This window comes from Lathyrus oleraceus, chromosome 7 (genome assembly GCF_024323335.1).
Source record: "Lathyrus oleraceus cultivar Zhongwan6 chromosome 7, CAAS_Psat_ZW6_1.0, whole genome shotgun sequence".
Lineage (NCBI taxonomy): Eukaryota > Viridiplantae > Streptophyta > Magnoliopsida > Fabales > Fabaceae > Lathyrus > Lathyrus oleraceus.
The window spans coordinates 399,116,503-399,260,681 of NC_066585.1; positions in this window are offsets into that span (position 1 = coordinate 399,116,503).

The following is a 144,179-nucleotide window of genomic DNA, read 5'->3' on the forward strand; positions in this document are numbered from 1 at the left end:
TCTCGGTGGATTGAAAACCCGAAAGGGCGATCCAGGAAAAAATTAGAGACATAAAACAAAAAGAATTTCCCGATAAGTTGAGTACCCCACTTTGGGGCAACTTATGCAAAAATTAGGGATTATGGCAAGTAACTGCATTCTGCTGATCTTCACTGTTTTGAAGGCTTGTTTGAGCACAAGGGTTGACATCAGTTCATCCCTAGTAGCAATCAAGAGCATAGTGGATATCAATAGTTGGTAGAAGGATTAATGATCATTTGTATTCGATGTAACCCTTTTTCCATGAAAATTACCATTTTCAACTTTGTAAAAATCCATGGAGTCTTGTCATTTACAGACTACCATTCCATTAAATAAAGTTGAGATTTTATCCAAATTGTTTCTACTCTTATTTACTTCAGACAATAGTTTTAAATTTTATTATCATCATTTTGAAATTAAATTTTTAAATCAAAATCAAGTTTTTTTCTTAAATATATAAAAGCAAGAATTTTTTCCAAAGCAATTAAAAGGAATATCAATAGCATTTCAATGGATATCAAGTCCTTAAGTGCGAAACATCAGAGGTTCCCCAAGCAGTTAACCCTTCGGGTATCCCTAGACGTTTATGTTGATTCAGTTCCTCGGCGGAGTGTTTGATCCTCAGTGGAATTTCTTTCCTTGTCCCCAGCTGAGTTGGTTGATCCAGATACCCTACGGCGTGTTGTTTTCCCCGACAGAGTTTACGCTTTCCCCAACGGAGTTTGTACAACGAAGTTCGTATTTCTTCAACAGGGTTGATCTTCAGAGATGGTTCATCTTCCCCAGTAGATCGCATTAGTTTCCCCCCCAATCCACATTCAACTTGCTCCCAGTCAGAGTTTCCTCCTGGTTTCTGAGCATCTTTTTGTGATTATTTCTCTGTAGGGTTGTCTTCCATTTTTATGGTGTTGGCCTAAAATTCCCCACAGATTGGATGTTTTGTCCTCAGTAGATCTGCCTTCCCTAGCTAGGTTTGAACCTTTGGGATGTTGATCTCTTTGTTCTCCAACAGTTGTCTCCATATTTTGTGGATTGACCGAGGGTTGTACCGTTGGTTCAAATTCTTTGCGACACCTTTGTATCCTTTGTGATCATTTTGTCAGCATAATCATCATATATACATATACATATACAATCATATAATTTCATAATTGCATATCCTGCATCTTCATATTTGATTTGTTTGAGATTCTTATTCTCTGTTATGGCGGTATTTTATCCCCATACTAAATCTGGTGTCTGTCCTCCTTCAATTGTAGAGTGTCATCCCCTTAAGCAGAAAGACTTTAACCTTTCTCCTTTTTCCCCACTAAGTTTGTTTCCTTGTGGATGATTGTTATTTCAGTTTCCTCCCCAATTGATTATCTGGATGGAATTACTCCCCTTAAGTAATGTCCTCATTGGGTTGAGTCTTGATTGACCGTTTTCTTTCTAGCTCTTACCTAGATAGATGCTTTGGTCCCCTGAGAGTCTATTACCCAGTAACTGGTAATATTCTTCTTAGTTTGCAGTTTGTTACTTCTTGCTCAATACCCGGTAAAAGTACCCTTTTTCCCCTCAGTAGAGTCCCCAATGGATCTATTCCCCAGGAAGTATATCCTTGATATGTTCATCCTAACCGGTGACAGATATCTTTCTTTCCCCTGCTTGAGTGTATCCTTGATATGTTCACTTTAACCGGTGATGGGTATTCTCATTCTTTTGGTATTCTACCCAGTAAAAAGGTAGTTGTAATCCCTATTTTGTTCCCCAGAGAGTTAATCCTTGATATGTTCATCTTAACCGATGACGGGTTTTCTTCTCCTTGTGGTTTTCTACCCAGTAACCGGTAGTTGTAAATCCTACTTTTCCCCTGTGCGGAGTCTATCCTTGATATGTTCATCCTAACCGGTGACGAATTTTCTCTTCTATGGTATTCTATCCAGTAACTGATAGATATAATCCCTATTTTTGCTCCTTATCAGAGTCGATCCTTGACATGTTCATCCTAACCGATGACGGGTCTTCTCTTTGGTTGGTTTTCTATCCAGTAACCGGTAGTTATAAATCCTACTTTGTCCCCTATTTCAGAGTTTATCCTTGATATGTTCATCCTAACCGGTGACAGATTTTCTCTTCGATTAGTTTTCTGCCCAGTAGCCGGTAGTCGTAAATCCTATTTTTCTCCCTTCGTAGAGTCTATCCTTGATATGTTTATCCTAACCGGTGACGGGTTTTCTCTCCGACGGTTTTCTATCCAACTTTCGATAGATGTAATTCCTACCCTTTTTATTCAGTTGGTATATCCTTGATATGTTCATCTTAACCGATGACGGGTATCCTCCTTGACATTTCCAAGCAAGTCTATCCTTGATATGTTCATCTTAGCCGGTGACGGATTTTCTTCCCTGTCGAGTTTATCCTTTATATGTTCATCATAACCGATGACAGATACTCTCACCCTTGGTCTTCTGCCAAGTAATTGGTAGTTGTAAATCCTATCTTTTCTGCAGTTTCCCCAGCAAGGTTATTCTTACCCAGTAACCGGTAATGAATTTCCCCTCCTGGCGGTCCTCAACGAGTCATCCTTGATATGTTCATCCTAACTGATGACAAATGTTCTCTCTGTAAGATCTTTATTATCTCCTTACCCGGTAACAGGTAGTGGATAATAGATTTCCGCTCCTCCTGTGTGTTAAGTTTATCTTCCCCAGTTGAGTTGAGTCTGCATTTCCTTAGTGAAATCATTTTTCCCCTGCATGATTCGAGTGCAAATTTTGAGGTGTTACAATAGGCCAGCTCATGTGTTTGCCGTTGAATAAATCAAAGATGAGAAGCCGTGGTATTACAGCATCAAATGTTTCCTCGAAAGTCAGATTTACCCGCCTGGGGCATCTTTGAAAGATAAGAAGACTTTGATAATATTAGCCAGTAATTTCTACTTGAATGGTGATATACTATACAAGAGAAACTTTGACATGGTTTTTCTCAGATGCGTGTATAGACATGAAGCAAACTTGTTGATGACTGAAGTGCATGAAGGTTCCTTTGGTACTCATTCCAATGGACATGCAATGGCGAAGAAAATGTTGCGAGCAGGTTACTATTGGCTGACAATGGAATCTGACTGTTGCAAATTTGTGAAGAAGTGCCACAAATGTCAAATCTATGCTGATAAGATTCATGTTCCTCTGACACTATTGAATGTTATCTCTTCCCCATGGCCCTTCTCCATGTGGGGAATTGATATGATTGGGATGATTTAGCCCAAAGCTTCGAATGGCCATTGTTTCATTTTAGTGGCAATTGACTACTTCACAAAATGGGTTGAAGCGACATCGTATGCAAATGTGACCAAGCAAGTTGTTGTAAGGTTTATCAAGAATCAGATCATATGCCGTTATGGTGTGCCAAGTAAGATCATTACTGACAATGGATCAAACTTGAATAATAATATGGTGGAAGCTCTTTGCAAGGACTTCAAGATTGCACATCATAATTCTTCTCCCTATAGACCCAAGATGAATGGGGCTGTTGAAGCTGCGCACAAGAACATCAAGAAGATTATCTAGAAGATGGTTGTCACATATAAGGATTGGCATGAGATGCTCCCTTTTGCTTTGCATGGGTATCGTACATCCATCTGCACCTCAACAGGGGCAACCCCTTTCTCTCTTGTTTATGGTATGGAAGCAGTGCTCCCCGTAGAGGTTGAGATTCCTTCATTACGTGTGCTCATGGAAGCCAAGTTGACTGAGGCTGAATGGTGTCAGACTAGGTTTGACTAGTTGAATTCGATTGAAGAGAAGAGATTGATTGCCATGTGTCATGGTCAGTTATATCAGCAAAGGATGAAGAAAGCTTTTGATAAAAAGGTCAGACCTCGAGTGTTTAGAGAAGGTGACCTTGTACTCAAGAAGATTTTGACGTTCAAGCCAGATTCCAGAGGAAAATGGACTCCTAATTATGAAGGCTCATATGTTGTTAAGAGAGCCTTTTCAGGCGGTGCATTAATTCTTACAACTATGGATGGTGAAGAGTTCACTCGTCCTGTGAATGCAGATGCAGTCAAGAAATACTTCGCCTAAAAAATAAAAGAATAACCCGCTAAGTTGAAAACCCGAAAGGGCGGCTTAGGCAAAAAATGAGCGTCTCGGTGGATTGAAAACCCGAAAGGGCGATCCAGGCAAAAATTAGAGACATAAAACAAAAAGAATTTCCCGATAAGTTGAGTACCCCACTTTGGGGCAACTTATGCAAAAATTAGGGATTATGGCAAGTAACTGCATTCTGCTGATCTTCACTGTTTTGAAGGCTTGTTTGAGCACAAGGGTTGACATCAGTTCATCCCTAGTAGCAATCAAGAGCATAGTGGATATCAATAGTTGGTAGAAGGATTAATGATCATTTGTATTCGATGTAACCCTTTTTCCATGAAAATTACCATTTTCAACTTTGTAAAAATCCATGGAGTCTTGTCATTTACAGACTACCATTCCATTAAATAAAGTTGAGCTTTTATCCAAATTGTTTCTACTCTTATTTACTTCAGACAATAGTTTTAAATTTTATTATCATCATTTTGAAATTAAATTTTTAAATCAAAATCAAGTTTTTTTCTTAAATATATAAAAGCAAGAATTTTTTCCAAAGCAATTAAAAGGAATATCAACAGCATTTCAATGGATATCAAGTCCTTAAGTGCGAAACATCAGAGGTTCCCCAAGCAGTTAACCCTTCGGGTATCCCTAGACGTTTATGTTGATTCAGTTCCTCGGCGGAGTGTTTGATCCTCAGTGGAATTTCTTTCCTTGTCTCCAGCTGAGTTGGTTGATCCAGATACCCTACGGCGTGTTGTTTTCCCCGACAGAGTTTACGCTTTCCCCAACGGAGTTTGTACAACGAAGTTCGTATTTCTTCAACAGGGTTGATCTTCAGAGATGGTTCATCTTCCCCAGTAGATCGCATTAGTTTCCCCCCCAATCCACATTCAACTTGCTCCCAGTCAGAGTTTCCTCCTGGTTTCTGAAGTTCTTTTTGTGATTATTTCTCTGTAGGGTTGTCTTCCATTTTTATGGTGTTGGCCTAAAATTTCCCACAGATTGGATGTTTTGTCCTCAGTAGATCTGCCTTCCCTAGCTAGGTTTGAACCTTTGGGATGTTGATCTCTTTGTTCTCCAACAGTTGTCTCCATATTTTGTGGATTGACCGAGGGTTGTACCGTTGGTTCAAATTCTTTGCGACACCTTTGTATCCTTTGTGATCATTTTGTCAGCATAATCATCATATATACATATACATATACAATCATATAATTTCATAATTGCATATCCTGCATCTTCATATTTGATTTGTTTGAGATTCTTATTCTCTGTTATGGCGGTATTTTATCCCCATACTAAATCTGGTGTCTGTCCTCCTTCAATTGTAGAGTGTCATCCCCTTAAGCAGAAAGACTTTAACCTTTCTCCTTTTTCCCCACTAAGTTTGTTTCCTTGTGGATGATTGTTATTTCAGTTTCCTCCCCAATTGATTATCTGGATGGAATTACTCCCCTTAAGTAATGTCCTCATTGGGTTGAGTCTTGATTGACCGTTTTCTTTCTAGCTCTTACCTAGATAGATGCTTTGGTCCCCTGAGAGTCTATTACCCAGTAACTGGTAATATTCTTCTTAGTTTGCAGTTTGTTACTTCTTGCCCAATACCCGGTAAAAGTACCCTTTTTTCCCCTCAGTAGAGTCCCCAATGGATCTATTCCCCAGGAAGTATATCCTTGATATGTTCATCCTAACCGGTGACAGATATCTTTCTTTCCCCTGCTTGAGTGTATCCTTGATATGTTCACTTTAACCGGTGATGGGTATTCTCATTCTTTTGGTATTCTACCCAGTAAAAAGGTAGTTGTAATCCCTATTTTGTTCCCTAGAGAGTTAATCCTTGATATGTTCATCTTAACCGATGACGGGTTTTCTTCTCCTTGTGGTTTTCTACCCAGTAACCGGTAGTTGTAAATCCTACTTTTCCCTGTGCGGAGTCTATCCTTGATATGTTCATCCTAACCGGTGACGAATTTTCTCTTCTATGGTATTCTATCCAGTAACTGATAGATATAATCCCTATTTTTGCTCCTTATCAGAGTCGATCCTTGACATGTTCATCCTAACCGATGACGGGTCTTCTCTTTGGTTGGTTTTCTATCCAGTAACCGGTAGTTGTAAATCCTACTTTGTCCCCTATTTCAGAGTTTATCCTTGATATGTTCATCCTAACCGGTGACAGATTTTCTCTTCGATTAGTTTTCTGCCCAGTAGCCGGTAGTCGTAAATCCTATTTTTCTCCCTTCGTAGAGTCTATCCTTGATATGTTTATCCTAACCGGTGACGGGTTTTCTCTCCGACGGTTTTCTATCCAACTTTCGATAGATGTAATTCCTACCCTTTTTATTCAGTTGGTATATCCTTGATATGTTCATCTTAATCGATGACGGGTATCCTCCTTGACATTTCCAAGCAAGTCTATCCTTGATATGTTCATCTTAACCGGTGACGTATTTTCTTCCCTGTCGAGTTTATCCTTTATATGTTCATCATAACCGATGACAGATACTCTCACCCTTGGTCTTCTGCCCAGTAATTGGTAGTTGTAAATCCTATCTTTTCTGCAGTTTCCCCAGCAAGGTTATTCTTACCCAGTAACCGGTAATGAATTTCCCCTCCTGGCGGTCCTCAACGAGTCATCCTTGATATGTTCATCCTAACTGATGACAAATGTTCTCTCTGTAAGATCTTTATTATCTCCTTACCTGGTAACAGGTAGTGGATAATATATTTCCGCTCCTCCTGTGTTGAAGTTTATCTTCCCCAGTTGAGTTGAGTCTGCATTTCCTTAGTGAAATCATTTTTCCCCTGCATGATTCGAGTGCCTCAGTTTTATCCTGACTTACTCGTATCCCCTGCATATATTGTTGTTTCCCCGGCCGAGCCTTTTCCATGTTTGTATGGATGTCCTCGAGTCCCCCGACAATTTTTAAGTCGTAGCCTGGCCTACGCGTAACCCCTTTTGTCCCCTCAGAGTCTCTGTCGCCCCAGTGAGTTTGCCTTACGAAATGCATTATGCTCCTACGGACCTTCAGTCTCTCTGATTTCTTTTCCTTCGTGGCAATATTTGCTCACAAGGAATTTACTTTTGCATTCATATCATATGTATCATGAGGTATCTTAGGATCAAAATTCGTTTCTATGTTGTTATTTAAGCCCATTCTACTGAGTCGACATGAAGATTTTAACCTTCGCCTCCTCAGTTAGAATGTCCTTAAATGGGGGCAGCTGTAAGACCCCAATTTTGACCCTAAGATCCCTCATGCAATTTCATCATATGCATGGGCATGAGATCATACCTTGGCATCCTCCTTACCCCTCTTTCATTAGGTTTATTTTGGGAGAGATCACCAAATACTATGTGATTGTATCATACTTGTATATTATTATTCTACTAACCAAAATACAAAAACATGTCTTTTTCATTTGCCTAACTCTTTTGTAGGAAAGGCATGATCCCATTGATTCACCAAGTTCACATCTAGGGTTTGAGACCCTCATAAACAAAGAGCACAACCATGGATTGATCCAAGAATGGTTATGAGCATCATATATGAGTCCCAATGTTCTCTACATGTTATATTGATCAAGTTTTCTTCAAGAGTTTGAGGGTGATTTGTCTTGGAAACCCTAGTTTGACTGGGTATCTTGAGTAACTTCTCCAACAAGCTATCTCACCAATTGATCAAATTTCTCAAGGGACACTTCAAAATTCATCATCTTATGCATATATATTATCTACTATGAACCAATAAAGTTAAGAGAATTAGAAGTTAGCAAGTTGGTTGATGGTGGTTGGCCAAATGAATTCATCTGATCAAAATTGGGTCTCCCTAGACCCTATCTCCTACACTTTTCACCATATGAAAATGATTCCAATAGAAAACTTACTCTAAATGATACTCCAAACAACTTTCATGTTGATACCTAGAGCTAGTTTTGCTTGGAAAATCATTTTCTATGTTGAAACATTATAGGTCATTTTGTCTAAACCCTAATTTGAAAGTCAACTTCCCAAGGCCATAACTTTCTCAATTTTTATGAGATGAAAGATTTCAAGTTGCACAATAAAATTTAAGAGGTCTACTTAACCTTTGATGTTTGGAGTGGGAGCTAATTCAACTTTTTTGAGCATGTGATATGAGGTTACATTATAGGTCATTTTTTACCTATACCATTGATCAAGTGATTTTTCCAAACTTCAAAAATGCATAACTCTATCATTTCAAATCCAAATGACATTAAATTGGTGACCATTTTGAATGCCTTTTAAAGAGATACAATTTTTATGAAGACACGTGTAGCACCTCAAATTTTCCCTCCCCATTCATGCATTCATTTCATTTTTTAGGTCATTTATCATTCCATATTGCATTGCACCATATCAGTCAGAATTGGCATCAAGAGAATCCTCAGTGCAAAAGAGCAAGTATTTCCTTGAGATGAAGGCCACATGATCATTATATTGATCTTATATGAGCTAGGGTTCACTTCTGAGCCATTTTACCAGGTGGTAGAGGCCCATGTTCATCAAGGCATTTTCAGGTCATCTGAGGACCATACAAGTTAACTGTGCAGACCATTGAGGGCTATGAGTGAGGAATGGAATTTCTTCATCCTAATCATGTTCATAAAAGGCCTATTCATCATGTCAAACATCTATCTTGAAGATTTTGAAGTCAAATCAAAAGTTTCCCAAAACAGAAAGTGACCTGTAATTCAAAGTTTCCAAAAATGGCAAGTTTTTGGACCATATTCAACTTGACTTTCCAACATCAAAAAAGCTTCAAATGGATTTTTGGTGAACATGAAAGTTGAAGATCTTTCTCTCCTCTTTTCAAAAAGTCCAAGATCATGATCATCTGATGAATAGTTGAGAAGTTATGAGCAAAGGATCACAATGTGTACATGGAAGTTCAACATGGCATAACTTTGGCTACAAAACTCCAAATTGAACCACTCTTTTTGCAAAATGATCCTTGTGACCAAGAGATTCCAAATCAACCATTGCATTGCATGAAAAGAGATCACATGATCACATGTCCATTCAAGTGCATTTTGGAGGGAAAATGGAGAATTCAAAATTGTTGAATCATACAAGCCTAATTCCAATTCCATCATGTTTGTTGGATGATTTTGAGTGAAAATGAACCTTGCATGGCACTGTTCACGTGCTCATTTGCCATGCCACCTCACATTTGCCAAATTGGTCATACACCTCATTTCTCCTTAATTTTCAATTAGCCATTGTTTAATTATAATTACAGCATCATTAACACATCATATATAAGCCTAATCCTAACTGCATTTGCCATAAGAACACATTCTAGATCTAGAATTCCATTTTCCCTCCAAAAATTCTCTCACTTCAAACTTGAAATTTCTTCACATAACTCATCAATTTTCTTGCATAATCTGGTTCATTGAGCATTATTGAGTAGGAATCAAGGATTGGATTGAGGAATTTGGTCAAGAATCGTGCATATTCAAAGCTTGAACATGAACATAGAAGCTTGAAGATGAGCTGGATCTAGGTGAATTCAACGGTTAATTCATGCACAAAGCTTCAAATCAAGATTACTAGAGTGGATCTGGGAGTTCTGGAGCCTTGAACACGTGGATTTGAACACTGCACATCAAGTAAGCTTGAAATTCGATCCTCATTATTTGCCTTTTCATGTATATAATCTTGTAGAGCTTGCTATGCTGATGATGCTGATAGTTTTAGAATTTGAAATAGTTAAGAATTGAGTGAGATATGATTATATGAAGTTTTGATATGCAATATGTTTCTCTTCGATCCGGTTGATTCGTTAGGAATTAAGCTAAATAATTGTGATATCTGTGTTCTACGTAAAAAGACATTTCCAACGATGTATAGTATGATAATTTCTGGAATTTTTGTTCATCCCCTCCGCCGTGAATCAACCGGAGAAGACGACCGGAATCACTATTCCGACCGTCTGGTTCAGCGCTTTAGGGTTTGCTTCAGGCGCTTCATGGACCTCACAAACCTCTGTTCGAACCTGGCGTTTGTTGCTTTTAATTTCCAATTTGATTTTTCAATTGAGCGCTCATTTGACCGTCCACACATAGGTTCGATCCTTCGCTCATGTGCTTTTCATTTTTTCAATTGTTTTTTCCTTTGAGTGCTTGTGACTGCCTTAACCTCTGTTCGATCCCTATGCTTCGCATTTTGTTAAAATTTTAATTGAGCGTTTCTTTAATCCCTTGCGCGCGTGTTCGAATCTAGCCGTATGCCTTTGTTGTGAATTTAATTGTTGCATATCATTTGACTTGCTTGGCGTGTGTTCAACACCTGACTATTGCATATTCCATTTTATCTTCACATTTCATTATTTTCCACATTATTTCAAGTTAATTCATTTTTTTCTTCAAATTCCAAAAATCATAAAAAATAGAAAACATGTCCAAATTGATCCAAACTTTTTTCCACATGCTTGTGTTGATATCTATTATTTTTTGATGTTAATTTCCTGATTTTTGTGCTGCTGGATTTTTAATTGTGCTTGCTTATTTGAACATGATGCCAATTTGCTATGTTGCATTCATTTGATTGTAAAATGCTCATGGTTTATCCAATTGCCTTGAAATTTGACATGCCTGATCCTAACATGTGGCATGATTTTTTGGCTTTTGTTTGGCATTTTTACCATTTAATACCACTGTTTTGGACACATGAACATATGGTGTGACATTTGGTGTAACATTTTGTACCTTGTACTTGTGCATTTTCATTCATATGCCATTTGTTGTCTTATGGACATAATTTTTGGTATGATGCTTGTCCATAATATGTTAAACTCACACAAAAAATTTCATGATCATTAGATACATTTCTGTTTTAATGTGGATTTTCTATTTTAAATGACCAATTTTGATCACATTGCTTGCCTTTGCCTTATCTTGTTCATGTGATGGCTTTGCCTTATGAATTAGTTTTGGTCCTTTTAAGGACTCTTTCTTGTTTGATTGATTATGCTTCATGTGAAATATTGACTTCTGTTTTGACTATTTGACTTGCCTTTGACCCTAGTCTTTGCACTAGTGGTTTGTACTCACCAATTGTGTTTTGTGTTTCAGGTATTTAGCACTAATGGTTGATGTGATCTCATTACATGAGATGCCATTTGCTTTGATCACTAAATCTTGTTGTGTTGTAGGTCCATTGATGTGATGAACTCACTTGAGTGCTTGCATTTGTGACTTGCATGTGTAGATATTGGAAAGTTCCACTGTTGTTGTTTGTTGGTTTTTTCTGTCTGAGATATTGACTGTTTGGCTTTTGTACAATTACATTAGTCGCTTTTAGCTCTTGCTTGAACTTTTATTTGGAGTGTGGTTGGTATACCACTTAGGTAACCACTCTCTTTCTCCATGTAGTCTGGAAGTCCTGCCACCTTTTTGGCAGGCATTTGGCTGAAGTCCTCCTTAAGAGGCTCTGATTGTGCTTGTTTATATTTGTGCCAAAGACCTCCTTGTTGAGGCATGTTACTTGTTAAGTCCTCCTAAGAGAAGAGGCAATTGACAGATAGAAGGGATTAGCAATCAATCCCTTGTTATTCGTTGAGTCGTTCATTATGCTCGCACTACGTGTTGATGCTCTTGAACATAACCCAAGATCTTTGTATAGAGTCAGTCAAGTGGAATAGGGTCCCTCATTCTGGATCCCCACGCTTTCTTTGATTTAAGCTTACCTAGGCCCGGGTTAAGAGCATGAGGTCTGATCCTCATTTCCGTATTTGATCAGCTTCACCCTAACTCTCAATGTTAGTGGTTAAGAGCTTCAGAACACCCCTACAGTTTTGGCTTGTTTGTCGAGGTTGATATGACCCCTCTTGACTAAAGCCCAACCGTTTGTCTGAGCCTCTTGTTTGTATATAGAGTGTGATGATTGCATTTTGTGTGTTTGCATTTGTTGCTTGTTCATTGTTTTAGGAGTTAGATGTAAGGCCATTGATTGGCTTTCTGTTTCCTATTTGTTTGAGGAGTTAGATGTAAGCCCAGCCGTTGGCATTCTGTTTCCTGTTTGTTGTGTGGAGTTGGATGTAAAACCATTGATTGGCATTCTGTTTCCAGTTTTTGTTGTTCTCTTATGAGACTTGCTTATAGTCTCCCCATAGGATTGCTAGACTTCGTACAGTCTCTCGTTTGCATGCCAATTAAGGTAGCACGGTTCCTTCGTCTAGGACTTCCTTTCTTGCATGAGCGTTCCTAAAACACAAACAAACTCTATCTTCTCTTAAGAACACGTTAACTCCTTCTACTACAGGCGAGTAAGTCTCCAAAGGTCGAGCATCCGGTAGATTGTGTAGTAACGTCGTTCACCTAAAAAACACAAAACAAACAGAAATAGGTTAGCCGAGCTACGGTGCTCTGATTCTCAATCCTTCTTGAGATACGTATGCAGCAGGGTAGGGCCTGTGCGAGCAATAACTCTTTATTTTCCCTACTTTGATGTTCTCTCTTTTGCATTGCATATAGGATTTTTATACACACTTTAGACATAAATAGCAAACGTGGATCCTGTGGAGTACCACAGACGTGAAGGGGTGCGATAACCTTCCCTTCACGTAACCGGCCCCCTTACTCAGTTTTCTTTGGTTCGAGACTTTGTTTTATCCGTTCCCTCTAGGTTATGCAGTACTACCTTTCCCTCCTCTTGGGATAAAAGTACATAGCTGGCGACTCTATTCTTTTCTCCCCGCCACTCTTTTTCGCGTTTGGACCTGGATTCGGGAAATCCTGGGGAGCGACAACACGTTTCTCATTTGAAGCTCATATAAAAAGTTAAGCAAGGTGGAACATTGAGACATATGACTTGACACTTAGAAAAAATTTGATATGTCAAAAATTTCCAAACTTCCACCTCAAATTTCTTCAAGTTACAAACTCCAAATGGAAAAGTGTTGAACATGAAAGTTATTCCTCTTGATCTCACCTTTCCGAAGATCTCAAATTCATTCATTTTGGACAAGAAATGCATAGGCTGCATATGGCATGAACATGGTGTCATCACTTGGCAAGAATCAAACTTCAAATCTTCACACACACTTGCCTTGCAATCCAAGTTGAATTCAGACTATCTCACACTCATTTGTGGACTTAGGGAAATGATTTTATGGGCCTATGCGTGCCCATGCACCCATGCATCATCAATACCAAATTTGGAAAGTGGATTTCAAGTGTGCAAAAAGCAATGGTTTCAGGTATAAATAGAGCCTCATATGTTCAGCATTTCAGACACATTCGCGCCAACTTTGATCCCTCATTTTTATGTTGGTACGTAGGCACAAGGCCGAAGGTCTTGTCAAACACAAAAATATAATTAATGAATTCTTTTCTCATCCATCCATTCTATTTATTTGTAAACATCACTTTATATCAAGTACATATGCACACAAAAAGGGCTCCCTAGGAGTACCTAGGACATTTTGGGTGCTAACACCTTCCTTTTGTATAACCAACCCCCTTACCTGTAATCTCTGACATTTTATTAGTTTTGATTTGAAAACTTCTTACTTTTTTGGGTTTTGTTTGTACTTTTTTCCCTTTTCCTTTGGAAACAATAAAAGCGCGGTGGCGACTCTTGTTATTTGATCTCTAGCGTGTCAATAGCTTGATGATCATGAATTTACCGCTACACATCCAAACCCAAAGGCATGTTGCACGAGCTCAAGGAATGGCGTTCATACCTGAGAAAACACCAACAAAACAGGAAAAATTCATTTTTTGGACAGTGTAATCGATTACCCTAATCATGGTAATCGATTACCTGGCTAAAAATCAGGCTCCTAGGCCATTTTGCTGTGCGTAATCGATTACCCCAATCATGGTAATCGATTACACCTGTGAAGACAACATCAATAACTCTGTTTTTTACACAGAGTGACTTTTTATTTTACCCCCTTTCCCACTTGCTTTCCTTATAAATAGAGACAATATTTCCCCTCATTTTTCATGCTTTCCAGCCCCCAAAAGTTATGTCCAAGTACCATTCACTCTCCCCTCTAAACCTAGGTCAAAACAAAAAATCTTTCTCTCCCAAAAAGTCACCCCATCAACTTTTTTTTCCACTTCACATTTTTTTCCAAAAACTTCCCACTCTCTAACACTCACAAATCAACCCCTTCACTAAGCTTCCATCCTACATACTTTCATCCCAAACCCCTTGCTTCACATTCAAGCTCAACACCATTTTAACCTAGCTTTTTTCACATCTTTGGGTAATGATTTTAGCTTAAACTTTATCAACTTTTTGGTTCTGTTTTGTGTTGAAAAATGGTTGTTTGTTCTTGGTTGATCTTTTGAGAGAGTTTAGATTCAAGCTTGCAAAAAATGGTTAACTTTGACTTACACACTTTTTTTGAGATTTCTTGCTCTTACTACCTTTTTATTCACCTTTTTTAGTCTTGCTTTATGTTTGTTATCATTTTCTTTTATTGTGGACTTGTTGTTGTATTTATTTGGTTGATGAGGTCTATTAGATCATGGTCATGGTTGTTTAAAGTTGATTAAATCTTCAATGTTTTAAACCTATTAATGGTTGATCAATATATCATTCATGATACTTTGAGGCATTGATAGATTGACTCTATTTCAACCATATTTGAGTCATTTGATGCATAGATGAAACCATGTCTTTACATTAACTTACTAATCCATTTGCTTATTGTTACTAACCACTAACTACTAACTCCTAACATTTATATTATTGCACTTTAGTTCCTTGTAATTTATTTTACTGTTCATTTTATTTCATTCACTTTATGTTTATGTTCTCCTAACATTTACATTATTGCACTTTACTTCCTTGCAATTTATTTTATTGTTCACTTTATTTCAAGTACTTTATATTTATGTTTATTGTTATCTAACCATATCATTTACATTATGCTAATTTATTTACTCTCTTAATATCTTGCTAAATAAAAGAGGAGTAGAAACAAAAGAAAGAGAACAAATCATAATTATTTGAGTAAAATATTAATAGATGGACTTAGAGTTGCATAACTTTCTTTGTTACAAATCTATTGTTAGTTAATTTTTTAATTCAATAATTCACATTAATGATAAACTATCCCTTAATGTGTCATATTTTGAGTCTTTTTGAACTATGAAAAATAGTCCAAAAAAAGTGTTCATTTTTGTACGTATTACTAACCACTAATTATACTTCACTAACTTTGTTCATCATTAACCTTTGTTATTGTGATTGTTACCATTAACTTGTGGTTTATTTTGTGTCATTTACATTCACTAACCATTATTATTGTGATATTGTCATTCTTTATCTTGTAATTTACTTTTATGTCATTACATTGTAATTTACATTCAAGTACTCATTACCATCATCATTGTACAAATTCACCATGCATGTTTATTTACTTGTTATTTATTTTATTATCATCATATATTAAAAACAACAAAAACATGATAAAATGATAAGACCAAAAATATTCACTCCACTCTTAATCAACTTGGACTTAGAGGATTTCATCTTAGGACCTTTGCTCGGATGCTTTTTCATTACTCTTTGTGATATTTTGTAAACGTTGGATTTTATTCGTAACTTACATGCATGTTATAAGAATGACATCATCTTAGGGGGACATGTTTGTAAGACCATTATCCTTTATTTAGCTTAGGTCACCTTTGCACACAAAAGGCTTTCTCTTGGGATACCTTACAATGAGACCCTTTACTTTCTTGTTTGGTACTTTGTATGTGTAGCACCTCAAATTTGCACCTATCATTGTACATACATTCTCATATTAGGTCATAGCATATCATGGTCCACTGCATAGCATTGCATTGTCCCTTTTGCCTCAAGTGCAAGCCAGTCAGAAGAATTAGGTCAAACTGATCAGGAGATCAGTCAGTCAAGCAAGCAAGTGCAATTTTCATTAAGCCAAGGCCCTAGGGTTGGTCCAACATGTTCACATGACTTGGGGATCCATTTGAAGTGTTTTGGTCAAGGATTGGATGTTCAAAAGTCATCAGTCAATGCACAGTCAGTCAGAAACCCTAAAAGTCAACTATTGGTCAACTGTGCATTTAATCAGTGATTTGATGATGGAAATTGGTTTGAGGGGTCTCATTCATGTCCATATAAGCCTCATATATCATGTCAAACACCATCATTGAAGAATTTGAAGCCAGATCAGAAATTTCCAAAAATGGAAACTGGACCTGTAATTGAAACCTGCCCAAAATGGAAAGTCTTGATCCTCAAACTTACATCATGATACAAGCTTCAAATGAATTTTTGCCCAACATGAAAGTTGAAGATCGTGTTCTCCCATTTCCAAAAAGTCCAAGAACACTCAATTCCCATGTATGGTTGGCAAGTTATGATCAATTCATTTTCAAAAATTCTTGAACTTCAAAAGGCCATATCTCTCAAACCATTTGGCCAATTTGGGTGGGGTTTTTTCCTACAAGTCACATTTGACCTCCTCTTTCCAAAAATGTAATTTTCATGTACCAAAACTTCACCAATCAAAATGGCATTTTTGGACTTGCATGAATTAATTTCAAGTGTGGTACAAAAGTGAGTTTCAAAATTAACCATTTCTAATCAATTCTACCAATCAAAGATGTTCTGAAAATACACTTGTGACATGAACCAAGTCATTTTCGTGCAGTACATATAGCCATTCCCAAGTTGCTTGAAAATTGGACAAAAGTACATCTTTCAACAACTACATCCCACCTCTTCATGGATTGTGATTTGTACTCTTAAACAGAGTATTTAAACTTGATTTTCTGTCATTTACAAACCCTAGCAGCCATCTAACCAGCAGAAAATCTCACTCTCTCTCAAATTCATTTTTGGCCATTTTCCAAAATCTTCAAAAATCCTCCAAAGAACCAAGCCTTGCCTTGCTCGATTCACCTTCCAAGCAACCTTGTGAGCACTTTGCAACCACTTTTCTCCATCTGTAAGCAGCTTCATTGCAACTGTTTTCAAAAAGCTCAGCCATGGCAGATGGAAATTCGAGTAAAAGCAACCTACACTGAGCCAAGGCATCTTCACTATCCATCATTGGGAGCACAAGGCTGCACCTGTTTGAGCATATCCAAGCCAGAAAACACCTGAATCTGCATCTGCTCTCCAATTTGGTCAGTTTTCGATTTACTTGTTTTGCCAAACCATGCCATGTTTAGTGTAGGTCTTGGTATGCTGATTGTTATGAACTTTGTCTCATATAAAATGGTTAAGTATTTTGCAAGAAATCTGAAAATGAAAGTTGATGTTCATATGCTCTTTTGTTCGATTCTCTCTCCATAGTTTGTTTCCATGAAAATGAAGCTTGGATTTGTCATGTGTGTGCTCTAATGGTTCTATTGGTATGCTCATTAATCATTTCTGGAATTTTTTTATGCTTGAGCAAGTTTTGATGTTGAATTTCTTTGGTCTGATTCGTGCTTATTGTTGTGTGTTAATGGAAATTGATGTTAGATTGTTGTTTGCCTTGCCATGCTGAACATTTCTGTGTATTTAATTATGGTTTCTGGGAATTTTGTGAAAAAACTCGATTGAAGGTGATGATGTTGTTACTGTTTGATAGAAAACCCTAGGGTTTCTTCATTGCTTTGCCCAGAAACCCTAATCACATGAATCCATGCCCAGAATTCTTGATCCGTACGTATGCATGGCCCTTGTTCCAGCCTGAACCAATGAAATCATTTCATTCCCGTGCCTTAAACGCCACCGTTTGGATTAGTGGCACTCATATTTACACAAATGCCACTCGGTCCCTTAATTATTCAATTTAATTCATTTTAATTTCACAATATTATTTCACTTTGATCATCCATTTTGCAAAATTCATAACTTGTTCATTTTAATTCCAAATTCAGTGGGAATTTTTGCATCATGTCCTGTTTGATGTCTATTATTTTATCATGATTTTTATTGATTTTTTTGGATGGCTGGATTTTAAATGGCCTTAGGGTTTGTATAATGTGACCAAAAATTGTACATGTTGCCAAATCTCTTGTGAAATTGTGATGCTACATCCATTTGATCTGAAATTTTTTGTGCTTAAACTAGACACATTCATGGTGATTTTGATGTAGAGTTTGTGAATTTATCATTGCTGGTTTGTGAGTTATGATTTTTTGAATTAGGGTGTGACAATTTGTGTCACACCATTGATGTGCAACTTCATGATTTTTGTATCCATGCTTCTTGACTTCCAATTGATCTAAAATTTTGTATGAACCTACTCTTGTATGTCTAGTTTACATGTGAATTTTCTTGGAATTATTTGTGGCATTTCCTAATTGTTTGAGATTTTCTCCCCTGCTTGGTCATATGTTGGCTTTTTGTGACACTTGTTCCCATTTGTTTTTGTGAAATTCTCATACTTTATTAGATGGACATGAAATTTCATATGTGATTACTAGACATCTTAAGCTTTGCCATGGTTTTAGTCCCATTCATTTATCATATGCCATCTCTGATTTATGAATTTTTCAAGTTGATGCATGTTTGGTTGACTTCCTTAAGCATGTTCAAAATTGCTTTGCCTTTCTGATTTTCATTGACTGCCTTCCACTTGTCCAAATGAGATGAAGTTTGACATGCTTACCATGCTGTGGGTTGTGATTGGTCATGATTTATTTGGTGATTTTTGGAAATGTGTAAGATTGCTTTTGAGTTAAGTCTTGCTGTTGACTTCTATGAGCTTCTGTTTGCAACACTTTGACCTAAATTGTTCATGAAATGATGATGATGATTGATATGAATGTGAACCCAATTGGTTGTGTTTCTTAATTGTTTGAACATGATTTTGGATGCTTTCCCTTTGCTGTTTTGACTTTTTCATTCCCTTTTGACCCTAGGCTTGTCCTAGTGGTCCTGTTACTCACCTTTGAGCTTATCTTTTCAGGTTGACCAACAAATGACCAATGAGACCATTTCTATTTGATTGAGCTTGTTTGAATATCATTGACTAACTTGTTTGTTTTGTAGGTGGCTTGGCTCACATGCCTTAAGCCTTATGCCTTGCACATCCATTTGCCTCCAATTAACTGTTGATGTCTGTTTCCTTTTGCTTTGTTTGAAGTTGTATACTAATGTCTGCTTGACTATTTCAGGTGCTTTTAGTTGCTCAGTTCCTTGTGAACTTTTGCTTTGCTTTGCTTATATAAGCAATTTGCATTGAGGTATATTTCTAATCTTCATGTAGTCTGGAAGACCTGGCCTGTTACTTGGCCAGGCAACTGTCTGAAGTCCTCCTTAAGAGGCAATGTTTGTGGATGTTTAATTTTGTCCTTGCATAGAGTCAAAGACCTCCTAAGTGAAGAGGCAATTGGCAGAATCCAAGGGATATGCAACCTATCCCCTGCTATTCTGTGTGTCATCTGCTTTGCTCACACCACTGTGTTGATACATTGCAGATACAAACCCAAGATCTTGTACAATTGTACAGTTGAGTCAGTATCAAATGTGTAGAAGGGTTCCCACTTTCTGAACCCACACATTCTTGTCTTAAGCTCTCCCAGGCCAGGGATAAGAGCTGTGAAGTCTTATCTTCACTCACCTTTCATCTGCTTCACCTTAGCCCCTCAATGGCAAGGTTAAGAGCACATTCACCCAGTTCCAGAGGTTTGTTTGTTGAGGTTGATATGACCCCTCGACTAAAACCTAACCCTTGTTTGAGCCACTTGCTTGTGTATAGTGTGTGCTATCTGTGCTTGTATGTTTGTTTGACTTGCTTCCTGTGCAAGTTAGGGTTAGTTTAAACTTGCTTCCTGTGCAAGTTAGGTTTTGCTTGGCTTGCTTCCTGTGCAAGTTAAGTGTGTGTGTGGCTTGCTTCCTGTGCAAGTCGTGTTTAGGATAGGCTTGCTTCCTGTGCAAGTTAGCTAGAAACCTTAACTTAGGGTTGATTTTGCATGATAACATCTAGGCTCGAGTCGTAGTCTCCCTAGTTGTGTCTCCCTCTGTTATCTGGTTAGGCTAGTCCTTTATCCCTCTGTAGGGGAACTACGTCGCCCTGATCCTCATACCAGATGAGGTACGTAGGCAGGAGATGAGCAGATCTCTCTGGGCGCCTGTGTCTTTGTTTTGTCTTGTTGTGTGCTTGGAAGCTGATGTAAGTCCATCGAGTGGCATTTGGGTTCCAGTGTGGGTTTGTTGGTTCGGATGCTGATGTAAGTCCAGTGATTGGCATTCAGGCTCCACGTTTGCCTCTTTGTGTGTGTTTTGGTTCGGATGCTGATGTAAGTCCAGTGATTGGCATTCAGGCTCCACGTTTGCCTTTGCCTGTGTTTGTTTGTGTGCGTGTCAGCCGAGCTACGAATGCTCTGATTCTTCTCTCGTCCGAGAAGATACGTATGCATAGGACGCGATATCCTAGCGAGCATGTGTTGTTTCCCCAGTCCGAACTACTTCGACTCTGATGTCTATGCCTGATAGACTAAGTAGGCCCAGGATACGATATCCTGTCGAGTCAGTTTCAGTCAGTTTTCTTTTGTCTCTTTCAGCCAGTGTGTGTGTGTGTGAGCAGTGTTTAGCAACCATTTTCTTTCCTTTTGTGCGTGGATCCCGTCGAGTACGACGGATGCGTAGGGGTGTTAATACCTTCCCTTCGCATAACCGACTCCCGATCCCATTCTCTTTGGTCGCGAGACCATGTTCTTTCCAGGTTTACTCTGAGCGTTTCCTTTCCCTCTTTTGGGATAAATAACGCACGGTGGCGGCTCTGTTGTTCTTGTTTTCCCGCCGGTTTTTCGCGTGATGCGACAGTATGCATGTTGCATAAGCCAAATTTCATAATCAAATAAAATAAACCCTTGATTCAACGTCAAGTGGCATTTTCATAGTTAAATTCAAAACACTTAATAATTACGATTATTATTGTGCGCCACGAGCCTTAAGTGGTGGAGAATGAGTAAGAATGGAGCATTCCTACCCTTACTCTGATTATTTTGGACGCAAGATGCTTAGCTTGTTGTCTAGAATAATCACCTCCGCCCATAGACTTTAGTACAATATAATCACAAACATTCATTTTATAAAACCCTTATTCAAGGTAAAAATAAAACAACTCATCAAACTCATTTTTGTGCCTTAGGGCATCATCATGAAAACCCCTTTCTCAAAGGTAAAATCAACCAACACACAAATATTTTCTACTCCGAACTACGGAGTTGTGATTCCTCATCCCCGAATGAGTGATACGTAGGCACAAGGGTCATTGTCCTTGGCGAGCACTATAAAAACAAAAATACCCCCTTTTTCACACATATTCTTTTGAAAATAAAACAATGATAGATAAATCGCATGTATGTAAAACAACCCAAATGGTTCCCATGGAGTACCATGGACGTGAGGGGTGCTAATACCTTCCCCTTGCGTAATTGACTTTCGAACCCAAATCTCGGTTGTGAGACCGATTCCTTATTCTCTTTTGGCGCTTCCCGTGCACATCTTTTTTCCGAGGGTTTTATTGACTATTTCCCCTTTCCTCTCCGATAAAGGTAAAATAAATAAAACTCGGCGGCGACTCTTCTGATTTTGCCTCTCTTTGGCATCTCTTTAGTTCCGGTTTTGTTATCATGAAATTCCGGTAGCGACAATTTATTTTACCTCTCCATCCCACATGTTCCTAGAAGCATGATTTGCATACAGAGAAAGTAGTGAAGTTCATAGGGGACTCCTCCAAAAACCTTAGGAATGACATCAGGAAAGGAAGCATCAACAATATGTTGTTCAAAATGGACTTTGGGAGCTTCTGGGGCAGCAACAGGTGACAGTGCCTATAGGAAGATGAAGTCGGAGACATGTGAACTTTGGAAGTGGACACTTTTGCATCAAATGAATTGACACCAATTGGTGGTCACAATGGTCTATCTATCTCCCTGCAAACAGATACATGTTGGGACACTCTATCGTGCCTCAATCTATTTTGGTTGTCAGCCATTCTGCCTATAATTAACCAAAAAAAATCTTATCATAATCAAAGAACTCTAACCTAGGTGACCGACATGTGAAATTAAATAAACTAAGAAGATGCAAACAAAATATGGAAATTTCACTTTCGCAACTCAAGAAAATCAAATTCAGACAAAATATGAAAGTGCACTTCCGTAAAATATGAAACTCAGAAATGGTAGAAAACGCATAAACCCAACACGCCCTTTGTAATAAACATAAAAAAATGTCAATGCATGCCTCAATAAACAACGTACTATGAGTGTAACTACAACCTAATGTACCTTAAACAACCTATTTAAGTAATGCATGCATCACAAATCAAAAAAAGGAAGGAAAGGAGAAAACTTACCAAATATGATAAGTGGAAGCTCTTCGGTTGAATGGAGTCGAGCAAAGATTGAGAAAACTCTTGTATTAGGTGCAATGCAACAAAATTTGTGAGAAATATTGGAAATTATGGAAATGAGGTTTCTCACAAGCTCTTTTTTTTTTTGGTTTAAAGTATGTACTAAAGAAAATGAAGAAGAGAAGATGTGATGCGATAATATAACTCAAATGCGTATAGAGATAAACTTTTGTAGTTTTTACAGAGGTACACTTCCATACTAATTTATAAGAAAATGATGGTGGCTCAGCTACGAAGTGATATGGTGTGAACTTCTGGGCGCATCTAAAAGTGCATCTTTGTATTTGAGAAACATTTATAATTTTCACGGAGGTGTGTAAATACCACTAAAAATGCATTGAGTAATCTTTTTTTTATCAATTGAACTATATGTTTATAAAATTATAATGAAGTTATATTTTAAAATATTTAACAAAATAATCATTTTACTTTGTAAAAATGTATGTCATTAAATTGTTAAAAAAATATCTTGTTAATTCAATTCAATTGGTAGAATAAAGAGTAGGCATGACAACATAACCCGTACCTGCGGGTACCCACCCGAATCCGCCCCGAAGTTGACGGGAAAACCCCGCTTTGACTGGGTTTGGGTTTGGATTTGCGTTTTCCTCGATTATAAAATATGGGGAGGGGTCGAGTAATGGAGACACTAGTAACCACCCCGAACCCGCTCCATTTATTTTATCATTTACATTATTATTTATTTTTTATGATTTAGAATATTAAATAAGTGGTCAATGTTTAAATATTTTGATTATTATTTAAAATATTCGAAATGTATGTGTGGAATTTTTTTAGATTGTTTTATTTTATTATTTAAAATGTAATTTGATTTTAAAAAAAATAAATATTTCTATTAAAAAAATTGATTTCACTAAATGGATGATGGCGGGGCGGGGATACCCGAACCAACCCGAACCCGTTTGGGACGGGTTTGAGTTTTAATTCTCCATTCCCGTTTGGATTTGGGGCGGAGAACGGGAATTGTTTGGGGATTTAAATTTGGGTTTGGGTGAGGTAAAAAACGTCCCCGACCCGTTCCGTTGTCATGCCTAACAAAGAGATATGATGAATTTTATTTATTTTTAAAAGATCAAATTCATATGAACATTGTTCTTATACTAAGGTTTGTTTCATAATTCTCAATAAATAACAGTACAAAAACAAATAGTTTGTTTCTGACCTATCTTTACGTGGGTCAAACAAAACTTATATCTTTATGAATTATTAATTTTGTCGTCTTAGACACATTTGAATAAAAGAAAATCAATTTCATTATACTTCTAAGCTAATGAAGTTTACGTTTGAGTAATGCATGTGAAGAATTATCTAATATTTATAATATAATAAAATTCAATTTTCTAGAAAACTCACTTTTGCCCTTTCCTATAAAATTGTCTCTTCATCGATTTGGAGACATTTTGTCTCCAAATATTACTTTTTCCGACCAAACTTACATTTCTGATGATATGGTTTATTATCAATTCCATTTACTTCCATTTTTTTTAAACAATAACTCATATATGTACAACTCTTACTTTGAAACAAACTTTAAGATCTTCACTTTTCAACCATTTTCGTTTCCCAATGCAACTTTTGGACACCAACAAAATATGTCCAAAATATCTCTTTTCTACATCTCTACCAACTCTTTCTTTTTTCTCTCCCACTCCATCCTCTCATTCATCTTTTCTCTCTCCGACTCCACCAGTTCAATATTCAACCCTATCATTCTTCAACTTCTTCAAATCGGCTCAAGCGCATATTTAAACTTTGAAAGTGTTGTTTTCTAATCCGACACAAACATGCATCCTTCTTTTTTCAAATTCTGAACAAGAAATTTGACTTCTCACTACAAGAATAACTTTGTGCAGCCACGTGATTTAGTGACGTGAAATGCACGTGGCAAAAAATGCCAATTACGACGTGAATTTCACGTGGCTAAAAGAAAAATATAATAAAAAAATGGAATGACAACTTTTCAGGTTGGGGGGAAATGAAAATAATTAAAATTTGGTAGTGACATGCAGATCACGTCGCTATTTTAAATTTAAAATTCAAATAATGTTTTGTGAAATGTAATTCACGTCGCAACTAGTGACGTGCTGATCACGTGGGTACATGTGGGTACAGATGACCGTTGAAGGCTTTGTGGCGTGTAAATCACGTCGCAAATAGCGACGTGCTGATCACGTGGGTACATGTGACCGTTGAATGGTTTGTGGCGTGTAAATCACGTCGCAAATAGCGACGTGTTTACCACGTGGGAACATTTCCTTTACCTTCCCTCTTCTCTCCCTCTTCCCTTCACCGTTTCATTCTTCTTCTTCTTCGTTTCCTCTTCCCTTCCACCTTCTGCAGACCCATTTCTCTCCCTAAACCCATTTTCCCCTTCAACCCATTTCTCTCCTTCAAGCTTCAAGCTTCAAATCCATTTCTCTCCTTAAAGGTAAATACTTTTATTATTTCAACTTAAACCCATTTCTGTTTAATATATATGAATTTTATTTTAATTATTGTATTTTTTTTTTAAGAAATAGCTAAGAGTGAATTATTCATTCAAGAATTTGGAGCAAACAGATTCAAAGTCTTCATCAAGGTATATTCAAAATTGTGAAATTTAATTTTTTTTTTTAATTATTTTCAGATTAGTTAAATGTATTGAGTTTGGACTGGATTATGTGTTGTACTTATTATGTATTAAAATCGAATTTGTTTGGACTGGATTTTGTTTTTGTGCACATTATGTATTAAAATAGAATTTGTTTAGAAATTTAATGTATTATATATTTAGAATTTGTTTAGAATTTGTTTATAAAACATATACCCTAATGTATTATTAAAACAGAATTTGTTTAGAATTTGTTTAGAAATATAATATATAATAGTTTTAAAAAAACAGAATATTTAATGTATTATATATTTAATGTATTATACAAAAAAAACAGAATATTTTATGTATTAAATTTTTATAGTTTAGAAATAGATTTTATATAATATACTATTAATACCAATACTATCCTCTCTATTAATACCCTATTTATAAAATCATTTTTAATTATTTCTAGAGAAATTATAAATTTCAAAAGAAAATCATGTCAAGCTTGGAAATATTAAAACTTTGATATTACTTTGTTTAGAAACTATTTAATGCCTTTATATATGTGCACATTATATTTTTTAGAAATATAATATATAATTTTTTTTAAACAAAATATTAAAACAGAATAATATTTATAAAAAAAAACGAAATATTTTGTTTATTAGAAAAAGTAATATGAATCATGTCTAAAAATAGAAGTTGTATTATTATTTAGATAATATGGTTAGTTTAAAAAATATAATAGATTAGTGTTTTGAGTAAAAATTGATAAGTGTGTATATATATTATTTAGATAACTAAATAAATAGAAGTTGTATTATTAATATTATGTTTAAAATAATGTATAAAAAAACAAAACATTAATTTCATATATATTAGGGTATATGTCTAAAATGTTTTTTTTTTAAATAACACATATTAGGGTATATGTTTTATAAATATATGTTTAGTTTAAACAATAAAGTATGTAATAGTTATATTATATATTTATTAATAGTATAATATAATTTTTTTAAATTGTACGTAATAATTAGTTGGATGTACGATAGAACGATTTTTAAATTGGACGATAGAGGAATATCACTTTTGAAATTAAAATAGTAACGATTTTGTAAATGTGCAGTATGGAATATTTTCATTACTATCGTAGTTGGATGTACGATAGAACGTATCCAGGAAGACGTGGACTTAAACCGAACTTTGAGGAAGGAGTTAAAGGGTTTATCACATGGGCTTTCGCTCAAGAATGTTGTCTAAGCGAAGGAGGAGTAAGATGTCCTTGTCTAAAATGTGAATGTAGACCTATAATTAGTGACCCGGAGGAAGTAGAACGTCATTTGAAGAGAAGGGGTTTCATTAAAAATTACTGGGTTTGGACATATAATGGAGAACAGTTGCCGAGTAATGTACAAAGGACTACGACTACACATGCTTCTAGCAGTCGATCACATATGGAACACCGGGAAGAATTTAGTTTGATCAGTGACATGGTTGGCGATGCTTTTGGGGTTAACGTGACCTATGATGAACCTCAAGACTTCGATCAGGAAGAGTTGCCGAATGAGGAAGCTCAAAATTTTTATCAATTGTTGCAAGAAATGAATACGCCGTTGTTTGAAGGGTCGTCAGACTCAAAATTATCGATGTGTGTGAGATTATTGGCCGCCAAGTCCAATTGGAATGTTCCTGACCAGTGTTTGGAATTCTTTGCAAAAATGATGTGGATGAAGAATGTGAAGAGTTTGTATCCGAGGATAGTATCAGAACAAATGAAGACTTTGAATAGATAGTATGAGTATTGTTACTTAATGTACTGTGTAATGTTACTTAATGTACTGTGTAATGTTACTTAATGTAGGATGTATTACATGTGTTTATTGATTGTAGATAAAATGCCGCCCCGAACCGATAGGGGTAAGGGTCAGCAGCGCCCGAGCATAAGGGTATGTGAGGCTCCTCAGTCGGCCGTATGTCCTCCCCCACAGAGTCAGGTAGAGCCCATGTCTACGACCTCTCAACATTTTATGCCACTGCAGTCATCTATGGGGTATCCTCCCCCACAGACTCAGGTAGATCCCATGACCATGGGTTCACAGCCTTTTCTCTCGCTACTATCATCCCATGGTTATCCTATGGCCCAACTTGGGAACCCATCCTTTATTAGCCCATCTGGGAACCCATCATTTATTAGCCCATCTGGGAACCCATCCTTTATTAGCCCATCTGGGACTTCATCATACCATCAGACTGGGGGATCTAGTTTTCCTCATCCCTCACAGGTACCCCCACCCTTCATGCAGTCTGGGATCTTTCCAGATCCCACACAGGTACCTCTGTCGTCCCAGCATCCCACAAACACACCATCATCATCCACGCATCATGGGGGATCTCGCACCCCACACCCACCACGTGCCACAGATATACCCGTGCCTGAGGAGCAGGAGGAGCAGGATGACCAGGAGCAGCAGGATGACCATGTTTTAGAGCAACCAACTGCAAATCCCACAGAGTATGAGATGATTGATGGCAGATATTTTATTGAGCCATGTGGAAAATCGTAAGTATCTAATTTATAAATTTTATTTAGTATACATGTTTCCATGTTTCCATGTTTATAATTAACACTTATTCAAATTGTTGTTTAGTTTCTCTCCGAGTAGGCCAGCTGCACAGTGTGTAAAACATGTGATTCAACAAATGTATAAAAAAGCTTGGAAGTCATTCAAAGAACTTTCCAAGGATGAGAAAGATGAATGGTTTGATAAATTTAAGGTAAAATAAATTTTATTGTTGTTATTTTAATTAGTTATTTTATTGTAATATATTATCTAACACTTATCTAACAATTTTTTTGAATGTCATACAACATTGTAGGAAAAGTGTACGTGGAATGTAATGGATGAATATATGATTAGAAAAAATTATCGGGGAAGAACATCTGTCCGACTTTCTGACATGCTTAGGCGTGTCAGACTTGATTGGGAAGAACGAAATATTCGTCCCAACTGGATAGGCAAGGAAGTATTTGACGAACTTCTTGCCTATTGGGCTACCGATAATTTTAAAGCTAAATCTCAAAAAGCAAAAGACATGAGAGCATCCGAAAGGGGGGGTTGCCTTAATGCTACAGGAAGTATAAGCATTGGAGAACATGCAAAACGAATGGTAAAAATTATAACTACGGTTTAAAATTATATTTTGATTTATTATGTGTTTAATTAAATTTATTTATATTAATCAGACACAGGCACAAGGAAGACCCCCCCGACTTAATGAGTTGTTTGTGAAGACCCGTACAAAAAAATCGGGGGATTTGGTTGATGATCGGTCGAGAAGAACTATAGTAAGTTGTTTCTATTTTATTTTTTTTTGTTAAAATTCTATCAATTTTGTGGCGTGAATTTCACGTGGTAATAATGTTTGTGGCATGAATTTCATGTGGCAACAATATATGTGGGATTCTTTTCATGTCACAACTGTATCTAATTATTTTATTTGTTGTATGTGTAGGAGGAGTATCAAAGATTGCTCACACAATTTCTAGTTGAAAATCCTCAATATACACCTGTTGGTTCTAATCCGCTTGATCCACGCGTGGATATGTATATCTGGAGCTTAGTCACTGGAGGGAAGGGACGTAATGGGTGTTTTTTTGGTGTTGGTCCTTTGGCTGGCAACTACAGAACCGGAGATAGAACTTTATTTGATAGAGTTGCAAGTGGGGAAGGAACGTCCCGTCCAACACAATTGACACCTGAAATGATGGAAACGGTGAGGCAACTGGCTCTAACAGAGGCTAGACGAGAGACGGCGGAGCGTGAGGCGGCGTTAAAGGCCGAATTAGAGGAAATGAAAAAAAGACAACACGATATGGAGGAGCAAATGAGACAATTTATGCAGTCCATGAGTAGAAATCAAAATCAAAGAACAAGTGAAGACGATGTAGATGACGACGAATTTGATGTGTAATATTTATTTAGTTTTAAATATTAATTTTTGTATAAATAATTACTTTGCTATTTTTATAATACATTTTCATATGTGTAATTTTAATTTAAAAATATTTCACTTAATTATTAATTATTCTATATTTTATTATTTATTAATTATTTTATCTTTTATTAATAATATAATTTAATAATAACAATATATTTTATCTTTTATTTTAATTTTGTTTTTAAGTTGTGAAGTGTAAATCACGTGGGTAATTTGCCACGTGATTTTCATGTGGCAACATACCATCCATTTTCAAATGTTGTGACGTGATATTCATGTGGCAAAGTTGTGTCATGAATATCACGTGGCAAAGTTTAAGCGCAGAAGGAAGTAAATTTCAAATGTTGCGACGTGATTTGCCTTTGGCAAATTAGCGACGTGTTTATCACGTCACAAAAAGTTGCCACACGCGTTCCAGCGACGTGAATCAACACGTCGCTATTTTTGACTAGTGAAGTGATTTTCACCTTTGCCACGTGATAATCATGTGGCAGGGGGGAGTTTTTCTTGTAGTGTCTCTCAAGATACAAAATCTTCTTTTTCTTCATTCTTCTTCTTTTTCCTCCATTGTTCTTCTTGTATAATCATCTATTTTTTTCTTCTACTTTCTCAAACCCCTTTTCTTAGTATTCTTCTTTTCAGTGAAATTGATAAACATCTATCATATGTAGTGCATGTTTTATCATGATTCGATTATAAGAATGTTCTGGTTTTTATTTTTTTTCTCACTTGATTACATGGATACAAGATGTTTGTCTTTTTTTCCTCACTTTAATTACATGGATACAAGATGTTTGTCTTTTTTTCCCCACTAAATATTGGGTTCACTTTAGTGCTCTCTATCTTCTTTGTTGCTAATAAAGTGTAAACATCTCTGCTTTTCTATTTATTTCTAAAACTTTAAGAAGTTACTCGTGTATGATTACTTAAGGTGATTATGGATCTATAAGTTTGAGTTTTTTTTAAAACTTTTATTGTTAAACCTTTTCTTTTTGAGCTACAACAATATTGAGATTTATTTTTTCCATTATTTTTATAGAAATGTTATTCTTTGCATGTTTATCATATAATTTCTGAAAAAGTTCTTTCCTCCTTTAAGTAGAAGCTCAAAACAAAAACTGGAAAAGGGAATGAAGCAAAACTATAAGTTGATATTTTTAAAAAAGTATTTTCTATATTTTTTATTCAATATTTTTATTATCCTCATTTGTTTCAAAATAAAAAATCTTTGTTGAAAAGGAATGATTTTGAATTACATTTAGTTGAAATTTATTTTAATGATACTGATTTCTTGAATTTGTTTTCTTCTTTTTTTGTGCTTGGGTTAATTTTTGTATTATATATATATATATATATATATATATACACTGTGTTCTAATGAACGAACCAAATAACTAGTGTAAAATATTATTAAGAATTAACATTTAAGGTTAGGTTAGGCCAAACCTATTTAATAAAAAAGTTAGACTTAAATTATTTTTAAAATTTATTTAATTAAATAGTTTAAACTATTAAAAAATTTCCATAAAACCGCATAAATCGACATATATTTTCCTGTATAATAAAAATAGTCTAAATAAACTAACTTATATATGCATATATATTTTAAAAAATGATAAATAGGATAACCTACATATGCATATAAATTTGAAAAAATATTAAATAGGTCTCTATATATATATATATTGATGAATAAGATTTTTTAAATAATATGGATTAATTAAAAATTTTAATAAAAAATTAATTTTTAAATAGACTTTCAGATCAAGTCAAACTAAAAAAAAAAGGTCATATCAACCTTTTAAAAAAGGTTTGATCAAACAGAAAAAGAATTTATATAGATCATAAATTAGACTTAAACTTTATAAATTTATTGTAGGCATCTTCTAAAGTCTAGTATAATCTAGTCTATTTCCACCGCCTAATAACTACACAGAAAAGTATTTTAAGCAAAAGAAAATTTGAAAATTTAAAATAAAATAAAATTGTGTGTTACTATGCTTCTACTATGCTCTGCTCTACATCTAAGCAATCAATCAAAAATAGATAAAATTTAAACACTTGAATACATGAGTACATGTTGCTAGCTTTGTTATGGCCCTATGACTATGACAATCCTCTGCTATGGCTTTATGATTATGACAAGGCTCTGCTATGGCTTTGTAAGATTAAACCATAGATAATTATTATTCGTTTGTTTAAAAAAATATTAATTAATATCCTTTATTTTTTTAAATTTCACCAATCTCCATTATACATGTTTGGTTTAAAATAATTTGTGTGACTTGAGTTATTTTACTATAAAACCAATTTATTTTTTATGTTAAGACACTTGATAAAAATCAAAATCAAAATTCAATTTAAAATAAATAAAAGATAGGTAAATTTACATTGTAATTTAAAGAATTATTTATTTAGTGTTTTATACAATCTAAGGATTTAATTAGAATATTGGTTAATGTTTCTATTGTGAAAATAAAAAATAACTTGTGACATATACTAGCTGCTATAGAGCTAGATTTGATAGCTAAGCTAAAAAGAAATTATAAATTTTGGAAGATGTATCATAATGTCAAATAATATAATACTTTCATGTTCACTCCATTTTCAAATCTATAAGCCTGCTGCATAAATCATGTATTATCATGATAACGAAGATATCCATAATTGTCTCACGTATTTATCATGTACAAGACTTTAGGTAGTGGAAAAGAGTTATAATGTGTTTTCCTATATATAATGTAGTATTTGACAACTTGTCAATTGAAATTAACATAAGGTACACATACTTTTTCTATGCATTTTATTTGCTGTGAACTTCAATTTATCAACTATGTAAACCAAACTCACTAGCATATCGAGTTAGTGGATAACTAATTTTGTGGTAAACCAACCTATTTTATAAAAAAAATCTCCTTTTTGTTAATACAAATATTCTTTTTATTTTTTTATTACATAATGAAAGTAATAACATTTTGCTACTCTGAGTTTTTTTAATACATGATTTGAGTTTTCCAATATTGAGTCAACCACATACATTCTTGGAACCTTTTCTGCACTATAACATTTTGCTACCATGTGATGCTTACACATTACATAATTCATGTATTTCCCTAACTTTGCTTTTTAGCAACTTAAATTAACATGTTTGTTTCTTATGCAAATACAATTCCAATAATCTTAACGAAGTCATCAATAGCATTCAAGTGTGACACATGAATTTTCAATTTTTGTACAGTACACAGGTCCAATATTCATTACTTCTTAACATATTGTAATAAATTGGAATAACTTTACTATTGATTCAAATATTTGTATAAATATTTTTAAAACAAAAATAATATTTATATATAGATTTCAACTAAGGAATGGAAAGAGAAGTGTCAAGAATTAGAAATCTATCACAAGTGGAAACGACACTAGAGAGGTAGATATGACTCTTTGAAGTAGGAAAGTTTAGATTGACTAAGTGCAAGGGAAGATGTGAACTTTAGCTTGGCAGCCTGCCAAGAAACTATCCATTTTTTTCATGAACAAAGAGATGAGTATCGAGACAAGTTCGCCAGTTCGATAGACTTCTGCAATTGCACGGCCAAGGACGTGCCTTTGATGCTAAGATGTGCTGTATAAGACATAGAAAATGACAACATCCATCCTTCAGTGATCAACTTTGTTTCGCTCTATGGAGACATGATGAAGAGATTCAAGGGAGAGTTAGAAGACCTCAACAAACATAATCCTGCAATTTGACCTTTTTATGTTATACTTTCTTTATGTTTGAAAGAATATTTTGTACTCAGTCCTTGTACTATACTGTGAATTGAATGAATGAAGGATTTCGAGTTCTTTTGTACCAAAAGTTTGGTTCCATTCTTGTTTTGTTCACCGTGATCTCTTTGAATATCTGCTAAATAACAAGGAATCTAACATGGTTCCCAGAAAATAAAGTTGAACATAAAGCATGAAAAAACATTTTTTACATCCACATGCATTGAAGTATTCATCATGCATTTCATTGCTCAAAATAAAAACTCATTTCATCTTTCCTCATGTCTAGTAGTCCAAGCTGATTCCTCAGCATGCATATGTTACTCGCTATAATACAAGAAGAGTCATGGATGTGGTTCGAGAAGAACAAGTTGCCTTTAGAGAGGAGATGGACTCCGTCAAAAGAAAAATTGAGCACATCTTTGAGGCTATACAAACTCTGGCTAGAAGGGAAGAAGAGGCTCGTGTTGCTGTTACTGCAAGGAATGACGCTCTGGTTCAAGGGGCTACCCTCCAATCAGGACCTTCAATTCCTATTCCCAATCCAGTTATCTACAATCTTCCTCCAGGTTTTGTTCCTCTGCCTAAAAGAACTCATGTTCCACCACCTGTGCACGCCTCTAGAGTAGCTCATGGAGTTGTTGCACAAGGACCGTCGGTTGTCAACCAAATGGACATTCCTCGCACTAATGAAGAGCTCCAGGATGAGTTTGAAATGCAAAATTACAATGGATCTACTCCAGTGGTCATCCCTATCGTTTCCCAGGATTTTGAGGCTATCTTGATCTGACGTGCTCTGGTCGAAAAGCTAAAAATCTTGGAAAGACGTAACTCAACCCGATTGAGTGCCTTGGAGATCTGTCTGGTCCGAGACGTGGTGATTCCTCAAAAGTTCAAAGCGTCAGAATTTGAAAAATACAAAGGCCTCACATGTCCTAACATACGCTTGAAAATGTATTATAGAAAAATGGCTACTTATGCTAGAGGTGATAAGCTCATGATCCATTGCTTCCAGGATAACCAAATTGGGGCATATTTGGATTGGTACATGTAGTTGAAGTGTAGTAGCATCCAAACTTGGGATGAGTTGGCTGAAGCTTTTGCAAAGTAGTACAAATATAATATTGACATGGCACTAATTCATACTCAACATCAGAGTATGGCCCAAAAAGACATTGAATCTTTTAAAGAATATGCACAATGATGGAGAGAATTGGCTGCAAGGGTGCACCCTCCGCTGGTTGATTGTGAATTGATTGAGATTCTCATGGGAACCTTGCAGGGCCAATATTATGAAAGGTTAATTAGCAGTGTGTCCACATGATTTTATAACATGGTGATCATGGGTGATAGAGTAGAAGAAGGATTGAAAAGTGGTAAAATTCAAGGAGGTTCCAGCAGTCAACCAATCTTGAAGAAGCCTTTCAATGGATTCAAGAGGAAGGAATGCGAGACTAGTACCGTTTCTTCCCAAAAGGGGGAGGGTTCCACCCAGGGCTCCTGCTTATGTGCCTTATTATCAGTACCCTTACATAGCAGCTGGTCAATATCCAACGATGCCTTATCGTCCAATTACTCATGTTCCTGTTCCAACTCTAGTACCTCAGTATCAAGTTCTAGTGCCTCAATATCAAGCTCCGCGACCTCAGTATCAGGCTCTTCTACCTCAGTATCAACAAAGAAATCAACAGAATAATCAACAACGTCATGTCCAACAGCAACAACCAAATCAACATAGGCCGTATCAACAATACAATAATGAAAATACCACTCATTTCCCTATGACTTGCACTCAATTGTTACCGTATATGATTAAAAATGGGACGACCATGCTTAAAGGATTACCTCCGATGCCGAAACCTCACAAGCCTTGGTATGATGAGAATGTCAGGTGTGCATTTCATGATAATTCAGAGGGACATATAACAGAGAGTTGTCAAGTGTTCAAGCTCCGAGTCCAGAAGTTGATAAACCAGAAAATACTGTCTTTTGTTGATGTTCTGAATGTGGGGAACAATCTTTTGCCTAAACATGGTGGTTCATGCGTCAATGCTATAGAAAGTTCAACTGATGAAGGATTGATAAAGGATGTGTTAAAGTTGAAAACTCCCTTGACAGTGGTCCATGTTAGATTGATGGAAGCATAATTGATGAAGGTAATGCATGATAAATGTGTGGTGTGTTCATCTAACCCTGATCAGTATGTTGAATTCAAAGTTTATCTTCAACATTTGATAGATCAGCGGGTTATTAAGTTCACCAGAGTGAAGATTGATGAATATGTTGTTATGATTGTGCATGTGTTTGAACAGGAGAGGCTTCATAAGCTCTTTGTGGTTCCTTATCAGAGAAATGTGGACCTAGCGCTAGTGAAGAAGATTGAGCCAATGGTTATCTGTGTTCCTGCTCCATTGTCATTTGATAGTACTAAAGTAGTGAAGGAGATTGGCGATCCAAAACACAGCGGAAATTAAAATTTTCTCCTTTAGTGATCCTCACGAATGGGCATGATCAGTGATAGAGTAGTTACCTCTTGTGACGATTGAAACCTTTGATGCAGATCTACGGAGCGATCACGAACGTTGAACGAAGACAACGCCTCTACTCAGTCCACACGAACGGATTCCTTCAATCTCAATGCTAGCTGCTACGAATGAAGGCTTCGAGTGAGAGAAAGAAAGAGAGAAAACGAAATTGCAACCACACTAAATGCTTTTGCACAAGGGTTCTATTTATAGAACCACTTGTGTGGGCTTCAAGCTAAAAAACCCACTTAAGTGTATGTGGCACATATCTTATAATATGCCAAATTCACTTAAGCGCGTGGTACCTTACCATATTTCGTATTCTACTTAAGTACACCGTACCATACGATGTTCTACAATTCACTTAAGTGCACCATACCTTACGGTGTTCCTTAGTTACTCTATCTCTCATCGATCCGTCCTTTGTGTGTGACCCTGTAGGTTTTCGCGGCATTGGTAATTATATTAAACCACGTATTTAACATAATAAACAGTGAGCGGTATCTAGCAACACATCACTGCTACCCAAGACACAAAAATGTCATGTGATATGACAAATCCTTTTCTGATAATACTTATGTGTATAATTACCCTTTTGCCCTTATGTCTATATTGAACACAAGGCATAGACCGTGTCATCCTTGTCCAGTTCAATATTGGGCCCATAGACATTTATCTTGTTACACAGGATGGGCAAATTCCATCTAGGTCACTCATGTCCTTTAGCATGCTTCGTGGAGTACCCATCAACTGTCTTTATGGTTATCCAGTTACGGACAACGTTTGATCAACAATAAAGCACTCGACTCTACATCTAGGGTCCATAGTGGTTTCAGGTCGAAGGGTGGTATACACCATTATCACCATGAGAATAACTTATGACACTTTGCATGACATTCTATATAGTATTCTCATAGCGGGTCAATCCAGTATAAATATTACTCTTAACATTCATACCTATGTTTAAGACTTGATAACTCTTTATCCATGATCCATGAGATGTGATCATCAGTCTACATACATAATAGTCTTTACACTTTAATGTTATCCCACTTCACAATAAAGCTCGACTACAGATACTTTAAGAATAATGTCTTTATGTTTAATGTGATCTCATGATCAAGTCACACTTGATACATTAAACGGACTAGCTATTCTAGGGACTTTATTAAACAAATATAATAAAGAAAAAGCCTTTTATTATTAATAAATAATTCGATACAAGTACCAAAAGTATTGGCCTCTAGGGCTTACACCAACAAGTGCCATGGAACTATGAGCCTGTAGTTTATATGGATAACAAACCAGTGATCTTGAAAGAACCATACGTGACTAACATTGCTGGAGCTAGTGGTGTGACTCGAAGTGGAAGGGTTTTTGCTCCTGAGGTAATCCCAGGAAAAGAAAGTGTGCCAGTAGTTGAACCAATAAAGGGGAAGGAGGTGAACCCCCCAAAAATAGGAGAATGCTCATCTAAGAAGGCAGTGATTGTCGAAGAGAATAGAGAGTTCTTGAAAATTATCAAGAAGATTGTAGATGTTTGATTGGCTGCATTTTGTGGTAAAACACTAACTGGACTATAATGTCTTGACTGATGTCATGACATGCTTTGGAGATGTTTGATTGGCTGCATTTTGTGTTAGAACATCTAACTGTACTCTGATGTCTTGACTGATGTCATGACATACTTGAGTAGTATGCTGCAGGTTTAGCTAATACAGGATTTACTGAATGTCAAACTAAATGCTGTGACATTCATCCCTATCAGCAGATACTGAGGTATATAATAGTTGGTTTTTCTGCTTCAGCTCAGTATTTATTTCAGTCTGTTCTTCAGGAGGATAACAGACCTGGCGTAAGGCTCATTGTCAAAATGTCAAACTGGATGTTTTGACATTTATTACTGTAGGCTGATACTGAAGTATAGACTGGTTGGTCTTTTACAGTACAACATTTAGCACAGTCTATTTTCAGGAAAATAACAGACTTAGCATATGGTATATGTTCTGGACGTCAAACTGAATGTTGTGACATTCATTCCTGACAGCATATGCTAAATTGTAGGATGATTAGTTTTTCTGTTTCAGTATTTTTCTCAGGCTATTTTTCAGGAATCCAACAACTGAGCTAAAATCCAGGAAACTAACAACTGAGCTACAATTAATGAACCTAACAAATGGCCTATTTGTTAGTACCCTAATATGTGGAAATTAGGTTAACTTGCTTAACCTTAATTTTAGGAAATACAAGTACAAGGCCCAATGCTGCAATATAAAAGGATGGCAATCCTTCTTTCAGAATTCAAGGGTTTTTAGGCGTGAAGATTTTATTGTTCCATCATACTTCACTGTTGTATTTTTGGTTGTGTCTTGTATTAGGTTTATCTTGTAAGCCAAGCAATTATCACTTAGATGATTGCATTGGACTAGGGTGTTCATTGAGTTGTAAGTGTTATGTCACTCTAAGCTTTTAAGCGTGAGTGCTGTGTATCTTGATTAAAGCTGTTAAGCAGAATCAAGAGTTGTTTGAAGTATAACTTCACCATTAACTTTAATCTAATTAAAGGTTTTAATCCATGCGGTGATTGAGGGGGAGTGAGTAGGAACTCTGGTCTTAGTTTAAGATTGAAATTGCATTGGGTAGGTATTAAGTGATATGATTAAACAGTTGGTTTAAGGTCTGAATTAATACTACTAATAGTGGATTTCCTCCCTGGCTTGGTAGCCCCCAGACGTAGGTGTGTGTGACACCGAACTGGGTAAACAATTACTTGTGTTATTTACTGCACTTTACTTTTAAGTTCTGCATAATTCTTGTCTGCGCAGAATTGGATGTCATAACATCCCGTGTGACATCGATAGTCTGTTAACTAGAATTTCAATTGGCATCAGAGCAGGCACCCTGCCTATTATTTTCTGGGTGAGATCTAGGGACGTTACTTTCTAGTACCATGGACAAGGATGTAGGATACTCAAATAGACCACCCATGCTGGATGGTTCTAACTATGATGACTGGAAACCTCGTATGATAGCCTTCTTGAGGTCTCTAGATAGCAAGGTCTGGAGAGCTGTCAACAAAGGATGGGAACATCCAACAAAGACAGGTAAAAATGGAATCATTATGCAAATTCCAGAAGAAGAGTGGGACAAGGAGCAAGAGGCATTAGCCCTTGGAAACTCTAAGGCCTTGAATGCACTGTTCAATGGAATAAATAAGAACATTTTCAGACTGGTGCATCACTGTGAGCTGGCTAAAGAAGTTTGGGATACCCTCAAGATAACTCATGAAGGTACCTCCAAGGTGAGGATGTCGAAACTTCAGATGCTGACCACCAAGTTTGAAAATCTGAGGATGAAAGAGGATGAGACTATTCATGACTTCCACATGAATATTCTTGAAATTGCCAACACTTCTGGTGGCTTAGGAGAGAAAATGGCTGAAGAAAAACTTGTAAGAAAGATTCTCAGATCATTGCCAAAAAGATTTGCCATGAAGGTCACGGCTATAGAAGAGGCTCAAGATATCTGCAATATGAAGGTTGATGAGCTTATTGATTCTCTCAAAACCTTTGAAATGGGCTTAGGTGAGGATGTTGAAAAGAAGAACAAAAGCATAACTTTTGTATCAAATACTGAAGAGGATTCAGAAGAAGGAAATATTGGAGGTAATGAAAGCATTTCAGAAGCTATAGCCATGCTTGGAAGACAGTTCAACAAGTTCATAAAGAAGGTTGATCAAAAGGGCAGACCTAATGTCAAGAACTCCTCATCTGACATCAGTAGAAGATCAAAATATGAAGAAAAAGTCACCCAAGGCAAGGGAATCCAGTGCCATGGTTGTGAAGGTTTTGGTCACATTAGAGCTGAATGCCCTACCTTCCTCAAGATGTAGAAGAAAGGGCTATCTGTTACCTGGTCTGAAGGAGATTCTGAGAGTGAATCTGAAGGAGAATCTGCTAAACATGTCACTGCACTAACTAGTGTTTGTGCCTCTGATGATGACTCAAGTGGAGATGAACTTACACTTGATGAACTTGCTGCTTCATATAAAGAGCTATGTGTCAAAAGTGCAGAAGTGTGTATCCAAGGAGAAAAGCAGAAGAAACTCATCAAGGAGCTGGAAGCTGAGAAACAGAAGCATCTGACAGTCATAGATGGTCTAAATAGTGAGATATCATTGCTGACATCTAAGCTAGATCAAATGACAAAGTCCATCAGAATGCTGAATAAAGGAACAGACACGTTGGAAGAGATTCTAAAGGTGGAACAGAAGTCATGAACCATGGCTGGCTTAGGCTTTGTTAAGAAATCCTCAGCTGAACTCAAACGATCAAAGGCTGAAGTTCAAAAACTCAAGCAGAAGTCACAACCGATGTCTCAACATCAGGGAACCAGGATGAGTAACCATCAGAAGAAGAAATTTCAGAGATGGAGATGTCACTACTGTGGTAGATTTGGTCACATAAAACCCTTCTGCTACAGGTTGCATGGTTATCCTAACCAGACCCCTCAAGTCAGACCTAAGCAGAAGGCTTCTAAGCATAATGCCCCCACTAAGAAACAACAATGGGTTGCTAATCAGACACCTCAAGTCAGACCTAAGCAACAGGCATCTAAGCATAATGCCCCCATTAAGAAACAACAATGGGTTGCTAGACTAGCTCACACATCTCTAAGAGCTTCTACCAGACAAGACTGGTATTTTGATAGTGGCTGCTCAAGACATATGACTGGGATGAGTAACTTATTGGTGGATATACAACCTCATACTACCAGGTATGTGACATTTGGTGATGGAGCTAAAGGAGAAATCAAAGGTGTTGGTAAGCTGGACTGTCCTGGAGCTCCAAAACTGAGTAATGTGTTGTTAGTAAAAGGACTAACTGCTAATCTTATTAGCATAAGCCAGCTATGTGATCAAGGTTTCTATGTTCGGTTCACTAAGGAATTATGTGTTGTGATGAATGAATGCAATCAGGAAGTTATGAGAGGAGCCAGATCCAAAGATAACTGTTATCTGTGGGAATCTAAAGTCTCAAACAACTCTTCAACGTGCCCCCTAGCCAAGGAAGAGCAGGAAGTGAAGCTGTGGCATGGAAGACTTGGACAACTTCATTTAAGAGGAATGAAGAAGATCATATCCAAGGAAGCAGTTAGAGGAATCCCAAATTTGCTTATGGATGAGAGAAAAGGCTGTGGAAAATGTCAGGTGGGCAAGCTAACCAAGATGTCATATCCCAAGATGGGACATCCAAAATCTTCCAAACTTCTGGAACTGGTGCCCATGCACTTAATGGTACCTATGCAAATTGAGAGTCAGGAGTTGTCTTCACCTATTAGTCCTCATCAAACTGGTGTAGTTGCAAGGGAGAAACAAAATTGTGTTTCATTATCCACTGAAGAATCTAAGTACCTAGCATCTGATATCAGGTGTTCCCCACTGATATGGATGAACCAGATGCAGACTGAGGACAATGTCACTCAGAATGTCATGACATTGGATGTTACTCAGATTGACAAATTAAGGGGCAAAGTGGGAATGTGTCCTTCTGATAAATTATAGCAACTAATGATGTTAGTTATTTACTGTTTAATAAGTCAACTTATTAAACATTTGATAGTGCACTCTGATTGGTCAACAAATAATAGACATTGCTCGTGCAACAAGCGTTTCCTCTTCCATCGTTTCAACTTTCAGTCTTGCAAGCTTCCTCTCAAAGAAACTTTTCATTTCTCCTCTGAGATATTCATCATGTCGCACCAATCCGACTCATCTTCCTACACGACCATGTCTGATTCCTCCAGCTCTGAATCGTGCAACCCTAACAGGGAAGACCATGTGGCTGATGCTGCAAATACTTCTCATGCAAGAAGACCTAAAGAAACGGTCTCCGACTTCTCCTCAGCAATCGCTCTTGACGAACAAACCAGGGAAGGCTCCAGGTATGTGCACAATGCCATTACAACTATGGTGACTGGGATACTATCTGGTAATCATAAGGTTCCTGGGGTCTCCGTTCCCTTAAACACTATTATACCTGATAATGTTGCATGTCAAGAAAACTCGGTCGCCTTAAGAAAGAATGTATCCGACGATGCTGAGCAAACTGATGCTCATAAGGGGTCAAATATTGATAAACCTTTAGACAATGTGGGTGGTGAGGAAGTCCGTGTCACTCATGATGTCAGTGACAATCCTAATTGTGCAGCTGAAACCGTAGACCTAGAGGAGTTTTCTGATAATGAGTTGTTGACCTCAGTTGTCCCTAGCATAGCCAAAAGGGTTAAGACTAGGAGAGAAAAGAAGACAGTGGTGCAGAGGTCCCCAAGAAGGAAGATTGATGTGGCAACTTCTCCCAACCCAAAGGTGACAGAGAGTTCCCTCAAGAGGAAAGGACATGGTCCAACAAAATCTTGGAGCAAAGAGGTGCCCAAGAAAATGAAGACCAAGTCTGTTGTTGTGGAGTCTGATTCAGATGTCCCATGTGATGTCACAACATCTCTGTCAAAGAAGAAGCCAACCACTAGCAAACTGGCAGCTAGTGTCCCTGAGGTACCTATTGACAACGTATCATTCCATTTTGCTTCTAGTGTGAACAGGTGGAAGTATGTTTATCACAAGAGGCTGGCCTTGGAGAGGGAACTGGCTCAGAATGTCCTGGAGTGTTAGGAGATTGTAGACCTTATTCAAGAGGCAGGGTTAATGAAAACTATGACTCAGCTCTCAAAGTGCTATGAGACTCTAGTAAAGGAGTTTATTGTCAATGTGTCTGAAGAATATGCTGATGGAAAGTCTAGGGAATTCAGAAAAGTATATGTGCGAGGCAAGTGTGTGAACTTCTCTCCCTCAGTAATCAACATGTATTTGGGAAGACCTGATGTAGCTCAACCTGAGCTTGAGGTGACTGACAAAAAAATCTGTCAAGTCATCACTGCAAATCAAGTCAGGAAGTGGCCTCTGAAAGGTAAGTTGGTGGCCAGCAAACTCAGTGTCAAGTATGCTATGCTACACAAAATTGGAGCTGCCAACTGGGTACCCACAAATCACAAATCTGTTGTGGCTGTGATGCTTGGAAAGTTCATATATGCTGTTGGAACCAAAGCAAAGCTTGACTATGGAACCTACATTTTTGATCAAACCATGAAACATGCTGGAAGCTTCAGTGTGAAGGGGCCTATAGCCTTTCCTTCCCTCATATGTGGCATTGTGTTGAATCAATTTCCAAACATATTGACAGATAATGATTTTGTGAAAAGAAGAGAGAGTCCTTTGGCCTTCAATCATAAACTATTCCTAGGTAAGCATGTCCCTGACATTGCCATGACAATAGGAGAGACATCAAGTGTTTGCAATCAACCAGGTAAAGATGCTGTCATTGCAATACTCAGAGAAACGTGCAAGGAGCTGGAGGCAAGGAAACTCACTTTGGAAAATCTGATTATCAAATTGGAGATGACTGAAGGTGGTGTGCTTGGTGAAGCTGCTGATGCTGCAGAAGGAGCTGCAAGGCAAAGTGCAGAGGGTGAAGAGGATGCTAGTCCTGATGATGACACTGATGATGAGGCTGACTCTGAGTCAGATGATTAAATCATTTCCTGTGTTTCTGCCAATTCTGTTTAATTTTATTTGTTTTGTTTTGGTCTGTAATCTTTAAGTGTTGCTTTGGCAACATTTTTGACAAAAAGGGGGAGTAACACCTGTACCCCAGGACAACAGATTTGATATTGAAGATCCTCTAATCCAGAGGTTGTGCTGCTGTTAGAAGTTTTTATTTAACTTCTATGTGTGTTGAGTGTGTTGTTGCTCTGAGTGTATTAGCTAGGTTAATTTCCCTGCTAGATGTGTGTTTTTCCGCTGCTGTGAACTCTATTTTTGATGCCAAGTTGTTTTAGCCAAAAATTTGCCAAAGGGGGAGTTTGTAGATGTTTGATTGGCTGCATTTTATGGTAAAACACTAACTGGACTATAATGTCTTGACTGATGTCATGACATGCTTTGGAGATGTTTGATTGGCTGCATTTTGTGTTAGAACATCTAACTGTACTCTGATGTCTTGGCTGATGTCATGACATACTTGAGTAGTATGCTGCAGGTTTAGCTAATATAGGATTTACTGAATGTCAAACTAAATGTTGTGACATTCGTCCCTGTCAGCAGATACTGAGGTATAGATTAGTTAGTTTTTCTGCTTCAACTCAGTATTTATTTCAGTCTGTTCTTCAGGAGGATAATAGACCTGGCATAAGGCTCATTGTCAAAATGTCAAACTGGATGTTTTAACATTTATTATTGTAGGCTGATACTGAAGTATAGACTGGTTGGTCTTTTACAGTACAACATTTAGCACTGTTTGTTTTCAGGAAAATAACAGACTTAGCATATGGTATATGTTCTGGACGTCAAACTGAATGTTGTGACATTCATTCCTGACAGCATATGCTAAATTGTAGGATGGTTAGTTTTTCTGTGTCAGTATTTTTCTCAGGCTATTTTTCAGGAATCCAACAACTGAGCTAAAATCCAGGAAACTAAAAACTGAGCTACAATTTAATGAACCTAAGAAATGGCCTATTTGTTAGTACCCTAATATGTGGAAATTAGGTTAACTTGCTTAACCTTAATTTTAGGAAATACAAGTACAAGGTCCAAGTGCTGCAATATAAAAGGATGGCAATCCTTCTTTCAGAATTCAAGGGTTTTTAGGCGTGAAGATTTTATTGTTCCATCATACTTAACTGCTGTATTTTTGGTTGTGTCTTGTATTAGGTTTATCTTGTAAGCCAAGCAATTATCACTTAGATGGTTGCATTGGACTAGGGTGTTCATTGAGTTGTAAGTGTTGTGTCACTCTAAGCTTTTAAGCGTGAGTGCTGTGTATCTTGATTAAAGCTGTTAAGCACAATCAAGAGTTATTTGAAGTATAACTTCACCATTAACTTTAATCTAATTAAAGGTTGTAATCACTGCGGTGATTGAGGGGGAGTGAGTAGGAACTCTGGTCTTAGTTTAAGATTGAAATTGCATTGGGTAGGTATTAAGTGATAGGATTAAACAGTTGGTTTAAGGTCTGAATTAATACTACTAATAGTGGATTTCCTCCCTGGCTTGGTAGCCCCCAGACGTAGGTGTGTGTGACACCGAACTGGGTAAACAATTACTTGTGTTATTTACTGCACTTTACTTTTAAGTTCTGCATAATTCTTGTCTGCGCAGAATTGGATGTCATAACATCCCGTGTGACATCGATAGTCTGTTAACTAGAATTTCAAAGATGACTACAAGGTTGTAGATCAGCTCAACCAAACTCTTTCAAAAATCTCTATTATTTCTTTACTTATGAGTTATGAGGCTCATAGGACTGCTCTGTTGAAGTTCTTGAACGAGGCTTACGTAGCATATCACATTAGTGTTAATCATTTTGATGGTGTGGTTGCTAACCTCAATGCTAGTAGTTGTCTGAAGTTCATTGATGATGATTTACCCTCAAATGGACGAGAACATAATATGGCGCTTGACATCCCCATTCAGTGTACAGACGTTACTTTGGATCGAGTACTGGTAGATACAGGTTCATCTCTGAACGTATTACCAAAGACTACCCTGTTACAGCTAAATATTGAAGATGTGCAGATGAGACCCGATGCTTTGGTGGTGAAAGCTTTTGATGGGTCTAAATGAATGGTTATTAGGGAGATTGACCTCCCAATCCTGATTGGCCCTCAAACTTTCTATATTATCTTCTAGGTAATGGATACCAGGCCTCCCTATAGCTATCTGATAGGTAGACCGTGGATCTATGATGCGGGAAGTGTCACCTCGACACTCCACCATAAGCTGAAGTTTGTTACTTCTGAGTAAGCTGGTTTCAATATCATGAGAAAAAGATATTTTTGTTATCCATTTGACTTCATTCAGATACATTGAAGTAGATGAAGAAATTATTGAAACTTCTCTCCAGGTCCTTGAAGTGGTGAATATGGTCAAGACAAAGCCAAAGCCCGTTGAAGAATTCAAGGTGGTCATGTCCTTGTGTAAGAATGTGGAAGTTGCAATTGTTGGAAGCTAGAGTGCAATGATTGAATAACCAGAGAAAAAAATACAAGTGCGGATTAGGATATCATCCGTCTGTTGAACAAATCAAAGGTCAGAAAATACAGAAAGGGAAGGTTCATAGCATCCAAGAAATATTCTCCAAAGCTAGTTTCTTAAGTGATGATCAAGTAAATGCTCTTGAAGATGAAGATCCAAATTTGTCTAAGATGGTGTTTTGTGGACTTCCGGATGTTGCTCTTACTAATTGGAAGGCAACAAAGGTTCCTAAGATAGTTTCTTTTTCAAAGTAATTTCCTGTTTTAAAAAAAAAATCTCATGCCTTGCCCAAGGAATATGGATAACTTTGTACGACCACTTTTGTTTTAATGTTTAAACTTTATCATCAATACAAAGCACATTTTTTGAGATCTCTGTCTTTCATCATTCTTTATTTTGCAAATAAATAAACAACAAAATTAAAAAAAAAGGAATTTTTTATTCCACATCACTTTCATTCTTCAAAGTTACTTCCTCTAAGAAAGAGAAGTCATTTTCATGTAGATCATTAATAATTGAATCCAATGAACACGACAATGCTATAATTCTCTATGACTTTGACCTCCCGATTAACCAAGCTGAAGAGGATAGTGAGGAAGACTGTGAACTCCCAGAAGAGTTAGCCAAACTTTTGAAGCAAGAGGAAAAGATGATTCAGCCTCATCAGGAACCAGTGGATGTGATCGATATGGGGAATGAGGAGGATCGAAAGGAAATCAAGGTCGGAGTTACCTTGGAACCAAGTGTGAAATAAGAGATGGTCAATCTATTACATGAATATTTGGATGTGTTTGCTTGGCCGTATCAGGATATGCCAGGACTTGACACCGAAATTGTTGTGCACAAGCTACCGTTGAAGCCGGACTGCCCGCCCATCAAGCAGAAGTTGAGAAGGACTCGACCATACATGGTTGTCAAGATTAGAGAAGAGGTCAAGAAGCAATTCGATGCAGGTTTTCTAGTTGTTGCAACGTACCCACAGTTGATTGCTAATATTGTTCCAGTTCTGACGAAAGACGACAAAGTTTGAATGTGTGTAGACTACATGGATCTAAATAAAGCTAGTCCAAAAGATGATTTTCCTTTACCTCACATCGATGTATTGGTAGATAACACAACTCAATTCTCTGTAGTCTCCTTCATGGATGTATTCTTAGAATACAATTAGATCAAAATGTCTCATAAAGATATGGAGAAAACAACTTTCATTACACCATTGGGCACTTTATGTTACAAGGTGATGTCTTTTGGCTTGAAAAATTCTAGGGAAACTTATCAAAGGGTCGTGGTGACTCTTTTCCATGTTATGATCCATAAGGAGATTGAAGTCTATGTGGATGAAATGATTGCCAAGTCTCAGACTAAAGAGGAGCATGTTATTCATCTAAAGAAGTTGTTTGCAAGATTGGGGAAGTACATACTACACATGAATCCTGCTAAGTGCACTTTCGGCGTCAGATCTAGAAAGCTACTAGGGTTCATTGTGAGCCAGAAAGGCATAAAAGTTGATCCCAACAAAGTCAAAGCTATTCAAGAAATGCCAACACCTCATATAGAGAAGCAAGTCTATGGTTTCTTCGGCATATTGAACTATATTTACATATTCCTCCCGCATCTGACAACCACTTGCCAGCCAATATTCAAGCTGTTAAGAAAATATCAAGCTGTCAAGTGGAACGATGATTGCCAGAGTGAAATTGATAAAATCAAATAGTATCTGCAAGAACCACCAATCTTGGTGCCACCAGTTTCATGAAGGCCTCTTATTATGTATTTGACAGTACTCGATGATTCCATGGATATGTAATGGGGAAACATGATGAGACAGGTAGAAAGGAGAATATTATCTACTACCTGAGCAAAAAGTTCACCGAATGTGAAATCATGTACTTTGTGCTAGAAAAAACTTATTGTGTACTAGCATGGGCCGCTCGCCGCCTAAGACAGTACGTGATTTGCCATAACACAATGTTGATATCCAAGATGGATCCCAACAAGTACATCTTCGAGAAGCCTAGTTTAACTGGAATAATCACTCGCTGGAAGATGTTGTTATACGAATATGACATTCAGTATGTGACTCAAAAGGCCATTAAGGGCAGTGTGTTGTCAGAGTACCTTGCACACCAACTAGTGGAGGACTATCAATCAATGAGATTCGACTTTCCAGACGAAGACGTCATATACATAAGAGACTATGAGATTCCAAGCCCATAGGAAGGACCCAAACCAGGATCGCGATGGTGTAGGTAGAGAAAAACAAGAAAGGGGGGTTTGAATTATTTTGGAAAATAAAAACTTTTTAAGAACTTAGACACACGTTGAATAAAAAGAATTCAACACAGAATTTTATACTGGTTCACTTGAAATTCAAAGCTACTCCAGTCCACCCGGCCAAGGTGATTTCGCCTTCAAAAAGGACTTAATCCACTCATCTTGAAAGATTACACAAACAATCGACTAAGAGAAATAATCCCTTAACCCTCTCAAGTATTCAGACTTCACAGTGTCACTTGAGGAAATATCTTATCAATGATATGATTAGTAATGAACAGTGCTTCTAACAATAAGAAAATATTACAAAATATAAGAGAAAGAAATGTTTTCACGTTAGAGCAATAACTCGTGAGAGAGTGAAAAGAAAGTAATGGAAGAAATGTATTCTCGTGTATCTCAGGTTCTTTCTTGTGAAGCGTTCCATCCTTTTTATAGGAGAATGAGAGGACCGTTGGGTGATGTTAATGATAGAATCTTGGTCATTGAAGAGTGATTAATATCATTACTCTCCTTGTTCTTTCCAAAGCAGTATGGAGCACAATGACTTCTTTCTAAAAATAGTTTCTTTCCATAAGCAATTTTTTTCTTCAACGTTAAGTTTTTCTTGAGACAACGAATCCTGTAGTCAGAGTCTTTATTTAGCAATGTTTGCCTTGTATATGACTTTATCAGAGATTCTCTTTATTTGACTTCTTCAGAGTGTGCGTCTTCAGAGTCTGGATTCATTCTTTTCTATCAGAGTTTCTGACTTCTTTAGTTTCGCTAGCGCTTGTGTTGGATCAGAGTCAGAGCCTTCTGGTTACGTAACTTCTGAGTAGTATCTTAGCACTTGATTTTGTATCTGATGATTGTCTATCTGATTGTTTTGATCAGAGTCCTGCACACTTAGAAAATTTTCGTTAGGGTACCATTTTTGTTTCATCCTTTTATATCATCAAAATCTTAGAGATACATTGTAGAACTAAATTTGTTCTTACAATCTCCCCCTTTTTGATGATGACAAAACAAGTCAGAATAATGATGAAACAATACGTAATATCTCAGAACCAGATAAAGGGAATGAACTCCCCCTGAGTTAGATCATCAAATTTAACAGAAGTTCTTACCGGACCTTCCTTGTGTGGAGTTGGTTTTATACCTTAGCTATTTTCCTGCATAACTTTAGTTGTCATAAGTCATTTAGGATTTATTAATGTTCACAGTGCCTTGAGAGGTTTTAGATATGTTTTCATCAGAGCTGTTTTAGTTCTCCCCCTTTTTGTCAGAATTAAAAAGACTTAGAAAAAAACAGGCAAGAAACAAATATTCATATAACAGAGAAAAACAAGTACAAATAGGAAGCAACGAAAGCATAGATCATAAAGCAGAAAGAAACATCAGAAGAAAAAGCAACAAACAAAGAGCCTAAGTGCCTAAGGGTTTAGGGGCGGAGGCATCCTTTGGAGCAGCTGAGTCAGCAGGTTCTGAATGTTGGTGTTGACGGAATCCTGGTGATCTAACCTAGCTTGTACCACTTGTTGTTCCTTTTGCAATTCCTCCATAGTCTTCAAGACCAGAGGGGCAAAACTAGAGGTAGATTGCTCCCCCTAAGTCACAACATCAGCCCTGGCCTTGGAAGCTTCTTCTGCAGTAATGCCTGCTGCTTCTTCAGCGTCGGCTTTTGCTTTTGCCTCAGCCTCAGCAACAGCAGCCGCAGCAACAACAACTTCAGCAACATCCTTTTCTTCAGCTTCTTTGATCCTTTACTCTTCTTCCAGGCGAGCTTTCTCTTCTTCTTCCTTCCTGGCCTTTTCCTTAGCCTCTCTGGCCAAGCGAGCTTGGAGCCTTATACCAGCATCTCTAATGAAGTCGTTGCGGACTTGTTCAGAGAGGCCTTTCAGTTTGAAGGCTTTAGAGGTCATCCATCTAATCACTCTGTTCCAGTGGATCCTTACTGTAGAGGGATCATCACTGATGCCAAAGTTAATAGACAGAGACTTGATCTTCTCCACTGAAGACTCTGCAAAAATAGTTATTGCTTCTTCTAAGGTGGGGAAGATAATTTTTGGTTCAGAGTTAGAGGTTGGGGAGGATGGTGGAGTTTGGTTGGTGTCATCTAGATTTAGAATGGGAGTGATGACGACAACAGAGGTTTGTGGTGGGGGAATATCATATGGAGATGGTGTTGTTTGTCCAGGTTGAGGATTTGGTTGAGGTTCAGATGGTGAGGGTATTTGGTTGTTCAGGAGGTGGATTAGGTTGTGCAGGTGGTGGTGTTTGAGGAGGTGGATTTTGTTGTACCGGGGGTGAGGAAGTGACTTCAGGTTCAGGTTCAGTTTGTGATGGCTGTTGAGAGGCCAGAGCACGACCTTAAAGCTGAGCTAGAGTGGGGGATTGAGGGTCAGAAGGTTCGTTGTTAGATTAGAAAATATAGTATGATGGGGATGAAGGAGAGGATGATGATGGTGAGGTAGTTTCATTCAGTATTTCTACTTCAGAAACGGGTAATGTAGTGGTTGCAAGGTTAAGTTTGAGAGAGAAGAAGGTGTAGATGGGAGTGGTTTGGGGAAGAGAAGAAGCAATAAGCTTAAGTTTTATAGAGCGGGAAGGAGGTATAGACTTACTTGGAGAGTCATCCAGAGGGATTGGAGGTCTTGACCCAGAAGTTTCTCCCAGCTTTGCCTTCTTCGCCTTCTTGGACTTCTCAGAGGGATCTCGCATCCTCTTCATGAAGTTTGGTGGATGCTCAGGTAGCTAGTCCACTGAGAACTCAGAAATGTCCACCCCTTGGTTTGCAAGATCTTGTAGATAGTAAGCTACCACTTCTGGAGGCTCAATTTTGGAGACAGATAGAGACCGTTGGGAATCTTCCTCTGGTCCTTGAGTGCTTCCCAGGAAGTGTCTAGAGTTGGTTTAGCTCTAACTTGCTCAATTATCCCAATACTCTTCATGTTCCGAGCATTCAGCGGTCTCCCAGTGTCAACAGTGGCATCCTCCATTAGATTGTGATGGATCAGGTGATCCACTAAGCCACTCTTGATTAGAACATCTGAGATAAGTCTTCCCAGAGGAATGTAGTTTCTGGTCGTCATGTTATTTCTGGTATCTTTGATAGAGTCTCTGAGATACTTGAAGAGCAGTGCTGGCAGACACAGTTTCAGGCCCTTGTGGATGCAGTACATAATGCACTTCTGATATGTGTTAATGTAGTCAGAAGAGTTTGATGCAGGGCGATGATGAAAGGTGCCTAGGATGATCTTCAACCAAACACGGAGATTCTGATGGAGTTCTTTGTTCTTGGAGTGTTTGCCCTCAGCGTTCTATTGAAAGATAGTGGGGTTTATTTCCTGGGACAAGTATTTTGCCCTAGGGTTGATGTTGTAGATTCTTCTTCCTCCTGTCTTTTCCATATTCAGAAGGGAGGCAATTGATTTCTCAGTGATGACTATTTTGACTCCCAGAAGGTGAGAGACGATGTAGTGATCACCTGAGTCTGCGAAACGCCATAATTCCTTCACCAAATATGTGTACACAGGGCCGTAGAGTCTTTGAAAATAGGTTTCCCACCCTTGCATTCTTAACTCTTTAATTAGGTCTACACCATTTCTCTTCATATTTTCAAAATCCAGTAGCGATTCACACAACACCTCAAGCTTCTCAAATGGTGTTGCTAGGTGGATGTGAGGTTCACGGTCAAGAATGTGGGGTTTCTTGTAGATAGGGGTTGAGACAACGCCAGTAGTTGCAATTGATTGTTGAGTAGAAATGGGTGTTTGATCTGTTGAATCCATTTGTTGTGAGTAGTTATAGACAGATTATTGTTGAGCATCCATGTAGAGCAATGTTGAAGATGAAGGATTGAACGAAGCACTTGTTGAAGATGAATAACCTTTGATGAAGATGATGAAGAACTGAGAGAGAGATAGGGTTTGTGTAGGGCGTAAGTGTAAAGTGTGAACTTGTGATGTGTGAAATGTATATATACACAGATAGATGCATGCAAAACAACAACAGTAGAAGTAGTTTAGATGTTAAAAAATAAATGAAGCACGTTATCCAAGTTTACAGCTTGGAGGAGAAATGATTACAGGCCATGATGGAGGTCTAATCCCCAAATCAGCATACTACTCGAGGAGATTTCAAGAGTCTGTCTCTTGATTTCTACTAGACAGCTGTGTAGAAGATTCAAAGTCAGACCTATGATGCTTCACGTGTTAATTTATCTGATCTTCAGGAATACCAAAGGGTTGGGTCCTGAGAATTTCTGATTCAGATGACTCCTAACTGGTAGAAGTATCAGAGTTAGATCCAGATACCAGATGTTTAATTCAGTGTATTATTTTGTTGTTTCAAAGAAGCACAATTATTCTGGACAGATTTGAATGTTCAGATTTTTCAAAATAAAAGAGAATTTGTCTTCAGCGAGGGGTTTAGTAAAGATGTTAGCCCACTGATGGTCTGTATCAATGAATTTTAAAGACATTGTCCTTTTCTGAACATAGTCTCTAATGAAGTGATATTTGATTTCTATGTTCTTAGCTCTGGAATGCAATATAGGATTCTTACTTAAACAAATGGCAGCAGTATTATCAAGAAGATAGGAACGTTACTCTCAAAGATCAGAAGGTCTTCAAGTTTATTTTTCATCTAAAGCATCTGAGTAGTGCATAGTGAGGCTGATATATATTCTGCTTCTGTAGTGGATATGGCTATGGTTGATTGTCTTTTGCTGGACCATGATATAAGATTATTTCCCAAGAACTAACAATTCCCAAATGTACTTTTACATTCCATTCCGTCCCCTGCATAATATGCATCACAATAACCAGAGAGCCTATACTCTGATGTTTTCTCATACATCAGGCCAAGGTTAGGGGTTCCTTTTAGATACCTGAGGATTCTTTTAACAACTGTTAAATGAGATTCCCTGGGATCTGATTGGAATCTGGCACAAAGACATACACTAAACAAAATATCAGGGCATGTAGCCGTCAGATAGAGAAGAGATCCTATCATACCACGATAGAGCTTATGACAAACCTTCTGGCTTGTTTCTTCCTTCTCCAGAATGCAGGTTGGATGCATTGGTGTCTTAGCAGGTTTGCATTCAGCCATTTCAAATTTCTTCAGAATGTCTTTTATATACTTACTTTGGTATACGTAGGTAGCTTCTGAAGCTTGATTGATTTGAATTCCCAAAAAGAATTTTAGTTCTTGCATTAAGCTCATTTCAAATTCTGCCTGCATTAGCTCAGAGAATTCTTGACATACAGAGGGGTTAGCTGAACCAAAAATAATGTCGTCAACATATACCTGGCATATCATGAGATCATTTCTAATGTTTTTACAGAAGAGTGTAGAGTCAACCTTTCCTCTAATAAAATCATGTTCCAGAAGAAAATTACTTAATCTTTCATACCAAGCTCTAGGAGCTTATTTTAGTCCATACAGAGATTTCTTAAGTTTAAAAATGTGTTTTGGACATTTAGAGTTTTCAAAACCTGGAGGTTGATTGACATATACTTCTTCTGATATATAACCATTAAGGAATGCGCTCTTGACGTCCATCTGATATAGTTTGATGGAATGATTTACAACAAATGAAACAAGTAAGCGAACAGATTCTAACCTGGCGACTGGGGTAAATGTTTCATTGTAGTCAATGCCTTCTTGTTGACTGTAACCCTGTGCCACCAGACGTGCTTCGTTTCTTACTACTTCTCCCTTTTCGTTCAGTTTGTTTTTGAACACCCATCTGGTTCCAATAATGTGAGTTCCTTTAGACTTTGGGACGAGATCCCAGACGTCATTCTTTGAGAATTGATCTACCTCTTCTTTCATAGCCAAAACCCAGTCATTGTCTTGAAGTTCTTCATCACAGGAAGTAGGTTCGATTATAGATGCTATTCCCAGAGGAGTTTCTTCAGATACTTTGAATGTGACCTAGTTCTGACAGGTTCATCCTTGTTTCCCAGAATCAAATCTTCAGAGATATTGGGGCGACTTCTTGATCTTTTCTGGATAGTTGAGGCTTCAGTTGCATCTGGACTTTGTTTGTCAGATACTTCTGGTGCTTTAGTCTTTTCGTCAGAGCCTGCAAGAGTGATCTCCAAATCTGCAAGTTTCTTAACTAGATTTGACTTTTCAGGGTCAAGCTTATCATCAAATCTAACATGTATTGATTCTTCCATAATTTTGGTTTCTGTGTTGTATACTCTGTAGCCTTTAAAACGTTATGAGTATCCTAACATAATACCTTTTTGTGCTTTTGAATCAAACTTGTTCAGATGTTCTTTAGTATTAAGAATAAAACAAGAGCATCCAAAAGGATGGAAATAAGAAATGTTGGGTTTTCTTCCCTTACACAGTTCATAGGGAGTCTTTTCCAGAATGGATCTAATGGAGATTCTATTTTGAATATAACACGTTGTATTTACTTCTTCAGCCCAAAAGTGCTTAGCCATATTTGTTTCATTGATCATGGTCCTGGCCATCTCTTGGAGTGTCCTATTCTTACTCTCCACAACTCCATTTTGTTGTGGAATTCCAGGGCAGGAGAAATCATGGTATATTCCATTAGAATCAAATAGTTCCTCAAAAAATTTATTCTTGAATTTGCCACCATGATCACTTCTGACTCTGGTGATTTTAGAGTCAAATTCATTTTGCACTTTGGAACAAAAGCTAGTGAATACAGAGTGAGACTTACTCTTGTGCTTTAGGAATTTTACCCATGTCCAGCGAATAAAATCATCAATAATAACTAGTCCATACTTCTTTCCATTGACTGACGCTGTCTTAACAGGCCCAAACAGGTCAATGTGAAGAAGTTCCAGAGGCTTAGAGATGGAAATAATATTTTTCCTTTTAAAAGATGTTTTCAAAAAATTTCCTTTCTGGCATGCCTCACACAGAGCTTCTGAAGAATACTTCAGTTTAGGTAGACCTCTGACTAACTCGAGTTTATTTAGCTGAGAGAGTTTTCTCATGCTAATGTGGCCCAAGCGTCTATGCCATACCCATTGCTCTTCATGAACAGACATCAGACATTTTACATTTTGATCTTTTAGATCTGAAAGATTTATTTTATAAATATTGTTTTTCCTCTTGCCAGTGAATAGAACTGTTCCATTACTCTGATTAATTTCTTTACATGTTTTTTGATAACAGGTTATGCATTAATCCTTCTACATAGAGAACATCAGATATAAAGGGAAGAGTTCCATTGCCAATAGTTCCGGAGCCTCTGATTCTTCCTTTCTGATTTCCTTCGAAACCTACGAAGCCAGAATCTTTAAGTTATAGGCTTTAGAACATATACTTTCTTCCCGTCATGTGTCGCGAGCATCCAGAGTCCAGGTACCATGATTGGTGTCTTAACTCTGCTGCATAAGATATCTGCAACATAAACAATCTTATCCTTTGGTACCCATAATCTTTTGGGTCCTTTGGGTTCTAGCATTATCAAAACTTTGTGCTTGTGTATGTGTGTAGTGATAAGAAAAATGAGATTTTGGTTTGTCACCTGTAGGAGATTTATCTTCACTGGGGACGTACCCTATCCCTCTTTTATTAGTCTGACTAACTCCATAAATCATGGATGCCATTCTGCTTTTGTGTATCCCATTTTTTAGAAACTTTTGAAGAGATTTTTCATATTCATATATTATTGTGTTATAAGTTTGTGGGGCTTGAGATAACGCTTCTTCAAGTTTTAAACATTATTTTTTTGTGGAGTCTCTTTCTTTTGTCAGAGTTTGGTTTTCATCTTTTAGTTCTGAAACTGTTATCTCAAGCTTATCACATTCTCCGATGGTTCCTTCAAGAACCCTTTTTAGTGCTTTAAGTTTTTCTTTAAGTTTCTGATATGAGTTCAAAGATTCAGAAAGGCATGATTCAAGGTCAGAGCGAGAAAGATCAGAAAATACCTCTTCAGGATCAGATTCTACATCTGATGTGTTTCCATAAGTGGTAGCCATGTGTAATACCCCAAAATTTACCCTTCATTTTTCCTGGAAGCATACACTTTACACCTCATGCATGCATTAATTTTTGGGTCATTTAGCATTTGCATTTCATCATGGCAATCAGAATATCTTTTTTGAAAAAAAAAAGGAAAAAAACGGAAAACGAAAAAAAAAACGGAAAACGAAAATAAATAAATAAATAAATAAATAAATAAAAGAAAAAATCTTGGACTTGGACCTCTCTCATTTGAGCCCACGGGTCCACAAAATCAGGTTATAAATTCAGAGTTTCAGTGAAACAAAAGGCAATTCTATTCCTATTACCCTGTCTGGGAAAAAGATAGTGAGAGAAGAACTCTGGGAAAAAGATAGTGAGAGAAGAGCTAACAGAGTTCAGAGCAGCCTCCAAACCCTGAAGGAAACTCAACTGCACAGAATCACCTCTGCCTCACATAAACCCTAAGGATTGTTTTGTAAACCTCACGGGTGCAACTCAATTTCAATCAAGCTCTCCAATCAGGTTTGCCCTTATTCCCATTACCTTTGAGCTTTGAATTTGAATACTCTGAATGTTTGAGGTATTATGGGTGAATTTGATACCCTTTTGATGCATGTCTTTTTTGTGAATTTTAATGGCATGATTCATGTGGTTACATTTTGATTTGGGGGCAACCCTTGATTACCCTATTTTTTTGTCTCTAACCTGTTTGTTGAGTTTTTGTGAGGGCTCACATGACTTTTGCAGGGATAACTTGCGTGGTTTTCCACTTTATTTGTGGGATACCGCCTGGAGGTTTCATTCCGATTACCTGTACTGACTCACTTGCTTTGATGGTGTTTAGATTGGAAGGATCCCTGAGTTTCCCATTCCTCTAATTGCTGTTACTTCGGATCTTTATCCGCGAGGTACTTTTACATTTTTCCCGCATTTTACTGCTTTCCTAGCTGGAAGACCTCGATAGGAGGCAATGTTTTTGTGTGTTTATTTTTTTTTGTTTTACAGGTTCCTTCGTCCAGGACTCTTTTTGCATGAGTTTACCAAACCCTAACCCTTCATTGATTTTTCTTCTCCTAAACACACGTTTACTCCTTCTACTACAGGCGAGTAAGTCTCCAAAGGTCGAGCATCCGGTAGATTACGTAGTAACGTCGTTCGTCCAAAACCCAATCCATAACCCCGTAGTTATCCGAACTACGGCTTGCTCTGATTCTCATTCCAGATGAGATACGTAGGCATAAGATGCGATGTCTTAGCGAGCATACATCCCCCCAACCTATAGGTCAGCCGAGCTACGAAGACTCTGATTCTCATATTCAGATGAGATACGTATGCAGTGGATGCGACATCCGCGCGAGTCATTTTCATTTAACCCCTTTTTTAGTAAACAACACAAGATAAACTCACACCCTTTAGACAAGAACTACAAAAGTGGATCCCGTAGAGTACTACAGATGCGTAGGGGTGCTAATACCTTCCCTTCGCATAACCGACTCCCGAACCCAAGATTTGGTTGCGATACCTTGTCTTTTCCTTTCCTCTTTTCAGGTTTACTTTGAGCGTTTCCTTTCCCTCCTTTGGGATAAATAACGCACGGTGGCGACTCTTCTGTCATTTTCTTTCGCCGGTTGTTTTTTCGCACACTGTATTTTTTCAGGTTGCGACAGCTGGCGACTCTGCTGGGGAAACGGTTTCCCTAAGCGAGTCCCTCCTAGCTTTTATAGTTTGTTTGTTTATTGGGTGTTCATGCTTTTGTACAGTTATTTACCTGTTTTACCTTATTGCATTGTGTACATATCATTGTTGTATCTGTTGGCTGGCTATGGCTGCTTGGTGATCTTTGTGAGATGAGTTCTATACCCGAACTCGAGTGCACTTAACATAGGAGAATGGCATAGTCTTGTCGACTTGTGTTGAGTTATTCCTTAGCAAGTTGACTTGCAAGCCCATTCACTTGGTGGAGGTCATGTTGAGATCAATAATGTCACACAAGTAAGTTGTGGTTAGACATTACTTTTTCCAATATAGACCTTAGAAGCCGAGGACCTTAGTTTACCAAACCCATCTTGGCCTATTCGTAGGACGTAGTACGAAAGTCGTTCAAGTGTAAGATTTGATACGATTGTTACGCGATACTACACTCATAAGAGTCTCTCTTGAGAATATTTTTGGAATACGAGTAGTCGTTCCTCCGATAATATCCGAAAGATGGGATTATGACTATGAGAACCTTTTGTAGAACATGTTTGGCAGGTTTAAACCTTAGTACACTCCTTTTGGGTGGTTCTTAACCTAAACTCCATGCTCGTGACTTGCAACAAACCCTTGATTCATGGTTGATCCGATCAGGTATCCTTAATATCAATGAAACTTGGGTGTTGATAAGGTGTAAACCATAATCCACAAAAATGGGTGGTTGACATTAAGGATAACATGATCCATCCCATGACCTTTGTTTGGTGTGCTCTTAATTTCTCTCCAGACAGTGCAACCTGACAGATGTTCAAGCAGATACAGCGATCCTGATGCCCATGCCACTGCACTGCATTCACATCATTTTGCATCACATCATTTTGCATCACATCATTTTGCATTCATAATCATTCACACATGTTTATCCATTTCCGTGGGGTTTATATCTTCTACTTGATTCTAGTCGGAATTTTCTTGGTTCTCATCAACGACTTAGTCTTTTTTTTACATCGTTTATCTATTGAGAGACTGGAATCAAGGGGGAAGAATACCTTTGGAATTGATAAACATGTCATTGCATTTACATATTCATTAGCATGTCTTGCATAACAGGTACCGCCACAGTGTTCTCAGTTTGTTTGGTGTTCCATTATCAGGATAGCTGACCCAGGCATTCACCGGTACGGTACCCGCAGAAACGAACAGAGAGTAATGGAAAGCCTACAGGAAGAGTTCGCCGAGATGAAAATCCGCATGAATCAATTCATGAATGTGGTTCAAGGGGTGGCTTAGGGACAGCAAGAGCTCAGGCAGATGATACAGAGGAATCCCCCTGCTCAACCAGAGACGGCGACTGATCCTCCAGCTGGAGAGGCTAATGGACCCAATGGACCGGGGCCTATCCTAATCCTACATGTCACCTCCGGTCAACAACCCGTTCATGATGATCAGGACGATCAGTTCCCCCTGCTGCAGGAAGACTTTGGTATGGGTCATGGTGTGGACCCCATGTTTAGAAGATTGGAAGAGAGGTTGAAGGCAGTGGAAGGACAGAATCCTCTGGGAGTAGATGTTGCTGACTTGGGGCTGGTCCCAGGTGTGAGAGTGCCACCGAAATTCAAGGTCCCGATATTTGACAAATACAATGGCAACTCTTGCCCGAAGACCCATGTGCAAGCCTATTTCCGTAAAATGGTTGCATACTCCGATGACGAAAAGTTGCTTATGTACTTTTTCCAGGACAGCCTAGCTGGGGCATCCCTGGAATGGTATATGAGGTTGGACAGAGCCCACATCCATTGCTGGAGGGATTTGGCTGAGGCTTTCGTGAAGCAGTATCAGTATAATGCAGACATGGCTCCGGACAGAACTCAACTTCAAAATCTGTCTCTTAAAAGCAATGAGTGCTTCAGAGAATACGCTCAACGCTGGAGAGAAACAGCTTCTCGTGTTCAACCTCCTATGTTGGAGAAGGAAATGGCTAACATGGTCATGAACACTCTTCCAGGACCTTATTTGGAGCGCCTGGTGGGTTGCAATGCCTCCAATTTTGCTGATGTAGTATCTATCGGAGAGAGGGTGAAGAATTACCTGAGGACATACGAGACCCAGAGTGGAGGTGGATCCTCATCAGGGGTGAAGAAGCCGTTCATTCAGGGACATAAGAGGAGAGAAGGGGATGCAAGTGCCATATCTTCTTATCAGAACAGGGATAACCAGAGGAATAACTTTCAGAACTATCATCAGCAACCGTATGTTGCGGCTGTGACCATTCCAGCTGCAGCACCACTATAACAACAACAACCACAACATCAACCAGCTCAGTACCAACCACAACAACCGGGTAACAGACCCGCCTATCAACCGAGGCCAAGGACGATGGACCGGCGTTTCTACACTCTTCCAATGTCGTACGCTCAGTTGCTTTCTAGTCTTCAACAACTACAACTTATGCAGTTGCGCACTCTGGCTCCTCCCGTTGGTAGGCTTCCGGTGAGTTATGACGCCAACGCTAGATGTAGCTTCCACTCTGGGGCACCTGGCCACAATATTGAGAACTGCAAAGCTTCTAAGCACGTAGTTCAGTACCTCATTGATTCGAAGGCCGTTAACTTTGCACCAGCTCCTAATGTCGTCAACAATCCCATGCCCCAGCATGGTGGAGCCAACGTTAACATGGTTGAAGGAGAAGTCAAATTAGTCTCTGCAGTCAACAATGAAGATGGGGATAGTGATTGCGACATCGATAACTGGGTGCGTCCGAGAATCCCGGGTGAAGTTCTCAACAATTGGTCTTCTGAGGAGATTGTCCAAGCCACTTGTCTGGAGGAGTAATTTTCTTTGTTTATTCATGCATATCCAAGTCTTACGTTCCGTCAGGGCGTAATGACTCATTGTAGGGCTCATCTATGTGACACTTATCATAAATAAAGGACGTCTTTTTGCATTCAAATATTTCGTTCCCTGTCTTTCTATTTTTGCAGTTTTTCAAAAAAAAATGGCAATGTTTTGTTTAGTTTCCACTTTTTTTCTTTTTTTTCACACTCATAAGCACATACCATCACTCATGCGAATGCACATCACCGGATCCTATTGATAATGGTTCTGCTATGGCTCGCTTCGACTTTGAAAATCCAATCTTTCAAGCTGAAGAAGAGGGTGATGAAGACTGTGAACTCCCTGAAGAACTTACCAGGTTATTAAAACAAGAGGAAAGGGTCATTCAACCGCATCAAGAGTCTGTTGAAGTGATTAATCTCGGCATCAAGGACGCCAAGAGAGAAATCAAGATAGGGGCTGCTTTGGAAGACAATGTGAAGAAGGGGTTGATTGAATTGCTGCAAGAGTATGTTGACATCTTCGCTTGGTCTTATCAGAACATGCCAGGGCTTGACACAGACATCGTGGTACACCGTTTGCCTCTCAAAGAGGATTGTCCTCCGGTAAAGCAGAAGCTCAGAAGAACAAGACCAGAGATGGCTGTCAAGATAAAGGAAGAAGTGCAAAAACAAATGGATGCAGGGTTTCTAGCAGTCACAAATTATCCACCATGGGTTGCAAATATCGTTCCGGTACCTAAGAAGGATGGAAAGGTACGGATGTGTGTTGACTACCGGGATCTGAACAGGGCTAGTCCTAAAGATGATTTCCCCTTACCTCACATTGACGTTTTGGTGGATAACACGGTTCAGTTCTCGGTATTCTCCTTCATGGATGGCTTTTCTGGCTATAATCAAATTAAGATGGCACCAGAAGACATGGAGAAGACAACATTCATAACCCCATGGGGCACCTTCTGCTACAAGGTGATGCCGTTAGGTCTGAAAAATGCCGGAGCAACATATCAGCGAGCGATGGTGACTCTTTTCCATGATATGATTCATCATGAAATCGAGGTTTATGTTGATGATATGATTGCCAAATCTCAGACGGAAGAAGAACATTTGGTGAATTTGCAGAAACTGTTTGAGCGTTTGAGGAAATTCAAGCTGAGGCTTAATCCGAACAAGTGTACTTTTGGGGTGAGATCTGGAAAACTACTGGGTTTTGTTGTTAGCGGAAAAGGGATTGAGGTGGATCCGGCCAAAGTGAAAGCGATACAGGAAATGCCTGAGCCAAGAACAGAGAAACAAGTCCGTGGTTTCTTAGGGAGGTTGAACTACATTGTAAGGTTCATCTCTCACCTAACAGCCACGTGTGAGCCAATATTCAAATTGTTGAGAAAAGATCAGGTTATCAGGTGGAATGATGATTGTCAAAGGGCGTTCGAGAAGATAAAAGAGTATTTGCAGAATCCTCCTATCCTTGTGCCTCCGGTCCCAGGGAGACCGCTGATTATGTATTTGACAGTACTAGACAATTCCATGGGTTGTGTTCTCGGTCAACACGACGAGACAGGTAGGAAAGAGCATGCCATCTACTACCTGAGTAAGAAATTCACAGATTGCGAGTCGAGATACTCAATGCTTGAAAAAACATGTTGTGCACTTGCATGGGCTGCGAAGCGATTGAGACAATAGATACTGTCTCACACAACCTTACTGATCTCCAAAATGGATCCAGTCAAGTATATATTTGAGAAGCCAACTCTCACCAGAAGAGTTGCTCGTTGGCAAATGGTACTTACAGAGTACGACATCTAGTATACTTCCCAGAAAGCCATCAAGGGGAGTATTCTGTCAAACTATCTTGCTCAACAGCTAGTTGAAGATTATGAGCCGATGAAGTTTGATTTTCCAGATGAAGACATCATGTTCCTCAAGATGAAAGACTGTGAAGAGCCAGTTGTTGAAGAGGGACCTGATCCAAACGAAAAGTGGACTTTAATGTTTGATGGGGCCGTCAACGCCAGAGGAAGTGGAATTGGTGTTGTCATTACAACTCCGAAAGGTGCCCACATGCCTTTCACCGCTCGTCTGATTTTCCAGTGCACCAATAATAAAGCTGAGTATGAAGCCTGTATCTTGGGTATCGAGCAAGCCATTGATTTGAGAATCAAGACTTTGGACATCTTCGGAGATTCAGCTCTGGTAATCAATCAAGTGAATGGTGATTGGAACACTCTCCAGCCTACTCTGGTCCCCTACAGAGATTACACGAGAAGACTGTTGACTTTCTTCACAACAGTAAAGCTGTACCATATACATCGTGATGAAAACCAGATGGCAAATGCTCTTGCTACTCTATCCTCCATGATCACGGTGATCCGTTGGAACCATGCTCCCAAGATCGACGTGATGCGCCTTGATAGGGCCGCGTATGTGTTTGCTGCTGAACTGTTAGTTGATGACAAGCCCTAGTATCACGACATCAAGTGCTTTCTGAAGAATCAAGAGTACCCTGCAGGGGCATCCAACAATGATAGAAAGACTTTGAGAAGATTGGCAGGCAGTTTCTTCTTGAACAAAGACGATGTTCTGTATAAGAGGAACTTCGACATGGTTTTGCTCAGATGCGTGGACAAACACAAAACAGACATGTTAATGCAGGAAGTTCATGAAGGCTCCTTTGGTACTCACACCGGAGGACATGCAATGGCTAAGAAATTGTTGAGAGCAGGTTATTACAGTATGGCCATGGAATCTGATTGTTTCAAATATGCTCGGAAGTGCCATAAATGCCAGATTTATGCTGATAAGGTGCATGTGCCGCCGAATCCTTTGAATGTGATGTCTTCACCATGGCCTTTCGCTATGTGGGGCATCGATATGATTGGAAAGATTGAGCCGACCGCTTCCAATGGGCACCGCTTCATCCTTGTTGCCATCGACTATTTCACCAAGTGGGTCAAAGCAGCGTCGTTCGCGAATGTCACCAGGCACATGGTTTCCCGATTCATCAAGAAAGAAATCATTTGTCGCTATGGGATTCCCGAAAGAATGATTACTGATAATGGTTCTAATCTCAACAACAAAATGATGAAGGAGTTGTGCCAGAACTTCAACATTCAGCATCACAATTCTTCCCCTTACCGCCCTAAGATGAACGGTGTTGTTGAAGCGGAAAATAAGAACATAAAAAAGATTGTGTAGAAGATGGTCGTTACGTACAGAGATTGGCATGAGATGCTACCCTTCGCCTTTCATGGGTACCGTACTTCAGTACATACATCGATCGGGGCAACCCCTTACTCCGTTGTGTATGGTATGGAAGTAGTCCTACCTGTTGAAGTGGAGATTCCTTCTCTAAGAGTCTTGTTGGATGTCAAGTTAGAAGAAGCTGAATGGATTCAGACAAGGTTCAATGAGTTGAGTCTTATCAAAGAGAAGCGAATGGCAGCCATTTGTCATGGGCAGTTGTATCAAATTCGGATGAAGAAAGCCTTTGATCAGAAAGTGCGTCCTCGATGCTTCCAGGTCGGAGATTTGGTGTTGAAAAGGATCCTTCCTCCTCAGACAGATCACAGGGGCAAGTGGACTCCTAACTATGACGAACCATATATTGTCACCAAGGTTTTTAATGGTGGGGCCTTAATGCTTGCAACGATGGATGGTGAAAACTTCACTTCCCCGGTGAACTCAGACGTAGTTAAAAAATACTTCGCATGAAGTAGACCCGCTGGACAATAAAAAGAGTAGTCCAGGCAAAAATGGGCATCCCGACGAACCAAGAAAATGAAAAAGGTTCGGGCAAAAATTAGGGATTAAAAGTGAAAAGATTGTATACCCGGTAAGTTGAAAACCTGAAAAGGCAACTTAGGAAAAAATGGGTATCCCGGTGGATTGAAAACCCGAAAAGGGCGATCCAGGCAAAAGTTAGGGATTAAGAGAATGACTGCGTTCTGAGTAGTTCTGAATCTCATCTTGTGGCAATGACTGGAAACTTTTGAAGGATAGGAAACAGTCCAATCACTCTTTCAGAAAGCTGATCATCTGGAGGATTTTGAAGACGAGCAAGTCATAGCAGAATTGGAACCCAATAGAAATCCATTTCACATTGCCATTAGATTAATGTCTGTTTTTATCTGTTGTGCGATTACCTCTTTCCAGGGATTGCTTCCTGATGTAAATGCCTATTCAGAGGTCGTTCAATCAATAAAATCATGTTATTCAGTATATCTCTGTTTTCATTTTCATTTTTCTGTTTTGTTTGCAAAAATGACGTCCGAATTTTTTGATAAACATTGCATCATGACACATAAGAGCTTTACAAGTACATGCATAATAAACATTTAAAATTGCTGTAAATTTTAAGTGCTTTGGGTCGTCTATTTAGAACAGGTACCCTCGGGGCATTTCCTTAAAATCCCCTGCAGATGATCGTGAATATTTTCCCCAGTGAAGTCGCCAATAGACGAATTCAGTATCTTATCCATGCAGAGCTGATCAGAGCGTTGGATTCTTCAATCCCCAGCAGGTTCTCACCACTGTACCTCCCCCCAAGCGGTAGTTTCAGATTATACACTCTCTAGTAGAGTTGACAGTGTCAGACTATATACTCCCCAACGGAGTTGACAATGCCAGACTGTATCTTCCCAGCAGAAGCGGCTCCTCCTCAGAGTTCGAGGCCAGATCAATAATCCCAATGCCAGATCCATGGTTTCTTTCCTTGAAGTAGAACCTCGGTATCGTATCGGTGTTTGCTTCCCCTACTGAGTCATCTCTCGCAGATCGTGGTTGCCAGAACCACTATCGCTTTCCCCAACAGCAGGTTTTTAGTGCCGTTCTCTCCCCATTCAGAATCTCGGTATTTCGTCTTTGCTAGAACACCGTGTGGCGGGTCATTTCCGCACAGAATTCTTTGCGCTGTGCATCTCCAGCAGCCTTGCCAGGGTCCAGAAGATGGTGATCATTTCCCCAGCAGATCCCCTTGCCTCAGCTTGGCATTCTACCCAGCATTTTGCATCCCTGCATGTAGAATCATATTGCATTGCATCCTCACCAAATCGCGTAGCATTTCCATTTTCATGGAGCATTACGCCATTGAAAAATTCAAACATACGCATGTAAGCATAAAACATTCTCAGTATTCCAAGTGATAAGCCATAAGTTGTTTCCAGTACTCAGACTGAAGATTGTTCATGACTTACCTTTATTATCCCCAGCAAGTGTCATTGGCCCATGCGCCGCCTCTATTATCGTTCCCTATTTCTGCCGATGCTGTCAGGCATGAAGTTTCCGGTATTCATACCAAAGTGGCGGTCAGGCCAGTTTTCCGATGTTCAGATCGAAGAAGTTTCCAACGTTCAGGTCGATGCAACTTGTGGCGTTCAGGCCAGTTTTCCGATGTTCAGATCGAAGAAGTTTCCGACGTTCAGGTCGATGCAACTTATGGCATTCATGCCCGTTTTCCGATGTTCAGATCCAAGAAGTTTCCGACATTCAGGTCGATGCAACTTGTGGCATTCAGGCCAGTTTTCCGATGTTCAGATCGAAGAAGTTTCCGACGTTCAGGTCGATGCAACTTGTGGCGTTCAGGCCAGTTTTCCGATGTTCAGATCGAAGAAGTTTCCGACGTTCAGGTCGATGCAACTTGTGGCATCCATGCCAATTTTCCGATGTTCAGATCGAAGAAGTTTCCGACGTTCAGGTCGACGCAACTTGTGGCATTCAAGCCAGCCTCTCGGTGTTCAGACCAATATTAATAATCTCATATCTCCCGATGTTCAGATCGAAGTCATTTCCAGTATTCAAACTGATGAGCAGCATTCAGGTCATGGTTATTTCGGTGTTACCATTTATTTTGGTATCCAGGTTAGCATTCTTTTTCGGTATTCAGACTGACTCTCACCGTACCAGACGGATTCTTCTTTCAAGACCACCTCTTTGCCGATTCTGACAGGCATTGTTACTTCACTTCACTTCAGTGCAAATTTTTGGGCTTTTATTGTATTCAATCCCTTGATACCTCGAAAACACGAAAGCCACTGCTATCTTCTTTCCAGGTCTCCAGTTGATTGAATAGGGGCAGCTGTAATACCCCAAAATTTACCCTTCATTTTTCCTGGAAGCATACGCTTTACACCTCATGCATGCATTCATTTTTAGGTCATTTAGCATTTGCATTTCATCATGGCAATCGGAATATTTAAAAAAAAACGAAAAAAGAAAAAAAAACGGAAAAAAAAATTTAAATAAAAAAATTTAAATAAAAAATAAATAAATAAATAAATAAAAGAAAAAATCTCAGACTTGGACCTCTCTCATTTGAGCCCACAGGTCCACAAAAATCAGGTTATAAATTCAGAGTTTCAGTGAAACAAAATTAATTCTATTCATATTACCCTGTCTGGGAAAAAGATAATGAGAGAAGAACTCTGGGAAAAAGATAGTGAGAGAAGAGCTAACAGAGTTCAGAGCAGCCTCAAAACCCTGAAGGGAACTCAACTGCACAGAATCACCTCTGCCTCACATAAACCCTAAGGATTGTTTTGTAAACCTCACGGGTGCAATTCAATTTCAATCAAGCTCTCCAATCAGGTTTGCCCTTATTCCCATTACCTTTGAGCTTTGAATTTGAATACTCTGAATGTTTGAGGTATTATGGGTGAATTTGATACCCTTTTGATGCATGTCTTTTTTGTGAATTTTAATGGCATGATTCATGTGGTTACATTTTGATTTGGGGGCAACCCTTGATTACCCTATTTTTTTGTCTCTAACCTGTTTGTTGAGTTTTTGTGAGGGCTCACATGACTTTTGCTGGGATAACTTGCGTGGTTTTCCACTTTATTTGTGGGATACCGCCTAGAGGTTTCATTCCGATTACCTGTACTGACTCACTTTCTTTGATGGTGTTTAGCTTGGAAGGATCCCTGGGTTTCCCATTCCTCTAATTGTTGTTACTTCGGATCTTTATCCGCGTGGTGCTTTTACATTTTTCCCGCATTTTACTGCTTTCCTAGTTGGAAGACCTCGATAGGAGGCAATGTTTTTGTGTGTTTATTTTTTTTTGTTTTACAGGATCCTTCGTCCAGGACTCTTTTTGCATGAGTTTACCAAACCCTAACCCTTCATTGATTTTTCTTCTCCTAAACACACGTTTACTCCTTCTACTACAGGCAAGTAAGTCTCCAAAGGTCGAGCATCCGGTAGATTGCGTAGTAACGTCGTTCGTCCAAAACCCAATCCATAACCCCGTAGTTAGCCGAACTACGGCTTGCTCTGATTCTCATTCCAGATGAGATACATAGGCATAAGACGCGATGTCTTAGCGAGCACACATCCCCCCAACCCATAGGTTAGCCGAGCTACGAAGACTCTGATTCTCATATTCAGATGAGATACGTATGCAGTGGATGCGACATCCGCGCGAGTCATTTTCATTTAACCCCTTTTTTTGTAAACAACACAAGATAAACTCACACCCTTTAGACAAGAACTACAAAAGTGGATCCCGTAGAGTACTACGGATGCGTAGGGGTGCTAATACCTTCCCTTCGCATAACCGACTCCCGAACCCAAGATTTGGTTGCGAGACCTTGTCTTTTCCTTTCCTCTTTTCAGGTTTACTTCGAGCGTTTCCTTTCCCTCCTTTGGGATAAATAACGCACGGTGGCGACTCTTCTGTCATTTTCTTTCGCCGGTTGTTTTTTCGCACACTGTATTTTTTCAGGTTGCGACACCAAGAATGCAACATATGCCTGTTCTTTAGAGTCTGATTCAGAGGAATCAGATCCACTGTCGTCCCAGGTGGCCATCAGTCCCTTCTTGTTCTTGAAGGAGTTTTTCTTGAAACTTTCTCTTCTAGAGCTTTCCTTCTTCAGCTTTGGACATTCGTTTATGTAATGACATGTTTCCTTACATTCATAGCATGTTATTTCTTTGTTAGATTTACCTCTAGAAGTTGATTCTGAATGATCTCCCTTGGGTCTTGGTCTTATGAAGTTGTTGTTCCTTTTTCTCCAGAGTTGTTTTACCCTTCTGGTCAAAAGGGATAACTCTTCTTCATCGTCAGAGTCTTCCTTTTCAGAGTCGTCATTTTCTTCCTCTTCAGCTTGGAAGGCTTTGTTCCTTTCTGGTTTGCGTCTTTCAGATATGGACTTCAGTGCTACAGACTTGATCTTCTTTTGAGGCTCATCTTCCTTAAGTTCTATCTCATGACTTCTGAGTGAACTGATGAGTTCCTCAAGGCTGATATTGTTCAAATCTTTTGATAACTTTAGTGCTGTGACCATTGGTCTCCACTTCTTTGGCAAGCTTCTGACTATCTTTTGGACATGATCTGCAGTTGTGTAGCCCTTGTCCAGAACTTTGAGTCCTGTAATTAAAGTTTGAGATCTAGAAAACATTACCTCTATAGCTTCATCGTCCTCCATCTTGAAGGCTTCGTACTTCTGAATTAGAGCCAGAGCCTTTGTCTCTTTGACTTGAGGATTTCCTTCGTGAGTCATCCTCAGGGAGTCAAGTATTCCTTTAGTTGTTTCCCTGTTGGTGATCTTTTCATATTCATTGTAGGAAATGGCATTTAGCAGTATCGTTCTGGCTTTGTGATGGTTTTTGAAGTCGCGCTTCTGATCATCTGTCATTTTGCTTCTAGCAATGGCAACGCCAGTGTCAGACACAGAAGGTGTGTAGCTGATTGTGACTATGTCCTATAGATCAGCATCATATCCCAAAAAGAAACTTTCAATTCTATCTTTCTAGTAATCAAATTTTTCTCCATCAAAGATTGGAGGTTTAACATTGTAACTATCTCTTTCATTGGAGTTGGCCATAGGTTTTTCTCACGCTGGATCTCTCTACACTGTTAAGTGTTTGATTAGAAAATCAATAACAAAGTCGAAGCTCTGATACCAATTGAAGGTAGAGAAAAACAAGAAAGGGGGGGGGGGGTTTGAATTGTTTTGGAAAATAAAAACTTTTTAAGAACTTAGACACACGCAGAATAAAAAGAATTCAACACATAATTTTATACTGGTTCACTTGAAATTCAAAGCTACTCCAGTCCACCCGGCCAAGGTGATTTCGCCTTCAAAAAGGACTTAATCCACTAATCTTGAAAGATTACACAAATAATCGTCTAAGAGAAATAATCCCTTAACCCTCTCAAGTATTCAGACTTCACAGTGTCACTTGAGGAAATATCTTATCAATGATATGATTAGTAATGAACAGTGCTTCTAACAATAAGCAAATATTACAGAATATAAGAGCAAGAAATGTTTTCACGTTAGAGAAACAACTCGTGAGAGAGTGAAAAGAAAGTAATGGAAGAAATGTATTCTCGTGTATCTCAGGTTCTTTCTTGTGAAGCGTTCCATCCTTTTTGTAGGAGAATGAGAGGACCGTTGGGTGATGTTAATGACAGAATCTTGGTCATTGAAGAGTGATTAATATCATTACTCTCCTTGTTCTTTCCAAAGCAATATGGAGCACAATGACTTCTTTCTAAAAATAGTTTCTTTCCATAAGCATTTTTTTTCTTCAACGTTAAGTTTTTCTTGAGACAGCGAATCCTGTAGTCAGAGTCTTTATTTAGCAATGTTCGCCTTGTATATGACTTTATCAGAGATTCTCTTTATTTGACTTCTTCAGAGTGTGCGTCTTCAGAGTCTGGATTCATTCTTTTCTATCAGAGTTTCTGACTTCTTTAGTTTCGCTAGCGCTTGTGTTGGATCAGAGTTAGAGCCTTCTGGTTACGTAACTTCTGAGTAGTATCTTAGCACTTGATTCTGTATCTGATGATTGTCCATCTGATTGTTTTGATCAGAGTCCCGCACACTTAGAAAAATTTCGTTAGGGTACCATTTTTGTTTCATCCTTTGTTATCATCAAAATCTTAGAGATACATTGTAGAACTAAATTTGTTCTTACAGATGGATGCTCGTGTTCAATGGTGCCTCAAATGCATTCGGTAATGTTATTGGAGTTGTCATAACTTCTTCGACAAATTTTCATCTTCCCTTCATAGAAATGTTATGTTTCAAATGCACCAACAACATGGCGGAGTATGAAGCATGCATCTTGGGAATTGAAGCAACTATTGATTTACGAATCAAGATTCTTGAAGTGTATGGAGAATCAACACTTTTCATATATTAAATCAAAGGAGATTGGGAGACCCGTCATCCCAATTTGATTCAATACTGAGAACATGTCATGAAGCTAATCCCCTACTTTGATGAGATTATTTTCCATCATATTCCCAGGGAGGAGAATCAGCTAGCCGATGCATTGTCTACTTTGTCATCCATGTTCAAGGTCACATGGGCTAAGGAAGCACCTGCTATTACAATTCAACATTTGGACGAGCCATCACATTGCTTAGCAGTTGAAGCAGCACTAATGGCAAGCTGTGGTTTTATAACATCAAGTGATATCTTGAGAAGTAAGAGTATCCAGATGACGTCTCCATCATAGACAAGAAGACCTTGAGAAAGTTATCATCCAATTTCTTTCTAACTGGTGGTGTGCTATATAAAAGAAACCTTGACTTGGTTCTGCTCAAATGCATGGATAGACACAAAGCATACCTACTTATCAAAGAGATCCATGAAGGTTCTTTCTACATTTATGCAAACAGACATGCAATGACGAAGAAAATCCTTAGAGCTGGTTACTATTGGTTGACGACGGATATAGATTGTTAGCACTATTCCAAGAAGTGCCACAAGTGTCAAATTTATGCTGACAAGGTGCACGTGCTACCTACTCCTCTGAATGTTTTATCCGCTCCATGGCTATTCTCAATATGGGGTATATACATGATCAATATGATTAAGCCGAAGGCTGCAAATGGACATCCGTTCATTCTGGTTGCCATTGGCTACTTCACCAAGTGGGTAGCTGCTTCTTATGCAAACGTGACGAAGCAAGTAATCACCCGATTTATCAAGAAAGAGATAATTTGTTGCTATGGAACTCCTAACAAGATTATCACTGATAACATATCAAATTTGAACAACAAGATGATGAAGGAGTTGTGTCAGAATTTCAAGATTGAACATCATAACTCATCACCTTATAGGCCAAAGATGAACGACGTTGTAGAGGCAGCTAACAAGAATATCAATAAGATTATTTAAAAGATGGTGAAGACCTACAAAGATTGGCATGAGATATTGCATTTTACTTTGCACGGATACCGAACAACTATTCACACTTCAATAGGGGCAACCCCTTTCTCCTTAGCCTATGGCATGAAGGTTGTGTTGCCAATAAAAGTTGAGATCCCCTCGTTGAGAGTCTTGATGGATATTGAATTAGAAGAGGCCGAGTGGATTCAAACCAGGTTCGACCAACTCAATCTAATCAAAGAAAAGAGGATGACAACGTTGTGCCAACTAAATTTCTGCTTAGTTTCCCCAGTTATTTGTTCCAGCAAAATTTCATAAGTTCCCAAGCGAGTTTCATACCAGCAGGATTCCTTAAGAAAGGTATCCCCAACAACTATATCTTCAACAAGTCTCTTTGAAGTGGTTGTCTAAAATGGACATCTCTTCACAAGTTAGAAATCTCCCCCCAGTGAGTCTAATGGACAAGAGTTCCATGAACATATAAGCTCTACTGAATGTTTCTCACTATATCTCCAGTGAGTCTCCTATGCGTTTATTTCCCAGAAAGTCTTTTATATTCCCCAATAGGTTACTTCAGTCAATCCCCGACAGAGTTAGCATTCCATACATATCTGCTCTCCGAAGAAGCATTAAATTGGACCTATTAGTCCAATAGTTGAGAGTAATGTTAAGCCTTTTGGATAACATTAACCTTCCATCCCTAGCAAATCTCCGGGATCTTGTTATTCCATAGAGGAGTCTTCTGTCAGCAAAGAGAAGTTGAATTTGCAGTTATTTCCCAAAGAAAGGCTTTTGTTTATTTCCCAACAATTTGCATGAACCAAGAGCAATTGAATGCAGTGGTTTCAGCCAAGAGAAGCTGGACACCATTTCATTTTTCAGTTTAGCATCAACCAAGAGCAGTTGAATGCAATGGTTTCAACCAAGAGCAACAGTACACCATTTTATTTTATGCAGTTGGTTTCAGCCAAGAGCAACTAGATACTATTTTTTTATCTTATGTAGTTTTGCTTCAACCTAAAGCAGTTGAATATATTAGTTTCAGCCAATAGAAACTGGATACTGTTTTATTTTTTGCACACTTTTGCTTCAACCAAGAGCAGTTGAATGCAATAGTTTCAGCCAAGAGTTGTTGAATATGACATCTTTAGCCAAGAGAAGCTGGGTATGATCATTTGTTCCCTCGAGAGTGTTTTCCTTCAACGAAGAACGCCTGAAGAACAGTCAAACAGTCACTTTGTAACAAATCCATCCCTTGAGATCAATCAATAGTCAAAAGAAGCTGAACATGATTCTCTAAACCCCAATCATTTTCATATCATCTGAGAAATCAAGAGCATTTCTTAGTTCATTTACATTCATGATTAAGGAATCAAGAGTGTTTCTTAACTCATTTGCATATCATCTGAGAAATCAAGAGCATTTCTCAGTTCATTTACATTCATGATTAAGAAATCATGAGTATTTCTTAACTCATATACATTTCATTTACATTCATGATTAAGAAATCAAAAGTATTTCTTAAATCATTTGCATTCTCATGATTAAGGAATCAAGAGTATTTGTTAATTCATTTGCATAGTATCTGAGAAATCAAGATCATTTTTTAGTTCATTTACATTCATGATTAAGAAATTAAGAGTATTTCTTAATTCATTCGCACTCATCTTTAAGAAGTCAATAGCCCTTCTTAACCTTCATAACATCTAAGGAATCAAGAGGATTTCTCAATTCATTTACATTTATGATTAAGAAATCAAGAGTATTTCTTAACTCATATACATTTCATTTACACTTGAGATTAAGAAATCAAGAGTATTTCTTAAATCATTTGCATTCTCATGATTAAGGAATCAAGATTATTTCTTAATTCATTTGCATAGTATATGAGAAATCAAGAGCATGTTTTAATTTATTTACATTCATGATTAAGAAATCAAGAGTATTTCTTAATTCATCCGCACTAATCTTTAAGAAGTCAAGAGTACTTCTTAACCTGCATAGCATCTAAGGAATTAAGAGTATTTCTTAGTTCATTTACATTCATGATTAAGAAATCAAGAGTATTTCGTAACTCATATACATTTCATAATTAAGAAATCAAGATTATTTCTTAACTCAAATACATTTGATTTACGTTCATGATTAATAAATCAAGAGTATTTCTTAACTCATATACATTTCATTTACATTCATGATTAAGAAATTAAGAGTATTTCTTAACTCATATACATTTCACTTACATTCATGATTAAGAAATCAAGAGTATTTCTTAACTCATATAAATTTCATTTACATTCATGATTAAGAAACCAAGAGTATTTATTAAATCATTTTCACTCTCATAATTAAGAAATCAAGAGTATTTCTTAACTCATATACATTTCATCTACATTCATAAGAAATCAAGAGTGTTTCTTAATTCATCTTCATTTCATTCAATCATATGATGATTAAGAGATCAAGAGTATTTATTAATTCATTCATCTCTAAGGAGTCAAGATTACTTCTTAGCATCCATATCATTTGTCATCTAATGATTAAGAAATAAAGAGAAATTCTTAATTCTTTTTCATTCATATTTAAGGAGTTAAGAGTACTTCTTAAACTTCATTGCATTCATATCATCCGGTGTTAGGAAATCAAGAGTATTTCCTAAATCTCGTTGCATTCATTTGTATTCATCTGATGATTAAAAAGTCAAGCGTTTTTCTTCATCTCATTGTGTTCATCCATAACCATAAGCATATCGTTCAATTGCATAAGAGGGTAAAATTTGTGTCTGTTTGGTATTTAAACTATCTTTTACCATGGAGGCCTGAAGACAAAAGTTCTTCATATCCTCCAGTTAAAGATGTTTAAATAGGGGTAACTGTTATACCCTAAATTTTACCCTGAGTTTTTTGCTTGCATCAGCATGGCATAATCCATTAATTTTTCGTGCATTTCATCAATTAAAAGCATTCATCGGGGTTCAGATGAAAACTCAGGAGCTCTGGCATTTTATCTGGTCTTGATGACGTTCATTCAATCACTCTATTGATTGAGAAAATCCAAGGATTTGATTTCTAAATCTCAAAGCATCATTCATTCCATTACATCGTGTTTTCATAGGTTCAGAGGATGACAAACAAGAGTATTATCCTCATCTGAATCTTTGTAAAGTCTTGTTTGTGTTTGAGAATCAGAAGCAAGTGGTCCAAGAGTGATTCGTTTGCATCTGATTATCCATTCGCGTTTATTCAGTCAGTGAATTAGTGCATTCACAAAATGTTTTCATTTTCATACTCATCACAACATACATTTTGTTTCGCATAACATTTAAAATATCGCTCAAAATAATTTTTCGGATCTACAAATAGACCGATCGAATCATTTCTCAATTGTAGAACAAATTAGCGGGTGAAAAAGTTCAAAATCGAGCTTGCAGAGATCAATATTCTTAATCTACGGTTCACATAGTTTAAATTGGTGTGCTCATTTTAATTTTCCGACTACTTTTTGAGCCGCATTTTTAATCAGTCTGAGCCTTTTTACCGATAATTTTTTATTTTAATTTTTATTAAAACCTGTATATTTCTGATAGGTTTATTTTTGGTTGATCATTTTGGTGTTTTCAATTTATTTATTTTGGGCACTTTTACGTCCAATTTTTGTTCATTTTTTATTCGATTATTATTATTTTTTTGCCAAATTAATTAATGGAATTATTTAGAATTAATAGTATTCTGTTTTTAGTTAATTTTATTTTGTTTAATTATTATTTTATTTTTATTAAGCTTTAACTTTAGATATTTATTTTTAGTTTAGAATCAAAATTTATGCAAAAAAAAAAGTAAAAATTGAATCAAATGAATGTTTGGAGAGGACCACTCCAAAGCAGCCACATAGCAGCCTCCGAGGGAGAGAAAGAAAAAAAAATATTTTTTTACATTTCATTGAAGATTCAAACGCAGCCTTTGGGATATTTTTTATCCATCCACTCAAAATTTGACACGTGGCGCCAAGGGGGAGGGGATTTTGTTCCTTCTTCATGCAAGCAGAACGTAGAATTGCCTTTTGGGTATAATATCTATTCATTTTCTTCTTCTCACGACACCAAATAATAGTAACAACAAAAACCACTTTTTCACACTTCTTCATTCCCTTCATCATCTCCATCGAACCCCTTCTCAAACCCTTCTTCAACCACACATAAACTCCATTCTTCAACAAACACCATAACTTACTCTCACTAACAACCACCCCCTTTCATCATCCTTCAAACACACCCTTAACAACTTTCTAAAAACAACCACAACAACAATAATGGATAACCCTTTGTCACCGTTATAAGCCGCCACGAACCACCATCATTTCTTCGGTACTGTACACACCACCTTTCCTTACCACTCTTTAACTTTTCCATTCAAAACATCACCTCCACCAACCTTTCGTCATCCTTCAACCTACACAATATCAACAACACATCACCAACCTTTCATCATCCTTCAACCTACACAACCTCAACAACTCTCCAAACAACCTTGTTGAACCGGCACCGACAATGACCTGCATACCCACCGCGATTCAACAACCAAACCACTATGGAACAACATCACCGCATATCAACCTTTTCGTTACCAGAATACTAACTCGAACACAATCATCATCGGTCATCCACCCTTCACTTTCAGCACACCTCTCAACAACCAATGCCGTGAAAACCCACCACCATCACTCTTGTTTCTCACTACCAAAACCACAACACCACTATGTTTTTCTATTTGCAACCAAATCTCATCGCCGTTTCCTACCATAAACAAGCTCAAGAACTTCAACTCTTAACCATATGCACCCTTCATTTTTCTTCGAAAGCAGTCCACCACCGTTAAAAACACAACATCCAAAACCTCACTCTCCCGACAAAATGTAACGAAGCTCACTTGATCATGCAAACGTGAAACACCTTACAACAACAACGACACCCTTCAAACACGAAAAAACCTCACCATTATGCACAAGTTTTCTCCTTCATGTAATCACCTTGAACCATTGTCCTTGCCGCTACATTTTCGCATCGTCACCACTTTCCGTTTTTGAGAATTGATCGAGAGAGAGGCTGCGAGAAGCTGCTTTTGTTCTAGTTTTCTCCCTCTATTTTTTCGGTTCCAAGAGTGATAAAAAGAGACGAGAAATATGTGTTTTCTTTTCTTATTTTTTAAAAGCACCCCATGCCATGTTTCAGTTCATTAGTGGAGGGTGCACAATTTTTGAAATCCCCTATTTCCCTCTTGTGATAAACTGCCCTCGTTGTTTCTTTTGCTTTTTTTTTTTATAATAATTTTATTTCACTTTATTTTATTATTATTATTATTATTATTATTATGATTTTGTAGATTATTTTTTTAATTTTTTTTTTTTATTATTATTATTATTATTATTATTATTAACTATTAACTATTATTTTTATTTAGTATTATTATATGTATTATTATTATTATTTGATTATTGATTAATATTTATTATTAATATTGTTATTATTATTAATATTATTTTTGATTAATTATTTTTCAGTTATTATTATTATTGTTAATATTTATTATTTTTGCTTATTTATTATTATGATTGTTAATATTTATTATTTTTGCTTATTTATTATTATTTATTGTAATTATAGTTAATATTTATTATTTTTGCTTATTTATTATTATTTGTTAATATCATTGTTAATTATCATTATGTATTATTATCATTATTGATTAATTATTGTTGCTAATTATTAATTATTAATATTGCTAATTATTATTTAGTATTATTGTTATTTATTATTTATTTAATTATATTGTTTTATATTATTATTATATTTATTTATTGATTAATTAATAATTTGTTTTAATGATAAAATAGAGAGAAAATTTGATTTAATTGTCCCATCGGTTTTTCACAAATGTGATGCAATTTCGAAGTTAAAAATTCAATTTAACTTTAAAAATTTGCTCAAACATATAGAGTCTTGTTGACCGGCCTCAAATAAGATGATTCATGCATGAATCGCTTTATGATTGCTTAACATAACGCTAAATTCTTTTAGTTTAATTTTTGTTTTTTTTTGTCGCTTAAAATCGGCTTTCACAGAAGTGTAGCAACTTCAAAGTTAAAAAATTAATTTAGCTTCAGAAATTGCTTACACGCATAGAGTCTTATTGACCGACCTCAAATAGGGTGATTCCTACATGAATCGCTTTATGATTGCTTAACATAACATTAAATTATGTAGTTCAATTTCTTGATTTTTTACTTTGAGTCCCTTGGCTTTCTCTTGGGCCTTCTTACAACGAGATTCTTTTATTTTTACAGATGTATTTCAAAGCTTATATCATTTAATTATTGTGTTATATCCCCATTCGATAAACTGTACCCCCATTCCCATAAAAGTGTAATAAATTTACTGCTTTCATTTACTTTATTGTATCATTTGATTGTTAATTTAAGATTAAAATCAACACTTTTAGAAAAGAACAAAAACACTAAACACTCGATCCAACGCCGAGTCTTTTTCCCCAAATCAAATCCAAATCGAATACAAAGTCGAGCATACCCCCGCCACATCCAAATTCTTTTCATAAGTAAACTTCAGACACTTGATCCAACGTCAAGTCGCCCCCCTGTTTTTCAAAGCTTTTTTTATAAAAAAGATGGAAGAAACTGTTAGGTTTAGACTTCTCTTTTCTCAAATGTTAGGATACTATTGTAGAGTTCCATGTTCAAACATTCATCTTCCATATTAAAATACAATAATTACCAGAATTAGGTCATGCTCTTATAGAAGAAAAAGATTGATTGGGTATTGACCTTCTCTTTCCCAATTATTTGGACCCTGTAGTAGAGCTCCCTGTCTGAATAATCGTCTTCCGTTAATGAACTTTGACCTAATTTGACACTATTTTCATAACAAACTTTTGGATGAAAGGATAGTGATTGGGCTTAGGCCTCTTCCTATTCTGACATTTGAGTACTGCAGTAGATCTCTCTGCTTGGATGCACGCCTCCACTTAAATCAACTCAAACCAATCAAACTTGTTTTCCGCCCTTGTGCGACCCCGACAAGATTTTTAGAAAAGAGTATGCTACATTCATTTCGACGCGAAACAAACAAAAACTTCAGCCTCTAAGAGCGAGTATTAAGTAAAGGTTTAACTGCTCAAGTGATATCTAAGCATCACTCTCTAAAAGCAATCAATATAGTAGTTCTCTTTTAGCAGAACTACACATGCCTTGAGTTCTTCATAGCACATAAAGATACGTATGAGCAGGATTGCTAAATCTTATCAGGTACATTAATATTAAAAATACCCTAAGTCTTTCCTTTCTTTCTTTCTCTTTCCTCACTCGATAGGTAAAAGATCACAAACTATATCACGCTAACACTCTTACATAAAACTAACTAAATGGGACTTATCGAGTACAATGGATGTGAGGAGTGTTAATACGTTGCATAACCGACTTCCGAACCCGATTTGGTTGTGACGATCATTTCTTTGTCTTTTTGTGGATTATATCGATATTTCCCCTTTCCCCCTTCGGGAATAAATAAAGTTCGGTGGCGACTTTATTTTGTTTATATTTCGAGTGTTCCTTACGCTCGTGTATTTTTCGTGTCGCGACAACTTGTTGTGCCAAATTTTGTAACCCTTGAAAAAGTGTCAAAATCCCCTTTAAAAAGCCTTCAGAATGGGTTAGAACGCGTCAGAAAAACCCAAAAAAGGGGTTATCACACGTGTGATGACCTGTATCACGCCTGATGCTGCGCGTGATTATTCTAGTAGATGCACACTTTTGCTCCTTTTTCACCTGATTTTCACTAAGTCCCTGTTTCTTTACACTTAATTATTTTTCCTCATTCTTTGGTCTTTCTTCTTCATTTATGCTCCTCTTTATCTTGTTTTGATCCGTTTCTTCGACCAAATTCATGCAATGATAGACTGTCATCACAACCCCAAACTTGAATCGTTGCTTGTCCTCAAGTAACTTGTCTGCAATTGCACATTCCAAACAAAAAACAAGTTGCACAATAACAATTGAACATCACCATATAATTTTTTCTTTACCTGACCATCGTTCTAGAATCCAACTTCCATCCGGCGAATTCGGAAAATGTCCTCAAACTTTGACGAGTACTTAACATGTCTCTCATCTCACCTTGACTCACTCAATGGATAAGGTAATATCTCAATCAACATGCACAACATTTTATACTTAGCTTGATCATGTTCTAATTTAATTCATCGACGAAATCAAAACACACATATTTAAGGGCTTTTTTGGTTGTATCTTATCTTATGTTCGGGTAGGATATTTTTGGGAAAGTAGGTTTAAGCCTTTGAAGTTAGGTGCCTAGTTCTCCTTCTATTATCATACCCATTTGTTCCTTCTTGATGGTACTAGAGGTTTTACTATTGTGGTCATTATCATGCACTTTTGCATTCTCTTATTTTTTGTGTGTGAAGAAGTGTCTTTTTCCACTTCTTATTTTCTCACAATGTTTGAATTTTTGACCAATTTTCTCTAGTACCCCAACCCCAAACTTAGAACTTTGTTCACTTCCAAGAGCAACCCTAAACTTAATCTTTTTCATTCCACTTAAGAACTACAATTCTACCTAACTCTAAAGAGAGGGTAGAAATATAAGATCTTTCAAGTCATACAATTGAGAATTGATGCTAAGTCATCGAAAGAAACGCTAAGTTCAAAGTTGTTAGCAACGAATATACCTATTACTATAGGGTGGCTAAAAAAGATCAAAGTTATAACAAAGAACTACCTCAGTGTGTGTCAATCAAACCAAACAAATTTAATCATAAAGATTTCAAACCAGATAAAACTATAATGCATGGATACACTCAATAAGAAAGAATAGTGAATAATGGAATTTATTTGGCTTAAACCTCACTAGTTGAGGTATCTTAAGGTTGCGTACAAGTCCTTTGATTCTTTTCTCATCTTTTGCCTTTGAGTTTTAAGTTTCTTTCCTGATGATCACATTCCTTTTTGTTTATTTGTTCACTGGTAAAGTTGCAAACTTTGTAAATTTGAAAGAAACAACAGATACATACTTGTTCATTAAATACAACATAGATAGTAATGAAATGGCATGCTCGAGTGGCTAATTCTTCTTATTGAAAGTCTTGAATAAAATAATGTAAATTATGCAAAAACAAAACAGGCGATTATAACCAATGGGTTGCCTCCCATTAAACACTTTTTTCCATCATTAGCTTGACACCACATGCCTAAAGCATGTCAGGCACAAGAGATACCCTCATGCCGGTCAATTCACTTGTTTTTATTCCTTTGTCAACCTTACTACCTTTTTCTTTCAGTTGGTAGCATGTCTCTAGATCATCAACATATGGTGTCCATTCATACACATTAAACACCACCTTTTACTTGTTAAACTTCAAGATGAGTTTGAAGGTAGAGAAAAAAAAGAAAGGGGGGTTTGAATTGTTTTCACAGGAATTAAAAACTTTTGAAGCACCACACACACAAAATAAATACTAAAAACACAAAGAATTTATCATGGTTCACTTGAAATTCAAAGCTACTCCAGTCCACCTGGCTAAGGTGATTTCACTTTTAATAAGGACTTAATCCACTAATCTCAACAGATTACAAATTTCGTCTAAGAGTTTAACAACCATCTCAAGTAACTTGAGGAATTACAAACAATTTCAGGAATTACAAGTCTTTCACTAGATGCTTATTAGATAAGCAGTATAAACGCGCTTTAAGAACAAAGAGAGACACCCACACAATATTGAGCAACAACTCTTGTATGGAAGCTTTTTCTTACAACAATAATGGTGACGAATGTTTAGAGTATGCGAATGTTATTGTATCAAAGTTGTATATCAAAGTCATATCTTTAGCAAGTTGTAAGGAGTCGTTTTTATAGCACTTAAGATGATACCGTTGAGGGGAAATCAATGGAGATTTCGTGCCAACTGTGGGAGTTAAAGGTAGTAAATTTCTTGTCTTTTCCATAGTAGTCTTGGAGCGTAATCCATTGTTTCCTTAAAAATAATTGTACTATAATTTTAATACTTCCAATGTAAGTTTTTGATCAGGTGATATCTGATGGCGTGTTGAGCATGTGTCAGAGTGAGTATGATCAGAGGCTTCAGAGTTAGAGTCTTCAGGTATCTCTTTCAGAGTCTTCAGATATCTCTTGCAGAGTCTTTAGATATCTCTTACAGAGTCTTCAGAATCAGAGCTTGAACTTTAGAGTCAGATTCTCCAGTTGATTCCCCTTCACATGCATTATGTTCATAGTCAGATCTAAATTCTCTTTGTGCTAGGTCAACGTTTCTGGACTAAAGAAGATGCCAAATATTCATTTCATCATAGTCGTTTTAACTTAGAATCCTGCACACTTAAGAAAATTATTAGGGTACCAAATTGTTTCATTCTTTGTTATCATCAAAACTTAGAGATATATTGCAGAATAAAAATCTTGTTCTAACAATCTCCCCCTTTTTGATGATGACAAAACTTAAAATTTTGATGAAACAATAAGTACTTTCAAAGATACTAAACTGGAAGTGATCAGAGTCAGATAGAGAGTGACCCCCCCTGAGATTAACAATCTCCCCATAAGTCTGATACATAAGAGAATTTTTAAAGATATTTAGTATCAGATATGGGTTTCTGGGGTAGAGAATTTCTTAGGTTGCTTGATTTGAATAAGTAGTTTCTCAGATAAGGATTCAGTTTCCCTTGGTTCAGATAGATCCTGAAAAATGGCTTAGTTTATGCAATAATTTTATGTCAATATGTAAGCATTGCATTTTTTAGAGTTAGATAAATTAATTCATCAAAAGACTTCTATTTAATTCTCCCCCTTTTTGTCAGACTCAAAAAGTAATAAATTCAGAATTTCATTAATAAGTGAAAAACTTTACAAAGTACAGAAGAAAAGAAGCAAGAGAAACAAAACATTAGAGCCAAAAACACTTAGAAAAAAATACAAAGAAATCCTAGAGTGTCTAAGGGTTTGTGAAGGAGGCATCCTCTGAAGTAACTCAGCTAACAAACTCTAAATGATGGAGATGGCTGGTCCTGCTTGTCTGTAAGACCCCAATTTTGACCCTAAGATCCCTCATGTTATTTCATCATAAGCATTAGCATTGGGATCATACCTTGACATCCTCCTTACCCCTTTTCATTGGGTTTGTTTCGGGAGAGATCACCAAGCACTTTGTGATTATATCATACTTGTATATTATCAATTTACTAACCAAAATACCAAAAATATGCCTTTGTATCTATCTAACTCTTTTTGTAGGTAGGGACATGATCTCCTTGATTCATTGATCATATCTAGGGTTTAAGACCCTCATGAACGAAGAACATAATCAAGAATTGATTCAAGAATGGTTATGAGCATCATATATGAGTCCCAATGATCTTTACATGTCATATTGATCAGGTTTGCTTCAAGAGTTTGATGGTTATTTGCCTTGGAAACCCTAGTTTGACTGGGTATCTTGAGTAACTTCTCCAACAAGCTATCTCACCAATTGATCAAATTTATCAAGGGAAACTCCAAAATTCATCATCTTATGCATATATGATCTACCATGAGCCAATAAAGTTAAGAGAATTGGAAATTAGCAAGTTGGTTGATGGTGGTTGGCCAGATGAATTCATCTGATCAAAACTGGGTCTCCCTAGACCCTATCTCCTACACTTTTCACCATATGAAAATTATTCCAATAGAAAAATTACTCTAAATGAAATTCTAAACAACTTTCATGTTGATACCTAGAGCTAATTTTGCTTGGAAAATCATTTTCTATGTTGAAACATTATATGTCATTTTGTCTAAACCCTAATTTGAAGTCAACTTCCCAAGGCCATAACTTGCTCAATTTTTATGAGGTGAAAGATTTCCAAGTTGCAAAATCAAATTCAATGTGTCTACTTCAACTTTGATGTTTGGAGTGGGAGCTAATTCAACTTCTTTGAACATGTGATATGAGGCTACATTATAGGTCACTTTTGACCTATACCATTGATCAAGTGATTTTGCCAAACATCAAAAATGCATAAATCTATCATTTCAAATCCAAATAACATGAAATTGGTTACCATTTTGAAGGTCTTTGAGATAGCTACAATGTTGATGAAGAAACGTTTCTCATTTGAAGCTCCTATAAAAAGTTAAGCAAGGTGGAATATTGAGACATATGGTTTGCCACATTGAAAAATTTTGATATGTCAAATTTTTCCAAACTTCCACCTCAAATATATCCAAGTTACAAGCTCCAAATGAAAAAGTGTTAAACATCAAACTTGTTCCTATTAATCTCACCTTTCCAAAGATCTAAAATTCATGCATTTTGGATGAGAAATGCATAGGCTGCGCATGGCTTAAACAGGCTGGTATCATGTGGCATGGATCAAACTTCAAACGAAAATGCTCAATTGCCTTGCAATCCAATCCATGTCCAATGCATCTGAACTTCATTTTGGACTTTTGGACAATCATTTCATGGGCCTACGCGCGCCCATGCAACATGCTTGCATCATTTTGCCAAATTTGGAAAGTTGAAAGAGTGTTCAAATATCATTTGAATTCTCTGTAAATTGAAGCCTTTGTGATCAGAATTAGGCACACTGTGCCAACTTTGATTCCCCATAGAAAACCCTTCATACCAAGAGGATAAACCTGAAAAATTCAATTGAATTTGAGCTTGAATCTCCACTGTTTTGGAATTCAATTCTCCAGGAGTCCATTGATTCTAAACCTTTCCATTCCTCTTCTGCAAGCAATTGAAGTGAAGCAAAGCACGATTCAAATCAAGATCTAGCAAGCTCAGACCTCCATTGAAGGTAATTTGCAAAAAAATTGATCTCTTCGATTCTCCTTGTTTCTTGCTCAATTCTATTGATTATTGTGTTGGCTGAAGTCCTTCCAATGTAGGCAAGGTGTTTGAGTTGCTTTGAGGCTGAATCGAAGTAACTCAGATCATGAACCTCATTTTTCAATTCCACATATCTCTCAATATAGTTGGAATTGGAAGAAATGGAGGTGATATTCGTGCTCAGTGATGTTTTCTCTTTAAAATCATGTCCTTGTTTGAAATTTTGGTGATGGTTGATGATGACTAGTCCGACGAAGCTCGCCGGAGAAGACAACCGGAGCTCTGGCTCCGGTGATGAGGTGTCTTTGGTCTAAACCGTGTGATCCTTGCTCCACGTTATAATCTCAGCCGTTCCTTGTGATTAACATGTTTGCAGCGCAGTTGTCTCACGTGTTGGTGGAACACGCACTGTGGATCATCAGATCTGCCACCTCAATTAATGAGGAAGATCTGATGGTCCACGTATTTTTGCATTTTCTGATTTTCCATTTAATTCCATTTTCTTCAATAATTCATAATAAATTTAATATTGATCCAAAAAATATGGGACTTTCACCAAAAATATACAAATATTTTTCTCTTTCATATTCTGAATTAAAATTAATTTTTGGATCATTATTACTATTTTTCGAGAATTAATTGATTTTTCATTAGTTTTTAATTGTTTAAAAATATTTTTAAGTGTCCAAAAATTATGATTTTTTTTATCCAAGGTCCTTTGACCTTGTTTGACCTATGATAAATCACATGGCCATTTATTTGGTGTTTTGATGTGATTTTAGGATTTGGACAAAACATATTTGAATTTAATGCATTATTTTAATATTTTTAATTGAATAAATGCCATTTTAATTGTGTTGACCATTTGGATTGACTTATTTGAGTTTCTCATTTGTTGTTGGGCCTTGGTCAAGGTTGATTTGACTTTGTCAAGTTAATATTATTGGATTTAGGGGATTGATGGAATGTACATTCCATCTCCCAAAATGAATGAATAATATTAATTTGGTAAAATTCCTCCTTTGACCAATTTGTGATCTCATTCATCCCTTCCCCTCTTCATATAATTTCCCTTTTTCATCCATTCATTTCAATTGGCCGATGACATCTCAAAATCCTAATGCTAGTTGATTGAAAGATTAACATGAGTATGGATGAGATTAGGCCAAACCCTTTGCATATTTTTTGTGTGTGGTATGTTTAATGAGTATAGTTCTTAATACTATGTCTCCGACATGCATTAACACCAAAAGTTTATTTCCTGACCTCAAATAGTTGTGACTTCTACATAAGTCCAATTACGATTGCTTAACATAGCGCTAAATTGGTGACACAAAAGGCATAAACATTCTCGTTAGTGAGATTGTAAGTCTCCCCTCTTCCATGGTATTGTGTGGAAACTTGGCCTTATTTCCTTCCTTTGGAAGATGTTTTGGTTCAAGGATCCATGCTTGTGGCAAGTGGGTTGAGTGTTCTCCAAAGAATATCTTGAAATAAAAAAAAGCAAAACAAAACTAACTATTAACTTACTAACCATTAACTTTTAGTTTCAAGCTTTTACTTTTAATGCAATTTACTTTTATTGTTCTATTATCATTTGTCATTGTACATATCATTCTAATTGTTTATGTTTATGCAATTTTCACTTTGTCCACTTGGACCATATTGTGTGATATGCTTTGTTGCCTTTTTTGTTTGATTGGTCTTTGACCATTAATGCACATAATAATAACAAAAACCCTAAAAATACTTTTAGTGGACTATTGTTTTGATATCCCCAATTGGACTTAGAATTTAGGCAAGATTCCTTTGACAATGTACTTGGCCAATGCCAATTTGTTGAAGAACCAAGAGCTTGCAAGTTTGAATTCATCTGATACATCATTCAAGATCTCTCCAGATTCATCTGCAACATTGATCATTGTTAAGCTGTTATGTTGAACCTGTGACTTGTGGATTTCATCTGCTACATAGGCTATTTTGAAGAAGATCATTGGAGTGGATAAGCTTGGATGAGGCCATCTTTATTTGATGCCTTTGCTCTTCAAGATTGATATAATTGTGCATTTATGTGTTGCTTGATTCTAGAAGTCCAAGGAAATTCTGGGTTTCTATTGACATACTTGTCTATTGGATTGTTCCCATTTGGTTAGATCTTTTCAACTTTAAACTTTTAAATTTTTGTTCATAGGGTAGTCTCTTCATCTTCTCCCCATTTCTTTAATTTCAAAATCTCTACCTCCATTTTCAAAACCTTCTTTGTGTGAACTACTTTTGTTCTAAACTTGAACCACTTTTGCAAAAGGTAGAAACTTTGGCCTTATGCCATTGCATTTTCCAAATTCTTTTCTTAAATCAAACTTGTAAATAAATTTAACTATACTTGACCTAAACTTTCAAAAAAAAGAGCCAAAAAAGAACTAACTCATTCAAACCATTTTTAGGCCTTTGTGCCTTTCAAGTTTAATTTTTGTTAAAACCAACATACTCACTTTGAAATTTCTAGCACGAACTACGAGGTTTTGATCCCTCATTTTTATGTTGGTACGTAGGCACAATTTCTAGCACGAACTACGAGGTTTTGATCCCTCATTTTTATGTTGGTACGTAGGCACAATTTCTAGCACGAACTACGAGGTTTTGATCCCTCAAACACAAATATAATTAATGAATTCTTTTCTCATCCCCCCATTCTATTTGTTTGTAAACATCACTTTGTACAAAATATATATGCACACAAAAAGGGCTCCCTAGGAGTACCTAGGACACTTTGGGTGCTAACACCTTCCCTCTGTGTAACCATCCCCCTTACCTGTGATCTCTGATTTTTATTAGTTTTTATTTGAAAACTTCTTACTAATTGGGTTTTGTTCGTAGTTTTCCCCTTTTCCCTTGGAAATAATAAAAGCGCGGTGGCGACTCTTTTTAATTGATATTTAGCTTGTCAATAGCTTAATGATCATGAATTTCCCGCTACAGAAATTAAGTGGCGACTCTGCTGGGGAGTAGTCTCCAGTGGGTTTAGCCCACTTTTTGTGTGAATATATTTGTATATATATGATGTTTGTATATATGTATGTGTGATATAATCTGCTTGTTGTGCTTGGTGATCTCTGAGTGGTGAGATAAGTTCTAACCCGAACTTGAGTGCAATTAAGATAGGAGGATGGTATAGTCATGTTCGACTTGTGTGGAGTAGTCCTTAACAAGTTGGCTTGAGATCCATCTACTCCGTGGAGACTCCTTTGGATTTGGAAATGTCACACAAGTATTTATGGTTAGGCATGACTATTTCTAATTGGGTCTGAGAAGCTGAGGACCTTAGAACACCTAACCCATCTTGTCCTATTTAGGACGTAGTGCAGAAACTGTTCAGGTGTGGACTTGATAATAGTTGTTATGCGATACTACACTCAGACGAGTTTCTCTTGAGAATATTATGGGTCGATGAGTCAGTCATCTTAACCTATAATATCCGATAGATGGAATTAAGACTCTGGGAAGTTTTTAGAAGATGATCTACATGTTTTTATCCTTAGTTCACTTTTTTTGGGATGGTTCTTACCCATACTCCATGCTCGTGACTTGCAACAAACCCTTGATTCTTGGTTGATCCAATCAAGTCTTGTCAATATCAATGGAACTTGGGTGTTGATAAGGTGAAAACCATAATCCACCAAAATGGATGATTGATCTTGACAATGACTTGATTCATCCCTTGACCTTTGTTTGCCTTGTGTGTGATCCCTTACTTGTGATTGTTGCACTCATGCATTTCATGCGCATCATAACATTCATCACACAAAATTTCAAGGAACTAAGGTATCATTTGCAAATATTTTCAGACCATGGATTGTGGACGAAGGAACACTAAGAAGTACAGTTTCAAATGTCCCGACTTGAAAGAGTTAACGAAGCTAGCATCTTTTGTATTAGATCCCTTGGATTTCAAACAACGTCATGGGAAGCTTTTGTCCATTTTGTCTGCTGATCTTGTGGAAGGATTGTTGAGTGTATTGGTGCAGTTCTATGATCCTCTCTACCATTGTTTCACTTTCCCAGATTTTCAGCTTGTGCCTACCTTGGAGGAGTATTCTCATTTTTTGGGGATACCTGTTTCTAGTAGAGTTCCTTTTAGTGGATTGGAGGAGATTCCCCGATCTAGTATTATTGCTGAAGCTCTTCACTTGAAGAAGTCTGAGATAAAGGCTCATTGGGTGAAGAAAGGAGGCTTATTTGGATTTCCATATGTTTTCCTCATTAAGGAAGCTACCACTTTTGCTCAAGCTGGTAGTGTGGATGCTTTTGAAGCTATCTTTGTATTGCTCTTCTATGGATTAACTTTGTTCCCTAACATTGACGGTTTTGTTGATGTTAACGCCATTAGACGTTTCTTGATTGGGAATCATGTGCCTACTCTGTTGGGTGGTCTCTGAGACTTATGTCTCTCACTAATGATGATATAGTTTGGTATGATCCGTCCTTAAGAAGTTTGGAGATTATTGAAAGTTGTGGTGAATTCTCTAATGCGCCTCTCATTGGTACACAAGGAGGAATTAGCTACAACCCTGCTTTGGCTCGTCGTCAACTTGGGTTCCCCTTGAGAGACAAGCCTAATAACATTTTGTTAGAAGGTCTTTTCTATCAAGAGGGTAAAGATCCCCAACCTTTGAAGCAAAAGATTGTGCATGCTTGGCATAATGTGCATAGGAAAGGAAGATCCGAGTTTGGTTTGTGCAATTGTGTAGCTTTGGAGGCTTACACTCTTTGGGTGAAGAAGAGAGCTATGGAGTTAAAGATGCCTTATCCTTGTGAGAGACCTATGTCTATGGTTGTGGTTGAGCCATTAACTCTCCCTAACCAAGATGTAAAGGAGTTGGAAGACGCGCTCATCAAGATAAAGCAAGAGAAAGATATGTGGGAAGAGCGTTTCCATGCTTTGAGCAAGAAGCATGAAGAGTTGCTATTGGAGTCTAAGGACAAAGATGCACTGATTGAGCTACTTGAGTACCGAGTGACAAAGAGACAGAGAGAGCCAGAGGTTTCATCTTCTAGCATACCTCAGCCTTCTGTTGCTTGGAAGAAGATTGTTGACCAACTTGTCCTCGAGAAGACTCAAATGAAGGCTTCTTTTGAGACCGAGATTCGTCGCATTTGAAGGAAGTACGCGCCTTCATCCAAATCTGCTGACACTGTTGTTAGGGATCCTTAGGATGACTAGTCTCCTTTTCTCTTGTATCTTTTATTTTTGGTTTCTGAAATTGTACTCAGTGTAATCCTTACAATTTATATAAATGAAAAGAGATTTTTGGTCATATCAAATTATTGCAATAACCATTTCAATTTTTATATATTTGCAAATGATATAGTAAGTTCCTTGGAAATAAAAATAATTAAGCATTGCATTTCATGCATCATTTGCATAAGCAGGTTTTTTCCAGGTGTATGATCAGTGTTCTTTTGTGCTTTAGCCAAGCTGACTCACCGATACAACACTCGAGCTAATCGTCCAAAGATCAGGGAACACCTTGAGCAAGAGAACTGAGACTTGAAGGAGGAGATTGCCCGACTGACTACCATGATGGAGTCAGTTCTTGCTGCCCAGAGCCGAGCTTCTCCAAGTCCTGCAACTCCTCCCGCGAGGACAGTCATCCCTGAAGACGTTACCTCTACTGTGCCTGCTGCCACCGTCCACTTCGCTCTGAATCTTCCTGCTGGGTTCCCTTGGGGAATGCCACCTAATTTTGTGCCAGAGGGTTTCGCTCCCACTTTTTCTTCTTTGCCGGCATCTAGCCCGATCATGTCTGTGCCACCTCCCGTTGTGCACACTTTGCCGCGTGTAGAAGACACCATCTATCACTCCGAGCCATCTGAGGGCCCGGACGTCTATGAGAAGATGGATGAGATGAAGGATCAATTCCTTGAGCTGCGCAAGGAACTGAAAACGCTGAGAGGCAAAAATCTATTTGGGAAGAGTGCTGCTGAACTGTGCTTAGTGCCCAATGTGAAAATCCCAGTCAAATTCAAAGTGCCTGACTTTGAGAAGTATAAGGGAAACTCGTGTCCACTCAGTCATCTTGTGATATATGCCCGCAAGATGTCAACCCAGACAGATAATGACCAACTACTGATTCACTATTTCCAAGATAGCCTGATAGGTGTTGCGCTCTGTTGGTATATGGGGCTAGATAGTGCAAGCATCCGCACTTTCAATGATCTAGGAGAGGCTTTCGTGAAACAGTACAAATACAACGTGGATATGGCGCCAGATAAGGACCAGCTGAGGTCCATGTCTTAGAAGGATAAGGAGACATTCAAAGAGTATGCCCAGCATTGGAGGGAGTTGGCTGCCCAGATCACTCCTCCTTTGGAGGAGAAGGAGATGACGAAAATCTTTCTCAAAACCCTGAGTTCATTTTACTATGATCACATGATTTCTAGTGCCCCCAGTGATTTTACCGAAATGGTAAATATGGGGATGAGACTTGAAGAGGGGGTCCGTGAAGGACGATTGTCGAAAGAGGAGACGTCAACTAGCAAGAAATATGGGAGTAATTTTAGCAAGAGGAAGGAATATGAAACAAATGCAATAAGAAGTGGGAGGCTGAGGAGGCCTCAAACCAGAAGAAATTTACCACCCCGTCAACATCATCATCATCAAGTATCATCCATCATTCCAGTATTCTCCAATAAGAAAACAACACCAATTCAACAACAACAACATCAGTATCAAAATCAACGTCAACATCAACAACCGCAACAAAGAACAAACACCTACAACAATAATAATTCCAACAACAATCATCACCAGCAACAGAACTTCGAGAGGAAGAAGGTCTCTTTTGACCCGATTCCTATGTCATATGCCGAATTGTACCCATCCCTGGTCCTCAAGAATTTGATTCAACCGAGGAATCCACTGCAGATACCAGAACCACTTTCATGGTGGTATAAACCCGAACTTCGTTGTGCTTTTCACCAGGGTGCACCTGGGCACGATATTGACAACTGTTATCCGCTGAAATATGAGGTGCAAAAGCTTATGAAGAGTGGCATGGTGTTTTTTAAAGACCACACACCTAATGTGAAAGCTAATCCTTTGCCCGCTCATGGGAATTCTTCAGTGAACATGGTGGACGGCTGTCCTGGTGGGTACAAAGTTTTCTGATGTACGTTTTATTCGTGGGTCCTTAGTGCAGATACACAAGGACATCTGTATGGTGAGTGACTGTGAACATGATCACGAAGGTTGTGATATTTGTAGCATGAACCCAAGAGGGTGTGTTGTGGTGAAAAGGGACATCCATCGTCTGATGGATGAAGGCATGATTCAGATTTGTCAATCCCGTCATGAAGATGACAACGTCAATGTCATAGGGCATGTTTTCAAGCAACCAGAGCGGTTGGTGATTCAGTATGATAGCAGCAAGAACGTCAACAATAGATCAGTTTCGCCATTGGTAATACGGTTGGCGGGCCCAGTTCCGTATGCATTTGATAAGGTTGTACCGTACCAATACAATGCTACAATGATAGAGAAAGGTCAAGAGGTCCCGTTGCCTATGACCAGTTCAGTAGTGAGAATTGCAGATGTTACGAAGGTGACCCGCAGTAGTCGAGTTTTTGGATCGGTGTTCCTGGAGAATAGAGAAGAAACAGTGGTTGGTAAGAAGGCGGAGGTGCCTAGTGTAGATCCTTTTGGTTGTTCAAGAGATAAGTCTGGTGAATCCAATAATTTGAAAACCAATAATTATGATGATGAGGTACTCCGACTGATCAAGAGGAGTGAATTCAATGTGGTTGAGCAGTTGCTCCAGACTCCCTCAAAGATTTCCGTGCTGTCTCTGCTTTTAAATTATGAAGCGCATAGAGAAGCACTCCAGAGAGTTCTTGAACATGCATACGTGGAGAAAGATGTTACTGTGGCTCAATTTGATCATATTGTAGCCAACATCACTTCATGCAACAATTTGAGCTTTTGCGATGAAGAACTACCTGAGGAGGGAAGAAATCATAATTTGGCTGTGCATATTTCGATGAATTTGCAAGGAAGATGCTTTGTCAAATGTGCTAGTTGACACTGGGTCGTCACTCAATGTGCTTCCAAAGTTTACATTGTCAAAGTTATCATACCAAGGAGCTCAAATGAGGTACAGTGGATTGATTGTCAAAGCCTTTGATCGCTCGCGCAAGACGGTTATTGGAGAACTTAACAATGATCAATGTTGTAGATGAATCTAGAGAGATCTTGAGTGATGTATCAGATGAATTCAAACTTGCAAGTTCTTAGTTCTTCAACAAATTGGCATTGGCCAAGTCCATTAACAAAGGAATGTTGCCTAAGTTCTAAGTCCAATTGGGCAAAATCAAACCAAGAGTCCACTCAAAGTCTTTTAGGGTGTTCGTTATTATTATGTGTATTAATGGTCAAAGACCAATCAAGCAAACAAAGCAACAAAGTATATCACACAATATGGTCCAAGTGGACAAAGTGAAAATTGCATAAACATAAATAATTAGAATGATATGTACAATGACAAATGATAATAGAATAATAAAAGTAAATTGCATTGAAGGTAAAAGCTTGAAAGTAAAAGTTAATGGTTAGTAAGTAAATAGTTAGTTTTGTTTTGCTTTTTGATTTCAAGACATTCTTTGGAGAACACTTAACCCACTTGCCACAAGCATGGATCCTTGAACCAAAACATCTTCCAAATGAAGGAAAGAAGGCCAAGTTTCCACACAATACCATGGAAGAGGGGAGACTTACAATCTCACTAACAAGAATGCTTATGCCTTTTGTGTCACAAATTTAGCGCTATGTTAAGCAATCGTAATTGGACTTATGTAGAACTCACAACTATTTGAGGTCGGGCAATAAACTTTTGATGTTAATGCATGTTGGAGACATAGTATTAAGAACTATGCTCATTAAACATACCACACACAAAAATATGCAAAAGGTGTGGCCTAATCTTATCCATACTCATGTTAATCTTTCAATCAACTAGTATTAGGACTTTGAGATGTCATTGGCCAATTGAAAATGAATGGATGAACAAGGGGAATTATAAAAATATTATAATAATGCATTAAATTCAAATATGTTTTGTCCAAATCCAAAATCTCATCAAAACACCAAATAAATGGCCATGAGATTGATCATAGGTCAAACAAGGTCAAAGTACCTTGGATAAAAAATTTCATAATTTTTGGACACTTCAAAATATTTTTAAATAAATAAAAACAAATGAAAAATCAATTAATTCATGAAAAATATTAATAATGATCCAAAAAATAATTTTAATTCAGAATATGAATGAGAAAAATATTTGAATTTTTTTGGTGAAAGTCCTATATTTTTTTGGATCAATATTAAATTTATTATGAATTATTGAAGAAAATGGAATTAAATGGAAATTCAGAAAATGCTAAAATACGTGGACCATCAGATCTCCCTAATTAATTGAGGTGGAAGATCTGATGATCCACAACGTGCGTTCCACCAATGCCTTAGTCAAACGCGCTGTAACATGGGTAATCAAAAGGAATGGTTGAGATTAAAACATGAGAATTAGATCACACGGTTTAGACAAAAGACACATCATCATCGGAGCCAGAGCTCCGGTTATCTTCTCCGGTGAGCTTCACCGGACTGGTCAACATGAACCATCACCAAAATTCCAAACACGGACATGATTTTAAAGAGAAAACATCACTGAGCACGAATATCACCTCCATTTCTTCCAATTCAAACTATATTGAGAGATATGTGGAATTGAAAAATGAGGTTCATGATCTAAGTTGCTTCGATTTAGCCTCAAAGCAACTCAAACACCTTGCCTACATTGGTAGGACTTCAGACAACACAAGAATCAATGGAATTGAGCAAGAATCAAGGAGAATCGAAAAGATCAAATTTTCTGCATGTTACCTTCAATGGAGGTCTGAGCTTGCTAGATCTTGATCTGAATCGTGCTTGGCTTCACTTCAATTACTTGCAGAAGAGGAACGGAAAGGCTTAGAATCAATGGACTCCTGGAGAATTAAATTCCAAAACAGTGGAGATTCAAGCTCAAATTTAAATGAATTTATCAGGGTTATCCTCTTAATGTGAAGGGTTTTCAATGGAGATTCAAAGCTGGCGCAGTGTGTGTGTTAATTCTGAGCATAAGGGCTTCAATTTATAGAGAAATTGGATGATATTTGCACACTCACTTCCACTTTCCAAAATTGGAAAATGATGAAAGCATGGTGCATGGGCGTGCATAGGCCCATGAAATGATTGTTTGAAAGTCCAAAATTATGTTCAGATGCTTTGGAGATGAATTGGATTGCAAGGCAATTGAGCATTGTCATTTGAAGTTTGATATTTGCCAAGTGATATCAGCCTGTTTAAGCCATGCGCAGCCTATGCATTTCTTATCCAAAATGCATGAGTTTTAGCTCTTTGGAAAGGTGAGATCAAGAGGAACAAGTTTGATGTTGGATACTTTTTCATTTGGATCTTGGAGCTTGGAGATATTTGAGGTGGAAGTTTGGAAAAATTTGACATATCAAATTTTTTCGAAGTGTCAAGCCATATGTCTCAATATTCCACCTTGCTTAACTTTTTATGGGAGCTTCAAATGAGAAACGTGTCTTTATAAAAGTTTTAGATTTCTCAAAGACCTTAAAAATGGTCACAAATTTCATGTCATTTGGATTTGAAATTATAGAGTTATGCATTTTTGAAGTTTGGAAAAATCATTTGATCAATGGTATAGGTCAAAAGTGACCTATAATGTAGCCTCTTATCACATGTTCAAAGAAGTTGAATTAGCTCTCACTCCAAACAAAAAAGTTGTAGTAGACACATTGAAATTGGTTTTTCAACTTGGAAATCTTTCATCTCATAAAAATTGATCAAGTTATGGCCTTGGGAAGTTGACTTTCAAATTAGGGTTTAGACAAAATGACCTATAATGTTTCAACATAGAACATAATTTTCCAAGAAAAACTAGCTCTAGGCGTCAATATTAAAGTTGTTTATAATGTCATTTAGAGTAATTTTTCTCTTGGAATCATTTTAATATGGTGAAAATTGTAGGAGATAGGGTCTAGGGAGACCCAGTTTTGATCAGATGAAATCATCTGGCCAACCACCATCAACCAACTTGCTAACTTCCAATTATCTTGACTTTATTGGCTCATGGTAGATAATATATGCATAAGATGATGAACTTTGAAGTTTCCCTTGAGAAATTTGATCGATTGATGAGATAGCTTGTTGGAGAAGTTACTCAAGATACCCAGTCAAACTAGGGTTTCCAAGATAAATCACCCTCAAACTCTTGAAGCAAACTTGATCAATACAACATGTAGAGGACATTGGGACTCATATATGATGCTCATAACCATTCTTGAATCAATTCTTGGTCTTGCTCTTTGTTCATGAGGGTCTCAAACCCTAGATATAATCTTGATGAATCAATGAGATCATGCTCTACCTACAAAAGAGTTAGGCAAATGCAAAGACATATTTTTGGTATTTTGGTTAGTGAAATGATAAAATACAAGTATGATATAATCACAAAGTGCTTGGTGATCTCTCCCAAAACAAACCCAATGAAGGAGGGGTAAGGAGGATACCAAGGTATGATCCCAATGCTAATGCTTATGATTGAATTGCATGAGGGATCTTAGGGTCAAAATTGGGGTCTTACATCTGCCCCTATTTAAGGACATTCTAACTGAGGAGGTGAAGCTTAAAATCTTCGGCTCGACTTAGTAAAATGGGCTTAAATAACAACATAGAGAAAAAAAATTTGGTCCCTAAGAGACCTCATGATGCATATGATGTGAATGCAAAAGTTAATGCTCTTTGGGGAAATATTGCCACAAAAGGAAAGAAATCAGAGAGATAGAAAGCCCACAGGAGCATAATGTATTCCATAAGGAAAACTCACTAGGGAGACAGAGACTCTAGGGGGATAAAAAGGAGTTATGCGTAGGCTAGGCTACGACTTAAAACTACTGGGGGACTCGAGGGGATCCATATAAAAATGGAAAGACTCAGCCGAGGAAACAAACATCATCTGCAAGGGATACGAGCAAGTCAGAGTAAAACTGAAATACTCGACTCGTGCAGGGAAAAGAGATTTCACTAAGGAAATGCGCACTCGACTCAACTGGGGAAGAAATATACTTCAACACAGGAGGAGCAGAAATCTATTACCTACTACCTGTTAATGGGTAAGGATATAATAAATATCTGACATGGAGAACATCCTTCATCGGTTAAGATGAACATATCAAGGATGACTCGCTGAGGAAAAGCCAGGAGGAATATTTATTATCGGTTACTGGGTAAGAATAACCTTGATGGGGAAAACTGCAGAAAGTAGGATTTACAACTACCAGTTACTGGGCAGAAGACCAGAGGGTGAGAGTATCCGTCATCGGTTAGGATGAACATATCAAGGATAAACTCAACAGGGAAGAAAAACCGTCACCGGTTAAGATGAACATATCAAGGATAGACTTTCCTGGGGATGTTAAGGAGGATACCCGTCATCGGTTAGGATGAACATATCAAGGATATACCAATTGAACACCAAAAGGGAATTACATCTATCGAAAACTGGATAGAAAACCGTCGAAGAGAAAAATCCGTCACCGGTTAGGATGAACATATCAAGGATTAACTCTGCGAGGGGACAAAGTAGGATTTACAACTACCGGTTACTGGGTAGAAGACCAATCGAAGAGAAAATCCGTCACAGGTTAAAGTGAACATATCAAGGATAGACTATGAAAAGGGGAATAAAAGTAGGGATTACATCTATCGGTTACTGGATAGAATACCACAGAAGAGAAAATCCGTCACGGGTTAAAGTGAACATATCAAGGATAGACTCCGCTAAAGGGGAACAATAGGATTTACAACTACTGGTTACTGGGTAGAAGACCACAAGGAGAAGAAAACCCGTCATCAGTTAAGATGAACATATCAACGATTAACTCTCTGAAGAACAAAAATAGGGATTACAACTACCTATTTACTTGGTAGAATACCAAAGGTGAGAATATTCGTCCTTGGTTAAAGTGAACATATCAAGGATAGACTCCTGCGGGGGAAGGAAGGATATTCGTCACCTAGGTAAGATGAACATATCAAGGATATACTTTCAGGGGACTCTACTGAGGAGACCAAAAGATATTTTTGCCGGGTATTGGGCAAGAAGTAGCAAAATACCAACCAAGAAGAATATTACCAGTTACTGGGTAACAAACTCTTAGAGGGACCAAAGTATCTATATAGGTAAGAGCTAGAAAGAAACAATCAATCAAGACTCAACCCAATAAGGACATAACTCAAGGGGAGTAATTCCATCCAGAAAATTTGCTGGAGAGGAAACTGAAATAACAATCATCCACGAGGACACAAAATCAGTGGAGGAACAGAGAAAGGTTAAAGTCTTTTCTGCTTAGGGGCTGACACTCTACAATTGAAGGAGGACATACACCATATTTGGTATGGGGATAAAGTAGCGCCATAACAGAGAATAAAAATCTCAAACCAATCAAATATGAAGATGCAGGATATGCAAAACATGACTTTATATGAATATATATGTATGTGTATATGTATATATGGTGATTATGCTGACAGAACGATCACGAAGGATACAAAGGTGTCGCAAAGAAGTTTAACCACCGGTACAATCCTCGGTCAACCCACAAAAATTATGGAGACAAACTGCTGGAGAACAGAGAGATCAACATCCCAAAGGCTCAACCTTGGTTGGGGAAAGAGATCTACTGAAGATAAAACATCCAAACCGTAGGGAATTTTAGGTCAATACCATAAAAATGGGAGGCAACCCTACTGTGGAACAAATCAAAAAGCTGCTCAAAAACCAGGAAGAGACTCTGACTAAGAGCAAAGATACGACGATCGGTGGGGACACCAAAGCGATTTACTGAGGAGATATCAAACATCTCCTGATAATGATCTACCTGCTGAGTGTAAGACCCTAATTTTGACCCTAAGATCCCTCATGGCATCATAACATTTGCATTGGCATTGCCTCGAGGATCATAAGCATCTTGGCTCCTTATCTTTGGGTGGGACCTCTTGTGAGTTGCCTTGAGATCACCAAGCATACTTGAATTGTATATCATTGCTTTTCTCATTTTATTCACTAACCAAAAGCAGAAAAATATGTCGCTAACATCTCTTGTTTGTAGCTTGAGCAGTCACAAGGTCTAAAGCTTCTAAGAGATCCTATGTGCATTGATATGGTCAAGAGAAGATGAAAGCAAACATGGAAATGGTTCCCCAAAGCTCTCATCCATCAAATATACCTCCCAAGTGTCTTAATTCATCATTTTGATCAAAGCAAATCAAAGGGTTTGAGGTTTGTTTCCCAAGGAAAACCTAATTCATCTGTTCATCAACTGTACCTTGCTCATGAAGCAACCTCAACCCATGGTCAAATAAAATCAAGGTAAGTTATTTAATTAATAATTTAATTCATATTTGAACTTATTTAAGTGTCCTCAATCATCAATTCATCAAGATATGAGGTTTGGACTTGAGAAGTTGATCAGTCAATTCATCTGATTATTTTGAAATGCACTGAGACCTAACGTTTTATGTGTTGTTCAAATGGAGATGACCCCAAGATAAAAAAGGTTCTTAAGGACAATATGAACAACTTTCATGTTCCTCAAAAGTTGATTTGAACCTTGTAAGGTCATCATCCATTCCAAGACATTATATGTCATTTTGACTGAAACCCTAATTTTGGGTCAACTTCCCAAGGACATAATTCATTAATTTTTCATTATTTGGAGGTGAGACCAAGTGAATTGGAAATATTAAGATGTCTACTTCAAATTTTATGTTGGGAAAAATTTGAAAATCTCAAAAGAAATACATGTGATAATGCAAAACATTATAGGTCACTTTGGACCAAATGCATTGAAATGTGAAAAAGTCCAACTTCAAGTGCCCATAACTTCTTCATCAAAAATCCAAATGATACAAAATTTAAGTCCAAATTTATTTCCTTGAAAAGATCTACAACTTTAAAGTTGAAGAGTTTGTCATTTGGAGCTTGCATCATTTAAACAGAAGGGCTTGAACTTTGGCCAATTTTGAAAATTTCACATATGCATGTTTTGCACCCTACACTTCAAGTTCAATTTTCATTAATTTCCAAGGCCCAAATGGAGTTTTGATCGATATAACATTTGTTCCTTATGCAATAATCTTTCCAACCATTACTCATAAGGTTGCATTTTAATTTTGGACATGGCATTTTCGAAGACTTCAATGTAATAGTGCATTTTTGGAAAATCATCTCAAATGCCATGCTAGATCCAAATACACCTCATTTGCACGTCCAAAACATACTTGGTGATGTTTAACTTGCCATTCCAATCAGAATTGGGCCCTCCATGCGCCTGTACAGGCCCATGCATGGAGGCCTTCTTCATTCATGCACACACTTTGCTCATGCTTGCAGCTCCCTTTATCTATAAATACAAGGCCTTGGATTCATAATTTGACAACCTAAAGGCGCCCCAATTGCTGCTGAATTGAAATCCTAGCCATCACTAAAGGAACTATCTCATTTCTCTTCCAATTTTTCAGATCTGAATTTTGATTTCCTTGATCAATCTTCAGATCTCAGAGTTCCTAAACCTTTTCTACTTGATCCATAGTGCTTACTGTTTGCAAAAGAATCCAAAGATCTTGACTCAAATCCTTGCAATTTAAAGGTTTTCTTCAACTGTATTTTGCTTCGAACCAACTTGTATATTGCTCTATTTTCTTTGTTCTTATGTGATCTGAAGTCCTCTGCATAGAGGCAACATTGTTATGCTTTCAATTTTTGAAAATCATTAAGTTCACTAGAACACCACAGAATTTCCACTTCTGATTTCTCTCAATCTAGAGATCTAGAATGGAATTGAGTGGTACAGGGGTGATGTACATCACCCTAGCTTTCGAATGATGCTTGGATCGTGCCATTTGGTTACCATTTTCATTTCTGCAAATTTTGGTTTGGCCAGAAGTTGGTCGGAGAAGACGGTGGTGCTGGCCACCGTCTGGTCTCCAGATGCAATCAGGATCGTCCATTATATTTTCCAGATCGAATCTCAGCCGTGCCATGTTATGACTTTCCATAACGCCACATGTGATGCATTGACTAAGGAACATGTTAGGCGCGCACTTGTGGACTCTTTGATCTGCCAGCTCAATTAATGAGCTCAGATCCAATGGCTCACGCTTTTTCCTTTTTTTAATTTCTGATTTTATTTTCTTTTATTTCTTTTAATTCCATTTTATTTCTAAAATTCATCTCTCTCTCATTATTGGTCCAAAATTTATGGGACCAATTTCATTCTTCTCCTTTTAATTTCTGCTTTCTAAAAATGATTTTTAATATTTTTTATTTTATCATTTGATATTTTTTAGTAATTTTCTCTTTTCTGGTTATTTTTAATTCATTTAAAATAGTTTTTGATATTCAAAAAATACAAAAATATTTTTTCAACCTCTTTGAATGATGATAGATCTATGAAAAATATTCTCATCAATTTATTAATTGATATGAGATTTATTTGAGATTTTAGTTCAATTAGGTTATTTTTATGCATTTTTAATTGATTTAAAATAGTTTCTGACTTTTAAAAATGCTGAAATTTTTTGTCAAATTTTGTTTGACCGTGTTGAACTTGGGATAATTCACTTAGACTTTTCAAAGTTGATTTGAAGTGAGTTTGAAGTTTGACCTTTCTTTATTATTTTAATTCAAGTTTTATTTTAATATTAAAAAATGCCAAAAATATTTTATTTGTTTCTTGATTCCTAATTCTCATTTTGCTTATGTTTTCTATTGTTTGACCTTGATCTTCTCTATCTTTGGTCATTGCTTATTGATTAATACATACTATTTCATTTAATGCACTTTATTTCTTCATTCTTCTTCTTCTTCTTCTTCTTTCTTCTTTTTGATCAATGAGTTAAAGATTGGTGGTTAGCATTGATACATGGAGGTTTAATCTTCCTTGATTCAAATCTAATTCATCTTGATCATGGATCAAGTGAATGACTTTGCATTAAGGATAGATTGCTTCCTAAATCATGCAAAGGACCTAAATCAATACAAGATCATTTCTCATTTTCTTTTTGGCATGGCAAGTTGTTGGTGTTTGATTCACTAATCAAGATCTCTAACTTGTGTTATTGCCTACATTATTATTGACCGACCTCAGATAGTTGTGACTTCTACATAAGTCCAATTACGACTGCTTAACATAGCGCTAAATTTGCCTTATGGCACACTAACTACTAACATTAACCATTAACTATTAACATTTACTTCTTGCACTTTACATTTATGCAATTTAATATTCTTGTACATATTATTCATTTGCTTTTCCCCCTTTGCTCATTTGAGCACATGTTTATGTTAATGCAATTTGCCTTTTGCTCACTTGAGCACATAATTATGTGTATATTATTGTGTTTGTGTTTTGTTTTGATTGTTGTGGACCAAATGCAAAGAAATGGATAAATGGACTTAGTTTCTAGGATATTCCCTATGCAAATTGGAGTAAAAGGACCTTAATATTGAAGATGGATTAGAAGGACCAAACCTCTAAACTCACTCTTGTCAATTCTTGATTTGCTTCATAAAACTCTTTGATGTGTGTGCTTTTGTGCTAGGGAATCATATGAGAGCTCAAAATGAAGAACCATTGCCATGTTCATCCAAAGTGAAAGACACAAGAGACATTGGGGATCTTCTAAGAGCTTGTTTGATTATGTTGATTGCTTGAGCTTGCAATTATTTTGCTTGCATATTCCAAAGGATGGGAGCTACTTGGATCATCAATATGATCTCAAGAGAGGAACTCCATTTGTGGTCTTGTTTCTTATCCTTCATCTCTTGTATGTTTAGGATTTAGCCATTCTTCTTCTTCCTTCCACTCTAACCCAAGCCAAAACTTTTGTGCAAACATTTAACATTTGTTTTCAAACATTAGAAACCTAAGCCTTATGCTTTTGATTTTCCAACTTCTTTTCATAACACTTATTTTGAATTGAATCTTTAAGTCAACTTTGACCATATTTTGTAAATACTTCTCATTGGTAAATATAACCCATTCAAATGCTTTTGTGGTTTCAATGGCCACTCTCTTAATCAAACTTTTCATAACCTTTAGCTATTAGGTTTGAGTTATCCTTGAGGTAGATGTAATACTCACCTATATCCTTAGTGATGGACAATGAGTCTTCCATGCTTATTATAGGGTTAACCCCTCACTAGTATGTTGAAGCTATCCTCACATGGTTGATTTTTGGTTTTTAGGTTGAGTTTTCTCCCTTGGATAACAAAAGACCTTAAGGCTTTTGGACCAATCAATTCACCAACTCATTTTGAGATTTTTACCCCGAACTACGAGGTTTTGATCCTAATCTTTTTTAAGATGGTACGTAGGCAATGGGTTTATCCATCCAAACACAAAATGTAAATAACTTGTATATTCTCTTCTCATCTCTTCAATCATGTTTGCACAAACAAATTTTCACAAAATACCAACCTTACAACAAATGTGAAAAGGGCTCCCTAGGAGTACCTAGGATCTTTTGGGTGCTTACTACCTTCCCATTGCATAACCAACCCCCTTACCCCGATCTCTGACATTTTTACTAGTTTTTGATTCGATAAAACTTTTAGGTTTTTGTTCTCTTTCTAACCATTCCTTTGGATAAATAGAAGTGCAATGACGACTCGACTTGTATGGTTTACCTTAGATTTAGTCAATATCTCTAATGGTAATGAATACCCCGCTACACTGAGGAAGAACGAACTCCGCTGGGAAGGTCAAAACTCTGTTGGTGATGGAGAAATAAACTCCACTTGGATATACAAACATCCTAGAGACTTCACTGGAGAAAATAATACGCCACACAGTATATGAATCAACCAACTCAGATGGGGAAACAAAAAGAAAATCCACTTGGGAACAAACACTCCACCGGGGAACTGAATCCGTTAGCTGGGAATAACAACACTCTACTGAGGAAATGAATCAACATTGATGACTAGGGATACCCGAAGAGTTACTGCTTGGGGAACCTTAGATGCTTCGCACTTAAGGACTTGCTTCTTACTGAAATGCTGCTGATATTACTGTTACTCGCTTTAGAAAAGTTCTTGCTTATATATATATATATATATATATATATATATATATATATATATATATATATATATATATATATATATATATATATATATATATTAAAGAAAACTTGATTTGATTTAAAAATTTAATATTAAAATGATCACAATAAAATTTAAAACTATTGGCTGAAGTAAATAAGAGTAGAAACAATTGGATAAAATTTCAACTTTATTTAATAGAATGGTAGTCTGTAAATGACAAGACTCCATAGATTTTACAAAGCTGAAAATGGTAATTTACATGGAAAAGGGTTACATTGAATACAAATGATCCTTAATCCTTCTACCCAATCTTGGCTTCCATGAGCACACGCAACAAAGGAATCTCAACCTCTACGGGGAGCACGACTTCCATATCATACACGAGAGAGAAAGGGGTTGCCCCTATTGAAGTGCAGACGGATGTACGATACCCATGCAAGGCAAATGAGAGCATCTCATGCCAATCCTCATACATGACAACCATCTTCTGGATAATCTTCTTGATGTTCTTATTCGCAACTTCAACAACCCCATTCATCTTGGGTCTATAGGGAGAAGAATTATGATGTGCAATATTGAAGTTTTTGCAAAGAGTTTCTACCATATTGTTATTCAAGTTTAATCCATTATCAGTAATGATCTTACTTGGCACACCATAATGGCATATGATCTGATTCTTGATAAATCTTACAAGAACTTGCTTGGTTACGTTTGCATATGATGCCACTTCAACCCATTTTGTGAAGTAGTCAATTGCCACTAGAATGAAACGATGTCCATTCGAAGCTTTGGGCTCAATCATCCCAATCATATCAATTCCCCACATGGAGAAGGGCCATGGGGAAGAAATAACATTCAATAGTGTCAGAGGAACATGAATCTTATCAGCATAGATTTGACACTTGTGGCACTTCTTCACAAACTTGCAACAGTCAGATTCCATTGTCAGCCAATAGTAACCTGCTCGCAACATCTTCTTCTCCATTGCATGTCCATTGGGATGAGTACCAAAGGAACCTTCATGCACTTCGGTCATCAACAAGTCTGCTTCGTGTCTATCCACGCATCTGAGCAAAACCATGTCGAAGTTTCTCTTGTACAGTACATCACCATTCAAGTAGAAATTACCGGCTAATCTTCTCAAAGTCTTCAGTCTTCTTATCTTTCAAAGATGCCCCAGGCGGGTAAATTTGACTTTGGAGGAAATTAAGGATGTCGTAATACCACGGCTTCTCGTCTTTGATCTCTTCAACAAACAACACATGAGCTGCCTTATCAAGACGCATCACAGATATATTGGGAACTTCATTCCAATACTTTAGTACAATCATTGATGCCAACGTTGCAAGAGCGTCTTCCATCTGATTTTCATCTCGAGGGATATGATGAAACTCAACCTTTTTAAAGAAGGTTGAAATCCTCCTTGCATAATCTCTATATGGTATTAAACCGAGTTGATTTATCTCCCATTCTCCTTTGATCTGATTCACTATCAAAGCTGAATCACCGAAGACGTCCAAATATTTGATTATGAGATTCATGGCCTCTTCAAGCCCCATAATGCAAGCTTCATATTCTACCATGTTGTTTGTACACTTGGAAGTCAATCAGGCTGTAAATGGTAGATGTGTGCCTTGAGGAGTAATAATCACTTCCCCAATTCCATTTCCATATTGATTAACAGCTCCATCAAATACCATACCCCAACTGGAACCAGGTTCTGGCCCTTCTTCTAGCAATGGTTCATCACAATCTTTCATTTTCAAGTACAAAATCTCTTCATCAGGAAAATTATACTACACTGACTGGTAATCCTCAATTGGTTGGTGAGCCAAATGGTCAGCCAAGATACTTCCTTTGATCGCTTTCTGAGATCGGTATTCAATATCATACTCTGATAACAACATCTACCAACAGGCAATTCTCCCATTTAAATCAGGCTTCTCAAATATATACTTGATTGGATCCATTTTGGATATTAACCAAGTGGTATGATTCAACATATACTGGCGCAGACGCTTAGCTGCCCAAGCCAATGCGCAACAATTTTTCTCAAGCATTGAATATCGATTCTCACAATCGGTGAATTTCTTACTGAGGTAGTAAATTGCAAATTCTTTCTTCCCAGTCCCATCTTGTTGACCAAGAACACAACCCATACTATCTTCGAGCACAGTCAAATACATGATCAATGGTCTTCCTTCAACAGGTGGAGACAAAATCGGAGGCTCAAGCAAATATTCCTTGATACTATCAAATGCTTTCTGGTAGTCTTCGGTCCAATCACAAGACTGATCTTTCAGAAGAAGCTTGAATATCAGCGCACATGTGGCAGTCATGTGGGAAATGAATCTGGAAATATAATTCAAGCGGACGAGAAAACCTCTAACCTGCTTCTCAATTTTGGGCGCATGCATCTCTTGTATTGCTTTGACCTTGGCAGGATCAACTTCAATACCCTTCTCACTGACAATAAAGCCCAACAACTTACCAGAACGAACACCAAAAGTACACTTATTGGGATTCAAGCGGAGTTTAAACTTCCTCAAACGCTAGAATAGCTTCAACAAATGCTCAACATGTTCCTCTTCATCAATTAATTTAGCAATCATCTCATTGACATAAACCTTAATCTCTTTATGCATCATATCCTGAAAAAGAGTAGTCATTGCTCTCTGGTAAGTTGCACCAACATTCTTTAGACCGAAAGGCATCACTCTATAACAGAATGTTCCCCATGGTGTAATGAATGTGGTCATCTCCATATCCTCGGGTGCCATCTTAATCTGATTATATCCGGAAAATCCATCCATAAACAAAATGACTTTGGATTTAGCAGTATTGTCTACCAACATATCGATGTGCGGCAGAGGGAAATCATCTTTCGGACTGGCTTTATTCAAATCTCTATAATCAACACACATGCGGACTTTTCCATCTTTCTTTGGCACTGGCACAATGTTGGCCACCCATTGCGGATACTCAGCAGTCACAAGGAAACCGATATCAATCTGCTTCTAAACTTTCTCTTTGATCTTCACGGCCATATCAGGATGCGTTCTTCTCAACTTCTGCTTGACTGGCGGGCATTCTGGATTCAATGGCAGTCTATGCTTCACAATATCAGAATCCAACCCAGGCATGTCTTAATAAGACCAAGCAAACACATCAGAATATTCTCGAAGAAGATCAATGAACCCCTTCTTAGCATCTGGACACAGCCGAGACCCATTCTTGACTTCCTTCACATCATCCTCGGAACCCAAGTTGACTAGCTCAATCTGCTCTCCGAACGACTGAATAATCTTCTCATCTTGCTCAAGAAGACGAGACAATTCATCACTCACTTCTACATCACTTTCCTCCTCGGCTTCAAACACAGGGAATTCAAAATTTGGAGAAGGAGAAGGATCATTGTATTCAATGGGGTTAGGAACCAACCTGCATAATGATTTGATACTTTGATTTTAGAGAAGTGAATTTGTGACCAAATATTATGCAAATGGATAATTATATTATTTATTTATGTTTTTTATGATTACCATTTTCATAAATAAGCAAAAAGTAAAAAATAAACATCAAAGATGTGGATGAATAGAATTAATTTTATTGATGATCAATTTAAAATGCCCAAACAATGTTCACTTCTCCCTTAGGCATAGTGTAGCGGGGTATTCGTTATCATTAGAGATATTGACTAAATCCAAGGTAAACCATACAAGTCGAGTCGCCACCACACTTCTATTTATCCAAAGGAATGGTTAGAAAGCGAACAAAAACCTAAAAGTTTTATCAAATAAAAAACTAGTAAAAATCTCAGAGATCGGGGTAAGGGGGTTGGTTATGCAATGGGAAGGTTTTAAGCACCCAAAACATCCTAGTTACTCCTAGGGAGCCCTTTTCATACTTGTTGTAAGGTTGGTATTTTGTGAAAATTTGTTTGTGGAAACATGATTGAAGAGATGAGAAGAGAATATACAAGTTTATTTACATTTTTATGTTTGGATGGATAAACCCATTGCCTACGTACCATCTTAAAAAAAGATTAGGATCAAAACCTCGTAGTTCGGGGTAAAAATCTCAAAATGAGTTGGTAAATTGATTGGTCCAAAAGCCTTAAGGTCTTTTGTTATCCAAGGGAGAAAACTCAACCTAAAACCACAAATCCACCATGTGAGGATAACTTCAACATGCTAGTGAGGGGTTAACCCTATAATAAGCATGGAAGGCTCATTGTCCATCACTAAGGATATAGGTCAATATTACATCATTGGCCATTGAAACCACAAAAAGACATTTGAATGGGTTATATTTATCAATGAAAAGTATGTACAAAATATGGTCAAAGTTGACTTAGAAGTTCAATTCAAAATAAGTGTTATGAAAAGAAAGTTTGAAAATCAAAAGCATAAGGCTTAGGTTTCTAATGTTTGAAAAGAAGTGTTAAATGGTTGCACAAAAGTTTTGGCTTGGGTTAGAGTGGAGGGAAGAATAAGAATGGCTAAAGTCCTAATCATACAAGAGGTAAGAGAAAAAGAGAACAAGACCACAAATGGAGTTCCTCTCTTGAGATCATATTGATGATCCAAGTAGCTCCCATCCTTTGGAATATGCAAGCAAAATAATAGTAAGCTCGAGCAATCAACAATAAATTTAGCTCTTGGAAAGTTCCTCAATGGCTCTTAGATCTCTCTCTCTTGGAAGCTCATGGCAATGGTTCCTCACTTAGGCTCAATGTTGGAATCCCTAGCACAAGAACACACACATTAAAAAGTTCCATCAAACAATCAAGAATGAACAAGAAAGAGTTTTAGAGATTGGTCCTTTCAAAGTTTTCTTCAACATTTATAGCATTCTAAAGGCCCAATGCCTAGTTGCTCTTTGAATTTTATAGCACTCTAAAGGCCCAATGCCTAGTTGCTCTTTGACTCCAAATTTGCATAGGGAAAGTCCTAAAATCTAAGTCCATTTGTCCATTTCTTTGCATTTGGTCCACAACAACCAAAACAAAACACAAGCACAATGATATATACACAAATATGTGCTCAAGTGAGCAAAAGACAAATTGCATTAACATAAACATGTGCCCAAATGAGCAAAGGAAAAAGCAAATGAATAATATGTACAAGAATAGTAAATTGCATAAAAGTAAAGAGCAAAAAGTAAATGTTAATGGTTATTGGTTAGTGTTAGTAGTTAGTGTGCCATAAGGCAAATTTAGCGCTATGTTAAGCAATCGTAATTGGACTTATGTAGAAGTCACAACTATCTGAGGCCGGTCAATAATAATGTAGGCAACAACACAAGTTAGAAGTCTTAATTAGTGAACCAAGTTCCAACAACTTGCCATGCCAAAAAGAAGATGAGAGATGATCTTATATTGGTTTAAGTCCTCTGCATGATTTAGAAGGCAACTTATCCTTAATGCAAAGCCATTCACTTGATCATTTGATCAAGATGAATTAGATTTGAATCAAGGAAGATTAAACCTCCCTAATCAATGCTAACTTATCAACCTTTAACTCATTGATCAAAAAGAAAATAAGAAGAAGAAGATGAAGATGATAATGGGAGTGAAGAACATAAAATGCATTAAGTAAAATGGAATGTACCAATCCATAAATGTTGACCAATGATAAGGAGAATCAAGGTCAAACTCTAAAAAATCAGAAATGAGATGAAGATTGGAAGTCAAGAAAAAAACAAAATATTTTTGGCATTTTTAATATTTGAAAATAAACTTGAATTAAAATATTAAAGAAGGGTCAAACTTCAAATTCACTTAAAATCAACTTTTAAAAGTCCAAGTGAAGTATCCCAAGTTCAACATGGTCAAACAAAGTTTGACAAAAAATTTAAGCATTTTTAAAAGTCAGAAACTATTTTTAATCAATTAAAAGGAAGAAAAATAACCTAATTGAACTAAAATCTCAAATAAATCTCAAATCAATTAATAAATTGATGAGAATATTTTTCATAGATCTATCATCATTCAAAGAGGTTGAGAAAATATTTTTATATTTTTTGAATATCAAAAACTATTTAAAATGAATTAAAAATGACCAGAAAAGAGAAAATTATTAAAAAATAGCAAATGATAAAATAATAAATATTAAAAATCATTTTTAGAAACTAGAAATTAAAATAGAAATAATGCAATTGGTCCCATATTTTTTGGACCAATAATAAAAGAGATATGGATTTTTGAAATAAAAGGAAATAAAGAAAATAAACATCAGAAAATGGAAAATACGAAAAAAGGAGAGGCGTTGGATGGATCCTCATTAACTGACGTGGAGGATCTAATGGTCATGAGCTGCACGCGCACCATAGTCCAAGGTCAATGAGAAACACAATGAATTAAATAAAGTCATAAGATCTGAGCGCCAGGATTCAAACTGGAAAAGAGATCCAAGGGTTCACATTCAATCTGCCAATGAGACGGTGGCCAGCGCCACCGTCTTCTCTGGTGAGCTTGCATTTTCCGGCCAAAGTTGCAGGTCATAAAACCTCAACCAAAAGGGACGATCCTCATATCATTGGAAAGCTAGGGTGATGTACATCACCCCTGTACCATTGGATTCTCCTCTAGATCCTCATAGAGAGAGAAATCAGAGAGAGAAAATCATGGTGTTCATACTGAACTGCATGGATTTGCAAAATTAAGGTCACAAACAAGTTGCCTCTGTTGAGAGGTCTTCAGCCAAGCATATAGACACAAGGAACAAACAATAATTAGGGAGTTTCGATGGAAAAAAGTTTGAACATCAACCTTCAAAATGCAGATCTATGGAGCACGATCCTTCAACACTCTTGCTCGCAGCTTGCTCTAGAAGTGGAGAGGAGATGAGGCCAAGGAATTATAAGTCTGAAAATCAACCAAGGTAGTTGAAATTCAGATCTGAATTTTTAAGAAGAAAGTGAAAATTCCTTTAAGAATGGCTTGGAATAATTTCTGCAGAGTTTCAGGTTGATTCAAGGATGAAATTTGAATGAGGCAAGGCATGTATTTATAGCTGAAATGGATGCAAGCAAGTGAGGAGCTTGTGTGTGCATGAAGTTGGGTCCTCCATGCATGGGCCTGTACAGGCGCATGTAAGGCCCAAAATCAAGTGCAAATGCAAGCTGATATCATACTAAATTGAAGTGGACGTGCATTATGAGTTGCAATGGCTTGTGCATGGAGATTTAACATGAAATGCATAATTGGTCACAAAGATTCAAGTCTTCGAAAGTCCCCTTTGCAAAATCCAAACATAGGCATGTGGGTAATGGTTGAAAAGGTCTTGACATAAGGAACAAATGTTATGTTGAGCAAAAACTCATTTGGAGTGTGGAAATTTGTGAAAATAGGCCATGAAGTTCAATGCACAAAATATGCCTTTAAGAATTTTGTCAAAATGAACCAACTTGAAGCCCTTCTGTTTTGATGATGCAAGCTTCAAATGGAAAAGCCTCCAACATAAAAGTTGTATATATTTTCAAGGCAATTAATTTGGACTTAAATGTTGCATTATTTGGATTTTTAATGAAGAAGTTATTATGGGCACTTGAAGTTGGACTTTTTTCCATTTCAATGCATTTGGCCCAAAGTGACCTATAATGTTTTGCATTATCACATGTATTTCTTTTGAAATTTAGAAATTTTGATCAACATAACATTTGAAGTAGACACAATAATATTTCCAATGCATTTGGTACCACCTCAAAATCATAAAAAATGAATGAGGTATGTTCTTGGGAAGTTGACCCAAAATTAGGGTTTCAGTCAAAATGACCTAGAATGTCTTGGAATGGATGATGACCTTCGAAGCTTCAAATCAAATTTTGACGAACATGAAAGTTGTTCATATTGTCCCTAAGAACATTTTTGCTCTTGGGATCATCTCCATTTGACCAACACATAAAACGTTAGGTCTCAGTGTATTTCAAAATAGACAGATGAATTGACTGATCAACTTCTCAAGTCCATAACTCATATCTTGATGAATTGATGATTGAGGGCACTCAAGTAAGTACAAATATGCATGGAATAATATAACTTCCCTTGATTGTATTTAACTATGGGTTGAGGTTACTTCATGCGCAAGGCATAGTTGATGAGCAGATGAATTAGGGTTTCCTTGGGAAACAATCCTCAAACCCCTTGACTTGCTTTGATCCAAATGATGAATTGAGATACTAGGGAGGCCTATTTGATGGATGAGAGATTTGGGAACCATTTCCATGCTTGCTTTCATATCCTCTTGACCTTTTCATTGCACAAAGGATCTCCTAGAAGCTTTTAGACCTTGTGATTGCTCAAGCTACAAACAAGAAATGTTAGTGACATATTTTTGTGCTTTTGGTTAGTAAATAAAATGAGATAAGCAATGATATACAATTCAAGCATGCTTGGTGATTTCAAACCACTCACAAGAGGTTCCACCCAAAGGCAAAGGGAACCAAGATGCTCATGATCCTTGAGGCTTTGCAAATGCAATGTTATGATGCCATGAGGGATCTTAGGGCCAAAATTTGGGTCTTAAACACAGGAGAGGGATTTTAAAATATAATTAGCAATTACTTAGATCGATGCAAAATAACAGGAATATCAACAGCAGTCCAATTGTTGCATGTCTGTCCATGCGTCACAAAGTTGGTGCAATCTTCCTCTTCATTGTCCTCTAGCACAACAACTAAGTGTTGTTCATTCCCATTAATGAACCCTCCGCTACGGAAACTGAGTTGCATCTCTTCTGATCTAACGGTTGACGAGCCCTTCTGGAACCCCAAATGAGTTCTTCCTTTGTTCTTGGTGACCTCTACCACGCGCCCCACTGATCAAGAAGACCTTCTTCCACAATATTCTATGCATCTTTCAGAGAGGACATAGGTGCTCCGACTCTCTTCTCAGCAGCAACAGATAAGGCTTGAAGCGGAGTTCCAACCTCATCCTCAACTTCTACATATGAGAAAGATGACAGATGGCTGACCAACAATGCTTTCTCACCTCCCACAATCACCAACTTGCCATTCCTGACAAATTTGAGCTTCTGATGCAGAGTGGAAGTAACAGCTCCTGCTTCATGAATCCATGGCCTTCCCAATAAACAGTTGTAGGCCGGGTGAATATCCATTACCTGGAAAGTAATCTGTAAATCACTCGGACCTATCTTGACTGGAAGGTCCACTTCTCCAACGACGGTCTTGCACTAGCCATCGAAGGCTTTGACATTTACTCAAGTATACCTCATGGGAGCTCTTTGATAAGATAACTTTGACAATGTTGATTTTGGAAGCACATTGAGTGACGACCCAGTTACAACTAGCACGTTTGACAAAGCATCCTCCTTACAGTTCATCGAGATGTGCAAAGCCAGATTATGATTTCTTCCCTCCTCAGGGAGTTCTTCATCGCAAAAGCTCAAATTGTTGCATGAAGTGATATTGGCTACAATATGATCAAATTGAGCCACAGTAACATCTTGCTCCACGTATGTCTATTCAAGAACTCTCTGGAGTGCTTCTTTGTGCGCTTCAGAATTTAAAAGTAGAGACAACACGGAAATCTTTGAGGGAGTCTGGAGCAACTGCTCAACCACGTTGAATTCACTCCTTTTGATCAGTCGGAGTACCTCATCATCATCACTATTAGCTTTCAAATTGCTGGATTCACCAGACTTATCTCTTGAACAACCAACATGATCTACACTAGGCACCTCCTCCTTCTTACCAACAATCAATTCTTCCTAATTCTCCGGGATCACCGGTCCAAAAACTTGACCACTGCGGGTCACCTTCGTAACATCTGCAATGCTCACTACTGAACTGGTTGTAGGCAACGAGACCTCTTGACATTTCTCTATCATCGTAGCATTGTATTGATACAGTACAGCCTTATCAGATACATACTGGACTGGGCCCGCCAACCATATTACCAACGGTGAAACTGATCTATTGCTGATGTTCAGGCTACTGCTGCTATCATACTGAATCACCAACCGCTCTGGTTGCTTGAAAACATGAACAATGACATTAACATCGTCATCTATATGACGGGATTGAACAATCTGGATCATGCGTTCATCCATCAGGCGCTGGATGTCCCTTTTCACAATAACACACCCCCTTGGGTTCACACTACAAATATCACAACCATTGTGATCATCTTCACAGTCACTCACCAAACAGATATCTTTGTGCATCTGCACCAAAGACCTTTGGATAAACCGGACATCAAAAACTTTGAATTCACCTGGACAACTGTCCACCATGTTCACTGAAGAATTCCCATGAGCGGGCAAGGGATTAACTTTCACAATAGGCGCACGGTCTTCAAAAGACACCATGCCACTCTTCATAAGCTTTTGCACCTCATATTTCAGCGGATAACAGTTCTCGATATCGTGCCCCGGTGCACCCTGGTGAAAAGCACAACTAAGTTCGGGTTTATACCACCAAGGAAGTGGTTCTAGTATCTGTGGTGGATTCCTCGGTTGAATCAAATTCTTGAGGACTAAAGATGGGTACAGTTCGGCATATGACATAGGAATTGGGTCGAAAGAGACCTTCTTCCTCTCAAAGTTCTGTTGCTGGTGATGATTGTTGTTGGAATTATTGTTGTTGTAGGTGTTCATTCTTTGTTGCGGTTGTTGTTGTTGAAGTTGGTTTTGATACTGATGTTGTTGTTGTTGAATTGGTGTTGTTTGCTGGTTTGAGAATACTGGAATGATGGATGATACTTGATGATGATGGTGTTGACGGGGTGGTAAATTTCTTCTTGCTTGAGGCCTCCTCTGCCTCCCACTGCTTATTGCATTTGTTTCATTATCCTTCCTCTTACTGAAATTGCTCCCATATTTCTTGCTAGTTGACGCCTCCTCTTTCGACAATCGTCCTTCACGGACTCCCTCTTCAAGTCTCATCCCCATATTTACCATTTCGGTAAAATCACTAGGGGAACTGGAAATCATGCGTTCATAGTAAAATGAACTCAGGGTTTTGAGAAATATTTTCGTCATCTCCTTCTCCTCCAAAGGAGGAGTGATTTGGGCAGCCAACTCTCTCCAACACTGGGCATACTCCTTGAACGTCTCCTTATCTTTCTGAGACATGGACCTCAGCTGGTCCCTATCTGGCTCCATATCCACGTTGTATTTGTACTATTTCACGAAAGCCTCTCCTAGATCATTGAAAGTGAGGATGCTTGAACTATCTAACCCCATATACCAACGGAGTGCAGCACCTGTCAGGCTATCCTGGAAATAGTGAATCAGTAACTGGTCATTATCTGTCTGGGTTGACATCTTGCGGGCATACATCACAAGATGACTGAGTGGACAAGAGTTTCCCTTTAACTTCTCAAATTCAGGCACTTTGAATTTCACTGGGATCTTAACATTGGGTACTAAGCACAATTCAGCAACACTCTTCCCAAACAGATCTTTGCCTCTCAGCATTTTCAGTTCCTTGCGCAGCTCAAGGAATTGGTCCTTCATCTCATCCATCTTCTTATAGACATCCGGGCCCTCAGATGGCTCGGAGTGATAAATGGTGTCTTCTACACGCGGCAAAGTGTGCACAACGGGAGGTGGCACAGACATGACCGGGCTAGACACCGGCATGGAAGCAAAAGTGGGAGCCAAACCCTCTAGCACAAAATTAGGTGGAATTCCCCAAGGGAATCCAACAGGCAGATTCGGAGCGACGTGGGAGGTGGCAACAGGCACAGTAGAGGTAACCACTTCAGAAATGACCGTCCTCGCGGGAGGAGTTGCAGGAGTTGGAGAAGCTTGGCTCTAGGCAGCAAGAACTGACTCCATCATGGCAGTCAGTCGGGCAATCTCCTCTTTCAAGTCTCGCTTCTCTTGCTCAAGGTGTTCCATGATCTTTGAATGATTAACTCGAGTGTTGTACCGGTGAGTCAGCTTGGCTAAAGCACAAAAGAACACCAATCGAACACCTGGCAAAAACCTGCTTATGCAAATGATGCATGAAATGCAATGCTTATTTTTATTTTCCAAAGAACTTATTATATCTTTTGCAAATATATAAAACTGAAATGGAAATTGTAATAATTTGATATGACCAAAAATCTCTTTTCATTTATATAAATTGGAAGGATTACACTGAGTACAATTTCAGAAACCAAAATAAAAGATATAAGAGAAAAGGAGACTGGTCATCCTAAGGATCCCTAACAACAATGTCAGAAGATCTGCCCGAAGGCGCGTACTTCCTTCAAATGCGACGAATCTCGGTCTCAAAAGAAGCCTTCATCTGAGTCTTCTCGAGGACAAGTTGGTCAACAATCTTCTTCCAAGCAACGGAAGGCTGAGGCATGCTAGAAGATGAAACCTATGGCTCTCTCTATCTCTTCGTCACTCGGTCTTCAAGTAGCTCAATCAGTGCATCTTTGTCTTTAGACTCCAACTGCAATTCGTCATGCTTCTTGCTCAAAGCATGTAAACGCTCTTCCCACATATCCTTCTCTTGCTTCATCTTGATGAGCGCGTCTTTCAACTCCTCTTCATCTTGGTTAGGGAGAGTAAATGGCTCAACCACAACCATAGATATATGTCTTTCACAAGGATAAGGCATCTTCAATTCCAAAGCTCTCTTCTTCACCCAAAGAGTGTAAGCTTCCAAAGCTACACAATTGTGTGGACCAAGCTCGAATCTTCCTTTCCTATGCACATTATGCCAAGCATGTACAATCTTCTGCTTTAAATGTTGGTTATCTTTACCCTCTTGATAGAAAATACCTTCTAACGAAGTGTTATCAGGCTTGTCTCTCAAGGGGAACCCAAGTTGACGTCGAGCCAAAGCAGGGTTGTAGCCAATTCCTCCTTGTGTACCAATGAGAGGCACATTAGAGAATTCACCACAACTATCAATAATCTCCAAACTGCTCCTGGATGGATCATACCAAACTATATCATCATTAGTGAGAGACATAAGTCTCTGAGACCACCTTAGACATTGTGTGTTCTCCACAAAAGCAGGTGTCTGAGGCAAGTGCAAAATAAACCACTTGTACAGAAGAGGAATGCAACAAACAATCGTTCCACCACCTTTAGAATTCCTTAAATGCAAAGAGAAATACATATCACCCAACAGAGTAGGCACAGGATTCCCAATCAAGAAAAGTCTAATGGCGTTAACATCAACAAAATCGTCAATGTTAGGGAACAAAGTTAATCCATAGATGAGCAACACAAAGATAGCTTCAAAAGCATCCACACTACCAACTTAAGCAAAAGTGGTAGCTTCCTTGATGAGGAAAACATATGGAAACCCAAATAACCCTCATTTCTTCACCCAATGAGCCTCTATCTCAAACTTCTTCAAGTGAAGAGCTTCAGCAATAATACTAGATTGGGGAATCTCCTCCAATCCACTAAAGGGTACTCTACAAGAAACAGGTATCCCCAAAAGATGAGAATAATCTTCCAAGGTAGGCACAAGCTGAAAATCTTGGAAAGTGAAACAATGGTAGAGAGTATCATAGAACTGCACCAATACGCTCAACAATCCTTCCACTACATCAGCAGACAAGATGGACAGAAGCTTCCCATGACGTTGTTTGAAGTCCAAGGGATCTAATACAAAAGATGCTAGCTTCCTTAACTCTTTCAAGTCGGGACATTTGAAACTGTACTTCTTAGTGTTCCTTCGTCCATAATCCATGGTCTGAAAATATTTACAAATGATACCTTAGTTCCTTGAAATTTTGTGTGATGAATGTTATGATGCGCATGAAATGCATGGATGCAACAATCATAAGTAAGGGATCACACACAAGGCAAACAAAGGTCAAGGGATGAATCAGGTCATTGTCAAGATCAATCACCCATTTTGGCGGATTATAGTTTTCACCTTATCAACACCCAAGTTCCATTGATATTGACAAGACTTGATTGGATCAACCAAGAATCAAGGGTTTGTTGCAAGTCACGAGCACGGAGTCTGGGTAAGAACCATCCCAAAGGAGTGAACTAAGGATAAAAACCTGTAGATCATGTTCTAAAAAGTTCCCAGAGTCTTAATTCCATCTATCGGATATTACAGGTTAAGATAATTGACTCATCGACCCATAATATTCTCAAGAGAAACTCGTCTGAGTGTAGTATCGCGTAACAACTGTTATCAAGTCTACACTTGAACAGTTTCCGCACTACGTCCTAAATAGGCCAAGATGGGTTAGGTGTTCTATGGTCCTCAGCTTCTCAGACCCAATTAGAAATAGCAATGCCTAACCACAAATACTTGTGTGACATTTCCAAATCCAAAGGAGTCTCCACTGAGTAGATGGATCTCAAGCCAACTCGTTAAGGACTACTCCACACAAGTCGAACATGACTATACCATCCTCCTATCTCAATTGCACTCAAGTTCGGGTTAGAACTTATCTCACCACTCAGAGATCACCAAGCATAACAAGCAGATTATATCACACATACATATATACAAACATCACATATATACGAATATATTCACACAAAAAGTAGACTAAACCCACTGGAGACTACTCCCCAGCAGAGTCGCAACTTAATTTCTGTAGCGGGAAATTCATTATCATTAACCTATTGACAAGCTAAAGATCAATTAACAAGAGTCGCCACCGCGCTTTTATTGTTTCCAAGAAAAAAGGGAAAAAGTACGAACAAAACCCAATTAGTAAGAAGTTTTCAAATAAAAACTAATAAAAATTAGAGATCACAGGTAAGGGGGTTGGTTACACAGAGGGAAGGTGTTAGCACCCAAAGTATCCTAGGTACTCCTAGGGAGCCCTTTTTGTGTGCATATGTATTTTGTACAAAGTGATGTTTACAAACAAATAAAATGGGGGGATGAGAAAAGAATTCATTATTTATATTTTTGTGTTTGACAAGACCTTCGGTCTTGTGCCTATGTACCAACATAAAAATGAGGGATCAAAACCTCGTAGTTCGTGCTATGAATTTCAAGAAATGAGTGTGTTGGTTTTAACAAAATTTAATTTGAAAGACACAAAGGCCTGAAAATGATTTGAATGGGTTAGTTCTTTTTGGCCTTTTTCTTTGAAAGTTTAAGTCAAGTATAGTTAAGTTTATTTACAAGTTTGATTTAAGAAAATGAGTTTGAAAATGCAATGGCATAAGGCCAAAGTTTCTATCTTTTGTAAAAGTGGTCAATGTTTAGAACAAAAGTAGTTCACACAAAGAAGTTTTTAAAAAAAATGGAGGGAGAGATTTTTAAATTAAAGAAATGGGGAGAAGATGAAGAGACTATCCTATATACAAAATTAAAAGTTTAAAGTTGAAAAGATCTGACCAAATGGGAGCAATCTAATAGACAAGTATGTCAATAGAAACCCAGAATTCCCTTGTACTTTTAGAATCAAGAACACAGAAATGCACAATTATATAAATCTTGAAGAGCAAAGGCATCAAATAAAGATGGCCTCATCCAAGCTTATCCACTTCATGATCTTCGTCTAAATAGCCTATGTAGTAGATGAATCCCACAAGTCACATGTTTAACATAACAACTTAACAATGATCAATGTTGTAGATGAATATGGAGAGATCTTGAATGATGTATCAGATGAATTCAAACTTGAAAGTTCTTGGTTCTTCAACAAATTGGCATTGGCCAAGTCCATTAGCAAAGGAATGTTGCCTAAGTTCTAAGTCCAATTGGGAAAAATCAAACCAACAGTCCACTCAAAGTCTTTTAGGGTTTTTGTTATTATTATGTGCATTAATGGTCAAAGACCAATCAAACAAACAAAGCAACAAAGTATATCACACAATATGGTCCAAGTGGAAAAAGTGAAAATTGTATAAATATAAACAATTAGAATGATATGTACAATGACAAATGATAATAGAACAATAAAAGTAAATTGCATTGAAGGTAAAAGCTTGAAAGTAAAAGTTAACGGTTAGTAAGTTAATAATTAGTTTTGTTTTGCTTTTTGATTTCAATACATTCTTTGGATAACACTCAACCCACTTGCCACAATCATGGATCCTTGAACCAAAACATATTCCAAAGGAAGGAAAGAAGGCCAAGTTTCCACACAATACCATGGAAGAGGGGAGACTTACAATCTCACTAACAAGAATGCTTATGCCTTTTGTGTCACAAATTTAGCGCTATGTTAAGCAATCATAATTGGACTTATGTAGAAGTCACAACTATTTGAGGCCGGGAAATAAACTTTTGGTGTTACTGCATGTTGGAGACATAGTATTAAGAACTATGCTCATTAAACATACCACACACAAAAATATGCAAAATGTGTGGCCTAATCTCATCCATACTCATGTTAATCTTTCAATCAACTAGTATTAGGACTTTGAGATGTCATTGGCCAATTGAAAATGAATGGATGAAGAAGGGGAATTAGATGAAGAGGGAAAGGGATGAATGAGATCACAAATTGATCAAAGGAGGACTTTTACTAAATTAATATTATTCATTCATTTTGGGAGATGGAATGTACATTCCATCAATCCCCTAAATCCAATAATATTAACTTGACAAAGTCAAATCAACCTTGACCAAGACCCAACAACAAATGAGAAACTCAGTTAAGTCAATCCAAATAGTCAACATAATTAAAATGGCATTTATTCAATTAAAAATATTAAAATAATGCATTAAATTCAAATATGTTATGTCCAAATCCTAAAATCCCATCAAAACACCAAATAAATGGCCATGAGATTTATCATTGGTCAAATGAAAAAATCAATTAATTCATGAAAAATATTAATAATGATCCAAAAAAATAATTTAATTCAGAATATGAAAGAGAAAAATATTTTAATTTTTTTGGTGAAAGTCCCATATTTTTTGGATCAATATTAAATTTATTATGAATTATTGAAGAAAATTAAATTAAATGGAAATTCAGAAAATGCTAAAATACATGGACCATCAGATCTCCCTCATTAATGGAGTTGGCAGATCTGATGATCCACAGTGCGCGTTCCACCAATGCCTTAGTCAAGCGCGCTGTAACATGAGTAATCAAAAGGAATGGCTAAGATTAAAACATGAGAATTATATCACACGGTTTAGACCAAAGAGACATCATCACCGGAGCCAGAGCTCCGGTTGTCTTCTCTAGTGAGCTTCACCGGATTGGTCAACATGAACCATCACCAAAATTCCAAACAGGGACATGATTTTAAAGAGAAAACATCACTGAGCACGAATATCACCTCCATTTCTTCTAATTCCAACTATATTGAGAGATATGTGGAATTGAAAAATGAGGTTCATGATCTGATTTGCTTCGATTTAGCCTCAAAGCAACTCAAACACCTTGCCTACATTGGTAGGACTTCAGACAACACAAGAATCAATGGAGTTGAGCAAGAATCAAGGAGAATCGAAGAGATCAAATTTTTTGCAAGTTACCTTCAATGGAGGTCTGAGCTTGCTAGATCTTGATCTGAATCGTGCTTGGCTTCACTTGAATTACTTGTAGAAGAGGAATGGAAAGGCTTAAGATCAATGGACTCCTGGAGAATTGAATTCCAAAACAGTGGAGATTCAAGCTCAAATTCAAATGAATTTATCAGAGTTATCCTCTTAATGTGAAGGGTTTTCAATGGAGATTCAAAGTTGGCGTAGTGTGTGTGTTAATTCTGAGCATAAGGGCTTCAATTTATAGAGAAATGGGATGATATTTGCACACTCACTTCCACTTTCCAAAATCGGCAAATGATGAAAGCATGGTGCATGGGTGCATATAGGCCCATGAAATGATTGTTTGAAAGTCCAAAATGAAGTTCAGATGCTTTGGAGATGGATTGGATTGCAAGGCAATTGAGCATTGTCATTTGAAGTTTGATCTTTGCCAAGTGATGTCAGCCTGTTTAAGCCATGTGCAGCCTATGCATTTCTCATCCAAAATGTATTAAATTTAGCTCTTTGGAAAGGTGAGATCATGAGGAACAAGTTTTATGTTGGACAGGTGAGATATTTGAGGTGGAAGTTTGAAAAAATTTGATATTTGAGATATTCTAAGTGTCAAGCCATATGTCTCAATATTCCACCTTGCTTAACTTTTTATGGGAGCTTCAAATGAGAAACGTGTCTTCATAAAAGTTGTAGCTCTCTTAAAGGCCTTCAAAATGGTCACTAATTTCATGTCATTTGGATTTGAAATGATAGATTTATACATTTTTGAAGTTTGGAAAAATCATTTGATCAATGGTATAGGTCAAAGTGACCTATAATGTAGCCTTATATCACATGCTCAAAGAAGTTGAATTAGCTCCCATTCCAAACATAAAAGTTGAAGTAGACACATTGAAATTGATTATGCAACTTGGGAATCTTTCATATCATAAAAATAGAGCAAGTTATGGCCTTGGGAAGTTGACTTTCAAATTAGGGTTTAGACAAAATGACCTATAATGTTTCAACATAGCAAATGATTTTTCAAGCAAAACTAGCTCTAGGTCTCAACATTAAAAATGTTTACAATGTCATTTAGAGTAATTTTTCTCTATGAATCATTTTCATATGGTGAAAATTGTAGGATATAGGGTCTAGGGAGACCTAGTTTTGATCAGATGAATTCATCTGGCCAACCACCATCAACCAACTTGCTAACTTCCAATTCTCTTGACTTTCTTGGCTCATGGTAGATCATAGATGCATAAGATGATGAATTTTTAAGTGTACCTTGAGAAATTTGATCAATTGGTGAGATAGCTTGTTGGAGAAGTTACTCAAGATACCCAGTCAAACTAGGGTTTCCAAGACAAATCACCCTCAAACTCTTGAAGCAAACTTGATCAATATAACATGTAGAGAACATAGGGACTCATATATGATGCTCATAACCATTCTTGAATCAATTCTTGGTTGTGCTCTTTGTTCATAAGGGTCTCAAACCCTAGATGTAATCTTGATGAATCAGTGAGATCATGCCCTACCTACAAAAGAGTTAGGCAAATGCAAAGACATATTTTTGGTATTTTGGTGAGTGAAATGATAAAATACAAGTATGATATAATCACAAAGTGCTTGGTGATCTCTCCCAAAATAAACCCAATGAAGGAGCGGTAAGGAGGATACCAAGGTATGATCCCAATGCTAATGCTTATGATTGAATTGCATGAGGGATCTTAGGGTCAAAATTGGGGTCTTACAGGATCCCATTTGAGTTCATCTGCTACATGGTCTTATTAAAGCTGTTACTTTGAACCTGTGTCTAATGCCTATCTCTGAGCCAGTCAAGGATTATGTCATCTGATACATGGAAAATTGTGAAGAAGATCATGGAGTTGCTAAGCTTGGTGTGGATATCTTTATTTGATTCCTTGTTCTTTATCTTACTATTTCTGTATTGATATTGCTTGAGTCTAAAGTCCAAGGGAAATTTGGGTTTCCATATGACATTCTTGTTTATTGGATTGCATCCCATTGATCAAATCTTTTCAACTCTTAACTTTTAAATTTTTGCTTAGGATTAGTCTCTTCATCTCCTCCCACTTCTTTAATTTCAAATTTCTCCCTCCTTTTAAAAATCTTCTTTGCTTGTGATTTTAAAACTTTGACTTTATTGCAAATTAGAAACTTTCGCCTTATGCTATTACATTTTAAAACTCTTTTCTTAATCAAATTTATAAATGAACTTAACCATACTTGACTTAAAATTTCAAAAGACAAGAAGAACTAACACTCATTCAAACCTTTTTAAGCCTTTTGTGCCTCTCTTAAACTTAAATTTTTGTTATAAGCAACTCATTCACTTTAAAATTGTTACCACGAACTACGAGGTTTTGATCCCTCATTTTTATGTTGGTACGTAGGCACAAGTCCATAGGTCTTGTCAAGTACAAAAATATAATTAATGAATTATTTTCTCATCCCTCCACTCTATTTATTGCAAATATCATTTTGTACAAAAACACATATGCACACAAAAAAGGGCTCCCTAGGAGTACCTAGGACACTTTGGGTGCTAACACTTTCCCTCTGTGTAACCAACCCCCTTACTTGTAATCTCTGGCATCTTATTAGTTTTGATTTGAAAACTTCTTATTTTTGGGTTTTGTTCATACTTTTCCATTTTCCCTTAGAAACAATAAAAGCGCGGTCGCGACCCTAGTTTTATTGACATTAAGTTCATCAATAGCTTAATGGTCATGAATTTACCGCTACAGATTTTCCTCTGCCACACATTGATATGTTGGTAGAGAATACATCTAAATTCAAAGTCTTTTCATTTATGGACGAATTTTCCAGTTATAATCAGATCAAGATGGCACCTGAAGATATGGAGAAGACCACATTCATTACACCCTAGGGAACATTCTGTTATAGAGTGATACCTTCCGGTTTAAAGAATGCTGGTGAAACGTACCAAAGAGAATTGTCCACTCTTTTTCATGATATGATTCATAAAGAGATTGAAGTTTATGTTGATGATATGATTGCTAAATCAAGTAATGAAGTAGAGCATGTTGAGCATTTATTGAAGTTATTCCAGTGTTTGGGAAGATACAAACTCCGCTTGAATCCCAATAAATGTACGTTTGGTGTTCGCTCTGGTAAGTTATTGGGCTTTATTATCAGCGAGAAGGGTATTGAAGTTGACTTTCCCAAGGTCAAAGCAATACAAGAGATGCTTCAGCCCAAAACTGAGAAGCAAGTCAGAGGTTTTCTCGACCGCTTGAACTATATCTCAAGATTCATATCACACATGACTTCCACATGTGAGCCTATATTAAAGCTTCTTCAGAAAGATCATTCGTGTGATTGGACCAAATATTGTCAGAAAGCTTTCGATAGTATCAAATAATATTTGCTTGAGCCTCCGATTTTGTCTCCGCTTGTTGAAGGAAGACCATTAATCATGTATTTGATTGTGCTTAATGAGAGTATGGGCTATGTGCTTGGTCAGGAAGATGAATCTGGAAAGAAAGAGTATGCAATCTACTACCTCAATAAAAAATTCACCGACCGTGAGACTCGGTATTCTATGCTTGAAAAGACTTGTTGCACATTGGATTGGGCTGCTAAGCGCCTGCTCCAATATATGTTGAATCATACTACTTGGTTGATATCCAAAATTGATCTAATCAAGTACATTTTTGAGAAGCCTGCTTTAACTGGGAGGATTTCCCGTTGGCAGATGTTATTATCTAAGTATGATATTAAATAACGATCTTAGAAAGCTATCAAGGATAGTGTCTTGGCTGACCATCTGTCTCACCAACCAATTAAAGATTACCAGTCAATGCAGTATTATTTTCCTGACAAAGAGGTTTTGTACTTGAAGATGAAATATTGTGATTAACCATTGCTTGAAGAAGGGCCAGAGTCTTGTTGCCGTTGGGGCATGGTATTTGATGGAGCTGTTAATTCATATGTTAATGGCATAGGGGAAGTGATTATTACTCCTCATGGCACTCATTATTCGTTTACAGTTAGATTGACTTTCAAGTGTACAAACAACAAGTATGAGTATGAAGCTTGCATTATGGGGCTTGAAGAGGCCATTGATCTTAGAATCAAGTATCTCGACGGCTATGGAGATTCAGCTTTGGTTGTGAATCAAATCAAAGGTGAATGGGAGACAAATCACCTTGGAATGAAGTTCCCAATTTGACTGTGATTGGACCAAATATGCGAGGAGGATTTCAACTTTCTTTACAAAGGTCGAGTTTCATCATATCCCCCGAGATGAAAACCGGATGGCAGATGCTCTTGCAACGTTGGCTTCAATGAATGTGGTAAAATTTTGGAATGAAGTTCCCAATTTGACTGTGATGCGTCTTGATAGGCCATCTCATGTATTTTCTATTGAAGAAGTCAAAAATGAGAATCAATGGTATTTTGATATCAAGTGTTTCCTCCAAAGTCAAATTTACCTGCCCGGGGCATCTTTGAAAGATAAGAAGACTTTGAGGAGATTAGCTGGCAACTTCTACCTGAATGTTGATGTGCTTTATAACAGAAAATTTGATATGGTTCTGGTTAGATGCGTGGATAGACACAAATCATACATGTTGATGACTGAAGTCCATGAAGGATCCTTTGGTACTCATTCCAATGGACATGCTATGGCAAAGAAGATATTGAGAGCAGGTTACTATTGGCTGACAATGGAATCTGACTATTACAAATTTGTGAAGAATTGTCACAAGTGTTAAATTTATGCAGACAAGACTCATGTTCCTCCGACACTGTTGAATGTCATTTCCTCTCCATGTCCCTTCTCCATGTGGGGAATTGATACGATTGGCATGATTGAGCCTAATGCTTCGAACGAACATCGTTTCATTCTGGTAGCTATTGATTACTTCATAAAGTGGGTTGAAGCGGCATCATATGCAAATGTGACCAAGCAAGTTGTTGTAAGGTTTATCAAGAATCAGATTATATGTTGTTATGGTGTGCCGAGTAAGATCATTACCGATAATGGATTTAACTTGAATAACAATATAGTGGAAGCTCTCTGCAAAGACTTCAAGATTGCACATCATAATTCTTCTCCCTACAGACCTAAGATGAATGGGGCTGTTGAAGCTGCAAATAAGAACATCAAGAAGATCTTTCAGAAGATGGTTGTAACATATTAAGATTGGCATGAGATGCTCTCATTTGCTTTGCATGGGTACCGTACATTCTGTAGCGGTGTATTCGTCACTTTATGATTTATTGACTAAATCAAAAGCAAAGCATACAAAGAATCGAGTCGTCACCGCACTTTTATTTATCCAAAGGAATGGCTAAAAAGCGAACAAAAGCCTAAGAAGTTTTACACATAGAAAACTAATGAAAAGATCAGAGATCTGGGTAAGGGGTTAATTACGCAATGGGAAGGTGTTAGGCACCCAAAACGTCCTAGGTACTCCTAGGGAGCCCTTTTCACACTTGTTGTATGAAATGTTATTTGTTTATGAAATATTTATTGTGCAAACATGGATTGAAGGGATGAGAAAAGAATATACAAGTTATTATTTTTGTGTTTGAACGGATGAACCCGTTGCCTACGTACCTTTCCATGGAAGGTAAGGATCAAAACACTGTAGTTCGGCTAAAAGATTTCCAAATTATGAGTGGATTGATTTTAAAACAAAGGCCCTAAGGTCTTTCGTTATCCACGGGAGAAAACTCAACCTTATACAAACAACAAGTCCACCATGTGAGAAAAGCTTCAACTTGCTAGTGAGGGGTTAACCCTATAATAAGCAAGGAAGTCTTACAATTCAATCACTAAGGACAAAAGGTGAGATTAACATCAACCAACTAGGATAAATCAAACCTATGGCTAATGTATGAAAACTTATCAAGAATGGACAAAGCCACAAAACAATTGAATGAGTTGGATTAACCAATTAGGATTTATTCACAAAAGAGGGTCAAAGTATGATTAGAATTCAATTCAAAGAAGTATTATGAAATGGAGTTTGAAAAATCAAAGGCCTAAGGCCTAGGTTTCTAATTTGAAAAGAAATCAAAATGTTTGCACAATATTTTTCAAGGTTGTTGGGTTGACATGCACATGGAGGTTTAAAGAAACAAAAGGTGGGAGGGTGAGGGAGTAAAACTTCTTAGATGTTCACCTCTTGAAATCATATGTAGATGGTTCAAGTGATTCCTTTGGAATAAGCAATGAGCAAATAAGCAAATGAAAAAAATGGATACCGGATGCCAATCAATGGACTTATACCAATTTCCTAAAACAAAACAATGATATCGGATGCCAATCAATGGACTTATACCAATCTCACAAACAAACATGGATACCGGATACCAATCAATGGATTTACACCAATCTCCTAAAACAAAACAATGATACCGGATACCAATCAATGGACTTATACTAGTCTCACAAAACAAACATGGATACCGGATACCAATCAATGGATTTACACCAATCTCCTAAAACAAAAACAATGATACCAGATGCCAATCAATGGACTTATACTAGTCTCACACCATATCATAGGAACAACTGCCAAGTAATGGACTTATGCTTGTCTCCTCCATGGACAAAGTAAAATGCTACAAAGCAAGGTTTATGAAATGATATACAAATGATGGTGATAAATGCACAAAGGCACACTCAAGAAAATATGCACAGATGAATCAAGTAAGCAAACACACAAGTCAATTAGCACACACTATATACAATCAATTAGGCTCAAGCAAGGTTAGACTTTAAAGTCAACTGGAATGGGGTATGTTGTGCTCTTAACCCTAACATTGAGAGTTAGGGTGAAGCAGATGAAATGGAGATGAGGGGTGTGCCTCATAGCTCTTATCCTTGGTCAAGGAGAGCTTTAAACAATAGAAGGTGTGGGAGTTCAGAAAGTTGGAACTCTTCTCCACAAATGATTTGACTCTATAAGATCTTGGGTTAATATCCACAATGTATCAACACATTGTGTGAGCAAAGTGGATGACACACTGAATAGTAGGAGATGGACTACACATCTCTTTTATCTACCAATTGCCTCATAAGAGGACTTTTCCTGCTTGGCACAAAGAGTAAACAATCACAAGCATTGCCTCTTAAGGAGGACTTCAGACAGGTGCCTGCCCCCATAACAGGACAGGTCTTCCAGACTACATGAAGAAGAGAGGTTATACCTAAGTGGTTAAGCAACAAAGCAAAAGCAAGTTCAAAATGAACTTAAGCAACTTATGTACCTGTGGAAACATCACACAAATCAGTACAAAGTTCAGACAATCAGACAACATCAATATCAACAGTCAAACCCAATAAGCAAAGGCATAAGCCACAAGTCAAACTCAAATGAGTTAACAACCCTACAAAACACACAAGTTAGTGATCAAAGGTAAACATCAAATGCTCAAGTGATGAGGCATCAACAACTATGGAACTTGGATGTGCAACCTGAAATCAAACCTTCAAACATGAGAGGCAAACCACTAGGTCAAAGCCTAGGGTCAAAGATGGAGAAAATTTTTAAAACAGAAGCTGAAAATTAACATGAATCAACTCCAAACACATTTAAAACAATCCGAAAGGTCTCACATCAATATCGTATACCAAAAGCATTTCATGATCAATTGAAGTTCAAGACTATTTTAAAGCTCAAATATGACCAACCAGAATGAAAAATCTCAATTAAATCAGAAATCAATCAAATAATTCCACGAAAATTCATGCTCATTCACAACATCCGTAATATGTGTCACACAAAAAATCAGAGCAATTGGAAACCATTAGGCAAGGCAAACACACCACATAAGTTGAACAAGCAAAGGTGTGAAACAAATTGTCACACCTACATTCACATGATCATAAAACAGAAATGATAAATGGTAAAAATACCAAATTAACACCAAAATGTCAAGCCAAGAGTCTAGTTTCATCATGAAAATTTGCAGATTCATTGGATAAAAACTCAGCATTTCACAAATGACATGGCAAGGCAAGGTACAAAATGCATATATGTCCACATACCCTAGCACAAATTATTTTCCAGCCAAGCATAATTTATGGAAAAATGATCAAAAAATAATAGACAGAAAATGCAACACCATGCAAAAAACCACATAATTTTTGGATCATTTATCAACTATATATGAATTTTTAAAGATGGAGAAAAATAAAAAAATGATGAAGCATGCATATGGAAATGAGTGGAGGGAAAAAGAAATAATCATGAAGCATTTTGAAATATTCCCTTCGCTGGGAATCGAACCACAGGCGCATTTGAATGTGGCGCGCTCAAAGCAATGAAACACGGTCGTTTCATTTAAAACGTGGGCAGTCAAAGGTGATTGTGCAAGGTCAAACCAACGAGAGCGAATCAAAATGCCATGCGTGCTATGAGGTGGACCAATACATGTGCATCTTTTCACAAAACACATGCAAAACGCAGGAAAAGCATTTCTGGAGATCAAACACGTTTCTGGAAATGAAATTCATCATCTTCATCGTGTTCATCATGAACAGTGCCAGGCTCAAGAACAAAAATTCTCAGAAATTAAAATCAAACATATCATCATGGAGATCTTGCAACATAGAGCACAAATCCACTAATAACTAAGCATGAATCAAAGCAACAAGATCAAATCGAAGCAATCAAGTTTCACACATGGATCTTTAAATCAACATAACTAACTCAATTTTGCATGGAATTTAATGATTTAAAGCTCAGATTAACCAGCAACACAAGATCTACAACAATAGCATAATGAATTTGAGAAATAAGAGATTCGATTTGGAACCTCTTGAAGAGCAGAATTGGTGAGTCGTGTTATCCAGGCCTTGCAATGCTCAAAAGTTCTTCTATAACACTTGTATAGATGATTGGATGAAGAATTGAAGCTTAATTGTGCACGATCTCTCCAAAACCAGATTTCACCATTGATGCTTCCAAGCTTCGAGCATGCTTCAAACTGCACTGATTCTCTTGATTCTTCCTTCAATCTTGCTCAAAGTTGCTTCCAGATGATGAATCAAGTAATGGATGATGATTTTTTTGAAGAAATTGAGAGAAAATTTTGAGAGAAAATTTGTGTATTCTAGATCTAGATCTGAAAATGTGAGTGCTCTCAGCTGAAAACAGTTAGGGTTTGTGTTATATACCCCCTCCTAATCATGCTCTTAATCATGTTTAAGCAAATGGTAAGTGGATTAGCAAGAATGAGGTGCATATGCAAAGTGGCAATTTCACCCTATGCATGAAAATGCATGGTGAACAGTACACGAAATTGTGTTCAAATTCACTCAAAATGTCATTTTGGAGCTATTGGCAATGATAGAATGTTCAAATAATTGACCAATTTTAAACTTTAATTTTTCCCTCCAAGAATCAAGTGAAATACAAAATGTTCATATGATGATAATGCATGCCATGTAATGCAAGATTTGGAAAGTAGAGGTTAAGAGAAGAATGTACAAAAAAGAGCCATCCAATTTGGAGCTTTGGTTTAGAAGTTATGGCCATTTGAATCTTCAAGTACACTTTGCCATGTTTTGATCATATCTCCTTAACCACACATGAGAAGTTGATGATCTTGGACTTTTTGGAAATGGGAGAGAAAGATATACAACTTTCATGTTCAACAAAATTTCATTTGAAGCTTTCTTGATGATGTAATTTGAAGTTGAAGTTAGGTTAAAACCTTTCCATTTTTGGCAAGTTTGAATTATAGGTCACTTTCTATTTTTGGAAAGTTTTGACCTGACTTTATTTTCTTCAATGTTGATGTTTGAAATGTCAAATGAGACTTGTTTGAACATGAATGAAGTATTTCTAATCACTTCCCACCTCCAAATTCACAGTTGACTTGGGAGTTGACTTTCTAGGTCTTCAGTTGACCTGGCCATGTTCTGATGAAATTCAAGCCTCTACCACCTGGGATTTTGATTCAAAATGATATCATAGCTCATATGAACTCTTGATAATGAATGTGGTGTCCAAATTCTCAAGAATGGCCACCATCTATGGCTCAATGAATGCCTTTGACTGCTTTGACTGTTGATTGCTTCATCTGCAAGACAAGGGTTAGATGACATATTTTTGTACTTTTGGTTAGTGGTAAAAGGAAAAGCAATGATATACAAATGCAAAACATGCTTGGTGATCAAGAATCACTCTCAAAAAGATAACCAACCCACAGGGAAGGAAGCAAGGTGCACAATGATCCTTGAGGCAATGAAATGATATGATATGATGCCATGAGGGATCTTAGGGACAAAATTGGGGTCTTACAGATGCCCCTATTTAAGGTCATTCTATCCGGAGAAGTGAAGTTTAGAAATCTTCATCTCGACGCGGTAGAATGGGCTTAAATAACAGTAATGAGACAAATTTTGGTCCCTAAGAGACCTCATGATGCAGATGTATGCATGCAAAGACAAACAAAACTCTGTGGGGATATGAGTCCACAAAGAAGAAAAGACGATCCGTCAGGGTAATACACTCACCAGGAACAGAGACTCTAATCGGACTCTCATGGGGATAAGAAAAAGAAAAAGAATGCGTGAGCAGGACACGACTCTGAATTAGGATAAAACTGACGCTGCGTGAACAAGACACGACTGGACTAGAGACCTCACCGGGGAGTGAAGGACTCACACTGGGGAAAAGAAAGAATTCCAAAGGAAGACACCTCCGTTGGAAAGACACAAGCTGACTCAAACTATCCACAAAGGATACTTCGGATGAAAATCCGGACTCAGACTGGGGAACGATTCACAAAGAACCTCCCTGCCGGGAAAAATTGCATATATTGGGGAACGCCAATACAGCAAAAGGGTAAAATCACAACAAGAAACTCCACTGGAGAATGTCTAACAAAGAGACTCTCTTGAGGAAGCAACAAAGAATGAGGTGTTACCGGTATAAGGGTAACAAACTCAGGAAGAATGAATATCTAAGACCGGTATAAGGGTGAGAGATATCAATCAACCAAACATCTGAGAAAGACCTGACAAAGGTACATCAACTCAGGAAAATCTGACTCCACAGGGGACCAAGGTCATAATAGGGAGCAGAAAGGAAGGAACACCAGGGATACCGGTTACTGGGTATATAATAGGTGACCGACCAAGGCGTGAATTGGTATAGTGCCAAAACACTCATCATCCGAAAGGAGGGCTTGAAAAAGCAAATCGACTTACAGGATGGACATTCGAATCCGCAACGGGAAAACGAATCTTACTCAACTGGGAAAAACAAACCCAAATAGCGCATGAGATATAATATCCATTACCGTCAGAACGTGGATAGTATACTCGCATGAGATATATTATCTATTACCGTCAGAACATAGATAACATACTCGCATGGAAGGAAACACCAGGGATACCGGTTACTGGGTATATAATAGGTGACCAACCGAAAACGTGAATTGGTATATATGCCAAAACACTCATCATCCTGAACACAAACTTGTTAAAGGATGGATATTTGATTCTACAAAGAATATGAATCTTACTCCGCTGGAAAAATCAACAAAGGATTCCGACCAAAGAGCGAAAGAGATATATTATTCATTACCGTCAGAACGTGAATAATACACTCGAAAGGAAGAGACACCAGAGATACCGGTTACTGGGTATATAATAGGTGACCAACCACAAAAGAGAGACGATCGTTACCGCAACAACAGGGTAAACGAAAGATAACTCACAGGGGATAAATTGCAAGCATCCGACAATTATCCAAGAAAAAGAATATTCGATTCCGCAAAGGAATAACGAATCTTACTCGACTGGAGAAACACAACAGGCTTCGACCGAAGAGTGCATGAGATATATTATCCATTATCGTCAGAACGTGGATAACATACTCGCATGGAAGATTATCCACAACCTGTTACTGGGTTAATAAAGGATAAGTCGACCGAAAAGAAAGGCATCGGGATACCAAACTAGGTATATAATGATGACCGATCAAAGGGAGCAACAATCATTACCAACAAAAGGGCAAATGAAAGACGACCTGCTGGGGATGAATTGCATAAACACAATTACCCACAAGGAGTTGCTGGGGATACAATTGCTAGCAACCGGCAATTACCCAGAAGCAAGGAGGGAATATCAAAATCAATATTGAATGAAGATAACCACAAAGAGTAACCATCATCGGTTAGGATGAACAACAAGGTTAACTCTGCACAGGGGAGAAATTAGGGTTTACATCTACCGAATACGGGGTAGAAAACCAAAGACTCTAGCTGAGGAAGCGAGAGGTCTACCACTACCGACTATTGGGTAGAAAACCAAAGACTCAGCTGGGGATAGGGTGAACGATTGCCGAATACTGGGCAATTATTCAACTTATTCCACAGGGAGACACAGACTTCGTTGGGGATAAAAACCACAACAGCACAAAATCCACCACCAACCAGAACGAACCACAAAGGTTACCTCTGCTAGGGGAAAAGAGATAGGACTTACAACTACCGAATACGGGGTAGTAGCCAACAATTCTGATGAGGATAAAAAGTAGGGTTTACATCTACCGAATACTGGGTAGAAAACCAACAACTCCGCGTGGGGAATGACGGAAATCACAAATCCGCACGGGAAACAAAAATAGGGTTTATAACAAACCACCAACTGCTGAAGAGTAGGAAAATAGGATTTACGACTACCGACTACTGGGTAGAAAACCAATCAACTCTTGCTGAGGAATAAAAGGTATATAACCACAAATTCCACCAAGAAGAGGGAACATAGGACTTACAACTACCGGTATGAGGGTAGAGGCCCAAAGGATTCCGCTGAGGATGAAAGAATTATTACCTGTTACTGGGCAATTCATTCATTTATTCCACAGGGAAGCACAAGAAACAGTTGACAAATGCCAATTCAGGGTCAATCCGAACAGACAGACTGAATCAAGACTCGTCCTAATGAGGATATAACTCAATAGGAAGCTCCATCCCAATATATGTGTTGGGAGGAAACGGAAGAAACCGTCATCCACGAGGATATATCTCAGTGGGGAATTGCAGAAGGAAAGACAGACACTTTCTGCTTATGGGGATGACTCTATATTGAGAGATTAAACACCCGACATCTGCTTGGGGGGAGATCTATAAAGAGATCTATATTACCATTAGCAGGGAACAACAGACAAATATGCGTAATTTATGTTTGATGAATGCAATCATGAATAACTGAATATTGAACGTATGTATGAATATGCGTAATTTATGTTTGATGAATGCTGACAAAACAGACATATCTAACACAAACAGGACCGGGAATCAAACGCCTGGTACTACACTTCCAGAGGAAACCAAAGAAATTGAACTGGAGAGCCAATCTGCTGGAGATCTACATGCTGAAAAGCAAAGATCTGCGGGATCAGAGATATAAAGAAATCACAAAATCTCTGAGTGACGGATCAACAATCCACCCAACTGGGGAACAGAAAGTCACAACAGGCGCAAACAGCCACAAAGACAAATCTGTTGGGGAAAAGGAGAAATCCCAAGATATCTGCAGGGGGATTCTCAGTATCAACTGGAAAACAAGAGTTCACTACACAGGCGAGAACTGCCACGAAAGCAACTTCCAAATAACTCCGCTGGGGAATAACCCACAAAGGGAAAATAGATTATCCATGTAGAATCTAACTGCACAAGCAACTCTACTGGGCATACTGTCAGCCATTCCATTGGGGATAAACCCACTGAGGCAAAAGTAGATCACAAAAGTAGATTCTGCAATAAGCCACTCTACTCGGGATCAAAAGCATCAGGGAATCAACCAAATCTCTGGATGATAGATCACCAACCGATTCTACTGGGGAAAACAACTCCGGCGGGGATCCCGACTCTGTTGGGGATACCAACTCCATTGAGGATTCTGCAGGGAAAACACAAAACTTCTGCAGGAAACTTCTCAGATATAATCCACCATACCACAAATATACTGGCGTCTTTACTGGGGAATCTACCGGGGATGAGGAGGAAAGCTGGGGATCAACCACCAAATGTTGAACCTTCCACGAGGAAACCAACAACGGCAGAGGAGGAAAATAAACACTGCTCTGCTGAAGGGATAAGAGGTGAAAACCTCAACAAGCACTCTGATGGGGAGATATAGCATAAATGCAGTATATCATATCAACACCTCTGCTAGCGACTGTGCTGAGGAAAGTGGTAAAGTACCGGGATGTCAACCCACCAATCACTGAATCTTCCAAAGAAAAGCAACCATGCTGAGGAGAGAATACTGTTGGAAAGGACCATGAAGTCTATAACCAACACTCTGCTTGGGGAACAACCCCAACAACAATCTGGAGAAAAAGGATACAACCATGCCAGGAATATGAACAAATGTCTTACCTGTTGGAAATCATGCCACCCTTGGGAGAGCACTGAGAAATTCTTTAGGTATCCTTTCGTCATTGTGAATGTTCACTTTGTTTAAACAACAATTTTTTTGAAAAATTTTATTTGTTTAAAACAATGACATTTTATCAATTAAAACATGCAAAACATTTGTTGAATTGAAACAAATAAGAATGCAAATAATTGGATAAAAGTTCAAATTGATTTGATGGAATGGTAGCCTGCAAATGGCAAGACCCCATAGATCTTGTACAAATTTGAAATCAGTGATATATATTGGAAGAGGGCTAAATTGAACATAATGATCCTTTCTCTACCAATTTGAATCTCGACGTATTCGAAGCTTCAGTTGACGATGAATCGAGAATCTCTGACGAACAGACAGCTGCGGAACAAAAAGTCTTATCCGGATGCAGTTACTTGCCAAATCCCTAATTTTTGCCTAGATTTCCCCAGGATGAGGTACTCAATCTAGCGGGATGCAAATTTTTTTTTTTCATGTCTCTAACTTTTTCCTGGATCACCCTTTCGGGTTCTCCACCGAGACGCTCATTTTTGCCTAAGCCGCCCTTTCGGGTTTTCAACTTAGCGAGCTATTCTGTTTTTCTTTTGCATATACTTTTTTTTAGGCAAAGTATTTCTTGACTGCATCTGAATTCATAGGACGAGTGAAATCCTCCCCATCCATTGTTGTAAGCATCAAAGCACCGCCTGAAAAGGCTCTCTTAACAACATATGGACCTTCATAGTTTGGAGTCCACTTGCCCCTGGAATCGGGCGCGAAAGACAAGACTTTCTTGAGCACGAGGTCACCTTCTCGGAACACACGAGGCTTGACCTTCTTGTCGAATGCTTTCTTCATTCTCTGCTGATATAACTGACCATGGCACATGGCAGTCAATCGCTTCTCTTCAATCAAATTCAGCTGGTCGTAACGACTCTGAATCCATTCAGCATCAGTCAACTTGGCTTCCATCAAGACTCTGATTGATGGGATCTCCACCTCTACTGGGAGAACAGCCTCCATGCCGTAAACAAGAGAAAAAGGGGTTGCCCCTGTTGAAGTGCGGACAGATGTAAGATAACCATGCAAAGCAAATGGCAGCATCTCATGCCAATCTTTGTACGTAACTGTCATCTTCTGGATAATCTTCTTGATATTCTTATTAGCAGCTTCAACAGCCCCATTCATCTTCGGTCTATAAGGAGAGGAGTTATGGTGTGCAATCTTGAATTCAGCGCATAACTCACCCATCATCTTATTATTCAGATTAGATCCGTTATCAATAATGATCTTATCTGGCACACCATAACGACAAATCAGCAGGTTCTTGATAAACTTCACAACCACCTGCCTGGTCACATTCGCATACGAAGCAACTTCAAACCATTTGGTGAAGTAGTCAATTGCTACGAGAATAAACCTGTGCCCATTGGACGCCTTCGGTTCAATCATGCCGATCATGTCGATTCCCCACATAGAGAAAGGCCATGGTGATGAAATCACATTCAGGAGTGTCGGAGGAATATGAATCTTATCCGCATAAATCTGACACTTGTGACATTTCTTCACATATTTGCAGCAGTCAGACTCCATTGTCAGCCAATAGTAGCCTGCTCTCAGCATCTTTCTTGCCATGGCATGTCCATTGGAATGAGTACCAAATGAACCCTCATGGACCTCAGTCATCAACAGGTTTCCTTCGTGTCTATCCACGCATCTGAGCAAAACCATGTCAAAATTTCTTCTATACAGCACTTCACTGCTGAGGTAGAAACTGCCTGACAACCTTCTCAAAGTTTTCTTATCTTTCACAGATGCCCCAGGCGGGTAGACCTGGTTCTGGAGGAAATTCTTGATATCAAAATACCAAGGCTTGTCATCATTCACTTCTTCAACTGTAAATACGTGAGCTAGTCTATCCAAGCGCATCACGACAATGTTGGGAACTTCATTCCAAAACTTGACTACAATCATGGAAGCAAGCGTAGCAAGAGCATCTGCCATCCGATTATCCTCTCGAGGAATATGATGAAAGTCAACTTCAGTAAAGAATGTTGAAATCCTTCTCGCATAATCTCTATACGGAATGACACCTGGTTGATTCGTCTCCCATTCTCCCTTGATCTGATTAACAACCAGGGCCGAATCACCATACACATCAAGATGCTTGATTCTCAAATCAATACATTCTTCCAGTCCCATAATACAAGCTTCATACTCAGCCATATTATTCGTGCATTTGAAAGTTAGCCTTGCTGTAAACGAAATATGCGTGCCATGAGGAGTAATAATTACTGCCCCAATTCCATTTCCGTACTGATTCACAGTGCCATCAAACACCATCATCCATCTGGAACCAGGTTCTGAACCTTCATCAAGTGTAGGCTCATCACAATCTTTCATTTTCAAATACAGAATCTCCTCATCTGGGAAGTCGTACTGAACAGACTGATGATCTTCAATCGGCTGGTGTGCTAAATGGTCAGCCAAGATACTACCTTTGATAGCTTTCTGAGCTCGATACTCGATATCATACTCAGACAACAACATCTGCCAACGGGCAATCCTCCCGGTTAAAGCAGGCTTCTCGAAAATATACTTGATTGGATCCATTCGGGATATCAACCAAGTCGTATGATTTATCATATACTGGCGTAAACGCTTGGCAGCCCAAGCCAAAGCACAACACGTCTTTTGAAGCATAGAGTATCGAGACTCACAATCAGTAAACTTCTTATTGAGGTAGTAGATAGCAGATTCTTTCTTCCCTGATTCATCTTGCTGACCGAGTACACAACCCATCGAGTCTTCAAGAATAGTCAAATACATGATCAGAGGTCTTCCTTCTACAGGCGGAGACAAGATCGGAGGTTCAGACAAATACTCTTTGATACTGTCGAAAGCTTTCTGGCAATCCTCGGTCCAATCAAGAGACTGATCTTTCCGGAGGAGCTTGAATATCGGCGCACATGTGGCAGTCATGTGGGATATAAATCTGGAAATATAGTTCAAGCGGCCAAGAAAACCTCGGACTTGCTTCTCAGTTTTGGGTGCAGGCATCTCTTGTATTGCTTTGACCTTTGCAGGATCAACTTCAATATATCTCTCGCTGACAGCAAAACCCAACAACTTGCCAGAACGGACTCCAAATGTACATTTGTTCGGATTCAGGCGAAGCTTGTACTTCCTCAGACGCTGAAAAAGCTTCAACAAATGCTCAACTAGTTCAACTTCCATTCGGGACTTAGCAATCATATCATCAACATAGACCTCTATCTCCTTGTGCATCATATCATGAAACAAGGTAGTCATAGCTCGTTGATACGTGGCTCCGGCGTTCTTCAAATCGAAGGGCATCACTCGATAACAGAATGTTCCCTAAGGTGTGATGAATGTTGTCTTCCCCATATCCTCGGGTGCCATCTTGATTTGATTATAACCGGAAAATCCGTCCATAAACGAGAAGACTTTAAATTTAGCTGTATTGTCTACCAACTTATCAATGTATGGTAGAGGAAAATCATCTTTCGGACTAGCTTTATTCAAATCTCTGTAATCAACACACATACGGACTTTTCTGTCCTTCTTAGGAACAGGCACAATATTGGCCACCCATTGAGGATATGTAGAAGTCACCAGAAACCCCGCATCAATTTGCTTCTGAACTTCTTCTTTGATCTTCACTGCCATATCTGGATGAGTTCTTCTGAGCTTCTGCTTCACAGGCACGCACTCAGGCTTCAAAGGCAGGAAATGTTGCACAATATCTGTATCTAGACCCGACATGTCTTCATATGACCAAGCAAAGATATCAGAATATTCTCATAGCAAACTGATCAACCCCCTCTTGACAGACTTTTCAAGAAGTGCCCCAATCTTCACCATACGAACACAATCTTCAGACCCCAAGTTGACTGTTTCCAGATCTTCGAGATGCGGCTGAATGATCTTCTTCTCGTGCTCAAGGAGACGGGTAATCTCATCATGAATCCCTTCAACATCATCTTCCTCTGCTTCAAATACAGGGAATTCAAAATTGGGAGATGGCGTTGGATCATTATGTTCAATGGGTTTTAGAAACAACCTGCATAATGATTTTGGTTAATGAAAACTTTAGAATTTAAACAAGAAAACCATTATGCAGATGAAAAGATGCTTTTATTCTTGTTTTTAGGGTTTTTTGTGATCATTGATTTCATGCAAAAGCAAAAAGTGAAAACAAATGGAAAAACAAATGTTTAACAATGCATTAATTGAATGAAATATCATTGTATAAATGCTGCCAAAAATGTCATCACTTCTCCTTTTGGCATGGGAGAAGGGTTTTTGAACAAAGTGAACAAATTACGCTGACTTATGAATGACCGTAGGAACATCCACAACGACCCAATTATGGTAGATCCCGCCAGGTATGACAAAGTTGCTCAAATCCTCTGCATCCTCTTCCAGAATAGCAGCAGCTTCCTCAGCTTGATCAACATGGATGAAACCTCCACTCTTGAACAGCCCATGCTCATTAAATGCCCTAGAAGAATAGCCAATGCCAGCCCGGGATTTATTGTCTTCAAGCTCAATCATCTTTCCTAAACCAGCAACTGCACCACATTCAATGGCCAGCTTTGCATCACGGTAGGAAGCAAATGAAGGAGACTTCTTCTCAATCGGCTCAGCAATAGATAAAGCTTGGAAAGGAGTTCCAACTTCATCCTCAGCATCAATATAGGAGAAAGAAGACAAGTGGCTAACCAGGAGAGCCTTTTCTCCCCTACCACAACCAGTTTCTTGTTCTTGACGAATTTCAGCTTCTGGTGTAGGGTGGATGTCACGGCGCCAGCCTCGTGAATCCATGGTCTACCAAGGAGACAGCTATAAGATGGGTGGATATCCATAACCTGGAAGGTAACTTGGAAATCACTTGGTCCAATCTTGATTGGGAGATCAACTTCCCCAATCACGGTCTTATGTGACCCATCAAAAGCTTTCACAACAACACCACTCTGCCTCATAGGAGGCCCCTGATATGACAATCTCGAAAGAGTGGTCTTCGGCAATACATTTAGGGATGACCCAGTGTCCACTAGTACGTTGGACATGGCATCAGTCTTGCAGTTCATAGAAATATTTAAAGCCATGTTGTGGTCTCTTACCTCCTCAGGGAGATCAGCGTCACAGAAACTCAAAGTGTTGCAAGCAGTAATGTTTGCAACAATACTGTCAAACTGTTCAATCGTGACATCATGATCAACATATGCTAGGTCCAAAACTTTCTGCAGAGCCTCCCTATGGGGTTCTGAATTCAGAAGCAAAGATAGCACGGAGATCTTGGACGGCGTTTGTAGAAGCTGGTCTACAACGTTGTACTCGCTCTTCTTGATGAGCTTCAGCATCTCATCACAATCTTCATTCACAATGCCACTCGGGCCAACAGAAGAAGTAGGAGTCTTTTGTACAGAGGAGGGTTTGGCAACAACAAGTGCCGGGTTCGGAACATTCACCGCAGTCACTACCGGACGCTCAACAGAATCAGAAACAACAGCTCTGGCCTGAGGCTTAGGTGCTGAAAACACGCGACCACTCCGGGTCAACCCGCTCACATCAGCAATATTAACCACAGAGGTTGAAGGCAACGACACTTCTTTCCCATCTTCCACAGCAACGGGATTATATCGGAAGGGAATAGCTTTATCCGAAGAATAAGGCATAGGGCCTGCAGGCTTGATAACCAGAGGAGGAGAAACCTTCGGCTTGCTACCATCATAACGGATGACAACAGGCTCAGGTAGCTTGAACACAGGAGAAATCACATTCACCTCTAGTTCGTCTTCATCAACATTTCTGTTCTGAAGAATCTCAATGGTACCCTCATCCAACAGCTCTTGAAGCTCTCTTCGCACTTGGCGACAACCCAATCTATTGACGGAGCAGATGCGGCATCTGTCATGGTCGTGCTCCATATGACTGTACTGACACAGCAAACGATGCAACTCGACCAATGACTGTCGAATATGGCTCACGTATTTGACTTTATACTTGCCAGGGCAACCCTGGACCATGTTAACCGACTTCCCATGCTCGGGCAATGGGTTCTTCGTAACATTCGGGCCTGAGTCCTCAAAGCTCAGGATGCCGCACCGCATAAGGTCTTGAACCTTAGTCTTCAATGGATAGCAGTTCTCAATATTGTGTCCCGGAGCATCGGAATGATAAACACAATGTTGACCGGGCTTGTACCACCACTGCGGGTTAGCAGGCACAGCCGGAGGCTCTCTGGGAGTAACCAGTTTCCTCTTCAATAAGGAAGGATATAATTCAGCATATGACATAGGAATTGGATCGAAACTGATCTTCTTCCTATCATAATTCAGATTGGCCTGATTACTGGTGCTGCCACGAGGCTGGTAAGCCTGTTGTTATGGACGATGTTGCTGTTGATAATGAGGTTGTTGTTGATGTTGATGCTGAGAATTATCTCTGAAAACAGGTGCTATATGAGCCACCTGGTGTTGGCTGCTGGCATGACGCACAGGCTTCCTCTTAACAGAGGGTCTTCTAGGTTTAGCATGGGATTGCACAACATGTGCCTCCCCATCTTTCTTCTTAAACGCCCCATATCGTTTAGAAGAGCTCTCATCTTTAGACAACCGTCCTTCCCGTACACCTTCCTCCAAACGCATCCCCATGTTCACCATCTCGGTGAAATCAGAGGGAGCACTCGCGACCATCTGCTCATAATAAAATGAACTAAGAGTCTTCAAAAAGATCTTAGTCGTCTCCTTCTCTTCCAGCGGAGGAGTAATCTGAGCTGCCAGCTCTCGCCACCTCTGGGCGTATTCCTTAAATGTCTCTTTATCCTTCTGGGACATGGCCCTGAGTTGATCACGGTCAGGAGCCATATCAACATTATACTTGTACTGATTGACGAAGGCTTCACCAAGATCGTTGAAGGATCGGATGTTTGCACTATCAAGGCTCATATACCAACGAAGAGCTGCACCGGACAAACTATCCTGAAAGTAATGAATCAACAATTGATCATTATCTGTTTGAGTAGACATTTTCCTGGCGTACATAACCAGGTGAGCAAGAGGGCAGGTGTTCCCTTTATACTTCTCAAAGTCAGGGACTTTGAATTTGACCGGAATCTTAACACCGGGAACCAGGCAGAGTTCAGCAGCAGACTTGCCGAATAGATCTTTCCCTCAGAGGGTCTTCAATTCCTTACGGAGCTCGAGGAATTGGTCATTCATAGCATCCATCTTTTCATTAACATCTGGGCCCTCAGACGGCTCAGAATGATAGATGGTGTCGTCTACCCTGGGAATGGTATGCACGACAGGAGGAGGCAGAGCAAGGACCGGGCTAGATGCCGACATGGAAGCAAAAGTAGGCGCTGGAATATCAGGCATGAAACCTGGAGGCATACCCCACGGGAACTCGGATGGCATGGCATGCGGCACAAAGTGGGCACTAGCAGTTGGCACAGTCGAAGACACAACCTCTGATATAACAGTCCTCTGGGGAGGAGTTGCAGGAGGTGGAGAAGGTTGATGTTGAGCAACCAACAATTGCTCCATCAGAGCACCCAATCTAGCGACCTCTTCCTTCAGCTCTCTGTTCTCTTGTTCCAACTGATCCATCACTCATGTAGAATTGGCTCTGGTATAGTACCGATGAGTCAGCTTGTCTTCAAAATAAATGAAGAGCACAGAGTTAGGCCACAGACAAGAAGACCGGAACAACACCTGCTTATGCAAAATGATGCATGCAATGCTTGTGCATATGCTTTGTTTTTATTTCAAGGAACTTTTAGGGTTCTGTTTGCAATTTTGAATATTTAATCATTTAATAGCATATGGAAAATATATCATCAAATATATTCGAGACAAAGAAGTACAACATTTTTGATTGTTACAAGGGAAAAGGAAAATGAACATCCTATGGATCCCTAGAAGCTCGAGATGCTGGAAGACGAGATACACAAAGCTTCTTGATCTCTCTCTCATATGCTGCTTCCATATCCGCTTTCTCTTTAGCAAGTCGATCATACTTCCTCTTCCAGAACTTGGAAGACTGAGGAAGCAGAGAAGTCCAGGTATCATTCGGGTCATCTATCACCTGATGCTCGAGGAACTCAATCAGAGCGTCCTTCTCCTTGATTTGCTGAAGCAACTCTTCTCTTTCACGGATCCAGGCACGTGAAAGGTCTTCGTCTCTCAACTCCTCTACGCCTTGGTTAGGGAGGGTTGAAGGCCCAGCCACAACCAATGGTGTAGGTCTCGGATAATCATACGGCATAAGATACTCATAAGCTCTCTACCTGACCCAGAAGTATACGGCTCCAAAGCAATGCAGTTCTTCGGACCCAACTCGTTTCTACCATTCTTGTGAATCTTGCGCCAAGCGCGGACCATCCTGGCTTTCAGGCCTTGGGGATCTTTACCCTCCTGAAAGAATACACCTTCTAACAGAATGTTATGAGGTTTATCCTTTAGGGAGAACCCAAGCTGACGACGTGCTAAGATAGGATTGTAGCTGATCCCACCACATGTACCAAGAAGAGGCACATTAGGGAATTCACCACAATAATCAATGATCTGAACAGTATCATACACGCGATCATACCAAGAGACATCGTCATTAGTGAGAGACATAAGTCTCGTAGACCACCGTAGACATCCCTGGTTCTCCTTGAAAGCAAGCGTCCGCGGTAAGTGAGAAATAAACCACTTATACAACAGAGGCAAACAGCACACAATAACTCTTCCACCCTTTGCATTCCTCAGATGCAAAGAGAAATAGGCATCACCGAACAGAGTAGGAACGGGATTAAGAACCGAAAAGATCCTAATGGCGTTCACATCCACAAATTTGTCGATGTTGGGGAACAATACCAAACTATAGATGAGCAGCACA